This window comes from Oncorhynchus mykiss, chromosome 5, assembly GCF_057628025.1.
Source record: "Oncorhynchus mykiss isolate SJ-2025 chromosome 5, ASM5762802v1, whole genome shotgun sequence".
Classification (NCBI taxonomy): Eukaryota; Metazoa; Chordata; class Actinopteri; order Salmoniformes; family Salmonidae; genus Oncorhynchus; species Oncorhynchus mykiss.
The window spans coordinates 60,327,136-60,470,391 of record NC_143026.1 but is presented as its reverse complement, the minus strand read 5'-3'; the positions used below and the strand labels follow the sequence as shown (position 1 = coordinate 60,470,391).

Here is a 143,256-nt window from a genome sequence, read left to right as displayed (position 1 = left end):
TAATAAGTAAAATAATAATAATAATAATTGTCAGTAGGTTAACAACGAGTCCCATGCAGTTCGCAATAGAACATACCAGAAGGGTGAATAATTTACTAGGCTACCTAAATTATTGGGATCATGGGATCATGGTTGCAAACTCGTGTTTGGAATACATTGAGTTCGTTGACAAAACAGACCTGTCGTTCCTGTTTTGAGCCCCACCTGTTAAGCAACAACAAAAATATATGTATATACAGTACCAGTCAAAAGTTTGGACACACCTACTTATTCAAGGGTTTTTCTTTATTTTTACTATTTTCTACATTGTATAATAATAGTGAAGACATCAAAACTATGAAATAACACTTGGAATCATGTCATAACCAAAAAAGTGTTAAACAAATCAAAATATATTTTATATTCTTCAAAGTAGCCACCCTTTGCTTTGATGACAGCTTTGCACACTCTTGGCATTCTCTCAACCAGCTTCACCTGGAATGCTTTTCCAACACTCTTGAAGGAGTTCCCACATATGTTTCTGCATCACATGGTGCTCTTTACCTGATTTGTTAGGATTTTCAGTAACATTTAATTTAAAGGGGTCCTTATTACAGTGTAATTAACTAACAAGTAGTTAGATGTAATAACTCAGTTACAGTGTAATAACATGTAACTGGTGGTAATTGCAGTCTTAGAGGTGTAACAAATGGGCAAGTTTCCACTAAATTTACCTCCCTGACTGGGGTTTACCATATGGGTGTCATCCGAGATTAATTTAAAAAATACTTGTTACCCATTGACAACCTTAACCTCATTGCCATCCAAGTGAGAGAATAATCCCACAGAGTACATGTAATATCTGCACAAGTACAATGTAATTACTAGGTATTACACAGGATTTACCTATTTAAAATGAAGTGTAACTTGGTGTACTTACTTGTGTATCTACAAAGTACATTACCTATTCTGACAATCTAATCGTCAGCTTCCGAACGTGCCATCCAAGTGAGAAAATAAAGACAGTGATACTCCACAGAGTACATATCTGTAATATCTGCATAAATACAAGGTTGTCGCTAGTTGTTACACAGGATTTAGCTACAGTATTTAAAGTGGCGTGTAACTTTAGTTATTACCTATGAGCAATTTCTATATAAATACGTATTACTCATTACCAAGTGAAAATACCTAGAAACAAAATATGAGGTTACACTTTAATCAATTTTATTTCAACCTTACATTTGACAAAATAATAAAGATTTTTAATGTTGGGTTAATAATTTTATGAATTACATTAAACATAGATGGGCAACTCACTAACAAACATAACTTCTTTTGGTGACTCCAAAAAATAGTATGGTGAGTTGTCTAAAATAGCTAGCTAATTTTGAAAAATAGGATAGTCTTTTTCTTCCCTTTTTAACAATGGAAAATGACAACTCTGTCTCCATCAGTTTCTTTCTGGTATGCATTTTCACATCCTGGAGTCAGACCTTGTGGGAATCTGGAGGAGAAGAATGTATTACAATTTAGCATAAACACTCTACATTAACCCTAGTTATCATAATTTCTATAGTTTAGACATATAGCTAGTTAGGCCTACTGTAGCTAACTACCTAGCTAGTTATTGTCTTATCCAGCTAGAATTGATAGTGCTTGTTTACACAAGTACACTATATATACACAAAAGTATGGACACCCCTTCAAATTAGTGGATTGGGCTATTTCAGCCACACCCTTTGTGTATAAAATCGAGCACACCGCCATGCAATCTCCATAGACAAACATTGGCAGTAAAATGACCGTACTGAAGAGCTCAGTGACTTTCAACGTGGCACCGTCAAAAGAAGCCACCTTTCCAACAAATCAGTTCATCAAATGTCTGCCCTGCTAGAGAACGCTACCTGCCCAAATGCACAGTGACAACTGTAAAGTTTGGCGGAGGAGGAATACTGGTCTGGGGCTGTTTTTCATGGTTTGAACTTGGCCCCTTAGTTCCACTGAAGGAAAATCTTAACGTTACAGCATACGATGACATTTAGATGATTCTGTGCTTCCAACTTTGTTTCAACAGTTTGGGGAAGCCCTTTGCTTTTTCAGCATGACAATGCCACCGTGCGCAAAGCGAAGTCTATACAGAAATGGTTAGTAGAGATCGGTGTGGAAGAACTTGACTGGCTTGCACAAAGCCCCATCAAACACCTTTGGGATGAATTGGAATGCCAACTGCGAGCCAGGTCTGATTATCCAACATCAGTGCCCAACCTCACTAAAACTCTTGTGGCTGAATGGAAGCAAGTCCCTGCAGTAATGTTCAAACATCTAGTGGAAAGCTTTCCCAGAAGAATGGAGGCTGTTATGTCAGCAAAGGGAGGACCAACTCCATATTCATGCCCATGCTTTTGGAATGAGATGTTCGACGAGCAGGTGTCCACATCCTTTTGGTCATGTAGTGTAGCTAGCGATAACCTCCTTGGGGTATGGATAACCTGAAAACAAGGTTCAGCGAGTAGACATAGCATATTTCAAATCAAATTTTATTTGTCACATTTCACCTTACAGTGAAATGCTTATTTACAAGTCCTTAACCAACAATTTTTTAAGGAGTTAAGAAAATAACAAAAAATAAGTGTTAGGTAAATATTAGCTAAGTAAAAAATGTAAAATAAAAGTAAGAAATAATTAAACAGCAGCAGTAAAATAATAAGCAAGGCTATATACAGGGGGTACCGGTACAGAGTCAATGTGCAGGGGCAATATATTATGTACATGTCGGTAGAGTTAAAGTGACTATGCATAGATCATCAACAGAGAGTAGTAGCAGCGTAAAATAGGGGTCTGGGTAGCCCTTTGATTAGCTGTTCAGGAGTCTTATGGCTTTGGGGTAGAAGCTGTTAAGAAGCCTTTTGGAGCTCGACTTGGCACTCCGGTACCACTTGCCGTGCGGTAGCAGAGAGAACAGTCTATGACTAGGGTGGCCGGAGTCTTTGACAGTTTTTAGGGTATTCCTCTGACACCGCCTGGTACAGAGCTCCTGGATGGCAGGAAGCTTGGCCCCAGTGATGTACTGGGCCATACGCACTACCCTCTGTAGTGACTTGCGGTCGGAGGCCGAGCCATACCAGGCAGTGATGCTCTCGATGGGGCAGCTGTAGAACCTTTTGAGGATCTGAGAACCCATGCCAAATCTTTTCAGTCTCCTGAGGGGGAATTGGTTTTGTCGTGCCCTCTTCACGACTGTCTTAGTGTGTTTGGACCAATCCAAAATTAAATGTAGAATCGGCTTCCTATTTCGCAACAAAGCATCCTTCACTCACGCTGCCAAACATACCCTCGTAAAACCGACTATCCTACCAATCCTTGACTTCGGCGATGTCATCAGTGAAGCTGGAAACTCATATCTCCCTCACTAACTTTAAGCATCAGCTATCAGAGCAGCTTACAGATTATTGCACCTGTACATAGCCCATCCAACTACCTCATCCCAATATTGTTATTTATTTTATTTATATATTTTTTCTCCTTTGCACCCCAGTATCTCTACTTGCACATTCATCTTCTGCACATCTATCACTCCAGTGTTTATTTGCTAAATTGTAATTATTTTGCCACTACGGCCTATTTATTGCCTTACCTCCCTAATCTTAATTCATTTGCACACACTGTATATAGACTTTGTGTTATTGACTGTATGTTTGTTAATTACATGTGTAACTCTGTGTTGTTGTTTGTGTCGCACTGCTTTGCTTTATCTTGGCCAGGTCGCAGTTATAAATGAGAACTTGTTCTCAACTGGCTTACCTGGTTAAATAATGGTGAAATAAAATAAAACATTATAGTTTGTTGGTGATGTGGACACCAAGGAACTTGAAGCTCTCAACCTGTTCCACTACTGCCCCGTCGATGAGAATGGAGGCATGCTCGGTCCTCCTTTCCCTGTAGTCCACAATCATCTATTTTGTCTTGATCACGTTGAGCGAGAGGTTGCTGTCCTGGCACCACACGACCAGGACTCTGACCTCCTCCCTATAGGCTAGCTCATCATTTGCCAGCTTTAGGTAGCTAGCTAGCTAGTTACGGTTAGACAAATAGCTAGCTAGCGTGCTAACTATTCCCCAAAAACTCACATTGCATGGAAAGCATATTTTGTAGATATTAACTAGCTAGGTAGCTAGCCTAGTTGGTAGGGCCAACAAAAACACCAGCTAACGTTTGCTAGCTAGCTACAGCTACAGTTAACTAGCTAACCAACACTAGGCTAGTTAACTACCTATGCTAAATCGTCCAGCAGAATTCATGATTCCAAAAAAGAAAAACAATTGTATGTAAATCGTACTTTCTCTATCCTATGCTGACCTCTTTGACCTACAACACTTTGTTTCTTTCAAGGCAATCTTTTATGGATTTTGCACATCGTGGTTATTTCGAGCGTATTGTGTAGATGGGGAGATCTTGACATGATGCCTTAATTCCCTGGATGAATAAATAATTGCACCAAAGCATCCCATCCAAAAGTGAGAATGTTCCTCAACAGTGAAACCCTTGCAAGGTTAGATGATGGAAGAGTTTGTTTTATGACCATTTAAAGTGCATTTATCAACCATTATTCACCCAAGCTTAATAGGCTTACAATTTCACAAGCACGAATGACTCACAATTTTGACTATAATTGCTTATTAATGTGTATAAACATGTTTCATTGATGGTTAAAGTAATTGACCCATTGTCAAATGCATTGTTTAAAAAATACTTTAAATTGTTCAATCATTTATGTGAACTGTTTGTGCCATTGGGCCTGGGCATCAGACTCCAGATATTTATTGCAGATGTGTCAATGAGATGGTCGGTTTTCAATTGGCTAACACCTATTACGTGGTTTGTGCAGGCTGAAATATCATGTGTTGTGATGCTGACACTAACTTGTAACACGCATGGTAACACGCATTCGTTATTACACCCCTGGTTCAGCGGGGTTGGGTTTATTGCGGAAGACACATTTCAGTTGAATACATTCAGTTGGACAACTGACATTTAAATAAATGGTGTTTCTTTGAAAAGTTGGGCATTGTTGACATTAAAAATGCTTTTAAGGGGAAAGGATCCACAGACACTGATGATCTACAATGCTGGCTGCCATGGTTAACACAAACACAGGACATTGGATGCTAACTGAATTGACTCAGAAAGTAACAAATAGGCCTACAGTATCACAGCAAGGTCAAACAGGTGTGTGTGTGTGTGTGTGTGTTAGATTATCCAGTGTCCACAGCAACACTGTTGATTATTCTCTACCCCAGTGCATGTGGTGTTCTAAGGTTATTGTAATCCATTTTGAATATTCGATGACGGTTGTTGACGTCAATAGCTGTATTCAATGGAGAGAGATGCTATGCTACTAGCCTAATGGCGTGAATATGCATAGACATTTCGGGACAACTCCGATTCAAAAACTGTTTTCTCAAAGTTGCCTGGATGTCATGTGTCCTAATTATATCAGTACACTCGTAACAACGTAAGCATTACGAAACTTCTATTAAATCAAATAAACCTCAAATAGTAAATAAGTATTTTATTATTTTGTTGAACAAATTCGACACTCTCATTGACCTCCATACAAAAACGCCATGCTTGGTGCGCAAAAATAAAAACAAAAAAACGCCACCTTCTGGGGGGAGACAGATATTCGCGCCGCGTTGGGCATATTTTCTCTGTCTAAAGGGTCCGCATACTTCCCAGCCTAAACAGTTTGACAGAGTTTGTGCATACATTGTATATTACGACATTTTTTTTTTCGTTTAAGACTTCGGTGAGGGTTTTTCCGGCTGGTTGGGCACACATTTGTTTTTGTGAGGCAAGCCGAAATTCGGAACAGAAGTCTATGCCCCTTCGTTGGTGATTGGTCGGTCAACAGTAGGGATTCTTCAATTAAGTATTAGAACATCATATTTAGTATGGGCTTTTTCTGCCGCCCATCAATGGAACACTAGAAGCTTAATAGCTATCAGGCAGGAGTTTAAGAATTTTGTATATGACATGGATGTAGTGCCAGATGTAGTGTGCGTCTAAGAGTCATGGCTCAAACCTCAACTGGAGCTGATTCCAGGTTTCAGTTCGGTACGGTGTGATAGAATGGAGGGTTTGGGGTGGTGATTGTGCTATGTTCGTTAAAGATGGAATAGGGTACAGAGTATTGGAGATACAGGAATTGGAATGTGTGGGAATAGAAATATGTAGGAACAGGGGTAACATTGTTTTAGTTCATTTCTATAACCCCTGCAAATCTTGATAGAACGTGTAGGGGTAAGAAGGTAATATTGTGTGGTGGTTTTAATGCCCATAATGAAATCTGGGGAGGTACTGGGCCCTGACAATCAAATATGTGATGAGTGTTGTGTATTTTGACATTGAGAAAGCTTACTATACCACATGGAGGGAAGATTTGTTGATCAAGTTGAGTGCATTGCGGGATGTCTGTATATCTGGATCATCTCCTTCTTGTTAGATCAGAATTATCAAAGCAGTTTGAAGTGGACAATGCTACTCCTCAGGGAAGTAGGGTTAGTCCGTATTGTTCACCCTGATGATATACAGTATTTAAGGAGGTGGGACAGGGAGTGGGTGTGGCCTTGTATGACGATGATGAGGCTGTATGGAAGAGAGGTGGGAATGTGAAATATGCGATGAGGAAGATTCAAGAAGCTGTGGGAGTTGTGGAAGATTGGTCTCTAACATGGGGGTTTAGGATGTCTGGGGCCAAGTCCTGCTTCATGGTGTTTTCTAGGAGGAAGGTTAAAGATGTTAGGCTTCCAATACTGCCAGGATATAGGTAGTGAGTTAAAATATTTAGTGAGTTCATGACTTTAAATATTATTTGTATTTATTTAAGTCATTCAAGAACAAAAAAAGGTATGTGGTTTGATGAGAGGCTTATGTGGAAGAGACATGTTGAGTATATTGAAATTAAGTGTAGGGAGGTGCTGACCCTCATGAGGGTAGTGGCAGGATATGATTGGGGTCAGATAGACAAACGTTGTATGCTGTATGTACCAGGCATTGATCAGGTCATTTTTGGATTATGGGTGCTTTATATATGGATTGGCAGCCAAAACTGCACTACAGTGCCTGAGGTGGATACAGTCAAGTGCCCTGAGATTGTGTGTGGGTGCCTTCAGGATGACACCTGTTGAGGCATTGCAGGTGGATAGTGTGGAACTGCCACTGAGGACAAGGCGGGACAAACTTGCATTAGCGCACTGGGCAAGGATAAAAGGAAGTTCAGAAGGACCTCCTGTAGTCACGGCAACTGGGGGAGGCTGGGAGCGAGGAGGGGGTAAGCAGAAGGCGTACAGGTGGACAATCAAGCAGAAGGTGGTTGGATGCCACATTGTGGATGACAGGGAGACATGAAACAGGTCTGTGTGATGAGTATTTAATGGAGGAAACGGTGGAGCATGTGTTGATATGTTGTGAACTGTATGGCGTAGATAGGGAGAGATTGTGTGAAAGGGTTAGAGGCTGGACGGGGTTGTGGTTTGGGTGGTGTAGTGGGGGAGGAAAAGGGAGGGAAGTGGTGTCTAGGGCTCTATTTCACTTTCTTAGAGGAACAGGAGTAATGGAGAATGTATTGTAGTTAGGCCATGACTGGCCTCACACTCCAGTACAGTAGGTAGAAGTGTATACACCTTAAAAGTTGGATGCAATCCGCCAACCCAATCCGAAAGGAGAGATGTCTCGTTTTTATGCACATTTTTTAATTGAGAAATACTGCACCAAACACCTTAGTTAAATGTAAAATTGCATGACTAAAATCTCCTTGGCAAAAACATCAAAATTAATGGCAGATTTTAGTTTTTATAATTAACAGAAATATAAACGCAACATGTAAACTGTTGGTCCCATGTTTCATGAGATTAAATAAAAGTTCCCAGAAATTTTCCATACGCACAAAAAGCTTATTTCTGTCAAATGTTGTACACAAATGTGTTTACATCCCTGTTAGTGAGCATTTCTACTTTGCCAAGGTAATCCATCCACCAGACAGGTGTGGCATATCAAGAAACGTCATCTTAGATAATTTGGCAGTACGTTCAACCAACCTCACAACCGCAGACCAAGTGTAACCACGCCAGCCCAGGACCTCCACATCCGGCTTCTTCACCTGCGGGATCATCTGTGACCAGCCTCCCGGACAGCTGATGAAACTGAGGAGTATTTGTCTGTAATAAAGCCCTTTTGTGGGGAAATCCTCATTCTGATTGGCTGGGCCTGGCTCTCCAGTGGGTGGGTCTATGCCTTATCAGGCCCACCCATGGCTGCACCCCTTTGCAGTCGTGAAATCCATAGATTAGGGCCCAATTAATTAATTTAAATTGACTGATAAAAAAAATTGCTGAAACTGTTGCATGTTGCTTTTATATTCTTGTTCAGTGTATGTTCCGGCCCGCTGACCGCAGCTGAATCTAGTTGATCCCTGTCATAGGCAGTACTCAAATGAGTTGGACTTGCAGAGTTACTGTCATGTTGCCGAGCGGTGTCCCAATTCTCCTCCCTTCTCCTGACGTGTGCACGTGCATACTTCCGTGATGGAGGAGTTTGCAAGTGCACACCATAAGAGAAGGGTGGAGAATTGGGATGCAGCCCTCAATTGCTCTCTCAACCAGCTATACGCCTATTCCTGTCGCTGAGGGTTACGGCGACATTACAATGAGGGGATTCGATTAAGCTGGCTCGGGTGGGTGGCGATTACAGTGGGTGAAAAGTGATTGTTTTGATAACTGGGCTGCCTCCCGGGTGTGAGCCGGGCGCCCCGTTCAAAGCCCATGGCGAACTCGGCTCAAAAAGTGACGTCTGTCAGATCAAAGACAGTAGTGATGAAAATACAATGATATTGTTAGGTGTGTGAATTAGACCATATTGCGGCCCTGCTTCGCATTTGAAATGTAACGAGTACTTTTGGGTGTCAGGGAAAATGTATGGGAGTAAAACGTACATATTTTGTTTAGGAATGTAGTTGAGTAAAAGTGGTCAAAAAAAAGAAACGTCCTCTCACTGTCAACTGCGTTTATTTTCAGCAAACTTAACATGTGTAAATATTTGTCACAGATGTGCTCAATGGGATTGAGATCTGGGCTCTTTGCTGGCCATGGCAGAACATTAACATTCCTGTCTTGCAGGAAATCACGCACAGAACGAGCAGTATGGCTGGTGGTATTGTCATGCTGGAGGGTCATGTCAGGATGAGCCTGTAAGGAAGGGTACCACATGAGGGAGGAGGATGTCTTCCCTGTAACGCAAAGCGTTAAGATTGCCTGCAATGACAACAAGCTCAGTCTGATGATTCTGTGACACACCTCCCCAGACCATGACAGAACCTCCACCTCCAAATCGATCCCGCTCCAGAGTACAGGCCTCTGTGTAACGGTCATTCCTTCGACGATAAACGCAAATCCGACCATCACCCCATGTGAGACAAAACTGCGACTCGTGTAACTCGGGCGGTTGTTGTTCGCATCCTGTAGTTGTCCCACAGGTGTGATGTTCGGATATACCGATCCTGTGCAGGTGTTGTTACACGTGGTCTGCCACTGCAAGGACGATCAGCTGTCTGTCCTGTCTCCCTATAGCGCTGTCTTAGGCGTCTCACTGTACGGACATTGCAATTTATTGCCCTGGCCACATCTGCAGTTCTCATGCCTCCTTGTAGCATTCACACAGATGAGCAGGGACCCTGGGCATCTTTCTTTTGGTGTTTTTCCAGAGTCAGTAGAAAGTCCTCTTAGTGTCCTAAGTTTTCATAAATGTGACCTTAAATTGCCTATCGTCTGTATACTTATTGTCTTAACGACCTTCCCACAGGTTCATTAATTGTTTATGGGTCATTCAACAAGCATGGGAAACAGTGTTAAAACCCTTTACAATGAAGAGCTGTGAAGTTATTTGGATTTTTACCAATTATCTTTGAAAGACCGGGTCCTGAAAAAGTTTATTTTTTTGCTGACTTTAGTAAAGTACAGATACCCCAAAAAACTACTTTAGTATTTTCACTTAGTTACTTTTACATTTCAGCAGATGCTCTTATCTAAAAGTGTGAGTGACTTAAAGGAGCAGTTTGGGCACAGGAGGATTTTTCACATGGTTCGAATCCCTGAGCAAACTAACACCCTTTCGGTTACTGGCCAAACACTTAACTACCACTGCATATATGACAACCAGTTTTTGTAAATACTGTCCCACTAACTCAAAGACTAATGGCTAAACTGGTCCTTTATCTCGCACAGTCACTGTGTCAAAAAATATATACAGTGCCCGCCGCAATTATTGTGACAGAGAAGCATATACTCCAAAAGTTTGGATTTGAAATCAAACAATGATTGATTTTAAAGTGCAGTACTTTCATTCATATCAGGTGAACCATTTAGAAATTACAGCACTTTGTACAAAAAGGGGGGGACACTAACTACACGTAATTTTATTGTAAATACAGTGCCTTGCGAAAGTATTCGGCCCCCTTGAACTTTGCGACCTTTTGCCACATTTCAGGCTTCAAACAAAGATATAAAACTATTTTTTTGTGAAGAATCAACAACAAGTGGGACACAATCATGAAGTGGAACGACATTTATTGGATATTTCAAACTTTTTTAACAAATCAAAAACTGAAAAATTGGGAGTGCAAAATTATTCAGCCCCTTTACTTTCAGTGCAGCAAACTCTCTCCAGAAGTTGAGGATCTCTGAATGATCCAATGTTGACCTAAATGACTAATGATGATAAATACAATCCACCTGTGTGTAATCAAGTCTCCGTTTAAATGCACCTGCACTGTGATAGTCTCAGAGGTCCGTTAAAAGCGCAGAGAGCATCATGAAGAACAAGGAACACACCAGGCAGGTCCGAGATACTGTTGTGAAGAAGTTTAAAGCCGGATTTGGATACAAAAAGATTTCCCAAGCTTTAAACATCCCAAGGAGCACTGTGCAAGCGATAATATTGAAATGGAAGGAGTATCAGACCACTGCAAATCTACCAAGACCTGGCCATCCCTCTAAACTTTCAGCTCATACAAGGAGAAGACTGATCAGAGATGCAGCCAAGAGGCCCATGATCACTCTGGATGAACTGCAGAGATCTACAGCTGAGGTGGGAGACTCTGTCCATAGGACAACAATTAGTCGTATATTGCACAAATCTGGCCTTTATGGAAGAGTGGCAAGAAGAAAGCCATTTCTTAAAGATATCCATAAAAAGTGTTGTTTAAAGTTTGCCACAAGCCACCTGGGAGACACACCAAACATGTGGAAGAAGGTGCTCTGGTCAGATGAAACCAAAATTGGCAACAATGCAAAACGTTATGTTTGGCGTAAAAGCAACACAGCTCATCACCATGAACACACCATCCCCACTGTCAAACATGGTGGTGGCAGCATCATGGTTTGGGCCTGCTTTTCTTCAGCAGGGACAGGGAAGATGGTTAAAATTGATGGGAAGATGGATGGAGCCAAATACAGGACCATTCTGGAAGAAAACCTGATGGAGTCTGCAAAAGACCTGAGACTGGGACGGAGATTTGTCTTCCAATAAGACAATGATCCAAAACATAAAGCAAAATCTACAATGGAATGGTCCAGGTGTTAGAATGGCCAAGTCAAAGTCCAGACCTGAATCCAATCGAGAATCTGTGGAAAGAACTGAAAACTGCTGTTCACAAATGCTCTCCATCCAACCTCACTGAGCTCGAGCTGTTTTGCAAGGAGGAATGGGAAAAAATGTCAGTCTCTCGATGTGCAAAACTGATAGAGACATACCCCAAGCGACTTACAGCTGTAATCGCAGCAAAAGGTGGCGCTACAAAGTATTAACTTAAGGGGGCTGAATAATTTTGCACGCCCAATTTTTCAGTTTTTGATTTGTTAAAAAAGTTTGAAATATCCAATAAATGTCGTTCCACTTCATGATTGTGTCCCACTTGTTGTTGATTCTTCACAAAAAAAATACAGTTTTATATCTTTATGTTTGAAGCCTGAAATGTGGCAAAAGGTCACAAAGTTCAAGGGGGCCGAATACTTTCGCAAGGCACTGTAAGAATATTATGTTTTCTAAACACTTTTACATTAAAGTGGATGCAATGAAGAGTACCGGTATTTCTGTCTGAGCGTAGCTAGCAAGATCAGGCAACCTCTTCTGCCTCACGTTATCAAAACCCCGCCCACCGTGTTTGACATCGAAAACACGAGGAGCAATGAGGAAACTAAATATGAAAATTAAGCATTGCATTCTACATCTGCATTGCTTGCTGTTTGGGGTTTTGGGCTGGGTTTCTATAGAAGCACTTTGTGATGGGCCTCCAAGTGGTGCAGTGGTCTAAGGCACTGCATCGCAGTGCTAGCTGTGCGACTAGATATTCTGAGTTTGAGTCCAGGCTCTGTCACAGCTGGCCGTGACCAGGAGGCCCATGGGGCGGCGCACAATTGGCTCAGCGTCATCCGGGTTAGGGGAGGGTTTGGCCAGCAGGGATGTCCTTGTCTCATCGCGCGCTAGCGACTCTTGTGGCGGGCCGTCACAGTGACACGGTCGCCAGGTGCACATTGTTTCCTCCGACACATTGGTGCGGTTGGCTTCCAGGTTAAGTGGGCATTGTGTCAAGAAGCAGTGGGGCTTTGTTGATGAACTACTTTGGGGATATTAATCAGGTACCCAAAACTATGATTGACTGGCAAACAAAATACGCTAATTCTATGAATAATTGGTAATAAAACATTTCTTCAAACATTACATTATTGATTTATTAACACCGACACACTATTTTACAGGTTTTGAACAATAGGGAGAGCAACATTGTGCTCTAATGTCAGGCCTAAAGTAAGTCAGGAGAAAAATGATTTGTTGATGTTGTTCAGAGGTATGGCTGGTCTGTAGACAGTGTGAGCTCCCTGGGAACATTACCAGGTGTGACAGGACGCTTTGCTGGCACCTCTAGAGCTTGGCTGTAAGAAAATGAAAGCATAAGTTAATGACTATGTTAGTACATTATTTAGAAGATGGTAAAATAAATATATTGCTGCCCTCACAAAACAAATACACGCCAAACCAGTTTAAAACATTTTAAAGCGCTGCGCCACATACTTCTAAAATAACATTACGGGACTGCGATTACGGGACCAGTTCTTGCGGTAGAGGGTGGAAGTCGGGCAGAGGTAGCGGGTGTAGGCGGGTGCGGTATGAAAAGCTGCGGGTGCGAATGGCCGGATGAATAAAATCAGTCCCATGCAGACCTCTACTGGGCATACACTACACCAAAAATCTCAAATCTAAATCGATAATCCACTCAAAACCAGAAATTCTTATGATTTACATAGTTATATAATGCAAATATGTGAGAATAATATGTTGTTTGTGTGTGCATTTCGTTATAATATTGTAATATGATATTGTTGTGTTTGTGTGCATTTCGTTATAATAATAATAATAATAAAGGAAGCAACATGTGAAAATTATGGAAATATTTGAGCTCAAATCGACGACAAAAACCCACAATTCAAAGCTCTCTCTACAAACAGACAAGCTGGTTAGCAAGGTAGCTATCCAGAACACATGGCTGCCTGCAGACACTTGGAGCTTCAAACTTGCAAAATATATTTCACGGACAATAATAATGTTCATTGAGTTACGAAAAGTAACTGCTTTCTCATGTCTTCATTGAGCAGAGCAGCCCAAGCAGAGCCGGTGCTATGGCTACGCAGAGCACGCGACAGACAGGAGTAGCTAATGGATATACTAAATGTTATTTCTGATTTCGGGTTTCTGGTAGGACCAGGCCTTAAAATTGGCAGAAGCAATCAACATGGGTAGGGCTTGGGCAAAAAAAATCATGCCTGTGCAGGGCTCTACAAAAACTAAAACCAAAGTCAATATCAGCATGTGAAGTAGGTAGCTAGGTGTAAAATAACTCAAACTGCACTATCAATTTAGGAGTTACACCAAGTTGAAGTTGGCAGAGATCGCATTTCTAGCTCAATAGTTTGAGTCAGTGTGGTTGCTATGGCAATTGGCCTGCTAGCAAGGAGACGATAGGCGTTTGAAGGATCTGACTGTACTTTTAGAACATTTGGACAAAAATATTTACTTTGTCACGAAAATAGACAGATGTATGCCCATACCATCTATTGGCTGATTTGGAGTGCAAGTCATTGGTTTAAAAGCGTTATGAAATGTGATGGGGTATAACACACTATAGCTATGATGCGTTCCTACACGATTACCTGATTTCAGACGGACCACTTAAAAAAAGGTCACCATGACTTAACTTCTATTTTACCCACAGATGGAACATAGGCTTTCACCAACTTGATGATTTATATTCCTGGGGTGGATTATGCCTTTAACAACTTGGACTAGCTCACATTTCCAGATTTCCTTGTCCCAAATCTTTCATTCCGTCCATCCTCAACCCCAAGTTGATGATTCCCTAGTTGATCCTGCCCTGCGTTTCTCTTGTTGTCGTAGGAAAAAAAATGCTGACAATCAAACAGCGAGCTGCTTAATTAGTGTGTGCATTATTTATGTGCAAAAACATCAAAAAAGAGAGAGGGGCAGAATATGGACCCACAAATGGTTGGGCAGATGTGGACAATATGAACTTTCTATTCGACAAAGGGAATTGGAGGTAATATAAAACTTTTAATATTGAAAAGGCAACTGCGTTCTCTCCGCCAATGTGTCTACCATCACCTCGGTCCACATAGTGCTTGTTGTTGCTGCTTTCCTCTTCGCCAATATTGTTTTGGTCTCACATGCTGAGTGCTCAATGATTATTGGCAGTAGTCCTTGCCCAAACACGTCGTAGGACTGGTCATACTACAAGATGCACAACCAAAATTTCAGTCCCGGTGTACTGATCCTGGCCCAAGTTCATAGGATTTCACCCCAAAAATGTGTCTGTGACAGCAAAAACTTGGCGAATTCGTGGCAAAATCGTATTGTGTATGCCCGGCATTACTAAACATTTTAGCGTTAAAATGTTGAAGTTTTTTTTATTTTGTTGACACAACTAGAATGGCCAACTCTTGAAGTTTCAAGGAGTTGGTCTGATGGGTTTACTCTCATCTGCCTCCCCACTTGCTTGTCGGAACAATAAAGGAAAGACCCCTTGTCCCATGTCATACTGGGACCACCTATTGAGATGTGCCTTTTGTTAAGTAAATCAAATGAAAAGGAGACTGGAGTGTGTCTAAGAACATGAACTGGCAGAGGTTTCAAAGTGTTGTGCCATTGTTTTCAGGAAGGTGTACCTATGGAAATAGGAAGGACAGGAGGCAGACTAAGGGCAAGGGCAGTCAACTGAGGACAAACAGTAAAGCAGTCATATGCACTCTCAACCTCCACCCGACTAGCCAGAGGAGGATGGAATCCCAAAACTTAACGTACTGCCATAGCCTTTGTCCCACTCAGCCTTTAAGCCATAGACTCTGTCAGACTTTATGTCCCACTCACCCAGCAGCGAGGGCCTTTTGACTGGACATCACAACAGTGGCTGGTGCAGACTCTCTACGCCCATCTCTGCCATTATAGTAATTGAAGGCAAACTTGTGACTGGGACCAACTGGAAGTTTGGGGGGTGGTTGGGTCCTGCACAAAAGATTGAAACTAAGATTGTGTGGCATTTACAAAGTGTAGGCCTATTCCTTATATATGAGTACAAACAGTACAGTGCAAACACCATCCGTACTTATCATGCAAAACCTGCAGAAAACTTCCTGCCTAAATGGATTCTTAGTTAGCAAACATTCAAGACATGTATGAATGACTTGGCACTTACCTCTTCGCAATCTCACCATAGCGCAACTGGAGCTTTGCTTGCAGATCATGCTGTGTACATTTGAGCAGGTAAATTAAAAGTAACAACTTGCTTTTCAAAGAGTCTTAAATTGCCAACATGCAATGTTCGTTAGCCAACTAAAGTAGCTAACAAGCTAGATAACGTCCTTAGCTGTTTCCTTAGCAAGTTAGACAGGCTTTAATAAACTCTTCAAACGTGGAACGTTGGGGACCTAGAAATAAGTTAGCTAACGTTACATTAATAACAACTTGCACCAAATACACAATGTGAAGAGATATATGGCTTACCCCGGATAAAAGATTTCTGAGCCTTTGGATAATTCTTGTAGCAGTCGCCATTGTTGTTGTCAAGGGCAGAATACTTCTTATTTTCCTTTTCACGACAGGCAGTCCATGTTGTTAGATTACTGACACCTACCGTTCCGGAGTGAAACATCAAGTACCGGTTTGTGAAATCGGGACACACTCTTCTCATGCCACTTAGATACAGATATTACCGGAAGTGATTTTCGTAGCAGGCTAGGGAAGCATTTCCGCTAACAATAAGCCTTTTCTTAACCTTAACCTCAGTCTCCTAACCTGATAAGAAAAAGTAACTTCCGGTCGTAGCTGTGTGGCATGAAAAGAGTGTTTCTCATGCGAAATCAGAATGTGCTACCATAGAGCTGTACTGCTAACAAGTTACATACATATTGTATTTATCTCTGCGTGCTACCTGTTACCTATTAAACAATATGTCATCTTATTACATTAATTTGCATTAAAAGTTGGCTTGATAATGTCTGACAGGATGGTTATTGCTTGAAATACTATTCAAACAAGCTCACCTTTATAGCTTGATCATGTTTGACATTAGAATATATGCTACGCATCATAACATGAACCTTTAAAAAAAAAACGATTTAAGTCATCTGGACCTCTTCTGATATATTTGCTTAGTGCAGTGTCACATGTTATGTAAATATATTTTTATTTTTTACATGAAAATCAATACATGAATATACAAGGCATAGACAGTTAGTGCAGACTTGAATGACATTGGCATGAAGATTGAGAAGGTAGTTAAAGAGGGAGGGGAACTAAAACTCAACACAGTAAATGAGTGCAAATAAATGTGAGGTCTGCTTTACTGTATCATAGAAAACTAAATGCTGCAGACCTTGAATTAGAAATGTTGCAAATGCAGATTAGTATTGTATATAATAATGACATTTATGGAAAAATAACAATCTTATATTAACAATACAAATGAATAACGTATGCCATGATATAAATACATATATTTATGTAGACAGCTGCAATATTCCAGTGGAGCTTTTTCAACGCTTATGTCCAGTAATGTTTGTTTTTCTATCTTGGTGGTAAATCACTCCGCAGCAGGCCATGTCTTTTGAGGACTAGTGGGGCTTCGAGACTTGTTTGTCCCCTGAAAGAAATATACCAATGTTTTCAGAGTGATAGTAGTAAAACAGGACAAAAACTACAATATACAGTAAAAATACATAGCTGTAAAGAATATGCTCTAGGGGTCACTACTGCTACACATGCCAAGACAAGATCTTTCAACTAGGCCAACATACCACACCCCAACATTGGAGTGTAGCCGAGGCGCTAATATTACACACTTGAAATTGCGCATGATACGGATATGTTGTGAATGTGACCTATACTTGATTCAAGGCCAAACTGTCTGTTTGTCATATAAAAACCAGGCAGGTCTCTCGGCCTCAAGACCAGCGTCTGGGGAACTCACAGCTGCCTGGGCTTTGGTGTAGTTCATGTGGGCGTAGAGTAGCACAGCTGTGTCATTGTGAGAGGCCTCCAGGGCGATGGAAAGCGCATTACTGCCGTCCTAGAGAGGGAGGAAGACAAAAGGGACAGCAGGCTTTGCGATAAACCCTTTGAGGTGGGACACAGATAAGATTCCTGCCCATTCACAGCCTCATCACACAGTTGAGAAAGAATAAGAAGCTATAAGCCATTCATGCAATATAGAACTGTGTCTTTACTGTATACAGTCAAGGTGAGGCGTGGGCTCTCTTACACTGCAGGGGCCGGTGTGGGTACAGGCTTTTCTTCCAGGCAGCCAAGCAACACACCAACTAATTGTAGTTTATCAACATTTTGATTGGATTAAATCGGGTAGATTAATCAGTTGTGTTCCGGGTTGGCTGAAATAAAACCCTACACCCACAGTGGCCCTTAAGGTTGCCCACCCCTGGTCTAGGTCTTCAAAGCAGCAAAGGGTTAACCCACATCTCTGTCTGCCTCACAATCCTGAAGAATTAGCTGTATCCAATTGTCACAAGGTTGAAAAAAACATGTTCCTAAATACTTTCCCAGCCCCTCTCAGTCTAGCTGTATCTTACTGAAACTCAATCCATGTGCTGCATGCCTAACTCATTTTGCCCCAGATGTGCTCTCTTAGATATATCAGTCTGGACTGGAGGTTCAAACTAGTCTGAGAAAAATCCATTGTAAAGTCATACGGTAGAAAAACACTGGTGTACAGATTATAAAAATATTGTCTTATTGCTAATTTAAAAATTAGCATTAATTAAAAAAACAAACAAACAAGGATTTATAAAATAAATGTAATATGTTTTTGTATTCACTTCTTGGCTGCGTCGCAATAATCTAGTGGCTTCCTCCCCTGCTCTCTTCTCCTTCATCTGCAGCACTGATGTTAAGACAGGACATATAAAACAATATGGCAAAAACCTATCCGAGTACTTGCTTTGACCTGCCTAGTTCTTTCAATTCAGCGTGAAATGGAAAAGAGGTAGAAGATGAAGAAAGTGGACAGAAAGAGGAAGCCAGGCATGCGTGTAAAGACACACTGAGTGTACAGGGTAAACAGACAGCCAAGGAACTCACATTGTCCACGATGGAGATGTCACAGCCCGGCTGATCCAGGAGCAGCGAGACAATCTCGGCGCGGCCGTGCTCGCTGGCGCACATGAGCGCCGTGGAGCCCTCGTCATCCTTCACGTTCACTTCAGCCCCGCAGTCCAGTAGCGCCCGCACCATCTCCTGCCGTCCATGGCTAACGGCTAACATCAGCGCTGTCTGGCCAGCCTAAACACAACATAGCACAGTTAGCATGGTGTTAGCAAGCACACACAAGCAACACTGACTGAGGGGGATAGACTGGATTTTAAGTGATTTGAGAAGGACTTGCCTGGCTGGCCTTGGCGTTGACGTTGCCCTGACTGAAGAGCTTCCTGACCACCACCATGTCATCCTCCTCTTTCACAGATGAGAGGGCCGCCAGCATGATAGCAGTGTAGCCTGCCTTGTTCTGCTTATCCACACAACACATGCCTGCACAGAGCACACCCACCCCATGGTGAAACCCCGGGGCATGGAAACTTCCTGACGATAAATACATGGCATAACTAATGTGATTTTATGCCTGTAGTTAAACCATGAATACCAAACTTCTGATGATTCATTATGATCATCAGGATCTCTTCACTAAGGTCATAAGCCCCGACCCTAACAGAACTTCCCCGAGATAAGTGAACACTCCTCACTCCAACTAACCTGTGTCCAGTAGTAGCCCCACCACTGTGAAATTGGAGTGGGAGACGCTGTAGTGCAAGGCCGTGTTACCATTGCCATCGGTCATGTTGATGACGTGGGCCAGCAGGGCAGAGGAGACCTCAGTGAAGGCCATCAGGTAGTCTGAGACACGGGGCGGCTGGGCCATCTTTGCACTAGAGATGCGGAACCATTCCAGCTGCACAGTATGAATGCTGGAGAGCTACAGTACAAGACAAAGGGGTATGGAGGGAGGATGTGAGATAGGATCACTGATGGAATACAGCTCCATAAAAGGTTATCATACTAATATGATTATAAACACTTGGAACAGAAGTCTTGGTGATGTATTACATGTTTATAATCGTACTTAGTGTGGCATGAATTGGACTAAGGAGACCGTGCAACCACTTCTTCAAGTCATGGAACTTCAAAATACACTTGAGAGATAATGTGTGGATTGGAAAAAAAAAATTAACTGGGTATTTGTTTCCAAAAATCAGGTATGAGCTAATTTTGAAAAGGAAATTCAAGATTTCTAGGATATAATAAAACAGAGGAATTAAAGAGGCATGCTGAAACATACCACTTCTTTACTCTTCAGTGTTTTGACATCATCATTCAGGTGGTTCTTCAGAATGAGAGAAGCCTCATGCATTTTTGCACTCAGCTCAAATCTAGGACAAGGGATTACTGCAATTAGACATGGACGTTATCTATGGTAGTGACCGACTGGGATCGAACACTTGTGCAAGATAAGATGAGATGAGACTCCTATATAACGTATTCAACATTTTTTTTGTGCAAACATCCTGGCTATAATTCCATGCCAATAATATACACATGCATAGCTTCACAGATGATAATGTTGCGAAATAACTTTGGCTGCGGTAATTGAATTCAGGGCACCTAAAGGCTACAAACCAAAATAGAAGATTCAAATTTTACTACCAACAGACTTCTTTCAAGGGAAGCAAACTTTCAACAAATTCAGAAAATTCTGTTGACTATCCCTTTAAAATTGTTATCCGCCAACAATGACAGTTCTATGAGCTGTAGTTGTAATCAAGCATACTTCTCTTTCACTGCATCTGGACTGTCCTCAGTGGCTCCAGTCCCTGCTTCTAAGGCCATATCATCACTATCGGTATCATCCATATTAATGTTCCGCTCTTCATCAGAGGTCTCCTCCAGAGCTGCCTCTCCATCTTCGCCATCACTACTGTCCGAGCAATCATCCACTTCACTGCCACCCGAGGAACTCCCCTCTTCCTCCTCCTCACTAGATGTCGACTCATACCTGAACAGAAGTACATGTCTAGTTAGTTACCTTTAACATTGGTCATCCTTCTCTTCTAATATGCCCTGTGTATTATCAGTGTGATGGTAATATGTGCAGATTTTTGCTCATTCATTGATGACAAAGCACCACTTACCCCCCGTTGAGAATGCCAACAAACTGCAAGCTCTTCTTGCCGCTGCTACGTGATTCACCGGAACTACTCCCATCCTTCTTCTTCATGATGGACTTCAGCATACCTGTGGCCACAATACTCGGTGAGTGACCCAACTAATCTGCTACTTCATTGAATTCTACAGTGCCTTTGGAAAGTATTCAGGCCTATTGACTTTATCCACATTTTGTTAGGTTACAGCCTTGTTCTAAAAAATCTATTAAATTAGAATTTTTCCTCATCAATCTACACGTAATACCCCATAATGACAAAGCAAAAACAGATTTTTTGCTCATTTATTACAAATTTAAAACAGAAATTACACATTTACATAAGTATTCAGACCCTTTAGTCAGTACCCTTGGCAGCATTTACAGCCTCGAGTCTTCTTGGGTATAACGCTACAAGCTTGGCACATCTATTTGGGGAGTTTCTCCCATTCTTCTCTGCAGATCCTCTCAAGCTCTGTCAGGTTGGATGGGGAGCTTTGCTGCACAGCTATTTTCAGGTCTCTCCGGAAATGTTAGATCGGGTTCAAGTCCGGGCTCTGCCTGGGCCACTCAAGGATATTCAGAGACTTGTCCCGAAGTCACTGCTGCGTCGTCTTGGCTGTGTGCTCAGGATTGTTGTCCTGTTGGAAGGTGAACCGTCACCCCAGTCTGAGGTCCTGAGCGCTCTGGAGCAAGTTTTCATCAAGGATCTCTCTGTACTTCTGTTCATCTTTCCCTCGATCCTGACTAGTCTCCCAGTCCCTGTCACAGAAAAACATCCCCACAGCATGATGCTGCCACCCCCATGCTTCACCGTAGGGATGGTGCCAGGTTTCCTCCAGACATGACGCTTGGCATTCAGGCCAGAGTTCAACCTTGGTTTCATCAGACCAGAGAATCTACTTTCTCATGGTCTGAGAGTCTTTAGGTGCCTTTTGGTAAACTCCGTCTTGCCACTCTACCATAAAGGCCTGATTGGTGGAGTGCAGCAGAGATGGTTGTCCTTCTGGAAGGTTCTCCCATCTCCACAGAAGAACTATAGAGCTCTGTCAGAGTGACCATCTGGTTCTTGACCACCTCACTGACCAAGGCCCTTCTCCCCCAATTGATCACTTTGGCCAGGTGACCAGCTATAGGAAGAGTCTTGGTGGTTCCAAACTTCTTCATTTAAGAATGATGGAGGCCACTGTGTTCTTGGGGACCTTCAATGCTGCAGAAATGTGTTGGTCCCCTTCCCCAGATCTCTGCCTCGACACAACCTTGTCTGAGAGCTCTACGGAAAATTCCTTCGACCTCATGGCTTGGTTTTTGCTCTGACATGCACTGTCAACTATGAGACCTTATATAGACAGGTGTGTGCCTTTCCAAATCGCATTTGCCATAGATTGTGCAATCTGGTTTCCGAGCCGGTCACGGGTGCACCTCAGCCACGCTCAAGGTACTAAACGATATCATAACCGCCATCGATAAAAGACAGTACTGTGCAGCCGTCTTCATCGACCTTGCCAAGGCTTTCGACTCTGTCAATCACCATATTCTTATCGGCAGACTCAGTAGCCTCGGTTTTTCTGATGACTGCCTTGCCTGGTTCACCAACTACTTTGCAGACAGAGTTCAGTGTGTCAAATCAGAGGGCATGCTGTCCGGTCCTCTGGCAGTCTCTATGGGGGTGCCACAGGGTTCAATTCTCGGGCCGACTCTTTTCTCTGTATATATCAATGATGTTGCTCTTGCTGCGGGCGATTCCCTGATCCACCTCTACGCAGGCGACACCATTCTATATACTTCCGGCCTGTCCTTGGACACTGTGCTATCTAACCTCCAAACGAGCTTCAATGCCATACAATACTCCTTCCGTGGCCTCCAACTGCTCTTAAACGCTAGTAAAATCAAATGCATGCTTTTCAACCGTTCGCTGCCTGCACCCGCACGCCTGACTAGCATCACCACCCTGGATGGTTCCGACCTTGAATATGTGGACATCTATAAGTACCTAGGTGTCTGGCTAGACTGTAAACTCTCCTTCCAGAATCATATCAAACATCTCCAATCGAAAATCAAATCTAGAGTCGGCTTTCTATTCCGCAACAAAGCCTCCTTCACTCACGCCGCCAAACTTACCCTAGTAAAACTGACTATCCTACCGATCCTCGACTTCGGCGATGTCATCTACAAAATTGCTTCCAACACTCTACTCAGCAAACTGGATGCAGTTTATCACAGTGCCATCCGTTTTGTCACTAAAGCACCTTATACCACCCACCACTGCGACCTGTATGCTCTAGTCGGCTGGCCCTCGCTACATATTCGTCGCCAGACCCACTGGCTCCAGGTCATCTACAAGTCCATGCTAGGTAAAGCTCTGCCTTATCTCAGTTCACTGGTCACGATGGCAACACCCACCCGTAACACGCGCTCCAGCAGGTGTATCTCACTGATCATCCCTAAAGCCAACACCTCATTTGGCCGCCTTTCGTTCCAGTTCTCTGCTGCCTGTGACTGGAACGAATTGCAAAAATCGCTGAAGTTGGAGACTTTTATCTCCCTCACCAACTTCAAACATCTGCTATCTGAGCAGCTAACCGATCGCTGCAGCTGTACATAGTCCATCGGTAAATAGCCCACCCATTTTTACCTACCTCATTCCCATACTGTTTTTATTGATTTACTTTTCTACTCTTTTGCACACCAATATCTCTACCTGTACATGACCATCTGATAATGTATCACTCCAGTGTTAATCTGCAAAATTGTAATTATTCACCTACCTCCTCATGCCTTTTGCACACAATGTATATAGACTCTCCATTTTTCTACTGTGTTACTGACTTTGTTGACTAATTGTTTACTCCATGTGTAACTCTGTGTTGTATGCTTTATCTTGGCCAGGTCGCAGTTGCAAATGAGAACTTGTTCTCAACTAGCCTACCTGGTTAAATAAAGGTGAAATAAAAATTTTAAATTAAAAAAAATAGGTGGACTACAGTCAAGTTGTAGAAACATCTCAAGGATGATCAATGCGAAAGGATGCACCTGAGCTCAATTTCATGTCTCATAGCAAAAGGTCTTAAAACTTATGTAACATTTCAAAAAACCTTTTTTCACTTTGTCATTATGGGGTATTGTGTGTAGCTTGCTGAAGATTTTTATTAATTTAATACATTTTAGAATAAGGCTGTAACAAAATGTGGAAAAGGGGTCTAAACTTTCCAAAGGCCTTGTATATTACGTTTACACTTGCTTTATTAGTGTAGAGGAATCATTTATCTTCTATATGAAGAGCTATTGTATAAGAATAAATACACTTGGCACTCACTTTCCACCATTGTTGGAGTTGTGTGTGTCCTGGGCACCGTTTCCTCCTCTTTCCCTCCCTTCCCTTCGTCTAAACGGACCGTCTCCTCAGGGGTGACCTTGTACTCTGCAATGGTCATCTGTCTCTTCTTCAGCGCAGTGACTGGAGCTTTCTGCTCTATAGTCTCATCCTCGTACAGATTCTCCCATTGACTCCCAGTGCTGACCAGTGCTACTGGGGTAGATTCTTCTTCTGCAGGGCTCTCCACAGAGTCAGTCTGAGTGCTCTGGTCGTAATGTACGGCTCTCAAATCCTCACCTACACAAGCGTCAACCACCTCAGGACAACAGGAGACTGCGACATGCTGTGAAGCTGGCGTGGATGTTGTAGAGGCTTCGGTCCCCACTTGGGCATGGGCTGAGTCTGGTTTGGCAAGGACCGCCTTCTCGGACGTTGCTTTGGATTTCCTCTCATCCTCCTGGGCTTTGAGCACCGCCAGGTCCTCGTCAGCCTGGCCGACTCGCCCCTCCAGAGCCAAGATGGACTCCTGCTGGAACTTGATGGTGTCCTGTAGGGTGTCAATCTCCCTCTGGACCTCACTGCTCAGCCCCAGCTGGGATTCCATCACCCAAACCGAGGCCTCCTCTGTCTCCACCCCAGCCTGCACCCACTCCTCACGGAAGGCCGGTGCCTCCGTGGCCACACCTTTCTCGCAGACGTCCACCTGAGGCGTGCCCTCTGAGGCATCCTTGGTACCTTGGCTGTAGTAGAAGACCCCAGCGTCCAGCAACATGTCGTCCCCGACGGCCACAGACCTCTTCTCCACAACCTTCTCAGAACGTGCTCCACCTTTCCCAGTCTTGCCTTCAAACTTCTCAGTCAGCTTTCTGAGGTCCCCTATTTTGCTTGGACTCTTGGGACTTCTGGGACTCTTGGGGGAAAAAGGAGGACTTTCCTGACTCTGTGTGCCTGTGTCCACCGTTGTGGTGGTAGTACTGCTCACTACTGTTACAGCCTGTTGTTGGGCCGCCAAGGTTTTCTTCTCCTGCAGTGCCAGTAGGAGCAGGTCTTTCTCAGCCCGTAGCTTGGCCACCTCTCTTTCCAGCACTGGGACGCCCTTCACTCTCTCCTCCATCTCCTTCAGTTGCCTCAGGGCAGTGGCCATCTGCTCTCTCACAGTCTGCAACTGGCTGGGAGGCAGAGTAGCCATTCCGGTGCTAGAGGCCGGGGTGCTCCTACCGGAGGAGTGGGGACTGGGTCTGGTCAGACTACTCTGAGATGGGCTGGGGGCGGCAGAGAAGAGGTGCAAGGGCTGGTCATCTACTGTGGCTGCTGCACTAGCTGGGGTAACATGAGTAGTCACAGCCCTGGGGCTTTGCTTTGGTGGGTCAGAGAGCTGGAAACAGGTGCCATTTTGGTGCTGGTGGCTCTGCTCCTGCTGCAGTCGCAGGCTGGTCTCCAAGAGGGTCCTCTCTACCCTGGGGTTACGTAGCGGAGGTGGTGGTGGCACTTTGGCGCCAGCAGAGAGGGGGAGGCTAAGGACAGATAGCGGGGACAGGGGTTGCCCCTCACTGGGAGAGGAGCCGATGCGATTCCGTGGGGGTGGAGGAGGGGGCGCACGACCATCTTCACTGGCGGGTGAGGAGAGGGACTCTGTTGAGGTCCAGCCGCTGGCTCTTCCTCCCACATTCGGGCTCCGCTGGGAGACTTTGACCCCACGGGATGACCTGCGAGAGTTGACGGGTGCCCGGCGGACGTGGTGGCCGCTTTCTATCTCCTCCACATACTTGAGGAAGTCCAGGTCCAGCTGGAAGCCATACGGAGTTTGGACCGAATAAGAGCCCTGTTGATCCGCCTCTTCCTGACTGGAGAATAGAAACGGTGCGCCCAGATCTGCAGTCCACAGGAAAACATTACAACAACAGTTATCAAATCTGGTTAAGTTTTTCAAGTCCCAGACATTATCCATTGTTACCACATATTGACTTGATAAATACCAGCTGGAACTGAAATGCTTACCAGGCAACTTGGGGTTGACCTGCACAGACTGAGTCATGGTTGTGGACTGAGACCTTTCAGCAGAAGCCCCCAGAGAGTCTACGCACAACCTGATAAGAGAAGGGAAACACTGACTCAGATACCTGTGCACTGTATGTGTTTTACTGAGGCTAGTGTACGCATGTATGAATTTTTCATGTGTTACCCAGAGGTGACGAGAGCATGACATTTGGTTAAGTAAGGAGGCTTGTAGCCTAAAATTACATTATTCAGGACGTCGTAGCTTGACACTCTTCGCTTGATGGCGAAATTAGCTGTAGCAAATCTTTCTTATTCAAGACAAAACCTTCTTATAAACGACCCATAAAGCGCTTACTGTAAGGACACCTGAAGACCTTTATACGAGAGACTCTATTTAGCAATGTTTTTGAATACACCCCTTGTTGAAGGGCAATTTCCCACATTGGTCTGGGGTGGGTTTTTCAAAGCCTTCACGCTAAAGTAGTATGTTAATTCTCACACCAGCCCAGAATCACACCTCTAGTAGAAGAGCAAAGTGGTTCATTTTTACGAATGATGCTAATTCACACAAACAAGACAAACAAACATCGATGTTATAAATTGGTACTCTCTCGTGGCTGTGCAGCTGGGTTGTGGAGAGAAATAACGTTGCGCTTTAGCTACAAACTCTCTGGGAAACCCACTCCCCAATGTTCCATTAGAAAGAGGCACTGTAGGTAACAAGGGGTTAATCCTATGGTTAGTTTTTTTCTTGGTCAGAGGTGTTGAAGTCAAGAAGGGGATTAACCATGACATCACCTATACCTCCAAGCATTATGTCTGAATGCCCAGATAAAAGCGAAGTTAAGTGGCCCAAGAACAAAAGCAACAACAACGATGAACAGAAGCCAATACAGACAAGCCAGATATTACATTAGGATCGGAAACCCAAACTATTGCTCTCAATCACAGAATTTGCCAACGGTTAAATTAACACGTTGTTCAAACAGGTTTACTTAGTAATAAACTTCCATTATGTCAGCTGTCATCATGTTTCAAAACTGTTGGAGTGTTGCTAGTGTAGTATTTCTGATCGACAAATGAGTTGTATTGAAGTTAAGTTACCTCAGTCATACAGTCTGTGGAAGAATCATAAAGGTGTCTTGACACTGGGCCAGGGGGTTCACTTTGGGTTGGTCTTCCTGGCTGTCAATCCAGTTCTGGGTCACCACTCCTTAGCTCCACTGACAGGGAGAGTGATGGATAGACATCAGCGTCAGAGCAGAAACACACATGCATGCAGAGGCACACACATGCACAGAGTTCACAGTTGTGGGACACATTTCCATACACGGCTCGACTAAGAAAGAGAGATCGACAAAGGGTCAAAGCACCCTACACACACACACACACACACACACACACACACATCTGTTTCCATATAGCCTTAAGCACATTCCACCAAACAATTCCCTCTCACATCCTGCTAGCATGGACCAGGCTGGGACATGTTCAGATACTTGAGGAGGGCTACAAGGTAGTTGTAATTACATAGGATAAATAAAAAAAACATCTCCAAAAACAAGGATTTTCTGACATCTCTCGTTGCCATTCAAAGAGAAGCTGTTGATACTGTGACAGCAAAGCTCAGCGTAGCCTACGTTAATATTCCACAAAGCAAGGCGTCGAATTAAAATGATTGCAGCGGATAGTCCCTCCAGCCCTCCGCCTCACCAAATCAAGCTTATCACAAGAGAATGGCACCCACAGACACTGGTCAGTAGCGTGAGACATCAAGTGGACTCTGGTTCGCTTCAGCCAGCCGGACATGCCTGCTGTCACTGCTTCGTTCCCCCAGCCAGAGGAAAGACCCTGTCCCTCCTTACACAGGGTTCTAGGGCCATAGAGCAGATATTTTCCTGACTAGGCACAACTCTGGGCTCTAGTTATAGCCTATAACTTGACTAGGGACAGGATTTCAAGTACTGGTATGGAAATACTCCTAGGCCTTGCCATAGCTGGGCGCTATGGCCCAAAAAAATCAAATCACGGTATTTTTTTAAATGTATGACAGTATTTTATTTTTTTTAATAATAAAAGTTCTACATTTGCTTTATGAGTAGTGCGTGACCCTAGGGTGGCATCACATACATCCTAAGTGATTTCATGGGTCTCTCTCCATTCAGATTTTTTTTATACTGTTCAATTAAACTTCAACCAAAAATAATTTTCTACATTTTCATAAATTCCTAATTCTACAGTTATAAGATAGTGGTGGGCACTTTGAATGCAGTGTAACTAGCGATTAGCGGCTAATACGACTTAGCCATAACTTGCTAAGAAAATACAAACCAGCTGTTTGCAGAACGCTTGCCCTAGCTATAGCACAATGGAGTGAACACAACATTCAGTCTAATTAGTCAAGGCAGGTTAGCTGAAAACATATCCCTACGGAATCTACGGCTGCACAGCCACCAGTTAAGAACAATAAAATAATGAACAAGTGGTTATCTAGAGTCCATTAGTTATACTGAGTAAACTGAAAAACATTGATTTGTTTTGGAATATTTACTCAAAATAGCTGTTGTATAACTTCTTGTGGACAAGGTTTCCGTTCTAGGTTGCAGAAAGAATCTGTCTGTGTTTGGGCTTCTTGAAATACAGTATCCCACTGGACGTGCCAAATTCCAAGTGCCTCAGATTTGCTCCAGATGCCAGCTCCTCAGATCAGAGGAGTGTAACATAAACACGTAGTCCCCATCCCACCCATTCCCTCCCTCACTACTCCTCACTTAGTGCCTCCAGCTCCCACTCAGCATAAATAGGCCAGTTCAATATGTTTTTTCCAGGTCCTGATGACAGGCAACAAATTACAGGGCAACCCACACACTCAGGGGGAGAAACCACATTCTGCTGCGCCCCTCATCCTCACCAGTAGTGAGCCAGAGCCATGTCACACACACACACACCAGCAGGAGTGAGCACACACACACACACAAATTGCCTGTTCTTGTAGACTATGATCCCATAAACGACCTTAACTAATGCCTATGGCTGTAAGTCAAAACAAGGCAACAGTAAACATGTCCCATCCCCCCCACCCCTTGGGACAAATGAGATATTGCGTGTGACTAACACATTTCTGTTAATTACTATAGCTCCCGCATTGGGCCCATCAGTGTCATTTTGTAAATGCCGGATCTTTCTGGTAAGACACATCATCCACCCAAGTTTAATCAAAATCGTGCCCGTGCTGTCTGAGATATCACGTGTGATGAACGTACAGAGGGTGACACATCCACAGTCCCCTCCCCGATTTCATTGTGAGGAACAACTAATAGCAGGCCTAGGTCTTCAGTTTGTAAACCTGTCCCACTGTTAACAGACACACTGGATTACTCTACAAATTGAGGCCAAGTTACTATAAGCTAAGCAATGCAATTAACTGCACATATTTCAAATAGGTGTTGAGGATTTCTGTAAATATTTGTCTAACATTTTTTAAATAATGATTCTCTACTATTAACGTCATCAATGAGGCAGCCGTTTCCCCAGCATTCACCATAAATCTAACACTGAAGTCGACTTTTTCAGCACTGCTTTTCAACAGGAAATGTTCTGGTCGAGGGCTGCTGGCTACATCGCATGAGCCATGATTTGGAAAAGTAACCCCATCCCTGCCATTACCTCCCTTTCCCCTCAAAAGGAAGGGGAGGGTCTACAACAAGTCCAGCTGACAATAGAAAAAGCAAGGCATCTAACTCAACAGATACATGATAGTCACTCCAGTTCAGCCCACACATATTAACCCAGATTGGGACTATTCTTTCATCCTTCCAGCCCGCCCCACCACAACCACAGGCTCATCTTTATCATCACACTACTTAACATAGAAAAAAGTCCCATTCAGAAAAGAGACACTCATAGGGTAGGGCCACACTCCCCCACTCCCTGTCTCTGTATGGCTCAGATCAGCTGCTGGGATAAATCTGCTGTTTCCTGAAGAGAATCAGGTCTGAGAACAGCCCCCGGCCCCGGGGAGACCTATTGTCTCGCAGCAGGAACTCAGGGCCGCTCTGCTCCTGCCAGGAAGCCCATCGCTAAGGCCAAAAAGCTGCTTCCTGTGAGGCCAGAGGAAAAAGTCAGGTAAAAAAAACAAGTAAAAAGAGGAGCTGAACAAACACACAACTTCATCTACCTCGTTGCGACGCAATAACAAAAGACCAACACACAGGAACGCAAAACACACATCCACTACAGGTCCTGTCCTTTTCCTGGAGTACAAGCATCCTATCACATGACACATCATGAAAAACTTGGACAACATGCAATTAGAGCCAGGGATATATAACATGTGTAAACAGCATGAAGGCAAGAGCATGGGACGTTTAAGGAAATAACCCCCAAATACCTGGAAATATACAGATGTTTCCCTAGGCACTTTGGCCTGCACGCTTACCCATAACTCTGTCTCGTAAGTGGTGCATTGATGTCAATGAGGGGATTTCGAGATGCACATAAACACAATTCAATCCCAAGTTATGCTTCAGCTCTAACAGTAGATATTAATCTATCAATCTTGAATATGCATCTAGACTAGAACCCTATCTTTTAACTATCAACTTTGGTCTCAAACATCACATGCATCCCATAACACCCCTTGATTCTCATCCAAACACAGTCACATTCAAGCCCCACAATGAGGCATTATGCCATGTCAGTGGTGATGCTGTTTTCTGAGGTCTCCTTGTTCAACATCCCAGTCCCCTTCCCCCTCACTCCCTACTGGGTTCAAAATGTCACAAAGTGAATTCAATCAGGCATTGGGGAAGTCTGTGGCTTTGGTTGGTGTTTGGGAGGCCAAATACAAAACCTAGTCTGACATGAACTATTTTACTTTTTCAAACTGTTCTATTGTCAACAAGAAAACTGAGAAAATGGACTTGGAATGGTCCAATAAATGATGCAACTGTCTCACACAGAAACAGTGTGTGATCTATTTTTTCCCAATTATACAACTTTCCATTGGTCACTATAGCAGTATGTTTCAGGTCTGATGCCTATAGCAGCCAGTCACATTGAATACAAGTAAATGGCTTTAGTGAGAACAGTATTTCTCCTTGTTTTTTTTTTCCTTAGGTGGAGCGCAAAGGCCCCGGAAGCCTTTCACTGTGGTAAACGTAAATGAATGAAGCTAAGGACTTCAGCGACAACAGCATAATGACATGCATTAAGTGTCTCCAAAAGTGGCCTTGGCTAAATTGTGTCTTCCTGTGAGAAGCAGCTGATTATACTTTGAGGGAGAATAAACACCATCTCAAGGCACTGGATTCAATTAGTAAAGAGCCTCTCTCCCTCAGACCTTGTTAGAGAATTGGGTATTTTTAGCACATTTTTCATTCAGCATTTCTCTGTAGATGGTGTAGTAGGAACTCAATCTTATATCCAAGATGGATTCAATTGAATAGAGTTCCTGTGTAATGAAAGCCCATTAAGAAGTATGTTCCTACTCGTATCAATCAAATCATCTCAAATTTTTGAGATGCTGTGTCAATCTCCAAGTTGGCCAAATGCAACTGAAGAAAGTGTACAAATGTTAGCCTGCATGTTTCTTCACAAACTTTAAATGTAACTTACAATCACATTTTTTCTGTAGAGGTGCAAATGAAAAAACCCACTCCAATCAGAAAGAATGGCTGGATATTGAAAGTGGCAATTTCCATTTTCAAAGTAGGGGTGCATGCTACTTATGGTTGAAGAACCTCAACTGTTAGGTTACACACTTAACACATAACGCTAATTGCTGACTTGAGAAATGCTAGAACTTTTTAAGAGAAATTAACCATTTACAGTTGAAGTCGGAAGTTTACATAAACTAGTTTTAATGGCTCCAACCTAAGTGTTTCAACCACTCCACAATTTATTGTTAAAAAAAACTATAGTTTTGGCAAATCAGTTAGGACATCTACTTTGTGCATGACAAGTAATTTTTCCAACAATTGTTTAGAGACATTATTTCACTGTATCACAATTCCAGTGGGTCAGAAATGTACATACACTAAGTTGACTGTGCCTTTAAACAGCTTGGAAAATTCCAGAAAATTATGCCATGGCTTTAGAAGCGTCTGATAGGCTAATTGACATAATTTGAGTCAATTGGAGGTGTACCTGTGGATGTTTTTCAAGGCCTATCTTCGAACTCAGTGCCTCTTTGCCTGACATCACAGGAAAATCCAGAGAAATCAGCCAAGACCTCAGAAAAAAATTTGTAGATGTCCACAAGTCTGGTTCATCCTTGGGAGAAATTTACAAATGCCTGAAGGATACCACGTTCATCTGTACAAACAATAGTAAGCAAGTATAAACACCATGGGACCACACAGCCGTCATACCGTCCAGGAAGGAGACGCGTTCCTTCTCCTGGAGATGAACGTACTTTGGTGCGAAAAGTGCATATCAATCCCAGAACAACAGCAAAGGACCTTCTGAAGATGCTGGAGGAAACAGGTACAAAAGTATCTATATCCACAGTAAAACAAGTCCTATATCGACATAACCTGAAAGGCTGCTCAGCAAGGAAGAAGACGCTGCTACAAAACCGCCATAAAAAAAGGCAGACTACGGTTTGCAACTGCACATGGGGACAAAGATTGCACTTTTTGGAGAAATGTCCTCTGGTCTGATGAAACAAAAATAGAACTGTTTGGCCATAATGACCATCATTATATTTGGAGGAAAAAGGGCAAAAAAAAAGGGCAAGCTGAAGAACACCATCCCAACCGTGAAGCACGGGGGTGGCAGAATCATGTTGTGGGGGTGCTTTGCTGCAGGAGGGACTGGTGCCCTTCACAAAATAGATGGCATCATGAAGATGGACAATTATGTGGATATATTGAAGCAACATCTCAAGGAAGTTAAAGCTTGGTCTCAAATGGGTCTTCCAAATGGACAATGACCCCAAGCATACTTCCAAACTAACTTATTGTGGGGAGTTTGTGGAAGGCTACCCGAAGAATTTGACCCAAGTTAAACAATTTAAAGGCAATGTTACCAAATACACTCAATTAGTATCTAAACTTCAGACCCACTGGGAATATGATGAAATAAATAAAAGCTGAAATAAATAATTATCTCTATTATGCTGACATTTCACATTCTTAAAATAAACTGGTGATCCTAACTGACCTAAGACAGGGAATTTTTACTAAGATTAAATGTCAGGAATTGTGAAAAACTGAGTTTAAATGTATTTGGCTAAGATGTATGTAAACTTCCGACTTCAACTGTAGATCACCAGGCTTTAGAGCCACGTTTGGTGACAGTGGTTACAACCAAGAACTGTGTTAAGAGACGTTGGTTGTGAACTAGACTGTTTTCTGACAGGGGAGAGCATGGGGCAGAAAGTAATTGCCAAGGTCAACCAGGAAGTGACATTTCTGTTCAGAAAAGCCACATTTCTAGATAAAGGGCCCTTGAAAACACTTGCAGCAGCGTTAGTGCAGACTCACTGACCATGCATGCACTACCTCGTACAGTAGCTCCCCTAACTTCATCAAGAACAAGCTACAGACAGCTCAGAATAAAATGTCAAGGGTCATTCGGAATCTTAGCCCTGTTGGTCTTTCAACTCTGTGAAATACAGTGGCTTTCAGTTGATAAAAAGAGTCATTCAGCTGAAGCTGGGATTGGGCCATAAAAGCATGTATGGTACAGTCCCCTCAGTATCTAAAGAACTCTCTCATTCCTACGCCACAAAATGTTGTGCTATGTCGGTACTGGCCAGAACACATTTTCATATGCGGCAGTGGTAGAGTGGAACAAACTCCCAGCTGAGATAAAAACGATTTCTGCCAGTCTTAGGTTCAAGTGTAAAGCTACTCTGCGCTAGTGGAGTAATTTGTTAGATATGTATATTTAGCTTTTTTTGTATACATCTAAATATGTGGACATTGTATGTATGACACAGAGTGCCCATGTCACTTGTTTTGCACTGCAGCCACTTGCCTACCAATAGAGGACATTCATGGCCTTTGACTTTTTGTCTATATAATCTTGTGCAATTTTGAAACACATATTGGTTGCCTGGTTGTGGTTTCTTCATGTATTTTAAATTGTCAATTCAAATCAAGGGATTTGGGGAAAACCTTTCCATCTACCAGCAGACGGTTATCATTAGCATTATCGTTAACGAGACATACACCCCTGCACATTGACTCGGTACTGGTACCCCCTGTATATAGCCTTGTTGCTGTTATTTTAATGTTGCTCTTTAATTATTATAATATTTTTTCTTCTGTTTATTTAGTAAATACTTTCTTAACACCTATCTTAAAACTGCATGGTTGGTTAAGGGCTTGTAAGTAATATTTTCACTATAAGGTCTACACCGTCGGCGCATGTGACAAATAACATTTGATTTGTGGCATTCCTGTGCCGTTTTAGAAAGTTGCAGGAAAATATGAATCACTGATGTATTTTGTTCATGTCTTATGATTAACATGGGCAAATGTAATTCATTTTCTAATAAGTTGAATACATTTTTGAATAATGTCCTAGAGAGATTTACATGGTTATCAAAACGTCACGCCAGGGTAAGCCTACACGAAACACAGACCTTATTTTAAGTGTTTCTAAAATCCCATTTGGGAAGAATGTATGGTAAAAAAATGACTGGAACCATTTCCCTGTTTGACCACTAGGTTTTATGGGTATTATGACACCTCCACTGAGGGGTTCTATATCAAACTCCACTTTATGCGGCACATGATCTGCAGGTTGAACATGGTGAGATTGTCGACTCCTAAATTGATTTAGGCAATTTTACAGCAAACTAGCTACTTCATATCCTGATATTGACTTTGGTATTATTGTGTGCAGCTATGTTTGCTAGCTAGCCAGCCAACCCATAGAGAAAGCATTGCATTGTGGGTTTTGTAGCAGACTTGAGCTGCAACAGATTTCCAACACGATTTTTCACATGTAGTTACCAACCTTTTTATAATGACAAAATTCAACATTTATTCACAAAAAATATTGTTCCCACATACTCATATAACACTGTAAATTATAAGAATTAGTGGTTTGGGGGGGGATTTTTGTTTTAAGGTTGGTGAAAAAGTGACTATGATTTTGTGTGCTGTACTTAGTCAATTGAAAATGTGCTTCTAGTTTTGACTTTTTGATGATCTGTTTTGAGTTTTGTAATAGGGGTTGTGAAAATGTACCACATACACGTGAAAATTCCACCAAAGCGTTTTTTTTTTAAAGAAAGCCTGATAGGGCAACCTGCAGTCGTTGGTAGACCTAACAGAGTTAATAAAAAACTGGGAGACTCAAATTAGTATGATAGGTAACGTTTGGTATTTTTTACCTTTATTTAACCAGGTAGGCTAGTTGAGAACAAATTCTCATTTACAACTGCGACCTGGCCAAGATAAAGCAAAGCAGTGCAACACATAGGTTAAACAAAAGTACAGTCAACACAATAGGAAAATCTGTATACAGTGTGTGCAAATGAAGTAAGGAAGTAAGGCAATAAATAGGCCAATAGTGGCAAAGTAATTACAATTTAGCAATTTACACTGGAGTGATATGTGTAGATGAGGATGTGCAAGTAGAAATACGGGTGTGCAAAAGAGCAGAAAAACAAAAATGAGGTAGGATGGGGTAGGTAGTTGGTTGGATGGGCTAATTACAGATGGGCTGGGTACAGCGAACGGTAAGCTGCTGACAGTTGACGCTTAAAGTTAGTGAGGGAGATATAGGTCTCCAACTTCAGTGATTTTTGCATTTCGTTCCAGTCATTGGCAGAAGAGAACTAGAAGGAAAGGCGGCCAAAGCAGTTGTTGGCTTTGGGGATGACCAGTGAAATATACCTTCTGGAACGCATGCCCCGGGTGGGTGTTGCTATGGTGACTAGTGAGCTGAGATAAGGCAGAGTTATAACTACAAAGAAGTATAGATGACCTGGAGCCAGTGGGTTTGGCGACAAATATGTAGTGAGGACCAGCCAACGAGAGCATACAGGTCGCAGTGGTGGGTAGCATATGGGGTTTTGGTAACAAAAACAGATGGCACTGTGATAGACTGCATCCAGTTTGCTGAGTAGAGTGTTGGAGGCTAATTTGTAAATTACATTGCCGAAGTCAAGGATCGGTAGGATAGTCAGTTTTACAAGGACAATTTTGGCAGCATGAGTGAAGGAGGCTTTGTTGTGAAATAGGAAGCCGATTCTATATTTCATTTTGGATGCTTAATGCGAGTCTGGAAGGAGAGTTTACAGTCAAACCAGACACCTAGGTATTTATAGTTGTCCACAGTCTAAGTCAGAACCGTCCAGAGTAGGGATGCTAGTTGGGCAGGCGGGTAGCGATCGGTTGAAGAACATGCATTTCGTTTTACTAGCATTTAAGAGCCGTTAGAGGCCACGGAAGGAGTGTTGTATGGCGTTGAAGCTCGTTTGGAGATTTGTTAACACAATGTCCAAAGAGGGGCCAGATATATACAGAATGGTGTCGTCTGCGTAGAGGTGGATCAAATAATCACCCGCAGCAAGAGCGACATCATTAATATCTACAGAGAAAAGAGTCGGCCCGAGAATTGAACCCTGTGGCACCCCCATAGAGACTGCCAGAGGTCCGGACAACAGGCCCTCCGATTGGTATGTATTAATATGTGGACGTCCATCATCCATGTCATATGATATTTTACGAATTCGCATTTGTATGCTACGAATTGCAATTCGTATAATATTACAAATTTGCAATACATATGATACAGATTCCAATTTGTTATTGCTAAACTTAGCTGTCTCAGCCTCCAGTATTTATGCTGCAGTAGTTTATGTGTCGGGGGGCTAGGGTCAGTTTGTTATATCTGGAGTACTTCTCCTGTCCTATTTGGTGTCCTGTGTGAAGCTAAGTGTGCGTTCTCTAATTCTCTCCTTCTCTCTTTCTTTCTCTCTCTTGGAGGACCTGAGCCCTAGGACCATGCCCCAGGACTACCTGACATGATGACTCCTTGCTGTCCCCAGTCCACCTGGCCGTGCTGCTGCTCCAGTTTCAACTGTTCTGCCTTATTATTATTCGACCATGCTGGTCATTTATGAACATTTGAACATCTTGGCCATGTTCTGTTATAATCTCCACCCGGCACAGCCAGAAGAGGACTGGCCACCCCACATAGCCTGGTTCCTCTCTAGGTTTCTTCCTAGGTTTTGGCCTTTCTAGGGAGTTTTTCCTAGCCACCGTGCTTCTACACCTGCATTGCTTGCAGTTTGGGGTTTTAGGCTGGGTTTCTGTACAGCACTTTGAGATATCAGCTGATGTACAAAGGGCTATATAAATACATTTGATTTGAGCTACGTGGCTAACGCTAACATTAGCTAGGTGGCTAACGTTGGATAGGTTAAAAGGTTAAGGCAACTGTTCGCTAACATGCTAAGTAGTTGAAAAGTTGCTAATTAACTAAAATCCTGAAGTTGTTCATGAGATTTGAAAACACAAGCTTTGGGTTGCTAGACATTCTGTCTTATGTAACCATACCAAAAGTGTAACATATCATACTAATTTGAGTGTCCCAGATTTTCATTTACTATGTTGAGTCTAGTCTATGACACCAGCCTGCATAGTGATAGTTCTCAACATGTGAACTCAAGATGAACTCATATGGACGTTGCAAAACAATGATTCCGTGGCTGTCAAGTGAGATAGAATGGACTGGGGAATCCAACTGGCAATAAGCCAGTTTAAAGCATAGAATCACATGACAGACAACTTGGGGATGGTTAGCAATCAAGTGGATGAATTACAGTCTGGACCAGCCATGTCTAGAGCACAACTCAATCCACCATATGTGAATCAATTGTTATCACAACAAGCCAATTCCACAAAGCTGTAGTCATATAAACCCTGTTAATCCCTGGTGCTAACATGCGTAGATGTTGTCCCTATCCCGATGGTGCCCACTTTAGGGGGTGTAGATGATGTGTAGATGATCAAAAGACACATCTTCCTGACCGCCTACGGAGGTTGTCAGGCACGTATTGTGTCTGGATCAGCGGAGTCTCGTCCTCAGAGGAAGGGGAGGACCATCCTTCTCAGTGAATTAAAAAAATAAATAAATGGTCAAACATTTTAAAAGTTATCCTTTTTAGATAAAACTGTACTAAATATAATCACGTCACCATATAATTGATTCAACAGACTACTTTGCAAAGCAGGTCGACAGTAGCCTCAACAGCACTCTGTAGGGTAGCACCATGGTGTAGCCGGAGGAGAGCTAGCGTCAGTCCTCCTCTGGGGACATTGACTTCAATACAAAACCTAGGAGGCTCATGATTCTCTCAATCTTCCATAGACTTACACAGCAATTATGACAACTTCCGGGGGACTTCCTCCAACCTATCAAAGCTCTTGCAGCATGAACTGACATGTTGTCCACCCAATCAAAGGATCAGAGAATTAATCTAGTACTGAAAGCATAAACTACAGCTAGCTAGCATTGCAGCGCATAAAATGTGGTGAGTAGTTGACTCAAAGAGAGAGAAAGACAATAGTTGAACAGTTTTGAACAAATTAATCTCTTCCAAAATGAAGGAGAAGAAAGAGAGAAATATATGTAGAGAGAGATTGTCATGCAGCTAAGCTAGTTTAGCCTACTTAAAACACCCTGCTCAAACAGAGGGATGCTATGTTAGCTAGCTGGCTATGACTTTCCAACACAACACTGGAACTCTTCCAAGTCAAGGTAAACTTTTGGTTTTACAAATGTATTGCCACCGGGCGCGCCAGTGTAACTGCTTACTTACTGTACACGGTAACATTACTGTATGATTGTAGCGGGTTCACTAACGTGTTAGTTCTGTTAGCTATGCTGACTATGACGTTGTCAGCATATTATCTAAAGTAATATGGCTGTGTGTATTATTTTTTTTAACTGGTCACATACAGCTCTTGTGTTGTGCATTGAAGTCCACAAGCGAAGGGATGAGGTGAGAGGAGAGCGCACAAAAGGAATACAACTTGGCTGTGTATTTACGCGTGATGGGGGGGGATTAATTACGCCCGGTTCTGTTAAAAAACGTTTATTAAAATGTAAGCAAAAGGAACAAAACGAACAATAAACATACTTGAATTTGTCCAATAGAAACTCCTTTACAACTGTTGGACTAATGATTATATACTAATCAGCTAGATGCATGCAAGAGTGTGCAAGGAGGTATTGAATGTCACGGTCTGTCCATGTGTCACCTCAAATGTGTCTCTCGACCTGCAGCAACCTCATGATGGGTATAGGGAAAATTGAGTATCATGTAGTAGCTTAAACCTATCGCTGTTACATTGAGCTGGGTGAATCTAATATGAATGACAGTCATCCAATAAGCTGTAATAGAAATAAGGCCACGCTCATGAAAAAAAAAATTGTCACTGACCGCCACTGGTCTGGATATCTCACAAGTGTAGACGGAGTTGGGCGGTCAAACCATTTAAATCATCAGTATCCTGCCCTCTAAAGTCATTGACAGGTGGCACCATTGACCATAATAGTCTTCAAATAAATCAATTCAATTAATATATTATTTTGAAACAAAATCTGTCAAATAGTTTGCATACAGAGGGACCACAACATCTGGTCACAATGCCAACACAGTTAAAGACACATTTTAATGCCAAATTTAGTCATGAAACTCTTGATCCGATTGGATCATCTTAATCGGATGGTGGCAACCACATGTTAGCACCAAGTATAAATAGGGCTTTAGTCATCCCCATACCATAATATGATTATGTGTGTTATTGAGGCAGAACACTACTTCCTTGTCCTCCATAGAGTGAAGAAAAGCTGCTGACAGTACCACAGACTTCTTAATGGGGTGATATGAACAGGGTTAAGGAGTATTCCACTGACAATGGGGTATGTTCATATGATGTCATGTCCTATTGTTTGATGATGACTATGTTTCGCTAACACTCCAAATATTTTTTTCTTGGGAAAATAAGGATTTTGTTATCCTGATTGGATTAGAATCTCAAGTGTTCTTCTTGTCTAAATCCAATGTCACTAATCAACAGATCCACATTTTCACATACTTTTCACAACTTTTGACTCAATTTGGCATGAGGGTCTGCTATACAAATTGATGGAAAGTTGTGTTGGGGGTAAAACATACGACATTATAAAATCCACATAGCACCTTCGTAAATCCATGCTATGCATTCAGTAGCCTATAAATCGCAAAGGAATATCTAATTGAACAGTTCTTGCATGGGGTGTGTCAATTCTTCTCATCTAAGGACTAAACTAACTCTGAAAACGATGTATAATTAATTTGAGTTAAATTCAAAACAGCTGTTGTTGGACTAGCCCAGTTTTGTTCAAATGGGGCTATTGGCAGACATTATGATAGGCTACAGTCTTTATGCGCAAATATTATATAAATTATGTCTGTCCATGTGCGGTCTCTGAACAGTGAGCAAAATAAATGCACAACGTTATGACGTACACAAATACAACAGTATGTAGTTGATGTTTTAACTCTGACAGATATGGAACGCCGTTTGGGTCTTTGCGTGTCATATGGTTCGGCTACAGCTTTTTCAGAATACAGTTGGTTACAGAAACACTTGTCGCAGGGATATGATGAGCTTCGTATGGGTTGGGAACACCCAAAAGTATATTTTCTGCGGAATAGTTTCAAAACACTAAATCAAAGTTGTACACAATATGTTACTATGTAATAGACGAGCTCGAAATCAATCAAGGCATGGTTCAATACGGTTGATACAGCGGCAACTTTACCTGTAGGCTACCATTTGCTTTACGCAAATGTTGATCCCCTTGATATACTATTATTCGAGTAATAAGTAGTGCATGTAAGTAATATGTATCAAGGAAATTAGTTTATCTTACCTTTCAGACGTTCTATGGCTTTCTTTCAACGTTCAATCTAACTTCTGATGGCATTCCCGGGATAAGTTAATAAATTTAGGAAGACAGGAAAACATGCCACCCTTACGTTTTCTCACTCTTCAAAGGGGCTAAATCAATGATAGACAGGGGAATCATCCAATCGGTGCTAGGGGATGTGTGACCAATGTGTGACCAATAAAAGTAGTAGGAGACAGAACGGGTTGGAAGTGACTAGTGGCAGACTTCCTACTTATACCGTCTCATGTCCATAGTCATAATATAAAGCCCTTTTGATTATGTTTCTTAACACAAAATAGAAATACACTTGCATATCTGCATATATTATAAACACATCTAAAAAATACTTATTTAGAGTCAGAATTGAGAAGGGAAAAAAATTCACGTTGTTGGCCTAGTCTATTGTCAGATGTAAATGTAGAAACATATGTTATTATTTAGAAAAATAAGAACATAAACTATTATTGTTTTGACAACAGATCTTCTTTATACCTTTTTCATAAACATTTTTGAAAGTTTCACCACCACTTGAACTAATAAATGTAACGTTAGTCTATGAAGTGTAAAATATACTTTATTTATTTGAAAAAATAGGTGTTCATCATTTCCCTTCAAGCTATTTAATGCATGGTGGAATGTTTAGGTATTAAGTTAGGTTGTGATAACGGTATATAAAAAATTATGAATAATATACACTTATCTGGTCAAATACCAATTTACTGTATATCAGAACAAATTGGACAGCCTGCATAGGAAAGGATATTGCCTTGGTTTTCCATGAAAAGGATGTCCTGATGTCTTATATGTTCTGTTCAATAGCTATATGGTATTTAGAACAATCATGCCTCCATAATAAAGAATAAATCACTGAACAGTAAGGTTTTGTTGCTATGAATTACTTTTGCATGATGTTTTGATTCCATGTGATTCAATAGCGTTAACCTCAAAGCGTTCATAGGATATCTGCTCTATTACAAGTCATTTCATGGTGACTGAAATAGGACATTGAATACGAATCGGGAAACTCTACTGCCCTGCAAACAACTTTACTATGAATGTATCTTGGTGTGTAAGCACAGAACAAAAACAGCAATACAGACCGACATTAACATCAGTACAGAAATACAAAATAACACTGTAGAAACCACCATTCACACAATACATTCATACTAAACTATGTTTCCCAAGTTTGGACAGCACAGTGCAGCACAGTACACTACAGTAGAGCACAACAGAGTACAGTACATTACAGTACAGTAAATACAAGTAGAGTATAGTACAGTGCAGTACAATACAGTAGAAAACAGAGTACAGTAAAGAAAAGTAAAGTATAGTGTACTGTATTGTACCCTACTTTACTCTAATGTACTCTACTCTACTGAATTAAACTCTGCTGTACTATACCTTACTGCACTGTGATATACTCTACTGAATAAAACTACTATATCAAACCATACGTGCTGTATTTTACTGTATTGTACTGTACTGAACTCTTCTGTGTCCTACTGTGTTGTACTGTTCTAAACTGTGCTATACTGTACTGTGATATTCAAACTTGTGAAACATAGCCTAGAGATATATGATTTGTACAGATTTGGATCTGGTCTGTACCTACCAAATTTGTACTTGTTTAGGGGTGGAGGTCATCAGAATAATACCCATCATGCTTTGCAATTGTTTATTTTTACATTTCAATTTTGGTCATTCAGCAGACACTCTTATCCAGAGTGACATACAGTCAGTGCATTCAACTAAGGTAGATAAACAACTAAATGCAGTGACTTCAGAAAATATTCACATCCATATTTACATATTTTGCTGTGTTATAGCCTGAATTTAAAATTGATTACATCATATTTTGGGGTGGACACAGGCCCTATAACGTCAAAGTGGAAAATGTTTAAGTGTTTACAAATGATTGAAAATGAAAAACGGCATCTATTGGTAGATGGGGAAACATTTTAAAAGCAGACATTGAATATCCCTTTGAGCATGTTGAAGTTATTAATTACACTTTGGTGTATCAATATACCCAGTCACTACAAAGATACATGTGTCCTTCATAACTCAGTTGCCAGAGAGGAAGGAAACCTAATTGACAGAGTGAAAAGAATGAAGCCTGTACAGAATAAAAATAATCCAAAACATGCATCTTGTTGGCAACGTGGCACTAAAGTAATACTGCAAAAAATGTCTTATGTTTGGGGCAAATCCAATACAACACATTACTGAGTACCACTCCACATACTTTTAAGCATAGTGGTGGCTGCATTATGTTATGAGTATGCTTGTAATCATTAAGCACTGGCTAGTTTTTCAGGATAAAAAAATAAACGGAATGGAGCTAAGCACATGCAGAATCCTAGAGGAAAATCTGTTTCAGTCTGCATTCCACCAGACACTGGGAGATGAAATCACCTTTCAGCAGGACAATAAACTAAAACACAAGGCCAGATCTACACAGGAGTTGCTTATCAAGAAGTCAGTAAATGCACCTGAATGGCTGACTTAAATCTGCTTGAAAAGCTATGGCAAGACCTGAAAATGGTTGTCTAGCAATGATCAACAACCAATTTGACAGAGCTTGAAGAATATTGAAAATAATAATGTTGGAAAATCCGCATTTGGAAAGCTCTTAGAGACTGACCCAGAAAGACTGACAGCTGTAATCACTGCCAAAGATGAATCTAACATGTATTGACTCGCGGGGTTGAATACTTATCTTATCAAGATACATTAGTGTTTATTTAAAAAAAGAAAATTCTTCCACTTTCACATTACAGAGTATTGTGTGTAGATCATTGACACAAAATGGCAATTAAATCCATGTAATCCCGCTTTGTAACACAACAAAATGTGGAAGAAGTCAAGGGGTGTAAATACTTTCTGAAGGAACTGTCTGAATTACAGTCATAGCAAGAAAATAACAATTCTTACTTACTTAACAAACATTTTATTTGAGTTGAAGTGGTTTGTTGGTTTATACTGTATGTTGGACGACTTTGAACATCATCATTGCCAGTTTTAAAGCTTTTGAAAAAGCTAACATAAGTGGATGTTACAGATGGGAGCAATAATACATATTATGTTGCAATCTTCAGCCGGCTCCTCTTTCCTATTGAGAGGCATGAGAAGGCATTATTGTAATATGATGCTAACTTAATTGAGAGTGTACAGTGCATTCGAAAAGTTTTCGGACCCCTTGACATTTCGTTTTCTTTGTTACGTCACAGCTTCATTCTAAAATTTATGAAATTGTTTTTTCCCTCATCAATCTACACACAATATCCCATACTGACAAAGCAAATAAGTTCTTTAGAAATGTTTGCTAATGTATTACATATAAAAAATGAAAATATCTCGTTTACATAAGTATTCAGACCCTTTACTCAGTATTTTGTTGAAACACCTTTGGCAGTGATTACAGCCTCAAGTCTTCTTGGGTATGATGCTACAAGTTTGGTTCACCTACATTTGGGGAGTTTCTCCCAATCTTCTCTGCAGATCCTCTCAAGCTCTGTCAAGTTGGATGGAGAGCGTATCTGCACAGATATTTTCAGGTCTCTCCAGAGATGTATGATCAAGTGCAAGTCCCGGCTCTGGCTGGGCCACTCAAGGACATTCAGAGACTTGTCCCAAAGCCACTCCTGCATTGTCTTGGCTGTGTGCTTAGAGTCATTGTCCTGTTGGAAGGCGAACCTTTGCCCCAGTCTGAGGTCCTGAGCACTCTGGAGCAAGTTTTCATCAAGGATTTCTCTGTACTTTGCTCTGTTCATCTTTCCCTCAATCCTGACTAGTCTCCCAGTCCCTGCCGATGAAAAACATCCCCACAGCATGATGCTGCCACCATCATGCTTCACCGAAGGGATGATGCCAGGTTTTCTCCAGATGTGACGCTTGGCATTCAGGCCAAAGAGTTCAATCTTGGTTTCATCAGACCAGAGAATCTTGTGTCTCATGATCTGAGAGTCCTTTAGGTGCCTTTTGGCAAACTCCAAGGAGGCTGTCATGTGCCTTTTAGTGTGGCTTCCGTCTGGCCACCCTACCATAAAGGCCTGATTGGTGGAGTGCTGCAGAGATGGTTGTCCTTCTGGAAGGTTCTCCCATCTCCACAGAGGAACTCTGGAGCTCTGTCAGAGTGACCATCAGGTTTTTGATCAGCTCCCTGACCAAGGCCCTTCTCCCCCAATTGATCACTTTGGCCAGGTGCCCAGCTCTAGGAATAGTCTTGGTGGTTCCAAACTTCTTCATTTAAGAATGATGGAGGTCACTGTGTTCTTGACAACCTTCTATGCTGCAGAAATGTTTTGGTACCCTTCCCCAGATCTGTGCCTCGACACAATCCTTTCTGGGAGCTCTACTGACAATTTCTTCGACCGCATGGCTTGGTTTTTGCTCTGACATGCACTGTCAACTGTGAGACCTTATATAGACAGGTGGGTGCCTTTCCAAATCATGTCCAATGAATTGAATTTACCGCAGGTGGACTCCAATCAAGTTGTAGAAACATCTCAAGGATGATCAATGGAAACAGGATGCACCTGAGCACAATTTCAAGTCTCAAAGCATAGAATACTTATGTAAATAAGGTATTTCTGTTTGTTTTTTTATATATACATTTGCAAACATTTCTAAGAACCTGCTTTCACTTTGTCATTATGGGGTATTGTGTGTAGATTGATGAGGAAAAGGTTTTATTTAATCCATTTTAGAATAATGCTGTATCATATTTTCAACATCCGTAAAATATATATTTTTGACATCCGTATAACACGTCTTTTCAACGTTCTAAAAATATATCTTCTAACCTTTCATTCAGCACCCGAATGCACGTGATGTCAACGTCTGGAAAATACGTCTAAAAGACGTTTCTTCAACATAATTTTGCTTACTGGGGTGTGTGTATGTGAGTGTGTTATTTTTGTTTACAGCAGCAGCCAGCGGGACATGGGAAACAACAGCTTTTTTTATGAGCATCCTTCTTGAGCTTGTAGCTGTTCCATTCTGCTGAATAGCAGTTTCACAAACAAGAACGACAGATGTTATGTTTTCCAGACAGCTGTTAGTCTTTTAAAAACTAATTGAGAACGGGGAATTTTCAGATAAAATTGCAGTCTGCCAGTATTTGTTCAAAGAAATGTACGCTAAACTATAATCTATAAAGAATGAACCAAGTCTAAGTTTTGCACAGTGGGAGGAGGGTAAACTTCAATTCCTTCACTCATCATGTCAACACAATATCCCCTGTTGACCTAGCTGCAACCATATTGCCAAACAGTGGAGGGCCCTATTTCATTACAGTTGCTGTATTTCTCAGTTAGATTTGACAACGGCACTACTGACTGACCAGTAAAACCTCTTACAAGGGTAGAGTTAAGATAAATCTGGTCACTGAAGAAAATGTTACATTTTACAAGCACATGAAGGAGGGAACTCTCCTTGTCTAACCACACATATAGCTGACCATAACTGTCACACATAGCTGAGCAAAGTTTTGTAATGGCTTCCGTGGTCTGTCATGCACATTGATTGAAACCAGCTTTGCTTTGATGAATCAGCAGAATGCGTCTTTTAAGTAAGAGAGACATTCACTGATCGACAAATAATAGTTATTTTAGGATGCAAAGTGATTTGTCGATCTTAAACATGACCGCTATTATCTATCAGGGTTTGTACAGCGGAAATAATCTGAAGGGGCCAAAATATGCTTGCCCGCTTGGAGTTTGCCAAAAGGCTTGCAAGGCTGAGGCCAGGGCTAAAAGTGGGAGAAAGGGGATACTAGGGTGAGCACACAGAACTCTTTCTCTGTGATTTATTGGGGGTAAATAGAGCGAGTGACACTTAAGGGAGATAGGTTAAATGCCCATCCTCACTGTTGCTATTAAGTATGTTGAACATTATTGTTGAGTGATTATGTTGAGCCATATAGATTTTCCTCTAGCTGTGTATGCTGACCAGTGCACTGAATCTTTCAAAGTGTCCTAATGGTTGTTGTTGTTTTTTCAGTTGAAAGACAGCATTGTTTTCTGCATGTGAGAAGTGATCGAGTGACCTGTAAAGTTAATCAGCGATGGTTCATTAGCCGTACTATAAAAGACAGGAAGTGGGGCTGGGTCAAACAAATATTGATTCATAATGATATAACAAATTAAGCTGATCAAAATCCCCCGGGGATGTCCTGTTGTGTCAACATCCTGAGGAGGAAGAGGAGGGAGAGATGTTTTTATTGTTCCAATTCTAGGTTAGTGTGTCCCTTCCTTGTTATGGGTCCAGTGGGTAACTGTTACCCATTGGACTGTTACCGCACTTCCTTGGCCCAACACCGACAGTCTATACACCCAGTACCATCAAAAATAAATTGGCAACATGACACTGACACAATGTAACATCAACAACCACTGGCAGAGCATGAGGAGCCGTCAGAGAATGGCTACTACACCATCTACAGTTTCCCTCATCTCATTTTAAAATGTCCTTTCCATGTTTATTCACAGTTCGTTATTGTATGTCTGTCAGTTGAGTAATCAAATTCATGTAGGTTAGGTGTCAAAGGCCACTCTGACTAGTGTCCCAAGGTTTTTTATTTCCAGGGTTCCTTCTGTCAAGCAATTTCATTTAGTTGCGCTTGAAAGTTACATTATGAGCGATAGATATTAGAAGTCCATAACTGTATATTCTTACATATGCACAGTATATCTATGTTCTGAGTGAAATACAAAATGTTTCCAGTGCAAAAATACTTACACAATACTTATCTCCCAGATCTTAGTCCATCAACCTCTGTGATGGAGTGGAGGATGCCAGAAAACGAGGCCAGTATGAGTGTTTTGGCTTTTTCTCCAGGTCAGAGGGTGACCCCCGGTTGAAATGACCATGGCGGATAGGGCGATTCCTCAAAAAACTAGAACAAAAAATGACCATCATTTTTTGGATTGTCACAAAATATTATCCATAGAATGTTCCTTTGGAGGAAGGATTGTTGATACAAATGTCAACAATATACTCTGTATCTAAAAGCATATTTGAGAAATAATTCATCAAAGTTGGCACATTAATTACATGTTGGCCCTCAGGAGCATTGCAAGACATCATAACTCTTGATCTATATGTGGCAAGAACTTAATCTTGATGACATTTGAAACCTCATCATGTGCTCTAAAATGCATTTCATTATGCTAGATGTCAATGTAAATGTATTATTTGATTATATTGAAAAGTAGAAAAATAAATATCACAAATAGACCCCTTAAATTTGTACAAATACTTTTTCATTTCGGCTCAGTGAAATTACATTGCAACGAGCAGCAGATATTGAGATGCAAGACTTCGCTCTCACACCGTCACACACAGTATCTGTGCCTGTGTTTGGCAGGTAGCCTAGCGGTTAAGAGCGTTGGGCCAGTAACTGAAACGTTGCTGGTTTGAATCACTGAGCCGACTAAGTGAAAAATCTGTTGATGTGCCCTTGAGCAAGGTACTTAACCCTAATTGCTCTGGATAAGAGCATGTAATGTGCACGGGTTTGCTGCAAGCGATTCACAGTGTGGTAGCCAGGGCACCAAAACTGTTTTTGACAGTTTGTGCAGAGATTCTTCGATTGTGCAAACCCACAATTACATAAGCTGTCCAGGTGGCTGGTCTCAGACGATCCCGCAGGTGAAGAAGACGGATGTGGAGGTCCTGGGCTGGCATGGTTACACGTAGTCTGAGGTTGTGAGGCTGGTGGGACGTATTGCCAAATTCTCTAAAATGACATTGGAGGTGGCTTATGGTAGAGAAATGAGCAAGTGGATGGATTTTCTTGACAAAGGAGAAATGCTCACTGACAGGGATGTGAACAAATTTGTTCACAACATTTTTGAGAAATAATCTTTTTGTACATATGGAATATTTCTGGGATCTTTTATTTCATCCCACGAAACATGCATCCAACCCTTTACATGTTGGTTTATATTTATGTTCATTATAATTGGGGAAAAGATTAATGAAAAGTAAAATGACAGTTGCATGCACATCGCTTGGCCAACCAGACAATGAGTAGTGGGGAAGGACCATAAATCAATTAACTTTACCTAGAGAATAGATGTCTGGACTGTGCCGCTGTGAACTAAAGTTGAATGCACTGGAGGTAATTGGTGAATGGGTTAAAGTGACTGAAATAGAGCAGAAACTAGGAAAGTATTTGCATGTCATCCCACAGAAATCCAACAGTTGCAACATCATGGGAAAATGATCTATTTGATTAACTGAGCAAGACTTGAAAACATGTGTATAGCCAAGATGAAAGCAACGTTTGTTCCAGCAGAGATTACTCTCATGATGCGTGTCTTTTAGAAGTATGACAATTCCAGTTGAATCCATTATTGAGGTATGAGGCATTTCCTATCACATCTACATTTTATTTGGGGTGTTTATTGACTTGTGGAAGTCCATGTATCTCATGGCTCATGACATTTTTGTGACATTTGGTCAGGTCACAAAATGGACTCTACATGGAAAAGACTAGAGTAGATCATCCACGATACAGTTGATGTAAGGCCTATGGAAAGCAACGAAAAAACATGCAGAATACAGATGCTATACATTTGGAATCTGGGTAAAGGGTTAATATGATGGAGGCGAATAGACTTTTAGCCCCTGCATTGAAAATAACAGCTGTATGGTTCTAGCAGAAATCCCAATTCTCCCACAACACTCCATGAAGTAATCAAGTGTCATGTTCTGACCTTTATTTCCTTTGTTTTGTATTTAGTTAGTATGGTCAGGGCGTGAGTTGGGTGGGTAGTCTATGTTTGTTTTTCTATGTTTTGGGGCATTTCTATGTTTCTGCCTAGTATGGTTCTCAATCAGAGGCAGGTGTCATTAGTTGTCTCTGATTGAGAATCATACTTAGGTAGCCTGGGTTGCACTGTTTGTTTGTGGGTGATTGTCTATGTTAGTGGCTTGTTTCAGCACAGGTCTCATTTTGTAGCGTCGGATTTGGTTTATTGTTTTTGTTACTCGTTTGTATAGTGTTCAGTCTTTCTTTATTAAAGATCTACCATGGACACTTACCACGCCGCATATTGGTCCTCTGATCCTTTTCAACTCTCCTCTTCAGAAGAAGAGGAGGACGACCGTGACATCAAGTGTAAACATATGTTTCATGGAATGGTGTGTATATAGTAATGGTATATCTACAGTCTTCTATTCTTCAGCTGCATAACAACTTGTGCAACTTTTTGTTTTTAAGATAGTGAATGATCCCTTAAAACCAAAACAAACAATGTTAATGTACACTACCGTTCAAAAGTTCAGGGTCACTTAGAAATATCTTTTTTTTTAAACATTTTTTGTCCATTAGAATAACATAAAATTGAACACAAATACAGTGTAGACATTGTTAATGTTGCAAATGACTATTGTAGCTGGAAACGGCAGACCTTTAATGGAATATCTACATACTGTAGGCGTACAGAGGCCCATTATCAGCAACCATCACTCCTGTGTTCCAATGGCACGTGGTGTTAGCTAATCCAAGTTGATCATTTTAAAAGGATAATTGATCATTAGCAAACCCTTTTGCAATTATGTTAGCACAGCTGGAAACTGGTGGTACAAGCAGTGGCAGTGCGAGAAATAAGATGAAATTCAAGCTCAGACAATTGTGGTATTTTGGTGACAGCTTTTGACACGCACTAGACACTTATGGGTTTGTTTTGATAAGCCTAGTATGTAAAAAATGTGAGGATGTTTATTTGTTCCAATCTATAGTTTTATGGTGTTCTGTTCCATCAATGGCACTTTTGACTAAACATTTGACTTGAAATACTGTAATGACAAGGTTTTAAACATATTGAAATATAGATTTATGTAGTTGCTCATGGCAATGGCCTATTATGCTTAAAAATCCAATATGTCAGTGAATGGCAGCAGGCAATTTGACAGCATCTTTGGTTGTACGATCTTAATTTGATCACCCTGTTTTTGTACATTAATCAAAAATCCTAATCTACTCCATCCTACGGCCATTATGGCCAAGGGTAAATGCGAATACACTTCAAAACCTGTTATTATGGGTTTAGCCATCGGACCTAACTAGTTGTACAGCACTCCAGCTGTGCATGATGAAAGACTTCTGGCACGTGATATCATCTTTACCTTAAACACCTGCAATTGAAAAACAGTAACAATAGTTATTATTACTCTGCTAGAAATGTTGTAACTACCTTATATATCTAGTTTGGATTATTTGTCTTTGAAACAAACTATTTTTTTGCAAAAAACAAAGTGATCAAATTAAGATCATACAACTGTACAACCAAAGATGCTGTCAAATTGCCTGGTGGTCAAGTCATAGGTGGATCAAGGTTCATTAGACCTTCAGTATAAGAATATTCAACTTTTTTGTACAATATTGTACAAACTTTATTGAGGTTGTGAGGTCAAATTCAGAACTTCATTTGCCAATTTGTTAGCAGAATTATCACACATGTTGTTATTCATAATAACATTTGCCTTTTGTGTGGCGATCCTGCAGGAACATCCCTTTCACTAAGGATCAATGTCATATTTCACTGTTTTAGTGGTACTTTTTCAGTCAAACTGACTGATGCATTATAGCACTTACACCCTTTGAAAGGGTCCAACTGTTGTGCAATTTTTTTATATTTAGTCTGTGGTAAAAATGTGAGTTACTGAATGTCATATCGTCATCTATACCTTCAATAGTAATATATGCTTTGAATGTATAACACAAACTAAATATCTTAAATAAAATATCATTGCGAGTTGTATTTGAAATGGTTGATTGTTTGGGGGAAATTGGGCCTTAGAAAGTTCTTAGAAAATCGATTGTGACTTATTTTGTCTGGATGCTGCAGGTTCATATAGTTGTACTCTGTGGTTGCACTGAGAAGGGCATGATACAGTATCATAAACAAACATACAGCTCCCCCTAGTGAAATAACTGATAATACACAACTACACTCACCGGACAGTTTATTAGGTACACCCATCTAGTACCGAGTCGGACTCTCCTTAGCATCCAGAACAGCCTGAATTCTTCGGGGTGTGGATTCTACAAATTGGGTGCTGACACGATGGCATCACACAGTTGCTGCAGATTGGACAGCAGTACACCACAGCCACCAGCCTGTACCATCGACACAAGGTAGGATGGGTCGATCATGCTTTCACCAAATCCTAAGTCTGCCATCAGCTTGACGCAACAAGAACCGAGATTCATCGGACCAGGCAATGCTTTTCCACTCAATTCTCCAGTGTTGGTGATCGCATTCCCAATGGAGTCGTTTTTTCCTTGTTTTTAGCTGATAGGAGTGGAACCCAGTGTGTCGTCTGCTGCAATAGCTCATCCGTGACAAGGATCGACGAGTCGTGCGTTCCACTGTTGTACTGAGCCATTATTTGTCTGTTTGTGGCTCGCCTGTTATCTTGCACAATTTTTCTTCAACCTCTCATTCTCCTTCAACCTCTCATCGACGAGCTGTTTTCGCCCCAGGACTGCCGCTGACTGGATCATTTCTGTTTGTCGCACCATTCTCTGTAAACCCTAGACACGGTCGTGCGCGAAAGCCCAGGAGGGAGGCCGTTTCTGAGATGGCGTGCCTGGCACTGACCATCATACCACGCTCAAAGTCGTTTAGGTCACTGTTTTTTCCCATTCTAATGTTCAATCGAACGGTAACTGAATGCCCGTCTGCCTACTTTAAATAGCAAGCCACGGCCACGTGACTCACTGTCTGTAGGAGCTATCCATTTTTGTGAACGGGGTACCGACGGGGTGCCAGTGAAAGGTTTCAAAGCTAAAGAAGCATGAGTTGCTACATTGACACTATTCATAAATAAACAGTTGTAGGTAGTAGTGCGTGGTTTCACGCCGCAGTGGCCAGGCTATTTTGCTCACCACACAAAACCGTGTAATCCACCATGACGCAAGACAGCATAGTCTAAAGTATTAACAAACAAAAAAACAAACCAGAAAAACAAGAAGAACAAAAATGGGGATAAGTGCATACGTGTATGTGTTAGCAATGCTTGTGTGTCATCACCAGGTGCAGTCTTAAGCCACTGACGGGAGAAGAAACAAAGACACATTTGGTATTGAGAGTTCCTGAGGAGGAGTTTTGGTAGTGAGAGTTCCCGAGGAGGAGTTTTGGTAGTGAGAGTTCCCGAGGAGGAGTTTTGGTAGTGAGAGTTCCCGAGGAGGAGTTTTGGTAGTGAGAGTTCCCGAGGAGGAGTTTTGGTAGTGAGAGTTCCCGAGGAGGAGTTTTGGTAGTGAGAGTTCCCGAGGAGGAGTTTTGGTAGTGAGAGTTCCCGAGGAGGAGTTTTGGTAGTGAGAGTTCCCGAGGAGGAGTTTTGGTAGTGAGAGTTCCCGAGGAGGAGTTTTGGTAGTGAGAGTTCCCGAGGAGGAGTTTTGGTAGTGAGAGTTCCCGAGGAGGAGTTTTGGTAGTGAGAGTTCCCGAGGAGGAGTTTTGGTAGTGAGAGTTCCCGAGGAGGAGTTTTGGTAGTGAGAGTTCCCGAGGAGGAGTTTTGGTAGTGAGAGTTCCCGAGGAGGAGTTTTGGTAGTGAGAGTTCCCGAGGAGGAGTTTTGGTAGTGAGAGTTCCCGAGGAGGAGTTTTGGTAGTGAGAGTTCCCGAGGAGGAGTTTTGGTAGTGAGAGTTCCCGAGGAGGAGTTTTGGTAGTGAGAGTTCCCGAGGAGGAGTTTTGGTAGTGAGAGTTCCCGAGGAGGAGTTTTGGTAGTGAGAGTTCCCGAGGAGGAGTTTTGGTAGTGAGAGTTCCCGAGGAGGAGTTTTGGTAGTGAGAGTTCCCGAGGAGGAGTTTTGGTAGTGAGAGTTCCCGAGGAGGAGTTTTGGTAGTGAGAGTTCCTGAGGAGGAGTTTTGGTAGTGAGAGTTCATGGGGTGGAGTTTTGCTAACAGGGTGTGGCACAAAAATCCCAAATAAAACACCAAATCACTCCTAGATGCTGAAAGCCTGTTTCTCAAAATGCTCCGCTTGTTCTTTTTTTTCACTCTTCTCTTTCTTTACAGCCATTGTCCAGTTAAAAACTGATAGGCGACACATTTCTGCTCTCGGCCTGGGCGGGGTGGGGGGGGGGGGGTGCTAATGGGGCACAAAGTGTGTGTATGTGGAGGGGAATGGTGACATTGGGCAATGGGGGGAGGAGAGGTGGGCTCTTTCCGTTCAACTGCAGCCCTCATCAGAGGTACTGCTGGAGGAAGTGCAGCAGCATAATCTCATAGTGCTCTCCAGACTTTGGGCAGCGGATGCTGTGTCTCTCGTCGGGGTAGATCTGAAGAGATAGAGACAAAGGATCAGATATGGAGGAAAGAGAAAGCCCCGGCAAGGATGCATCGACCTTCCTCATTTCAAAGATGATGTTTATATGCTATGAAAAGATTCCTTTGAAAAATAAATGAGTCATACTCGTTTCTTCTTCATAGTGTGTCTGTTTTCGCCAACATTTCAGCTAAAGCCTGGGAAACGGTTCCACCGCACATACTCAATTCTCTTATCAATCGCTCTTCATTTTCTACCCTGAAGGCAAGCCTCACACGCAATAAACACTATAATGTGTGTAGTGTACATGGGCTTGTACATGTGAACAACTAAACCCAATACCCTCCCACCTGTAGCAGATAAGGCTTCCCAGCGGATCAGTTGAGAACCCAGGAAGTTGGTGTGGGAAAAGTGCACAGTCTCATCAAGGAATCCGTGTAAAATAAGTAACCGGTTAGGCCTGGGTAGGAAAACAAAATATTAAAGAAAAAGTATTTCCACTCGAATCGAAAATTAGCCTGATCCTTGATCTGTTAATGCAGTATAGCCAACTCCTATGGTTATTGTCATAAGAGTGGGCTCTACAGCACAAACAAATCTAGGACTAAGCTAATTGAAATGCATTCCATGCAAGTCTATCCCATCAGGACTATACCAACACAAGGGATGAACAGTGCTGCAGGACAGTGCTGCAGGACAGTGCTGCACAGCTGCACTTTGGAGAGTGCTTAATGCTGCTTTTACTTACTGCCTGTTAAGCACCCTGAGATCGATAGTCCATTGTAATGAAACGTAATGACTCACTCGCTGGGCAGATTGTCTATGGGCAGGGTCGACCGAGCCGGTCTCGCAGCCCTGCTGGTTGTTCTCAGGCAGGTCTATGTAGCGCTCTGTGTAAGCCATCCACACAGTCACAGGGGCGCCCTCTATGGCCACCTGGAGGACAGCTCAAGTCAAGCAGGCTTAAATCACTTGAGATTGTGAGTCTACAATGTTAACTGGTTAAGAGTGAGGAGTAATCATAGCTACAACCAGTCAAGACCTTGTAGTGTTAAATTCAGTTTTAGAGTCAATATTTTGGGCTTGTTGATTTTTACCAGGGCTGGGCCACATTACTACCCTTTCATGGTACGAGGTTATAGAACTGCACAGCCTGCCATCACAATATTCTTCTTTTTTACACAGAATGCATGTGATGTGAAATTGTGACCTACCTAGTCCAAAGAATAGTCCCCTAAAGTTCTTCAGTGGAGACTTTGAACTTTCACCTCACCTTGAAGATGTTGGGCCTGTAGACAAGGCCCATGAGGGAGAGGAAGCCGCCGTCGGACCAGCCGTGGATAGCCACGCGACTTAGGTCAACAAACTTGTACTTGTCGGCCAAGTACTGCAGCCCCTCCACCTGGCCCTGAGACCCACAGAAAGTGGGAAAGGAATGTTAAGACTCGCATGGACTGGGTCTTGTTCAGAGGGCACGAAATAGGAGAAAACTTTGTTGAAATGCAGTGAAATGGGAACGTACTATCTGGGCTTGTCAAATAAGAACGTCCTTTTTGATGTTGCCACATTGTGCCTTCCTGAACACAACCCTGCTAATACAGATTGATAAACTGGCAATACAGAAATCACATATTTTGTCAATACCTACAACAATGATGTCATTAGAGATATTAAACTGTGCTACCATTTTGTTTTTCAGAGCCTCGAACTTGAGCCCTCTTCCATCGATGACAACGACGGAGTAGCATAGTGGCGCTAGCGTGTTCAGCCTCAAGTACTTCACTCCTTTGTGCGAGTTATTTACTAACTGCACCTGGAGCACAAACAAAAACACCCGCTCAACATTAAAAACATACATAAGAAAACCTTTAACATGATCTTTATTTTTATACATTTTGGGGTTGCCGAGTGGCGCAGTGGTCTAAGGCACTGCATCTCAGTGCTAGAGGCGACACGACTATAGACCCTGGCTAGAATTACTTTGATTTGTCTTGCCGTCCATGTTACCCAATTGGTCATTTTGTAAATACATATTATTTCCTGGAACCATTACATGCACCCATCTCATTGTTATTTAATTATTAGAGATACACAAACGTTTGTTGCACCCACCATGCGTCATGTCCGCAATGGTCATGTGAGGTGAAATGTGTTTATTTTGGGATGTGAACACTCGGTGTGTTTGACCCGACGAAGATTCGTTTCGGATGGAAACGTTGTCAATAAAGCGGTGAACTGGGAGCTTTAACGTTGTGCGGACCTTCTTGTTCTATACTCGATTCCAGGCTGTATCACAACCGGCAGTGATTGGGAGTCCCATAGGGCGGCGCACAATTGTCCCAGCATCGTCCGAGTTAGGGTTTGGCCGGGGTAGGCCGTCATTGTAAATAACAATTTGTTCTTAACTGGCTTGCCTAGTTAAATAAAGGTTCAATAATCAAATAAAATATATAAAATCCCAACTATCACAAACAGACTACATTACAGGATAATAACATTTTAATTGAACAAACCTGGGGCCCTCAACACACAAATGGGATGGTGGGGTGGTCTCTGCCAGATACCAAGTTGTGTGGTTTACACAACATGCCGTATAGCGGGAACCTCGACTTCCCTGAGAAATTAAAAGTCTCTGATAGAATGTAATCTCCTTGGCACCCTGAGAAGAAAACAACATCAATATGATGTCAAATGCATATCACTGTTCATGGTGCTGCACATGGGGCAGTTACTAGAGCAGAAGGGGCAGATAGTATTTATGTTGTTGTTCTTAGGAAGTCAGTATAGTAAGGGCAGATACTATTGATCTTGTTTGCCCTTAGGGCACAATAGCCACAGCAGATACTGTTGATGTTATATATGTAGCTGCCCTTGGAGTGGCTCATTCAAAAACGATGAAGAAGCAACATTGAATTTGCAGCGGCATTCCGACGTCTCAATTTGTGAGGTAAGTGTGTGCTTATTCATGTTAACATCTTGTGCATTGATACATTCATGTTTTTGTGGTGAGGGTGAAAAGCCGGTAGAGAAGTGAACATAACCGCCTCCTTAAATCGGGCACTTAAAGTAATCTGCAGGGAACAACGAGTAGATTAAATGAGTTGACCTACCCATTATTAAAATAAAGATTTTGGAAGGTGCATCCTTATTCACATCTTTACCATTAAGCCAGAAATAGAATCCAGAAAGAAAATCTAACAACAGTGTAGTCTCCTGCCTGTTGTCTGAGTGTAGTCTCTGGCCCACTGGTCACAGCCCTGTTGTAACAGTGTGGTGACCTTGTACAAATGGCAGAAGCCAGTTTTGGACTCATTCACCCTGAGGAAGGTGATCTCCTCATAGCTTGTTTGAACAAAAAGATAAAAGATGTCATAGACCTGAAACAAAGAAAGAACCAACATAATATGAGCCCTTAAAGAAAGAGCCTTCATTGGTTTCAAAGTTCAAGACAACAAAAGCGTTTCATTTCAGCACGTATAACTGGAAGAGAGGTAGGTAACTTAACATTCATGTGACAACAAACTAACCAACAAAAAACTACAAGTAACAGCCATTTCCGATACAGGCAAGTAACTACAACTTTGTGCTAATCAGGGCACTGGAAGCAGTCAGGATGATTTATTTTACATGCTCAGATCTCAAGTCAGAATCTAGGCCTTGGAGCCAAAGCCGGAGTTACTTTAACTCACATTGATCCAGATGTCAGTGATCTCCTCACAGATGATGAAGGGGTGGACCCCCTCAAGCACAGCCTCCACACTCTCCTCCCTGTGGGTCTGGTCCTGAGTTACAGGGATGAATAGGCCCGGGGGCAGCAGGACCAGCTGGAGCCTCTGCTGACTCCTGTACAGCAGCACTGCCCATGCACTGGACAGAGGAGCAATGAGATATGTTACAAGTCCGTATCAAATAATTAGCTGGCTAACGTTTCTAAATATCCTCAAACAATTCTATATTTCCTAGTTCGTAGAGAAAGATTGTCTTGAAATTGAAAGAGCTACTTTTAATCTTTTAACTTTCAATTTTTTTTAAATCAAAGTAAGTCGACTTAGCTTATTGATCATGCTCTGTGACATAGGCTACCCTTATGGAGAGAAGAAATGGGTGCGGTTCAACAGATAACCGACCCACACATGATGGAATAAAACATGAAGAGGAGAGGAGCTTGATTGGCTGTTGGTTTCTGGTTGCGGTGTCATTTGCCTTGGCACAGACCTCAAGACAACTGTCGCCCACCAGGAGTGGGTAACTTGCCATTTCAGCCCTGCGGGTAGCACAATTGTGTGAGGACTAGTCCAGATTGCTGGTGAGTGTGGATTGGAATGGAACTCCAGGTGGTGCTGGCCTAAGTCACATGATCAGGCTAACATTGTAAATATGCATTCCTTAATAACTCACATGGTTAAATAAAGCTACAATAAATAAACAAAAATCTAGCAGATGACACCACAAGGCTTGGCGCCTTTTTAATCTTTACAAGCACTTTACTCAATGGTTTATGTATAGGAATAATTACACCTTTACATTACAGATACAATCTGTTCCATGGCATAGATAGGTTTGGTTAGTTGTGTCTGTTCCAGTCTTTAGAACTAACTATTTGCCGTCTTGTCCATTGTCCAGCCGGCGCGGGCAATGTACTCGACCCCGGGGAACAGGGTGGTGAACGGCAGGACCAGCTCCTTGTCCTGGGTGCTCACAATCTGGTGAATAACAAGGACTCATGAAAATACACAGGCAGATCGGCATTGAGGGACATACAGAATACATAGACCAAAAATATATAAACAGAAAGCGACATACAGAATACACAGGTAGACATACAGAATACACAGGTAGACATACAGAATATGAATAGACAAACATACGAACACAGTTCAAAACCATGACAACTTATAAAGATGCGTTTACTCTGCCAAGATGGTTGGTTTGGATTTCTGCCGTTTTGAGGGTAATTTGAGGGTAATTTGAGGATTCTTACTCCCTAAGAAGGAAAATTGAGAGCAGGACGACACAAGGTACAACTCTGCCTAGCCACAATATCCCCCCCACATGAAAATGTAGAGTGTAACTAATACAGTTCAAGAAAAAATTATGAATCAGTACCAAAAAACAAGGCCATTTGAGATAGGGGTGAGAGAGCAGACCTGTGCGGGGGTACCTGTAAACGTCCGCCTTGCGCTCCTCCAGGGCTGGGGAGGGAACATTAATTATCTCCACCTCTGACTCATCCGCCTGCTCGATGCTTCGCGGGAGGCAATTGTTGATGTGTGCAGATGGGTCCCTGGTTCAAGCACAGGTAGGGGTGAGGAGAGGGATGGAAGCAATACTGTTACACCAACCTTTATGGCAGTAGGTGAGTCTCCTCTCCTCCCCGGTCTCAATGCTGACCACCCACAGGTGACTATTGTTGATAAAGGCCAAGAAGGGGGGATTCCCCGGAGGAGATCTTGGGGTCCATGCGAGTGCCTGAGCATTGGGTCTTAATCTCTACAGGTTTCATGGAGGACACCTGCTAAACACCACACAGACTTTCAGGGATAAAGACTTACAATACTACAGGTAGGTTTATTAGCAGAGTGCCTACCAGTATTTTCTAGCACAAACACATGTTGGTGAGAACTTAGTACACTTCTTCACTTTGTACAGTTCTTTCCTTTAACAATGCACATAGTGCTCTGTATACTTCTTAATTTTCACAATGTACAAGTTCCAAACACCTAAAATGGAGACATTGGATTGCTTTGATAAAGTCCTGATAAATCAAGTACATAATCTCAAGGCATATCAAAGAGTGAACTTTTAAAGTGAAACAAAAGCAAAAACCCTACCATGACAGACGTTTTAAAAAACATTGAAGACCAAAAATAAAATCTATAGCCTAGACCAGGTATTCCCAAACTGGGGGTACGCACAATGCCGTCGGGGGTACGCCAAATAAAAACATAAATCACATTTAAACCAAAAAATATATATATATTTTTTATTTTTTTTTAAATGTCTTCACATTTTCAAACAGTCCATTTATATTTTCCAATGGGGCTATACATTTGGGTGAGTTTTTTTCTCTCGCCTGAGTAGCTGTCACGCCCTGACCTTAGAGATCCTTTTTATGTCTCTATTTTGGTTTGGTCAGGGCGTGAGTTGGGGTGGGCATTCTCTGTTTTGTGCTTCTATGATTTTCTATTTCTATGTTTTGGCCGGGTATGGTTCTCAATCAGGGAAAGCTATCTATCGTTGTCTCTGATTGGGAACCATACTTAGGCACCCTTTTTCCCCACCTGTGTTTGGTCGGTAGGGATGTCCTTGTCTCATCGCGCACCAGTGACTCCTGTGGCGGGCCGGGTGCAGTGCGCGCAAGGTTGCACGGTGTAGCCTCTGATACATTGGTGCTTCCGGGTTGGATGCCCGCTGTGTTAAGAAGCAGTGCAGCTGGTTGGGTTGTGTATCGGAGGACGCATGACTTTCAACCTTCGTCTCTCCCGAGCCCGTACGGGAGTTGTAGCGATGAGACAAGATAGTAGCTACTACAACAATTGGATACCACGAAATTGGGGAGAAAAAGGGGTAAAAAAAAGAGAACCTGAACCAGTCGACAGCACGGTTTCGACTGCTCCTAAAGTTTTGCTCCAGCAAAGCAATTTTACTGACTCCCAGCCCAGAAAGACAATTTCCATAGACGGCCAGCTAGAGAAGTCAGATTTGAACATTTCTAATAAGACACTTCTTTTGTGCACCAAACATCCATCAAATTATTTAAATAATTGTAGCTGCGGCCAATTTTTATCTCAATAATTCACAGCTGAAGACATTAACATTTTTACCTTCCTCTAATGTCTGACAAGTTTTTGGATGACATGGAGATGTCATCGCTGCTCGTGATGCTCCCTGTGAGTGCTAGCACAGTTAGAACAATAAGCCAGATGTTTCAGCGGATGTATAAATCTGAAGCATCTGGTTGGCATTTCCACTCACCACCAAATATGGTGATAAGAGAAATCCCAGTGGCCAGCAGTGGGAGAAGATGGAAGGAGATAGATTTAGGCTAACAGATCAAACAGCCAGCTTCAGTCAGCTGATTCTAGCCATCCCTTCTGGTGAGTTCTAGTCGGGCAGCTTAGTCTCCCATTCAGAGGATGCAAATCCGACCATCACCCCCGGTGAGACAAAACCGCGACTCGTCAGTGAAGAGCACTTTTGCCAGTCCTGTCTGGTCCAGCAACGGTGGATTTATGCCCATAGGCGACGTTGTTGCCGGTGATGTCTGGTGAGGACCTGTCTTACAACAGGCCTACAAGCCTAGAAGCCTAGAAGCCCTCAGTCCAGCCTCTCTCCAGCCTATTGCGGTATGTCTGAGCACTGATGGAGGGATTGTGCGTTCCTGGTGTAACTCGGGCAGTTGTTGTTGCCATCCTGTACCTGTCCCGCAGGTGTGATGTTCGGATGTACCGATCCTGTGCAGGTGTTATTACACGTGGTCTGCCACTGCGAGGATGATCAGCTGTCCATCCTGTCTCCCTGTAGCGCTGTCTTAGGTGTCTCACAGTACGGACATCGCAATTTATTGCCCTGGACACATCTGCAGTCCTCAAGCCTCCTTGCAACACGCCTAAGGCATGTTCACGCAGATGAGCAGGGACCCTGGGCATCTTTCTTTTGGTGTTTTTCAGAGTCAGTAGAAAGGCCTCCTTAGTGCCCTACGTTTTCATAACTGTGACCTTAATTGCCTACCGTCTGTAAACTGTTAGTGCCTTAACGACCGTTCCACAGGTGCATTATTTGTTTATGTGTCATTGAACAAGCATGGGAAACCGTGTTTAAACCCTTTACAATAAAGATCTGTGAAGTTATTTGGATTTTTACGAATTATCTTTGAAAGACAAGGTCCTGAAAAAGGGACGTTTCTTTTTTTTGCTTAGTTTAGATAGTCTTGACCATTTGGGACCCCTTGGCTATTTCGCTCAGGAAAGGTTATAGCCCAGACTTAATCAACATTTTGTTTTGTCTCATTTATTGATATGGATATAGACTCTGCATGGTGGGGTTGTGCAATGCAAATGGCTATAACAAGCCTACATACAGAGTGGAATTCACTAATACAAAAGTCAAATGCCTAATATAAGACCAAGAGTCCGTGCTGTCAAATACTGGAAAAAGTGTGATTCAATAGGTTATATGATCACCACTCGGGGCTCTCGAGTGGCGCAGTGGTCTAAGGCACTGCATCTCACCACAGACCCTGGTTCAATTCCAGGCTGTATCACAACCAGCCGTGATTAGGAGTCCCAGCATCATCCAGGTTAGGGTTTGGCTGGTGTAGGCCGTCATTGTAAATAAGAATTTGTTCTTAAAAGGATCAGACCCGTTTATTTCAATTTTTGCCTAAAATGACATACTCAAACTGCTCGTAGCTCAGGACCTGAAGCAAGGATATGCATATTCTTGATACCATTTGAAAGGAAACACTTTGAAGTTTATGGAAATGTGAAATTAATGTCGGAGAATATAACACATTAGATCTGGTAAAGGATAATACAAACAAAAAAACTGTTTTTTTTCCAACAACTTTGAAATGCAAGAGAAAGGACATTAAATGACATAGGAGTTTAGGCGCAATTTGGATTTTGCCCACCAGATGGCAGTAGTGTACATGCAACGTTTCAGACTGATCCAATGAAACATTGCTGTGATGCACAAAATGTTGTATCAAGTCTGCCACAGCAGGGGTTCAAACTGTAGAACCCAGTTCCTAAATTTTAATATAAAAATAGATTTTATCAAACAAAATGATGCTACATTTTATCTCTGGGACCCTCAGGATGACAAATCAGAGCAAGATTACCGAATGTAAGTACATTATTTACCTTCAGAGGTGAACGTATCAAACCAGTTGCGTGATAAAAGTTTATTGTTGTTGTGCACTCTCCTCAAACAATAGCATTGTATTTTTTTCACTGTAATAGCAACTGTAAATTGGACACTTCACTTAAGCTTTCTGCCCATATAAGACATGTCTATGTCCTGGAAAATTGGCTGTTACTTACAACGGCATTCTAATCACATTAGCGCACGTTAGCAACAACCGTCCCGGTATAAGGACACTGATCCCGAAGAGCAGTGGTTCCCAAACTTTTTATGGTCCCGTACCCCTTCAAACATTCAACCTCCAGCTGTAACACCTCTAGCACCAGGGTCAGCGCACTCTCAAATGTTGTTTTTTGCCATCATTGTAAGCCTGTCTGTACGATACATTTATTAAACATAAGAATGAGTGTGAGTTTTTATCACAACCCGGCTCATGGGAAGTGACAAAAAGCTCTTACAGCAGAGCCTTGTCTGGCAGCGAAACAATTAATTCAGCGTAAATTACTGCCTCTTAAAAAACATTGCTGATATGGCTGACTTGCTTCAACAAATGTGGTTTCTACTGACAATTGAGATGTACAAACTATGGCATAAGGGAAGCAATCCGTAATTTTGATTAAGACAATGAGCGAGCCACAATGGACGTAGTCAATATAACTGTTTGTTCAGCACTTTTGAAATGTAGTGACAGAATTCATAACATGGGAAATCCTTACAGTATTCTCCCTGTACACCAATTCCGGAATGTAGGGTATATAAAGGGGGCATACAAGCAGACAATGAAAGCTCTTACAATAATCGAGGATGACATTTCTCTAAAACAGGCTATGTGGACCACCAAGTCAGAACAGTAGGCTAAGTTATAAGGCGGAAAGGGACCAAATTAGTAGGGTGAGGCACATGGACTACTACCAGCTTACTACACAACATACCCTTAGTATTACTTTGTTAGCTACAGTATACATATCTCCCTGGCATAATACATAATTTATGCAACAGCATACAATAGATTTTTGGAATCACCTTGTGCTGACTTGAACAGGAAGGTGGTGCGGCAGTCCTTCTTGGGGGCAAATTTTGTCACCAAACTTTGTCATCTAAGTCTGGCATTCTCTGGATTTGTTGTGCTTTCAAGACAACTGGGACGTCAGAATAAAAAAAGGTAGAATCATGAAGTCAGTGATCTTCAGGTCGGAGCTCTAGAAAGAGGACCAAGTTCCCGACTTGGAATTCCGAGTTGGATGACCGTTCAAAATGTATTTTCCCAGTCGGAGCTCGTTGTTTTCAAAGTTCCAAGTTGTCTTGAACTCACTGAACTCTGAGATTTCCCAGTTCCGAGTATCCAGTTGTTTTGAATGAGGCAGAAGTCTTGCTGGATTGACAGCATGGCCAATGTATTCAACCTTTTCTGGCCCATGGTTTTGCATGTGAACGTTTATCCTTCTAAGCTTGGAAAAGAGACCCTTAAAACCAGACTTGAACCACACACCCTCTCTACCGAATAGCCGGCTACTGATTGCTTTGAAATGCTTGCAGTTAGCCACTGACTCCTTCCAAACCACTCATTGTTGAATTTGCAAATTCCAACTTGCGTAATGTTTATGTCCAATGGCAGATGAACACTGATACGTTTTATCTGTAATTTCACTTCTTATGACAAGGACTGACAAGGACTGAAAAGGATTTGCCAGTAGATTGTCGACTTGATTCATGATGATGACTGCTTGCCTAGCTTGCTAAGATTTTGAAAGCATGATGGTGAAATTATCAGTCCAATCAAAGCTATGGTAGATAACGTGATTTGACCTGTGGCCATTGACCTTGAGCCTTCTTGGATGGGCACTTCTAATGTAACTCTGTGGCAGCACCCAAGGGGCTTGAACTTTCTTAATCTCCCTGTAGATTTGGCAATGATGTAGTGTCCCCATGAGTGAGAGAACACTGAGACAATCACGGCGCAACTAGAGAACATTACCAGCCCATATGCTCTGTATTTTCCGCTGGCTGCCCCACCACAGAAAGCACTGAGCTAGGCTGAAACACCTGCATTTTGTAGCTGCTTTACTCAAGAAAGAGACCATGTTTGTACGCGGCTTTATTAACTCAATTTTGTTATTTTTAAATTGGCAAACTGATATTTGGCACATAATGATGCCAAAATAACATGCAAAACAGAATAAAATAAATGCAGCATCCTACAATACATTGGCAAATAACAGCAGTAGGCCTCTAACTTCCATTGTCAACTAAATAAAATACATAGGACTAAAGCCGACAAATAAAAATAGGATAATTTGTTTTTGTTTTTTGGGGGATAAACAGCCCCACCTGCCCTGACTGATGGGTCGACACTGAGAGAGATTAACGGATTGAAAGAACCTGAATGTTCATCAGGATATTTTCTACTGTTTTTATTTGTGGGCTTTAGGCCTAACTATTTTATTTAGTTGATGATGGAAGTTAGAGCCTATTGGCCAATGCAGCAGTATCTCGGTTTCTAGTGCTCATTTCTTTAGCTGCCAATGGATCACCTTGTATCAATGTTTCCATATGGGAAAGGCTGGTGCTCTTGCATAAATGTAATTTAAACTTTTAGATTGCTATCATTTTAATTCAGATTTTTATAATGAACCATGTGACAATCATTTTGAGGAAAGAAACCCTTCTTATAGAAATGAAACTGTTTCACGAAAATGCGTACATAAAAAATAAAGAGTGCACGACAAAGCCTGTTCCCCCTCAAGAAACTGAAAAGACTTGGCATGGGTCCTCAGATCCTCAAAAGGTTCTACAGCTGCACTATCAAGAGCGTAGTGCGTATGGCCCAGTACATCACTGGGGCCAAGCTTCCTGCCATCCAGGACCTCTATATCAGGCGATGTCAAAAGAAGGTCCAAAAAATTGTCAAAGACTCCAGCCACCCTAGTCATAGACTGTTCTCTCTGCTACCGCACGGCAAGCGGTACCGGAGCGCCAAGTCACGGTCCAAAAGGCTTCTTAACAGCTTCTACCCCCAAACCATAAGACTCCTGAACAGCTAAACAAAAGGCTACCCAGACCCCTCTTTTACACTGCTGCTACTCTCTGTTTATAATCTATGCATAGTCACTTTAACTCTACCTACATGTACATATTACCTCAACGAACCGGTGCCCCCGCACATTGACTCTGTACTGGTACCCCCTGTATATAGCCTCGCTTGTTATTTTACTGCTGCTGTTTAATTATTTGTTACTTTTATGTTTTATTTTAAATGTTTTACTTATCTATTTTTACTTAACACTTATTTGTCTTTCTTTCTTAACTTCTTAACGCATTGTTGGATAAGGGCTTGTAAGTAAGCATTTCACTGTAAGGTCTTCTTTACCTGTTGTATTCGGCACATGTGACAAATAAAATTTGATTTGATTTGAATGTTCCTGAGTGGCGGAGTTACAGTTTTGACTTAAATATGCTTGAGAATCTATGGCAAGACCTTAAAATGCGATGATCAACAACCAATTTGACAGAGCTTGAAGAATTTGTATAGGAATAATATTGCACAATTGGCCAAATATTGCACAATCCAGGTGTGGAAAACCTTTAGAGATTTACCCAGAAAGACTCACAGCTGTAATCGCTGCCTGAAGTGATTCTAATATGCATTTACTCAAAGGGTTGAATACTTATCTAATCAATATGTATTAGTGTTTTAATTTTCATATATTTATTTCTTACAAATGGCATTTTGACATTACCATATTATTATAAGTAGACTGTTTGGACCTGCAAGAAGTTGTGCCACAGATTGGCTCTTTTCAGAAGGAGGATCCAAACACACGGACTTGGATTAGATATTTCAAAGGTATTTCATCCCGGGGCAAAACCAACAAATGGCCATCAATCTAATGATCTAATACACTCGATCAAACAGGCTTCACTGCACACGCACACACACAGGTAACTTCAGACTATATACACCATTCTAACCGTCATGGTGCGTTATGAGCACAAACAAAAAAACTATTATTGACTGCAAAGAGATCTGAGATTGAGTCCATATCAGTCTGCCCTCCATATTCGTTACCACAGATGTCAGTTCAATGTCTAGTATGGATTTACATTTGGTTGAGTTGTCAACTAACATGAATTCAACGTGAAATCAACCAAACATGTCACCCTGTCATTGGATTTAGGTTAAAAGTAGGGTGAATTTTTTTAAAAATGCCCTTACTTGTGTTGAAACAACGATAATTCAACCAGTTTTTGCCAAGTGGGAACGTTCTTCGTAGGCTAGTAGTCGAACACTTTCCATAACCTACATACAGTAAGTAGTTTAGAGAGTCAGACAGCTAGGCCTATGGCGAAAGGGAAGTTCAGAATGGGGGGAACCAAAATTATGTGCGTAATGGCAACTATTAACGACCTTATCGATTATGTTTAACTAATATTAGTATTTCCTCTAACGGCAACTCTCCTTACGACTACGGGGCAGTCTAGAAGGCTATGTGAGCACACCCAATGAACGAATTATCTTGGTATCCTGGAGACCAGGGGCTATGCGTATGTGTCCATGTCGAGCTGCTCTCCAAATTCGCTACAACACCCGATATTTTGCAGCCCATTATAAACCTATAGCGGACCACTAGATAGAGTACCCTAACCTGTAGGCTAATAGTACATTAAAGTGGGCAAGTTAAAGTAAATTATAGGCTTATCCAACGGCTGCGGGTGGAATGAAACGGATTTTTACACAAACACGTCTATGGGAGGAGAGGTAACTCAATGACCACTCCTGCATGTGCAAAGCAGTTTATTTAGGCGCAGTTTCAATAGACTAAAGGATGGATTCTCCATTTCTTGAAATAATATTTAATAATATATCTAAATATAGGCCTGGATCAATAAGCATCGATAATAATAGCCTATATATAAATAAATAATTACTGATCTGGCAATACTTATTTGGTATGGTAGCCTAGCCTAAAATCTCCTGTCATCTATCCGGGATGTCTTCAAGGATGGGAGTAATGGATGCGTAAATGATCAAAAACAGGGGCATCGTCTCCGTTATAGGTTATACATGCGCCTCAGCTATACCGCTCACTTAGTCTACCTAATTTAGTCCATGGCAGGCGTTTGGGGGAAGCCCTTGAGCCCGACAGGGACGCGCATCCTCCACATAATATGTCACTTGTATTCACAAAACAAGCCTAGGCCCATGCTACTTCATTGGAAGTCAAATCAAATCAAATCAAATTTTATTTGTCACATACACATGGTTAGCAGATGTTAATGCGAGTGTAGCGAAATGCTTGTGCTTCTAGTTCCGACAATGCAGTAATAACCAACAAGTAATCTAACTAACAATTCCAAAACTACTGTCTTATACAAGTGTACATAAAACACCGTGCCATTACGCACAGATTTGTAAATTAACCTTAAAGTTCGACATAGTAACAGCTAGGTCAGCAGCCTCTAAGTATATACAAGGTGTTGAGGACAGGAGCGGTTCTGGGGGGGGGAACCCCTTGTGGACCCCCTTGTGGCCCTCCTAAATGTGGAGTATGAAATAATTCTTACATAACTAATTTTTGCTATCATTCTTTCTTTACATCCGTTATTAGACAGTGGCATCTCGGAACACTAATGATGATGAACATGGTCTTTTGCCTTGCTAATGCCTGCAATGCAGCGAAGAAAACGATACGACACAATAACGTCTAATGTAACTGGCCCCTCTGACAGTACAACACCCCCCCCCCCCCCCCCCCCCCCCCCTATTTACTAAAACCAATTGTAAAGTAGTTTCACCAGGTCATCCAACTCGTGCATTTAAAATTTCACAGCAGAGCCAGAGGCATGCAACCAAACCCTTGAATCTTGAAATTTAGCTGCGACTTTGTTCTCGAAATCTTGACGTTTAATTTCAACGTTATTCTCGATATAATGGTACTTAAGAGAAAATTCACGTAAAAGTTCTGTGCATTGAGGCAAAATAATATTTGATGGCTATTCTGTGGTTTTACCATGTGAGACCAAGTGGGTTTGAAAATGTAATCTGCACAATGCATAATTTGTTAGTTTGTTGAGATAAAAGCCATAAATCAGGGGTATTACACTTTTAATCTACTAGGTCCAGAGCCAGCTGTTTTTCAGTTGTACCGGATTAATTGCACCTACCTGGTGTCCCAGTTCTAAATCAGTACCCGATTAGAGGCGAACGGAGAAAAAAAAAAGAGCCGTGGAACTGGCTACGAGGTCCAGAGTTGAGTTTGATGGGCCTCTGTGTACGCAAATATATCTTTTTTCAAAACATTTTTTAGAGGGCCCAACCCGTTTGGGTTTGACATGTTCAGGTTTTTGTTGATATTGAGGGAACCTGGTCCATGATTGTCATTCTACTTAACCCTTGAAAATGACGATGGGTGTTATTTTCCCCATAGACTGTCGCCACCCCAGAAACAACACAGCCCCTACCCCTTGATGGTTCATGTAATGCCCCCCCAAAATTGTGTAAAGGGATCCTAAACAGAATATACACCAAGCATATCAAACATTAGGAACACATTCCTAATATTGACAGCAACAAGAGGCAGGATATCTTTAAAACATTTATTTGAAATAAATTCCTTTCTTTTTGCATAAGTGCAAAATGCACTCAAAAACAGCCACCTGAGGGAAGTCTACATCTTTAAATAAAAAAACAAGCAAAGTGTACATTTTTCGTACAAAATTCTCTTTAAAAAAATTGCAGTTTGTGTATAATATATATTCATATTTTCCAAACTTTAAAATAAAGACTCAGAAAATAAACACAATCCACCAAATTAAAAACATTTTCCCTAAAATTTAAAGCTGAGAACTTTAGACCCTGTTTTCAGTTCTGTATCTGGCATAAATATACATATGTCTCTCTCTCTCTCTATATATATATATAGATATATTCTCTGTGCTAGTGTTTGACCAGACAATCAAAACCTATTGCAAAGTAGTAAAGTCCTACTTTAAAACATGGGGGAGAAACAAAGTTCCTTTCATTTCAACATTTGAAAGAAAGGTTATGCAAAAATCAACTTTTACATCATGTGACATTGTAACAGAAGTAAATTGGAATCCCTGGTTTTATGAGAGTTCACTTTTCCCCCCAAATTGTGTCATTTTGTGTTCCAAAAAACAAACACAGAAATCCAGTTTTGCTTATGACCAGAACACATTTCCCTGACTTTAGAACTGAGCGCTGTGGCGGTCGGAGACGCTCAGCGTCGGTATGGATGAAAGCCCGTTACGTTGTGATTCTGTCCTCGAGCAAAAGCGGCTGCTGTCGGCTGGGGGCCCGCCACCGGTTGTGCTGTTGGTGCCCCGTATGAAGCGGTCTGCTGGCTGGGATCTGCGAAAGTATGGCCAAACCCACTCAGGTCCTGACCATAACCTGTGAGGGTGGGTGAAGAACAGGGAAGAAGGGTTCATTATCACAATCATAAATGGTGCTCATAAACAAACAGATTCCAACCAGCTAGGTGAAAGTCCCTTATTTTACCCAAAATAAATACAGCATTGATCATGGTTTCAGGGCTTCTAATGTTCATGTTAAATATTGTCTTCCATCCTTCATGAGCCTCCATGAACCAACATTCTGAGTTTGGTTAGCCAGTTGAGTGCTTCCAGTGTAAATCAATTGGTCTATTATTTTTAGGATTCAAAAGATGCAATCTGAACTGTTATGAGAGGAATCAACAAAAGGAAAACAGTATAAATGCTTAACAGGTTTTTTTTTTTTTTTTAAATAGACACTGGATGGCTCCATCTCCCTGCAATCCACTGTAGTCGGAGAAGCAGAGAACTGCATAGACGTTCAGTCCAGATCAGGCTGAACAGTTCCAACTCATGTCGGACAGTACAGAGTAACGAAAAAAGAAAAGAAATGAAACAGAAAATGGTAGAACACAAGCAAACTTTCCCACAAGGTGCTCAAAGGCTGGAAGAAACATGTGGAAGAGCAGACCTAACAGAAATCAAATAGATATCGGACATTCATTTCACCAGCCACAAGTGTTTGTTTCTTCATACAAACTCTCCTCTGATTATCATCTTTTATCTGTCAAAGGAGAGGACAGCATATGGGAAAAAACAACAAGTTAATTGACTGCTAACACTTTCAACAGAGAGCAAAATAAAAACGTTAATTATAGTATACCATGAACACACTTTGCCAATTAAATATATATATTTTTTACCAGAAAAGGCAGAGTGAGAGAGGACAAACAAATCTGAGGACACAGGTGTTGTTGGTATGATAAACTACAGCTACGATAGGAAATGAGACATTAACATTCAACTGGCATGGAACCCTGTTAATTGATTTATTATTCATACTGTGATATATGGTCACGTAATAAGATCTCAATCTCAAATCATTGAATACCGTAGCTGTATTTTTGTTTACTCTAGAAGTATATACTTTGTATGTACAAACATACAAAAGGGACGCAAAGGAACGTAGCAGCTATACGACTTTATACTGAACTGTACTTCTGGTGGTTGGAAAAGACAATGCTCACACCTACCTGCACTACTTCCTCCCTGCACATCCTGACCATTACTGTGAGAAGGACGCGTTGGTCCGTAGGAAGAGGGCTCCTGAGGGTAGATACTCAGGCCTATCAGGGAGACGAGGAGACTAGGTTGACGTAACCAAGATAGTCCACTTTAACATTGTCCCCTTCTTAGACCTGGCACTATGGCTTGGCTTAACACTTAATTATTACACTCCCACTGACTGCTTGCTCTTAAGACTCCTACCATCACTGCACACATCCATCTGGAATTACAAACACATAGGGTGAATGGGGGGGGGGCACTACTTGCTTAATGCCTTTTGCCGCCTACTAAACAATTCTAAAGTAGGCAGCTAATGCTAACGGTAAAGAGCAGGATGGGTAGGCAAAGCACAAGCATGAAACACTGAACAAGATGGGAAGCTCAACTGACAGTCACAGGGATATATTCAACTGATGCAGTGCATTCGGAAAGTATTCAGACCTCTTGACAAATGTATTAAAAATAAACTGAAATATCATATTTACATAAGTATTCAGACCCTTTACTCAGTACTTTGTTGAAGCACCTTTGGTAGCGATTGAATACTTATGTAAATAAGGTATTTGTTCTTTATTTTTAATACATTTGCTCAAATTTCCAAAACCTGTTTTGGGTTTGTCATTATGGGGTATTGTGTGTAGATTAAATGTTTTTCCTATTCAATCTATTTTAGAATAAGGCTGTAATGAAAAAATGTTGACAAAGTCAATGGGTTTGTATACTTTCCAAATGCACTGTACTATTTTGAAGAGCTATACACTTATAAGAGCTATTAACAAAACAAGATATCTAGGTCTGTCTCTCCCCAGAGATTTTTGTTCACTGACAAATGCCAGTGGGGACGAGGAGGGGGAGACAGAATGAACTAACTAAGCAACATACATTAACCTTTCAAAAAGCAAGGATTTACCAAGGCATTTTGCTTACTAAGGAGGAAGAGGCCTTATGAAAGAGCCCCTCAGTTGATGACAATGCTGGATTTGTACCCGACATGGTACAATAAATATAATTGGAGGAATTTAAAAAAAATCCTGATACAGTGCCTTCAGTCTTCTCATATAAGCTTTCATATTTGTTTGTGGGAAAAGATTGGTCTGAAACCTATTACTCTCAGGAGAAAAATAATCTACAGGATCCATCGACACCATGGAGCTCATGCCAGGAGAGAAAAGCCAGCCAAGTCAATAACAAAAATGGAACAGTTGGTCAAACTGCCTGTAACCTTTGCCAGTAAAATACAATATCTTCCTTGGTCTATCTGCAGTTTGGTGGACATTCCAACTCCTCTCAAAAACAAGATTTCTAGGCAGGATGAACTAATTCAAATCTATCATTGGTTACCCATCCACATCATTACACAGCCCTAAATGGAATATTCTAAAAAAGGTGACACTGAAGAGTCCTGGGTATGGTGGGACTTCTATAGTATCTTCGTGGCCAAGCCGTGGGGGGTGGGGGCGGGGATATATATGTATGCAAGCGTGCATATGATGTCGTTAAAGCTACATGGTACCAAAGGGGCGAGCTCCTGCTTGTTTTAGGGTTGTAGTAATGAGCTTAGGCTAGGGAGGAGGGGTTGTTTGACCCAATAAAGCATCCAACAAAATGGATCTATCCAGTATAAGCCATAATAACAGCAATGCTGAGGGTGGGGCTAGGGAATGCATGGAGGCTCTACTTACCATACTGGCTGTAAGGGAAGTCTGGCTGTCCCGTGGGTGCTTTGCTGATGTCCTGAGTAGGTGCTGTAGCTGGAACAAACCCTAGCGGCCCTGTTACCGGAGTCGTGGGCGGGGGCGGCACTCCTTGTGGGGCATACTGCTCACCTTGAGGCGTGCCAAAACTGTACCCTAAACCAATGCCAGATGGAAGAGTAGTTATGCTGTACATTCTGAACTATGAAAGATCACCTGTAAGATATATTTCCATTTTATTATAATCAAAATAATCATACAACCTTTGTCAGCCTAGGCAGTAGGGTTGGACAATATTAGAATGTAATCATATACTGGTGGTATTCAAAAATTATATATTGCGAAGACGATATTAACGTTCTTGTGAAGATAAAAATGGAGAACTAAGCGTGTTACTGTTGGTGTTACATTATTGTTAGCGCTGCAGACAAGCTATTAATTTCTTCGAGACAAAGCTGGTGTTTAAATTATTTTCCTCCATTTTACCTGACTTAACGATGCCCGCATTTGAAACTCGTGCTGACATTTAAGTTTTTTGTGGAGGAATTTGTACATATGTGCAAACACTCATCATAAAGCAATGATTTTTATTTTTTTTACAAAACACACATTTTTGGGGACATAATATTGTTAATTGCAATATGAAAACAAAACCATTTACATAAATAGAAAAAATGCTTTTCTTATGACAACAATACATTGCAGATACTGACCAAACTGAGGTGGTGTGCTGTATCCCTGTTGAGCGTAGGCCTGAGGTGCACCAAACCCCCCCGGCGGGGTCGTTGTGACGAGGAATGCGTTGAACGGTGAGGGGGGCTGGACGGGAGCTCCACGGCCCACAGATAAAGGGGGCCCGTACCCACCTGAGTCAGAGAAAACACAACAGTTACTGAATACGGGATGACAGGTGTCTGTCTATTGGTACATTTTTAGTCTTGGATATATCCTGGTTGAAACCCACCGTCAGTAGAGACTGCATATTAGATAACATTTTCACCGCTAGGGTGGTATGATACAAGACTTAAGCAAGGGTGAAGAGTGTTAAGAATAATTATAATTTCCCTCTAGAGACAGATAATGGACTTGGAGTGCCCTCAGGTATCCCAGCTGTCACTGTGATAACACTGGTGCTTAACTGACATTACCCAATTGGTCAATATGGAAAAAGGCAATTGTCTATGACACAACACTTTCTTGATAAGTTAACCATCACAAGACAATAGATAACTATTTTTAAAAAGCTAGTTAGTGCGAGATATCCAAAATAGTCAAGTGATTCAAGGACAAAACGTACCCATGGGCTGGCCTGTAGACACCCAAACTCCTTCAAAAGAGAAAATAGTTTAGTATTTTGCTGGCGCAAAAACAATTCCTCAATATGCAATTTGTAACTATAGTACGTTGATCATTCCTCAAAGTAAAGTTTCAATGTGGACCTAGAAATACAATGTTAATATTTAAAAAAGCAATCAGGAATTTTAACAGTTTGCAATACTATATTTCTCCTAGGTATAATAATAGAATGTCATGTTCCTGGTCTGACAGAACGAGCCACGTTCTCTGCTCTGGCTGGTCTCCCACTCACCCGGAGGCCCATAACTCTGCTGCCAGCCCTGGGCAGGCTGTGCCGACCAACCATTGGCTGCACTCAGGATGCCTCTGGGTCCCCATTGGTTAGGTTCAAGCTGGCCAGGAGCTTTGCTGTCCCGAGGTTCAGCCCTTTTCACTTCCACCTGGACAAAGGACAAGGAGGGCACAATTTGCAAGACCAGTAGTTTAGAACCAAAATACCTTCCTTACCTGATCTCACCCATTACTAATATTTTTCTTCAACATATCAGCTTGAGAGTGTTTCAGTTTTACATCTTATCTGGGCCATTGCACTTGTGCCTAATGCTGATCAATACTTTAAGGGGAGTTGCGTAACAATATGTTTCTCAGGTACTTCAGTCACAATAAGATATTGCTTAATTGTTGGTTAAATAATTTTGAATAAAGCATAAAATAGCAATTGATTTAAAATGGTGCAAAAATGTCATACATTTTACAAAAATCAGTCTGAGAAACATATTCATATTTCCTGTTTTTGTGCCCTTTAACTTTGATAAAAACATTTATCGGAAGGTAAAGACTTACCTTTTCCCAGCTAACGTTTAAAGAATCTCAATTATATTTAACTTGTAGAACTTCAGAGGGAGATGGATGTACAAAGAAATGTATCATATATATCAGAAGAGGTAAAACATGCAGACAATAGAAATGGACAGTCATAAGTCAATTTAAAAATGAATCTTCATACAGTGTCAGATAATGGAGAAAATTGCAATGGTGCTCAATTGACTAATACCCATCTGATTTGCTCATCTCACACAGAATAGAAGCACTTGGTATTGGACTGGACTAATGTTCAATGAGGTTGAAAAGCCAAATCATTTTGTATCACACCAGATGGTTTGTGAGGCTACCAGCCCTTATCTGCCCTATAAAATAGTAGCTTCACTTGTTGTAGCCAGCCAGAGATACCAGCAGTTTACCAGAGCGACAAATGGGTTTAAAAACTACATGGTGGGGAAGAGGGGGGGGAGACTAGACAGAAATAGACTAGGCTCTATGGAGGTTGAGTTATTGGGGTCACCTTGCAAAATGAATCTCAATTTTCCCCCTGCTTTAAGGCGGTGCCACTTTCTTTGCCTCGCCTCTTTCTTCTCTGTCGACCTAATTACAAGCACGTTTCCACGAGTTGCCCTCCGTCTATAGCACAACTACCTGGGTCTTCTCCCACGGGCATCGTGGCTGGGAGTGATGGATACCATGACTTCAATACACTACCCAACAGCGGAACTGGGATTTTGTCCCACAGTTTGATGTGCTCCACTTTCTAATTTTGTAACTTATATCCCCTGCCTCCCTCAAGTCTAAGCCAAAGGTAATGTCAACTCAAGATCAAGCCAAGCCCCAATTCTTTCTGGAAATCAGGACAGTCAAGGAGTCGGTAAGAGGATAGCATAAAGTAGGTAGGGTCCCATACATCAATTATGAACAGACATGGGTTGAGTTCAACTATGAAAAATGGGTCCATGTGTCATTGTCCACTTAAATATTATCTTTCAATCAAAGATAAATGTTGTGTCCTCATATGGGGGGGGGGGGGGGGGGGGGTGTAATCACACTATTGAATGCAAATTTTCAAAATTTATTTTGTCAAGATAATGAATGCTATAGGAAAGGACGTCTCAGAAGTAGTTATGCTAATTGTTTATGATAAAACTACAAATCATTCATGACCGAATATAAAAACTAAAATAAAAACTACTGGTATCACAGAACTGTGGCTTCAGGCACCCAATTATCTAAGAACTTGCCGCTGGAAGGAAGTAGTGGATGATAAGGGCTTAAAAGACAGTGTGAATAGATAGCCCTAGAAAAAGGCCCAGACATTTTGGTTCTCAGATGTGGTCGACACAGTATGGAGATTCTTAATCTGGGGTCACTTAATTTAGGTTCTTTAGGAAATATATCAAATAACTCAAAAAGTAAGTGACCTGCCAACAAAATAATCAAAAAAGAAAAAAAAGAACTGAACAAGACCAATCCTTTAGGTGATTTCTCTGTGGTAAAATAAAGCATTTTAGGCTAAACTCTTATCTCCCATTATATGCTCCAAAACTGGCCACTCCCTTGAATCTCCAAAGCCAGGACAAGTATCGTTTGAAATAAGATATCGAATACCTTTTACAACCTAAAGGAGAGGTCAAAATAAACAAAGCCTTGGGCGAATACAGAAGTTGTCACTAATATTTCAGGAGGGGTGACCAAGTATTCTTTACAACAAGTACAAGATCAACCAGGCCATTGAAATGTTACGTGATCCAGAAAACAATTGTGACCTGATCTTTTAGGAAAATCTTCAGCCACGTCATTAAAATATGGAGTTTATAAGAGCTTTAGGCCTTTAAATCTCATTGGTGGCCCCTGAAAATAAGAGCTGTAATTTAAAGTTAACAGCAGCAAACAATGCATCCTGTCGCCCAAGCCTCAGTTTGATCTTGAGGGTAAAATAAAACTACAACTACACACTTTTTTGCCCATGATGTCGTGAAAATGCATGTTGACAGCCTGGTCCACTGATTGTTCGGCCTCGAAAGTAATAAATCCAAAACCTAGCCAACGACCAAGAGTGAATCAAGGTAGCAGGGTGTTGTGACAACACAAGATGAAGAACAGTATTGTGCTCAGCAAGACAAGGATCCATCAAGACTGAGCTGGAGGCTCCTGGGGTTCAGATGATGTCACTGACTTGCAGCGATACACAAGCTGAAGTTTGAGGCCTGAGGCACTTGTATCATCCAAGATAAACTTTGCACCAATCCTTTCCATTAACAACTAAGGTTCCAGCTGTTTTTTTTTGTTGTTTTTTTACTTCTAACACAGCAAAGTCTCCTTGTTCTGTATTCATGTATTATATAGGGGTTTGAAAATGTAATATATCAAATTGTAATATATTTATATCCAGTGCAGTCAGTTGAACTACTGAGGAATATAAAAACTATATAGATTTCATGACACTTAAGTGGTTTCAGAGCATTCATGTATGCATTGGGTGCCAATTGGCCCAGCGGTATTGATGTTAGTTAATTTCATCCAAACCCCAACTTGATCTGCCCCTTGGTATATTGCTGTGCAGCACAATCTGGCAGCATCCATTGTTAATGCATAACAAAACAAAAAATGGAGAAACAGAAACTGTACAATGTCTAAAGCTTTTTCAAGTTTTCCCAAATGTGATTTTATGTTTTAGAGTCACCTAAATGGAAAATTACAATATTGCTTACAACAGCAACACAAAGATATAGGCCATTTTGTCTTACGAAATGTGTAAGTAACAACTAATGATGCTGTCAAGAGTTTGCATGGGGGATAAACAAAGTTCCCGTCAAACATGGTGAAAAACCCAATGGTGTAAGTATTCAACTCTTACTGTACAAAATAAAAACCCTGAAATGAAGGCTTTGATAAGGTGATTGACTGAAGCCTCTCATGGCTTTCCATTGAACTGCATAGACCCTGGGTTATTCTAACAAATCAAATCTAAACTTTAATTGGTGGCGTACACAGTTTTGTAGATGTTATTGCAGATGCATCGAAATGCTTGTTTCTAGCACCAGCAATATCAAGCAAAAACTCCATTCATGCCAATGACTACAGTCCCTGCATGATATTAAAAGTTACTCTAGCTGAACCTATGAATATACAGCACTGTAATTGAATCCTTTATTTAATTGTACATTTAGAAGCCCAACATTGGCAAATGTCCTGGTTCTGATAAAGTCTTGTGATTTTTTTGTGGTGATAAAAACTTTCCACAGTATTTGAGTTATGCAGCAGCAGCAATAGCCCACTACAGTGAACCAGTTTCATTTTGATAAACTCATACCAGTGGCAGAATTGGGTTGTGAGAAAATCTCCACTCTGGGACCTAACCTGATTCCAATTAAATGTCCTTTGAGACAACCGAGAATTTGAAACCGCTAATATTATTTCAAGCTGTCCCAAGCCGCCTGATCTACAACTATAAATATCATCCATCGATGACCTGTCCTTAATCTAGATTCAAAACTTAGTTTAAGCATTTACAAGCAAACATTCCTAGACAATCTACCCAAAACAAAGGTGTCAAAAACCTAAAGTCGTGCTAAGAGCAAAAAAAAAAAAAAAACTCAAGTTCATAACCATGATGAATCTAAACTTTGTATACACCCCAAATTGACAGCCTGCACATTCCATTTTTGGTTCAAACATCTGGCCTGTACCTCTGTGATACCACTCAGTACACAATAACCTAAAGGAGAAAAGACAAATCTTAAGAGACACCGTTAATCACATTCAAACCATTCACAAGGAGAAGGACAGAAAAATTAAAATAGGAAGGGCTTATACTTACAAAAATACTTAACTTTCTACATACGGGAAAACACATATATATATATATATATATTTTAAATCCGAAGTCTAAATTTAACAAAAGAAAACTTAGCTTAATACTGAATGTTTAAAAGTATTTTAGCAACAGAAAAGTCTGGATATTATGCTTGATTATGTTAATGTCATTGCTGTGCAACATCGTGTAAATTCGGATGACAAACTATTCTGCTTGTCTCCCCAAAGAGATCAAGGGGTACTGAAGTAGAAGAGAGATAATAAATGACAGGAGTCATTGACTGCTGCATCATTGCTATGTGGGACAAGTGCAGAAGAAACAGCACTGAGCAAACTACCCAACCTAATGTAACCTACATCTAGGCTAAACAGTTCTGAGCTAACTGACCAGAGTAATCCACCCATGCTTGTCTTGTCATTCTAGGGGTGTGTTTACAGCCCAATTCTCATTCAAATGTTTTACTAATTGGTCTTTTGACCAATCAGGTCTGAAAATCAGCTGATGTGAAAAGATCCGATGTGATTGGTCAAAAGACTAATTAGTGGAAAGAATATCAAAACCGGGCTGCCAGTGTAAACACAGCCTAACTATCAACTAATTTACCAGATGAAACTCCTTAATCTGTTCTTCTTAAAAACAATTTCAAATGTCAACCGACTGAAAAAAAAGTGAACTGCAACTGCATAATTTAGGGCCATAGGAATTCCTTTCCCCAGCTTCTTCAGGTTTTCCCTCTCAAAATCGCACTAATAGAAAAACTAAACTGGATATTGTAAGTCCCCAACAATGCTTAAACCACATCAGGAGACCACTTTTGAGTTCTGGGAAAAATTAGAGAAATGTCTTACCCTTTAATTCCAGTGGGCACCTAGCAAGAGTCCGTTTAGTGATGTTTTTGTAGTACACATGATGGTAGAGTTTGCAAAACAAATATCCACTGGATTGATGCAAATAATAATGACAGCATTCTGCCAGGTAAGCATAGGCTACCGTGTAGTTAACATTTAATTGAGAAGGTTTTTGGGAAAGCCTTTCCATCTATCAGAAGATTTTTCATTAGCATCATCGCTAACCGCGACGCAAAATGGTAGCTGCGCGCACCGCACACACAGATGGGGAATTCTCGTTGACTCTTCAGAAAGTTGCAGGAAATACGAATCACTGATGCATTCTGTTCATGTCTTATGATAAACTTTGGCTAATTAATACATTTTCAATACATTTAGTTGATTCGCTACCAAACAAAGTTATATTGTTGAATTCCAATGTGTCTGGATTGAGTCCACGTTTTCCGTATTGCAGATTTTATAGGTCCTTAATTAAAAAAATTATAATAATCTGGCACTATGCTGGTGAAGTTCTGCCATTTCAGCATTTAACTCAAAGCACTCAAAAAAGACAAATGCTAACACTTTTGTCAAATGGTCAAAGTTTTAAATTAGTCAATCCATTTCATTGCAGCCTGAATAATACCACAAAATAATATCAAGATACTGTACTCAAGTATAGTCATCATGATGAAGCCAATTTATTTCAAACTACATGTAATACTATAGTGTGTTAGCATGTCCCTTAATAAAACATCTAAATGCATCAAAAGCTGATCCGGTCACACAAAGTCAAGATGTTTGAAATGCCTGCAAACTTTCTAAACTTCCTCCCTATGTAAATAGGACTGCACGGGGAAAGCTTTCCGTATTTAAGGGTGGCATCCATTACAACGCCTGTGAATGAATGAATGACGAACAAGATGTTCCACCAGAAGACACAGGTGGGTCTAGCTATAATTGAGCATGGTGGATTGAATGCAGCTTACTCTCTTTGGGTCAGAATAGTTTGTCATGAGATTTAGAGATGGGAGGTACGGAAGAAAGAAAAAAAGGGATCAGCTTTTACCTCGGGGCCTCTGTTTTTCCGCGTCATAGATCATTACCACCTCTGTGACCTTGGATTCAACAAAGGAGAACATGGGCTGCATTAGGATACAGGGGGGAAAAATGCTAGTATTGCCATTGCATGCATCTCTCAGTTGGAAAACTAACACATTCTATCAATATCCTCTCCTCATATTCATTTTAACAGAAAATACTACTTTTCCTGTAGTCTTCCATTAAGCAGTTCCTATATTGGATCCTGTGCAACACATTTAAAACGGTTTTAGGTATTATTTTTTATATAAAAGCTATACAATACCGTATAGAGCATTTTAACAGGACTCACCACTCCAAATCTATTGAAATAGTCCCGGAGTTCAGGTTCACCGCAGTTATGGGGGATTCCGCCGACAAATATCTTCTTTGATTTATTGCTGTCAGCTTTGCTACCCTTCTGAAACAAAGAATGGGATCTCAAAGCCAGATCAAGAATATGTACAGGTGCATCAAATCCAGGACCGAAAGACTGAAAAACAGCTTCTATCTCCAGGCCATCAGACTGTTGAACAGCCATCACACCATCCCCTGTATTAAGAGAGTAGTACTCATGTAGTAAGTGAAAGACAAAGATAGACTCGCTCGCACCCACACTCACAGCCAAGGCTGCTGTCCCATGTATATGAAGACAAACACTGGACTGTTTCTTTCACACCAAGTATTCATAGTGTATTATTCACATAGCTCATTCTAAAATATCTACTACTGTATGTTCGATTTTTGTTAAACTGTTTATATACTCAAATCTTGACACGGCTCACTAATATCTTCTGCTTTACATATCATCCTCAGTATATATTTTAGGTGGCATATGGATTACTGAGTGTTATTTGGGTTGTTATTTGGATTAGTTCTAACATTTGTTTTTTAGTTTTTCATTATTATTTGTGTACTTGTTAAGAATTTTTTTCCTGCATTTTAGGCGCTAGTAACAAGCATTATACTGCACCCGCTACAACACCTGCTTAACTGTGTACGCAGCCAATAAACTTGCATTTGAATCACACTGAAGACAATTCACCATCTAGTCAGACAGCGGAGAAGAAATTAGGTTCTCTCATTCTGCCCTGGGGTATAATTCTTCACGTCACATCAATGCAAACACCAGTCCCAAAAGATCAGGGCACACTAGTGCCTTCACTTCAGAGTTACTGAGACAAGCCATTTCAGGATCTCTGTAAGTGATTTAGTAAAAAAAAAAAATTTAAGTCTAACAATTACATTTTAGGCTCATTAGTAGAAGTCATGTTCACAGCAATATGCTTCAGTGTGACAGATGAGATTTCTAGAGGCAGATAGGACCCCAGTTTATAAAAGGACCAAAAGGATACAATTTAATCCATTCTACCAAGGCTTGGTGCCCTATTTCTATAGAGGACACATGTAGCCCCAACTAATTAAAATACGCCCCTTACCCAGCCATCCTTCGTTCGCACTTTTTCAGGTTGCATTCCTCTGGGAGTACATGGCTTGGGATCAATCTGAAGACAAGGAATGAAATTGTACATCTCACCCTTCAGTGAAAAATCACCTTCAAATGGTCCCTCCAATTTATCTGGTGAAATAGCCCACTCAATATAGCCACATACAAATTAAATAAATTATGTGTTATACAATTCAAATTATGATAAGTCAAAGTTTATCTTCAAGAGAATGCCCTTCACTATGACAAAATTGACCTGTTCATATTAGTGCATAAAGCAACTTGTAGCAAACAAAGCATGTCATGTCCAGCCCACTGCAGTTACATGTTAGTTCAACTAATAGGCATCTGAAGAGGCAACACTTGTTTGGCAAACAGCCTGCTTTCATGTCCATGAATGTCCTTCAGAGCCAGCCTTACATTTACTGAAGATACCAATGCCAGTTATGAATTCCCTACTACTTGCTCTTGCACAGAGTATCATCTACATGTAATACTTCAGATAAAATGTTGACATTCCCATGCAGTGCTTAATTATTCTAATACTTTAAAAAAGGCATAATTGATAAGACACATATTTTACTTTCCTTATTCAAGCTGCAAAGTGCATACTCACATTTCTGCCATCAAGATTATGGGGTTTGGTCTCCAGTACAGTCCGGACACAGTTGGGGTCTTTGAATTTGACAAAACCAAAGCCCCGTGACTGATTTGTGGTTTTGTCCTTCATGATGACACAATCAACTACTTCCCCATACTGCGAGAAATAGTTTCTCAAAGTTTCTGATAGAAAAGAGGACATTGACATGAGTGGGACGATCCGTTACAGGATCCTTTAGGGATACATACATAGCCTAGTGTCCTGACATTATGGGTAATGCTTTTCAAAGTTAACTGAATGCAAAGTATTTAGTATTTCATTAAGATCCCCATTAGCTGTTGCCAAGGCAGCAGCTTCTCTCCCTGGGGTCCAAACAGACAAAACATTACATCAAACAAAACATTGTGCATTCAAAAGCATGACACACATGTATCTTTGGAGGCAGGGCATGGAGGTTTCAACAAATAATTGTCATAACAATCACATCGAATTCGTATAATTGCTTTTCTTGTCATTGAAAGCCCCAAGGAAGTACCAAGGAAGGATGCACAAAAATACATAGTACTGTGGCTATTGCTCATAACTTCAGAAACACTGTCAGAGTGAAGAGCGTGGTGTAAAGACACACTGCCCAATCAAGCATGATACAGAGAAGGGCTCTGGACCATAGCTACAGACAAACTCACTTAAGACTAGATATGAGCAACTATGAGAAAATCCTGCATGTGTACTTTAATTACAATACATACTAACATGCCACCCTTTGGTACTCCTTCAAGCACAACAGTATGTGCACTACAATACGCCTAATATTGACTGGTTGGTAAGTAGACAGCTGACTCACCCTGTGTTGTACTCCAGTCCAAGCCACCCACAAACAGTTTCCTATAAAACGCGAGAAAAAAAAGCATTCCTTTGAATTTAAGCAAAACCTGAGATGGTCCATCATTCCTGGGACACAGGAACACATTCTCAAATGGTTCTGATAGGTTAACATGTGAAAACTGACTGTGCCACATAATTGTAATGTAACCTCACAATAGATAGACTTATTTTACTGCGGGTATATTTCTTTAAGCTGCTGATGATACATATCAACAAACCTTGCTTTCTACTCAAATACTGGAATAAAGGTGACTTGTTTAGCACCGACAACACCTCTGGTCTTGTTTTGAAACCTTATGCCACGTATACAAGCTAACATAAACCAGGCAAGCGAAGATATTAACTTAAACTAGCTAAATTAGCTAACTAAAACATGAATTATCCATTAAACTTGAAAGAGCGTTAGCTAACGTTACAAATTTGACTTTAGTTAATCTTATAAACCAACGTTAGTTATATGCCGCAAGTAAAAAATAAAATAGGTAAAATACCATTGCTTCAATTATAATTTGATATGGATAATGTTGACGGATCAAACCAATATTATTACGATGCTCTCAATCTTATGCCCTGAAGTCAGTTCTCTATCAAGTTCAAGAGTAACAGCGCAATATTAGCTCCAGCAACTAGCCACAATTGAAAGTTAACTAGCTTCTGGTATATTTTTTAAGCATGTAGTGTTAACTAACGTTATATTCTGTCAACTTCAATCAAACTTGAAATTGGCTACACCACAAAACGAAGATATCACCAGGAGTCGACACTTGGCTAACGTTACCGTGCCGTATTGGTACTTCACCACTTTGCTAGCTAGTTAACGTTAGCTGCTAACGCTAGAGAGCCAACTTGTTTCGGTTTATATTTATTGTGTTGTTAGTTAACTAACTAGCTGAATAGTTGAGTATTTCAATTAATTATTCAATGACACCATGTAAACATAACTTTTGACTAGCTATCTAGTTACCTAAACCAATGTCATGGATGTTTCCAAATTATTCCTAACTAGCTAGGCTAAAGTCAACTAACGTTCGCAAACTAGCTAGTTAACGTTAGTTACCAGTAGTTATAAATATAAAAACGCCAACTAGCTAGCTAACGTTAGCTAGCTAGCTGAGTAAAAGTGGTGATGCAGGTAATATCTATCACAGTAATTCATTGATTGAAGTTAAAATGCAAAGGAGTATATACTTATATAACTAATTCTCATTAATTAGGTGGCGATCACATCTTACCCAACTTCATCTCCGGCTAAATTGCTGTTCATTTCTAAGGCTAGTGCAGGGAACGGGTATGCTGTCACTAGTTTATTGCTTCAGTACTGCTCTTCTCGAGGAAGGTCACTCCGCTTTTGGTTCAAACTGAATCTGCGCAATGACGACGTTTGCCACATGGGGTCACCAGCCAGGGGGTGAAAAAAATGTAATAATATACAGACAGTTGTGGGATATGTAGTTGAAATTCAAGATGTAGTCTCTTCATTTACAAATTAGATCAGAAAATAAAATAATACTGCCACACGGCATTGCTTGTGGATGTACTATATAGTGCTGAGTGATTAGTGCTTTGAGGTTGGTTTGGTTTCGGTTCGATTATTACAAAAGAAAATGTAGACATTAAATGTATACATTTAAAATAAAATAAAATTTACGGTAGTGACTGAACATTACTACTTATCACTTACCACCATTTATTATCATTACTTTACTTTAATAAAATATTCGTTTTATAAAGATTACTTTATTATTTAATTCCAAGTCATCATCTCATCTCTATAGAGCTGCTGCCTATGCTGTTTGACGAAATCAATATTTTAGTAGTTGTTCAAAGTAAATAAGGCATATTTTTATTACTGAATTACAACTATCAATCACTTAGATCATATATTTTCTGGTAGAGATACCTCGTGAAACATCTGCTTTCTATCCCTGTCGACCGTGCGTTCTCGCTTCTCTCAGGGTGCATTCATAAATTGCCTCCAATATGTGATGTCAGAGCGTTGACAGAGTCTGTTATAAATTCAGAGCGTTTTGCTCTTGGAGCATTCAGAGCGCACACTGAACGCTCTGGCTGATGAGTAGGGTCGATCCTAGCGTTCTGACCTCACAACGGCAGTCAAGCACCTAAACTAACTGGCTAAATAAAGTTGGCTAGCTACTTTCAAACACAATTGAGGGTACACCTCACTCTCGCCAATTTACTAGCCCTACTAGCTCAGAGTTGGTTAGGATGTTTTCATCTAGAGCGTCAATGACCGTAACTGGGCTGCTGGCAACAATTGAACTGCATCAGTTATTCTGCGCTCTGGCACACTAAAACGAGAGTGCCCTGAAATCATAGTAGATAGCCAGAGTGAATTTACAAACGCACCCTCAGTCTCCATGTCTGCATCAAATGTTCACATTATAGTTCAGCGCACCACACAGACCAGACATGTAGGCAGACACGTAATGGATTATGGCCATTGTAGTCACGAACCAAGTTTTCTACGCTAATATTGGCCTGTTGGAAACTACAACTCCGTAATACATCGCTTGATCTGATTTATAGCTACAGAAACTGTGCATTGACCTCAAAGAAAAAAAACGAACGAAATATAATTCAAATAAGTTAACAAACGTCCGTCAATTAAAAACAGCAGGCATTTCAGTCAATCGCTCAGCACTAAATGTACAGACAGGCTAGTTAAGGGTCATAGTTAAGAATCATATCATCTCCACCTTACCCGACACCCTAGATCCACGACAATTTGCATACCGCCCCAACACATCCACGGATGACGCAATCGAAATCGCACTGTACACTGCCCTATCCCATCTGGGCAAGAGGAATACCCACAGTTGAAGTTGGAAGTTTACATAGACCTTAGCCAAATACATTTAAACTCAGTTTTTCACAATTCCTGACATTTGATCCTTGTAAAAATTCCCTATCTTAGGTCAGTTAGGATCACCACTTTATTTTAAGAATGTGAAATGTCAGAATTATAGTAGAGAGAATGATTTATTTCATTTTCCCCCCATCACATTCCCAGTGGGTCAGAAGTTTACTTACACTCAAATAGTATTTGGTAGCATTGCCTTTAAATTGTTTAACCTGGGTCAAATGTTTTGGGTAGCCTTCCACAAGTATCCCACAATAAGTTGGGTGAATTTTGGCCCATTCCTCCTGACAGAGCTGGTGTAACTGAGTCAGGTTTGTAGGCCTTGCTCGCACACGGTTCTGGCCACACATTTTCTATAGGATTGAAGTCAGGGCTTTGTGATGGCCACTCCAATACCTTGACTTTGTTGTCCTTAAGACATTTTTCCACAACTTTGGAAGTATGCTTGGGGTCATTGTCCATTTGGAAGACCCATTTGCGACCAAGCTTTAACTTCCTGACTGATGTTGCTTCAATATATCCACATAATTGTCCTCCTCATGATGACATCTATTTTGTGAAGTGCACCAGTCCTTCCTGCAGCAAAGCACCCCCACAACATGATGCTGCCACCCCCGTGCATCCCCCTTTTTCCTCCAAACATAACAATGATTATTATGACCAAACAGTTCTATTTTTGTTTCATTAGACCAGATGACATTTCTCCAAAAAGTACGATCTTTGTCCCCATGTGCAGTTGCAAACTGTAGTCTGGCTTTTTTTTTATGGCGGTTTTGGAGCAGTGGCCTCGTCCTTGCTGAGAGGACTTTCAGGTTATGTCGATGTAGGACTGGTTTTACTGTGGATGTAGATACTTTTGTACCGGTTTCCTCCAGCATCTTCACAAGGTCCTTTGCTGTTGTTCTGGGATTGATTTGAACTTTTCACACCAAAGTACGTTCATCTCTAGGAAACAGAACGCGTCTCCTTCCTGATAGGTAAGCCGGCTGCGTGGTTCCATGGTGTTTATACTTGCGTACTATTATTTGTACAGATGAACGTGGTACCTTCAGGCGTTTGGAAATTGCTCCCAAGGATGAACCAGACTTGTGGAGGTCTACAAAAAAAGATTATGGGGTCTTGGCTGATTTCTTTTGATTTTCTCATGATGTCAAGCAAAGAGGCACTGAGTTTAAAGGTAGGCCTTGAAATACATCCACAGGTACACCACCAATTGGCTCAACTGATGTCAATTAGCCTATCAGAATCTAAAGCCATGACATATTTTTCGGGAATTTTCCAAGCTGTTTAAAGGCACAGTCAACTTAGTGTTTGTAAACTTCTGACCCACTGGAATTGCATTGCAGAGAATTATAAGTGAAATAATCTGTCTGTAAACAATTGTTGGAAAAATTACTTGTGTCATGTACAAAGTAGATGTCCTAACCAATTTGCCAAAACTATAGCTTGTTAACAAAAAAATTGTGGAGTGGTTGAAAAATGAGTTTTAAGGACTCCAACGTAAGTGTATGTAAACTTCCAACTTCAACTGTATGTAAGACCGCTGCTGTTCATCGACTACAGCTCAGCCTTCAATACCATAGTGCCCTCCAAGCTCATCACTAAGCTCGGGGTACTGTCGTGGTAATTTCCTGTATTTATAAGTGTAAGGAGAGTTTACAAACCACACACAAGTCAGAGTTATACTTTAAACTTAATCTTTTAATAATATGAGCTTCACCATAGCCCTTTGATTCTCAGATCAATTCAGTGTCTATAAATTAATTCTGAGTGTCAACATAATGGCAACTGAGATCTTTCATAGCAAAGATCCACCCCTCTCAATTCACAATGACGAACCACAGGTCTTAGGAAAACTGCACAAAGGAAGACTTTTACTTGAGAGAGGAGTATCCCATAGCCAGACAGCATTAGCTACAGTGCCTTGCGAAAGTATTCGGCCCCCTTGAACTTTGCAACCTTTTGCCACATTTCAGGCTTCAAACATAAAGATATAAAACTGTATTTTTTTGTGAAGAATCAACAACAAGTGGGACACAATCATGAAGTGGAACGACATTTATTGGATATTTCAAACTTTTTTAACAAATCAAAAACTGAAAAATTGGGCGTGCAAAATTATTCAGCCCCCTTAAGTTAATACTTTGTAGCGCCACCTTTTGCTGCGATTACAGCTGTAAGTCGCTTGGGGTATGTCTCTATCAGTTTTGCACATCGAGAGACTGACATTTTTTCCCATTCCTCCTTGCAAAACAGCTCGAGCTCAGTGAGGTTGGATGGAGAGCATTTGTGAACAGGAGTTTTCAGTTCTTTCCAAAGATTCTCGATTGGATTCAGGTCTGGACTTTGACTTGGCCATTCTAACACCTGGATATGTTTATTTTTGAACCATTCCATTGTAGATTTTGCTTTGTGTTTTGGATCATTGTCTTGTTGGAAGACAAATCTCCGTCCCAGTCTCAGGTCTTTTGCAGACTCTATCAGGTTTTCTTCCAGAATGGTCCTGTATTTGGCTCCATCCATCTTCCCATCAATTTTAACCATCTTCCCTGTCCCTGCTGAAGAAAAGCAGGCCCAAACCATGATGCTGCCACCACCATGTTTGACAGTGGGGATGGTGTGTTCAGCTGTGTTGCTTTTACGCCAAACATAACGTTTTGCATTGTTGCCAAAAAGTTCAATTTTGGTTTCATCTGACCAGAGCACCTTCTTCCACATGTTTGGTGTGTCTCCCAGGTGGCTTGTGGCAAACTTTAAACGACACTTTTTATGGATATCTTTAAGAAATGGCTTTCTTCTTGCCACTCTTCCATAAAGGCCAGATTTGTGCAATATACGACTAATTGTTGTCCTATGGACAGAGTCTCCCACCTCAGCTGTAGATCTCTGCAGTTCATCCAGAGTGATCATGGGCCTCTTGGCTGCATCTCTGATCAGTCTTCTCCTTGTATGAGCTGAAAGTTTAGAGGGACGGCCAGGTCTTGGTAGATTTGCAGTGGTCTGATACTCCTTCCATTTCAATATTATCGCTTGCACAGTGCTCCTTGGGATGTTTAAAGCTTGGGAAATATTTTTGTATCCAAATCCGGCTTTAAACTTCTTCACAACAGTATCTCGGACCTGCCTGGTGTGTTCCTTGTTCTTCATGATGCTCTCTGCGCTTTTAACGGACCTCTGAGACTATCACAGTGCAGGTGCATTTATACGGAGACTTGATTACACACAGGTGGATTGTATTTATCATCATTAGTCATTTAGGTCAACATTGGATCATTCAGAGATCCTCACTGAACTTCTGGAGAGTTTGCTGCACTGAAAGTAAAGGAGCTGAATAATTTTGCACGCCCAATTTTTCAGTTTTTGATTTGTTAAAAAAGTTTGAAATATCCAATAAATGTCGTTCCACTTCATGATTGTGTCCCACTTGTTGTTGATTCTTCACAAAAAAATACAGTTTTATATCTTTATGTTTGAAGCCTGAAATGTGGCAAAAGGTCGCAAAGTTCAAGGGGGCTGAATACTTTCGCAAGGCACTGTATAAATCATCGTTCAGTTTGCTCTCTAAGACAAGGTTCTACTTCTCGTTCTTGGTACTTCATATTACCAAAACAATTACCTCATCCAATTGCATATATCAATTGTCAATTCTATATACTCCCATCTCAAATTACAACCCACCCCTAGACAAGCTCCCTGAGAGGAGTGAGCCTCTAGGTCATATACTATGAAAGACACATTTTGACATCAGAGGGGACATTCAATGGTTCCAGACACTGCCATACTCCTCCCCCCAAAGGGAAAAGTAGGGAGTGACTGGTGTACAGACATTGTGGAGCCCTTCACATGGTTTAACAGATACCCTCACATATGAAGACAGTCCTGACCTCTCCCCTCTCTGGGCCCCAAGTGACTTTTCCCACATAAGCATATTTATGAAAGTTGATAAAATGTCTTATTTATCAATGTTACCTAACTAATTCTGATTCTGCTACGACAACCCCACCCTGTGCAACTGGGTCCTGGATTTCCTGACCATCCCCAGGTGGGGAAGGTGGGCAACAAAACCTCTGCTACGCTGATTCTTAACATGGGGGCCCCACAAGGGTGCGTGCTCATCCCCCTCCTGTACTCCCTGTTCACCCATGACCGTGTGGCCACACACAAGTCTCCAACGAAATCATCAAATTTGGAGACGACATAACAGTGGTAGGTCTGAATACCAACAATGATGAGACAGCCTACAGGGAAGAGGTGAGGGCCCTGATGGAGTGGTGCCAGGAAAATAACCTCTCCCTCAACAAAACAAAGGAGCTGGTCATGGACTTCAGGAGACAGCAGAGGGAGAACGCCCCCATCCACATCGATGGGGTCGCTGTGGAGAGGGTGAAAAGCTTCAAGATTCTCAGTATGCACATCACTGACAACCTAAAATGGTCCATCCGCACAGTCAGTGTGGTGAAAAAGGTGCAACATTTGACATTTACATTTTAGTCATTTAGTAGATGCTCTTATCCAGAGCTACTTACAGTTAGTGCTTTCATCTTAAGATAGCTAGGTGGGACAACCACATATCACAGTCATAGTAAATACATTTTTCCTCAATAAATTAGCTATCAGTAAAGTCAGAGCTGTTAAGGGTGGGGAGTAGTCAAGTGTGATTGTTAGTTCACAAAAGGCTATTTTTTATCATTTTCTATTGGGGGGGGGGGGGTTGGGGTTAGGAGGTTGCGCGAGGGGGGAGCTGTGGGATTATTTAATATACTCTTTGAGGAGGTAGGGTTTCAGATGTTTTCTGGAGAAGGGAAGGGACCCCTGCTGTCCTAGTTTAAGGGGGAAGCTGGTTCCACCATTGGGGTGCCAGGACAGAGAAGAGTTTGGCCTGCGCTGAGCGGAAGGGCCAAGAGACCAGAGGTGGCAGAACGGAGTGCTCTGGTTGGGGTGTAGGGTTTGAGTATAGCCTGAAGGTAGAGAAGGGCAGTTCATCTTTCTGCTCCGTAGGGAAGTACCATGGTTTTGTAGTGGATGCGAGCTTCAACTGGGAGTCAGTGGAGTGTGCGGAGGAGCGGGATGACATGGGAAGACTTGGGAAGGTTGAATACCAAGCAGGCAGCAGCGTTCTGCATAAGTTGCAGGGGTTTAATGGCACAAGCGGGAAGCCCAGCCAACAGCGAGTCGCAGTAGTCCAGACGGGAGATGACCTGGAATAGGACCTGCGCTGCTTCAAGGTGAGGTAGAGTCCTACTCTATGGATGTTGTAGAGCATGAACCTGCAGGAGCGAGTCACTGCTTTGATATTTGCAGAGAACGACTGAGTGTTGTCCAGGGTTATGCTGAGGTTCTTTGCACTCTAGGAGGGGGACACCATGGAGTTTCAACCTGTGATGGAGATGTCTTGGAGTAGGCAGGCCTTCCCCGGGAGGAAGGGCAGCTCCGTCTTGTTGAGGTTGAGCTTGACGTCAGTGGAGGCTGCTGAGGGGGGGATGGCTCATTATAATGGCTGGAATGGAGTGTAATGGATGGAATGGAGTGATTCACTCTATTCCGGACATTATTATTATTATAAAAACATATATAAACATTTAACCTTTATTTAACTAGGCAAGTCAGTTAAGAACAAATTCTTATTTTCTTATTTTCAAATTCTTATGAGCCATCCTCCCCTTAAGCAGCCTCAACTGCTTGAGGTGGTGAGCCGTCATCCAAGCTGAGCTATCTGCTAGGCACGCAGAGATGCGTGTCACCACCTGGGTGTCAGAAGTGGGGAAAGAGAAAAGTAGTTGACTGTCATCCTCATAGCAATGATAGGAGAGACCATGTGAGGATATGACGGAGCCGAGTGACTTGGTATATAGAGAGAAGTGGAGAGAGCCTAGATCTGTGCCCTGGGGGACACCAGTAGTGAAGAGTATGTGGTGCACACAGATCTTCTCCATGTCACCTGGTAGGAGCGGCCTGCCAGGTTGGATGCAATCCAAGAGTGTGCAGAGGCTGAGACGTCCAGCCCTGAGAGGGTGGAGAGGAGGATCTGATGGTTCACTGTGTCGAAAGCAGCAGATAGATCTAGGACGATAAGAACTTCAACCTTTTTTCAACCTTAGGAGGCTGAATAAATTTGGCTTGGCCCCTGATATCCTCACAAACGTCTACAGATGCACCATTAAGCACCTAGGGTTTCTTCTGGACAGGGCCTAAATATACTGTCCTAATAAGCACATGACCTAGAGCAGCGTTTCCCAAACCAGGGGTTGGGAGGGACCACATGTGGTGTTGCCTGATTTTAAAATTGGGTTGCAAGAGAAACAAACAAAAACCAAAATTGCGCTTGTTATGTTAGTAACATCTGGTAGCCGCTAGATGCAGTTGTAATAAACAGAGTGGTTTATGTTTTCTTCCTACAGATCTGGCTCTATCTTTTGAATGTTTAAGCTACAACATATTATGACCCCATCACTGAAAGAGAAGCCTCTCAGGAACATGTATGTTTCCCTCGACAATGCCCACGAGCTGCGCAGGACTCATTAGAAAAGGCGTTCAATCAGACTGGGGGGGGGGGGGGGGAAAGAACATCATCAATGATGATGCAAGGCTAACGTTACTTCTCCTTTGCTAGCTAGCTAACACACATTCACATCAAGCAGCTGAAATGACAGCAAACTATTTACATTTTCATTTTTTTAACCTTCATTTCTATTGCCAATTCTTTGGATATAGCCTTTATAATGACCCTGATGAATGAATTTTCCTGGATCAGAGAAGCTGTCAATCTTGCCACGTTCGCATGGCATGATGGAGATCGCAAAACAATACAAAAAAATGCTAAATGTTGCACGAGTCGGATAGGCACACAAGGCATATATTAACCTGAGCAACAAAAAAAAGTCAGGGATTTTTTACATTTTCCTGTTGAAAGTGATATCCCAAGTATAAATACAGTAAAGTACACACAATAAAGGGTAATAAAATATGTTCTGAGCAAAATAGTGATTTTTTAGACAACTACAAACTTCAAGGAGTTGGTCATTCAAGGAGTTGGTTTGATGGGAAGTCGTGATGTCATCGGCCTCCTCCCTTGCTCGAGGAGCAATAAAAAACAAAAAGGAAACCACTCCCACTTGTACTATGTCATGACTTACCTGGACCACCAATTGAGATGTGCCTTTTGTTGAGTTAATCAGGTGTTAAATGAGGTGAAAAATAGACTGGAGTGCCACTTGAACCCCAGCTGTATTAAACCAAATGCTAGGCAAGAAGCATGGGGAAATAATATCTAGGCGCTTTTTCCAGGGGAGATTAAGTTTATGAATGCCTGGCTCAGCTGCAGGACAGTGGAAGCACATTGAAACTTCAAATATAATTATGGCATCATGGCGTTTTGCCTTACATTGCCGTGAATAACTCATGGCTATCAACCAATCAGCATCCAGGATTCAAGCCTCCCGTTTTATAAAGTAGACTAATAGGACACACTGCAATGTTGTAAAACAGACTACAATATGCCATGATTATTAAAATGCAATCAGTGTATCATGTTTACTCTCAGCTTTCGACACTTAGGACTTCATTGACCCGGCAACCCCTTGAAATGCCACTTATTGACCAACAGTGGTAAGCCTAATGTCTATGCCTACGCCTCGTTGACGTCTTGCACAGTCAGCACTTCTGACCCATATAAATCCCCACCGCAACAAAATCTGTCCTTCCTCTGCCACGACGTGGAGACAGCAACTCCGTCCATCCCCCATCTAATAAAGAAAGCCAACCACCAAAATGACTACGGCACAACCCATATTTTCCAAGGGAGAAGACTGCAAAGCTGGCTGGCACGACGCTGGTGCTGGTTACAATGAGACCGACACTCATCTCGAGATTTTGGGCAAGCCCGTTATGGAACGTTGGGAGACTCCGTACATGCACTCGCTGGCAATTGTAGCCTCCTCAAAAGGTACAACACACAATGTGCAAGCTAGTGGGCCATATGAACGCATAGCGACGACAAGACGGTGTGGATTTTGGTACTCTGTGATGTAGTTCCATAATAACATTTTACCTGACTGTAATTCATTTTCCTTACAAATGTGTAAAACAAATAGACCGTAAGGGACAGCCTATTTGCCTATAACCTAATCAATGGCTACAATTCATTCAGCGCTGCAGGTTAATCAATACAGACGATTACAATCAATCAGCAGACTTTAGGAAACGTTCATGAAACCAATGCGTTTACAGTTTATATGCGACGTTCCTCTCAATGCACGTTATGTTTAAAAGCATGGCGGAGTTGGATATAATGGCTTGTGGTTGCAGCAGGTGTTACTCTACCAATTGAACCGTGCCAAATGCGCACTTGCTGGGGAGTGTCAATAATTTATTACCGCATACCATTCAAGAAGTTTCATGATTATCACTGATACAAATATATATACATTAGGCTACGTTAAAGTTGCGTAAACGTTTAGAGTTGTTTGCGCACTCACGTCACCATAGCGCCCATGTTGCTGCATGGAGGAATGTGGTCCAATGAGAACAGTTGTTTGGTTCCAAATACAATATGACCAGTTCTAGTAAATAGTGTATGTTTGTCTTTATATTGCTTTGGCAATGTCTGTTGGAAAATACACATCTTTGGTGGAAATTTGCCAGTTTATAACAGCGTAGTAGCCTAAAGGGTGATGGCAAAACAACATGGTATTTTTCTAATCTATTTTTACACATTACTGAAAGACTACTCTGTGGAACTCCTTCAAGTGGCCACAGGCCATCTATCACGTGCAGTTTCCCCCAAACATTCATTTGAGAACCCTTAAATAACAAACAAAAATTGTGCATTATTAGTTTTGCTTTTCGTGAAAGGTGCCACAGCACTGGGATAAAGGTAGAAAAGTTGAAAACACTTCAATAAAGGTAGATACTTAAACACAAATTGAGATGCTTGTTCTGCTTTGTCCCACAGGTGGACGGGTTCTGGAGATTGGGTTTGGCATGGCCATCGCGGCAACTAAAGTCGAGTCCTTCCCCATCGAGGAGCACTGGATCATTGAGTGCAATGATGGAGTGTTCGCAAGATTGCAGGAGTGGGCCAAGGCTCAGCCACATAAAGTGAGACAAATCTTCAACTTCACATTAGGTTCTATTCAGACTTTTTCCTCCTTTTTAACGTGAATGAAATTAACCTAAATTCTTCTCCACTCACAGATTGTGCCCCTCAAAGGACTGTGGGAGGAGGTAGTGGGCGGCCTGCCTGACAACCACTTTGATGGTAAGTTTCAAAATGCATTCTATTGGCATATCCAATATTGAATATTTGATATTCTTCAGTGAGTAAATTGTAATTGTAATTATGCCTCTTCTATCAAAGGCATTCTGTACGACACATACCCTCTGTCTGAAGACACATGGCACACTCACCAGTTTGACTTCATCAAGGTAAGTAACACTTCGATGACCAAGGCTGCACATTATGAACATATCAGCAAAAGCACAGGAACCAACAGAGGAGTGGGATTTCCCCCTGTAATAAAGACTACAAAACACACAAATGTTTGGTATCATATATGATATCATAGCTGTATCCAACACAAACATATGGCAGACGTTTACAGACATGAATCCAAATAGAATAAGATATTTTTTAATGGAATCTGATCCCTATCACTTGAAACAAACATTGCCTATCGTTCCACAATGACGTGCTAACGTTTCCATTAATAGTGCAATTGTTGAATTGTGTCTCAATAGGGCCATGCCCACAGGCTGCTGAAGCCAGGTGGCGTTCTCACCTACTGTAACCTGACCTCCTGGGGTGAACTTCTCAAGACCAAATATGACAACATCGACAACATGTTCCAGGTGAGCCGCCTTTCAGCCAGTCAATGATCAACACCTAATCTCTCTCTGAGGTGCATGGGTAGGCTACACATGTTCCTTCTCGGGCTCGACACATTTAATTTCTTTGCACGCTTTCTGCACTTCTGCCAGATGGTACTTACAGGTATATCACGGATAGTTACTGTGGTATTACATGTCATTTCACGTGTGGCCCTCAATATTGTTTGGTTTGATGTTCATTCAACCATTAACCCATTAGTTTAATGTACAGTGACTATGTCTCTGTTGCACTCTGCTTATTTGGTATGTCTGTAGCTACAGTACTAACTCATTTTCCTGCTGCATGTTTTCACTTTTTTTTTTTAACAGTACTTCAAAGTCGACACTTGATCACAAATGTTCTATAGTTTTATTTCAAAACTATGAAAATCCAATTCACAACTCGATTGATTCCACTCCTGTGTGGGGTGAAGTGATTACTTAGACAAACTAAACCAATTACTGTATATCTACTAATACCATTTTTATTGCACTTGGTCCTGGCACTGTTAGAAAATCAGTCCTCAAATTACCTTTCTTGGCTAAACAAAGGTTAATGATAAATTGTATCTGAACTGCAACTGCGTAACTCTTTAAACTCACAGACCCTATCATCCTGTATACTGGTTGAAAATTGCAGATTTGGTCACTGATAAGTGCCTCAATTGTAACTTAGTGGCTGTACAGTAACCTACTGTACCATATATGACGTCAGAGTTCAGGCTCTTCAATTTACAGCGCCCTATGGGATTCAACTGACAGCTGTTCTAAGTGTGTGTACCACACACAAAAAAAGATGCCCACATTTGTTGTTGTCTGAGTGAGGGGAATGCTGTAAATCGAAAGATCTGAAAGATGAGACGTTGAGGACTATAATAAATACCGCTTTGATGTCATACAAGCAAACCACACACCTACATTAAGTCCAAATGTGCACTTCACGTTTCCATGTTTGAAAACTCATGTCATTTTAAAGTAGAAACAGTTATGATCGATACGTTTGATGTAATGTTACAAAGATGTGTCATACCCTGGGTTGTCCTGAACAGAATGAACCTGTGTCGTATTGTGAAGAAAATGTGCCGAGAACATGCACTCATGACTCCATTCTGCGCGCACCAAATGTATTTTCTGTTTGTCTTAAGTGCCTTGTGAAAGCCTAACACTGTAAGATCATATTTTATAACTTCGCTAGTCATGTTGGCAATTGAATAAGCTTTCAAATGATGCTCACCTGACCCAGATTGCGATTTATAATGAAAAGTTCCTGGATAGTGTAAACAGTAATTGTGTGATTTTTGGGGACGCAGGGTTGTGTTCAAAACAACTACAAGTATTCTAGCTTCAGTTCCTCAATGGCAAAGCTAGGAGAGCTCAAACAAGCATCTTATCGTTGAAGGCTCTTTCCATGAGTCATAAAAGTGCATTGATTACTTAGGAACTGGGCAGTTTGGATAAGTGTCCACTTGGAGACACCAGTTAGACCTCTCACTCAAACGCTTGTAAGATTTTTTTTGTTATGTTGCAGCTACCCCAAAAATTTCATGAATATTCTTATGTTACTGATTGTATCCAGTGTTTTCAGATTTCGTTGACAAACGCTGCGAAAAGTACAGTAAATGTAAAATGCATATAAAATCAACAGTTTGTTTGGATTCAGTCGTGTCAGGTGAACTGTTGTCTGATCATTTCCCCATAATCTCAAGTGTTCTCTTTTAATTGCTACCATGGTCATGCATATGCTTTTTATGTTTCTTCTGATAGAAACATTTCAATTTGGCACTATTCACATAGGCCAATTTCCACAAGTGTAAAGGGTTAAATGGCCACATAATGTGTGATGCAGGTCCACAATACAGACCAGATCTTTGTGTTAATGATTTTCAGGAGACCCAGATGCCTCAACTGCTTGAGGCTGGCTTCAAGAAGGAGATGATTAGCACCACAACCATGGATATTGTCCCCCCAAGCGAATGCAAATACTATGCCTTCCGCAAGATGATTACTCCCACCATTCTGAAAGAGTGAAATGGCTTGGTGCCACTGCAATGTCATGCCTTCTCAAGTGCCTGTATTTTAAAAAGCCACATTAGTTTACTGTCAAATCCACAAGCACTCAGGGATGTTCATCTTTCAATAAACCAATTTAAATCACGTCAACTCTATTTTCTTCTGTCAAAATGAATTTGTTTGGGTATTGCCTCTAACAATTGTGCATCTCTTGCAATTTGTCACAGAATGCATTACATTTAACTGCATTGCAACGTCAACAAGCATTTTATATACCACACAGGCAGCCCAATTCTGATCTTTTGTCCAATTATTAGTGCTGAGAGATTAACCAACTAATAGACCGATCATTTGAATTCCATTTAGTTTTGGGGTTTTCCTGTGAGCTCGATGTGCAGTTTCTCTAGAGCTAAATCAGATCAAACATGAACTGTGCGATGTAGCTGGGAGTTGTATTTAGTTTGTTTTTTTCCCACAAAAGGGGTTACTTATGGACAAATACTCAATATACCCCACCCCGACGATCCCGCATGTGAAGAAGCCAGATGTGGAGGTCCTGGACTGGTGTGGTTACACATGGTCTGCGATTGTGAGGCCAGTTGGATTTACTGCCAAATTCTCTAAAACATTGAAGGCGGTTACTGGCAGAGAAATTAACACAACATTTTCTGCCAACAGCACTGTTGGATATTCCTGCAGTCAGCATGCCAATTGCACGCTCCCTCAAAACTTGGGACATCTGTGGCATTGTGTTGTGTCAAGACTGCACATGTTAAAGTGTCCCTTTTATTATCCCGAGCAGAAGGCGCACCTGTGTAATGATCATGCTGTTTAATCAGTTTCTTGATATTCCACACCTGTCAGGTGGATGGATTATTTTGGAAAAGGAAGAATGCTCATTAACTGGGGTGTAAACAAATTTGTGCACAACATTTAAGAGAAGCTTTTTGTACGTATGGAACATTTCTGGGATCTTTTATTTCAGCTCATGAAACATGGGACCAAGACTGAGTTGCTTCGGTTGCCCGAACGCCTGCTTGTCTGGTCTGTGTTGAGCAGACACGGAGAGAACACAATTGCTGCTCAAGGCACAGTATCTCACCCTGAAAATACATGATCTAAGTGATTGATAGTTGGTGATTAGCAGTCATAAAAGTATGCCTTGTTTACTTTGAACTACTAAAATTGTGATTTTGTCAGACAGCAGCTCTACAGAGATGAGATGACTTGGAACGAAATAATCAAATAAAACTAATGTAATATACACAAGTTAAATATTTTAAAGGATAGTTAAATGATAAGTCCTATGATGGTAGTGACTGCCCATTACTGCTTATCTTAATTGTTTTATTCTGTGTTACAAGTGTCGCAGCGGTTTAAGGCACTGCATCTCAGTGCAAGAGGCGTCACTACAGTCCCTGGTTCGAATCCAGGCTGTATCACATATGGCCGTGATTGGGAGTCCCATAAGGCGGCACACAATTGGCCCAGCGTCATCCGGGTTTGGCCGTCATTGTAAATAAGAATTTGTTCTTAACCGACTTGCCTAGTTAAATAAAAGGTTCCATTTTTTTTACAGCATTCAGAAAAATTTATGAAAATCAACAAACCTTGATTTCTTTTATAATCGAACAGGCCTCAAAAAGCAATTATTGGTATTTTGACCAATCAGATCAGTTCCTTTGCCAAATAATTGGGCAAAAGATCAGAATTGGGCTGCCTGTTTAAACAGCTTTCGATTTGCCATTTGAATGAATATAAATCAAAATTGCATTCTCTTTTGACAAGAAAACAATTATTTCCCGAGGGGCTGGCTTCAGAATAAGTCCCTTAAGTAAAGAGAGTTACTTTTTCCATCTAGAGAAGTTGTTAATCATTAATGGATAAGTTGTCGTGGCACATTGCCTCACTTATTAGCCCTGGTTATAGATAAGTGTTATTTGTAGCTTACACCCCAATCATGAAGTGTTTTTTAAATAGAGGTCCTCGGGATATTAGACAACCTTCAGATCTCACAAGAATTCAACTGAATTAATACATATTTATCCTTGAGCCTGGTAAATGAGATGAGTTACTGAAAATGAGATTTGTCAAATATCAACTTATATTTATGGAGCATGCATTTCTTGCAGAATAAGCACAAGAGGGCAAAAATTCAACATTTTATGTAGATTGGATGTAATTTATCATGCCAAATCACACAAGGGGAGCTTTTTTGTGCCAACATGTTAAATGGTTTAGACCTATCAACTTTCCCATAAAATATTAATAGCTCCACCCTGCTTCCTGATAGGCTAGGTGGAATTGTATCCCTATTGCTACCTACCAATCGTCTAAGATGTGCATACAGGGTTAATTTGGGATTGGGTGTTGCTGAGTAGAACCAAAGACGGGCCCTGTGACAATACTTTGAGGTTGTATCCAACCTCATTTCCTTGAAGTAAACACTGATCTGACATGACAATTGGTGAAAGCAATACCAAGGAAAGCTTGCTTACGCCAATTCAATGTCAGATCAGTGATTACTACAAGGAAGAAAGGAAACATTGAGTATTCAAATAGGAACTATTTGGTTGAACCAGAGACAAAGGAAGAAAATATCTAAACTCTGTAGAACTACTGTGTGTACCAAGTGCACCATCTACTGACTGAAGTACAAATAGTCTTCAGATAAAGTACACCAACACATTACAGAAAGGTAAGAATAGACAACACAAAAGAAAGCAAAATACCTGATGTGACTTTATCTAAATAGTGATGACCATAGAAATATTGTTTAAAATGTTCAGTTAAAATTATTATATTGCTGAGAGAAAATTAGAAATTGATGAATGTCATACCTGCCAGTATCAAAATCTGTGCAGGGCCAAGAACAACAACAGTTAAACTAGGGACAAGAAATGAATTTAATTGTTTATACAGAGAAGAGGAGCCAGAGAATACCCAGAGTGACTCCTGAGGATATTGCCTACCGGTTTACTGGGTGGCCAGACCACCCATGAATACAACATTTACAAACAGCCAGAGACAGAGAATTTCACTTGCGATACCAAATCCTCATTTTCTTCTCTCTCTTTATTTTCTTCTGCAACTGGAGCGTCCCGTAGAGAAGGGCCTCTGCTGTGGGAGGGCAGCCTACAAGAGGACAAGTAAACAATCAATTTGAGTCAAATGTTTTCTATAAAAAGCAAATAAAATATTCAAAAGACCTATTGTTGTGATTTGTTTATTTTCCACATTGCTGTACATATATCCGGGACAAAACGTATTATTTATTTCATAATTAAAAAAACAATGAGATACCTGGAACGTATATGTCCACTGGTACGATGCGGTCACACCCTCTGACCACTGCGTAAGAGTAGTGGTAGTAGCCACCCCCATTGGCGCAGCTGAAGGACAGAGTAATAAGATAAGTGGCTCAACTAACAGTTAAATGTGAAATGCAAGATTAATATGTCAACCAACACTGTAAAAGCACTGTGTAATGGTAAATCTTGGTGTGGGAAGCAGATAACTTTAGGGAGGTTGTGTTAAACAATCAGGTGTTATTAAATGGAAAAAGTTCAGGCGATCATGAGATCCATTTCAAACTAGATAACCACTAAAATGTTTGTTTAAATCTAATCATATTACGACAATACTTTACCTTCCCATGGAAATGACATATCTTGGCTCAGGCATCTGGTCATAAACCTAGGGGAAATAATGAACATCATGGTGAATTCATACACTCAATAAAAGCAAATACAGAACTCCTTTCTCCGAAGAAACATGTCCTTCAGTCAAATACCTTGCGCAAAGCGGGGGCCATCTTGTTGGTCAGGGTGCCTGCCACAATCATGACGTCGGCCTGTCTGGGGCTGGCTCTGAACACCACTCCGAACCGGTCCATGTCATAACGAGGAGCCGCCATGTGCATCATCTCCACCGCACAGCACGCCAGTCCAAACGTCATGGGCCATAAGGAGCTCTAACGTAGAAACACAAAGACAGATTGCTTTGTAGACTTATCAGTCCAATCTGAACAAAGATCACTGAGTCAGTCAATGCTTTCCCTTATTCATCTCGGGTGAAAATAAAAGTGAGATATGGCTGGCCCCCACCTCTTGGGCAAAACATTTTAGTGGCCCTCCCTCTCAATGGCAGAGAATTTAAAAAATGCAAGTTGTTTCAAAGCTAATTTCCTGCAATTCTACACATTTTGCCATGACTTATGCCATGTTACCGTAATATCTGAGTGAGAGTGACTAACAAAATCAATAAAATTAAATAAAATGTTATTGGTCACATACACATGGTTAGCAGATGTTATTGCAAGTGTAGCGAAATGCTTGTGCTTCTAGTTCCGACAGTGCAGCAATATCTGCGTCTGAGTCACTGGATTACTGGTGCTCTTCCATGCCGTCCCTAGGAGAGGTACGTCACCTGAGTGGATTGAATCTCTGACGTGATCTTCGTGTCCGAGTTGGTGGTTGAAGATATCCCTCTAGTGATGTGGGGGCTGTGCTTTGGCAAAGTGGGCGGGGTTATCCTACCTGGTTGGCCCTGTCCGGGTGTATAGTCGGACGGGGCCAGTGTGTCTCCAGACCCTCCAGTAATTTTGCTGAAATAGTTTGTGTCGGGGGGCTAGGGTCAGTCTTGTTATATCTGGAGTATTTCTCCTGTCTTATTCAGTGTCCTGTGTGAATTTAAATATGCTACCTCTGATTCTCTGGACTACCTGGCCTGATGATTCCTTGCTGTCCCCAGTCCACCTGCTGCTCCAGTTTCAACTGTTCTGCCTGCGGCTATGGAACCCTGACCTGTTCACCGGACCTGCTGTTTTCCAACTCCCTCTACCGCACCTGCTGTCTCGACATCTGAATGATCGGCTATGAAAAGCCAACTGACATTTACTCCTGGGGTGCTGACTGGTTGCACCCTCTACAACCACTGTGATTATTATTATTTAACCCTGCTGGTCATCTATGAACGTTTGAACATCTCGGCCATGTAATGTTATAATCTCCATCCCGCTCAGCCAGAAGAGGACTGGCCACCGCCTGGTTCCTCTCTAAGTTTGTTCCTAGGTTCCTAGTCCCGTCCCCCCCCCCCTCGCCACCGTGCTTCTACATCTGCATTGCTTGCTGTTTGGGTTTTTAGGCTAGGTTTCTGTATAGCACTGACATCGGCTGATGTAAAAAGGGCTTTATAAATAAATTTGATAGATTACATGTTAGAATAACCAAACCGTTCCACAACCACGCAATACACACAAATCTAAGTAAAGGAATATATACATATAAATATACGAATGAGCAATGACATAGCGACATTGGCAAGATGCAATAGATGGTATAAAATATAGTATATACATTTTAAGTCTGAAGTTTACATACACCTTAGCCAAATACAAATACATTTAAACCAAGTAAAAATGCCCTGTTTTAGGTAAATTAGGATCACCACGTTATTTTAAGAATGTGAGATGTCAGAATAATAGAAGAGAGAATGATTAATTTCAGCTTTTATTTCTTTCATCACATTCCCAGTGGGTCAGAAGTTTACATACACTCAATTAGTATTTGGTAGCATTGCCTTTAAATTGTTTAACTTGGGTTTAATGTGTTTTGGGTAGCCTTCCACAAGCTTCCCACAATAAGTTGGGTGAATTTTGGCCCATTCCTCCTGACAGAGCTGGTGTAATTGAGTCAGGTTTGTAGGCCTCTTTGCTTGCATAAGTTTTCAGTTCTGTCCACAAATGTTCTATAAGACTGAGGTCAGGACTTTGAGATGGCCACTCCAATACCTTGACTTTTTTGTCCTTAAGCCATTTTCCACAACTTTGGAAGTACGCTTGGGGTCACTGTCCATTTGGAAGACACATTTGCAACCAAGCTTTAACTTCCTGACTGATGTCTTGAGATGTTGCTTTAATATATCCACATAATTGTCCTCCTCATGATGCCATCCATTTTGTGAAGTGCACCAGTCCCTCCTGCAGCAAAGCACCCCCACAACATGATGCGGACACCCCGTGCTTCACGGTTGGTATGGTGATCTTCGGCTTGCAAACCTCCCCGTTTATCCTCCAAACATAACAATGGTCATTATGGCCAAACAGTTCTATTTTGGTTTCATCAGACCAGAGGACAGTTCTCCAAAATGTACGATCTTTGTCCCCATGCGCAGTTGCAAACTGTAGTCTGGCTTTTTTAATGGCGGTTTTGGAGCAGTGGCTTCTTCCTTGCTGAGCGGCCTTTCAGGTTGTCGATATAAGACTTGTTTTGCTTTGGACGTAGATACTTTTGTACCCGTTTCCTCGAGCATCTTCACAAGGTCCTTTGCTGTTGTTCTGGGATCGATTTGCACTTTTCACACCAAAGTACATTAATCTCTAGGAGACAGAATGAGTCTCCTTCCTGAGCGATATGACGGCTCTGTGGTCCCATGGTTTTTATACTTGCGTACTATTGTTTGTACCGATGAATGTGGTACCATCAGGTGTTTGGAAATGGCTTCCAAGGATGAACCAGACTTGTGGAGGTCTACAAAAAAAAAATCTGGGGTTTTGGCTGATTTCTGTTGTATTTCAAGGCTTACCTTCAAACTCAGTGCCTCTTTGCTTGACATCATGGGAAAGTCATCCACAGGTACTCCTCCAATTGACTCAAATGATGCCAATTAGACTATCAGAAGCTTCTAAAACGATGACATCATTTTATGGAATTTTCCAAGCTTTTTAAAAGGCACAGTCAGCCTAGTGTATGTAAACTTCTGACCCACTGGAATTGTGATACAGTGAATAAGTGAAATAATATGTCTGTAAACAATTGTTGGAAAGTTTCTTGGAGGACCATTGTGGTATCGGCTGGAGGGGGTATACACAGCTGTGACAATAACCGAGGAGAATTGTCTTGGGAGATTAAACGGTCGGCATTTGATTGTGAGGAATTCTAGGTCAGGTGAACAAAAGGACTTGAGTTCCTGTATGTTGTTACAATTACACCATGAGGCATTAATCATGTAACATACACCCCCACCCTTCTTCCCGGAGAGATGTTTACTCCTGTTGGCGCGACGTACAAAGAATCCAGGTGACTGTATTGACTCCCAACAACATATCCCGATTGAGTCATGTTTCCGTGAAACAGAGTATGTACAATCCCGGTCTCTCTGGAAAGCAACCCTTGCCTTAATTTAGTTTCTAGCTTGTTATCAAGAGACTGGACATTGGGGAGTAATATACTGGGAAGCGTTGAGTGGAGTGAGCGCCTTCAAAGTCTGACCAGAAGAGAGCTCTGTCTACCTCTTCTCTGGCGGTGTTGTTTTTGGTCAGCCCCTAGAATCAGCTCAAATGTCTTGGGTAGTTCGGACAAAGGATCCGCTTCGGGAAAGTCGTTTTCCTGTTAAGTTCACGCCCCTCTGATATCTAATAGTTCTTCCCGGTTGTAATAACACAATAATATGTAATAACACCTAAGATTTTCTGGGATAACAAATAATAAATAAATAAAAAATATTGCAAAGTTCCTAAGGACTAGAAGTGAGGCAGCCCTCTCGGTCAACACCATTTTGTAAAAAGTGGGTCAGGACCCGTGGGCATGTGCCCGGTCGGTATTCTTACCAATCTAAAAATTCTTAGCTGACATGGCTAATTGAGTAACTGTCAGTGATTAACAAAATAAAAACTTCTCACGCACAATCAAACGTAGAAATCGCACCTTGTGTATTCTACTTTTCTGACTCAACAGTAAGTTGAGACCCGACTGAGTGCCAAAAAAAGAAAAAAAAGCTTAAGGCTGGATTAGAGGAATGCCTGTGATCATACGGTGCTGCCCTCTATAGTTAGTTTAATCATTTTGACAGTTGTTTGACTGGCAGCAAGTCAGCCACAGAATAGAACATGTCACAAAGGAGTTTTAGATGGAGGGGTGCACTTCTTGATTTTCTTATTGAAAGATTGACACAAACATTCAAAATGGACCATATGCCACTGAAGAACAGAGTACTTGCGGTGTGACATTGACTTACCCTGCGTGCCCAATTCACCAGATCATCCAGCTTAGTGATAACATACTCTCCCTTGCTGCTTGTTACTGCAGCGGGCTTGGCAGCAGCCACCGCTGTGCTTTTCTCTCTGACTGAAACGACACTGGAAGAACAGGAGGTAATATGAAGTACTCAAACAAATATTTGGACAAATTGAGACGTTTACAGGACCTCCCTTACCATGTAGCATTGCCACTTTTAGCAATATGGTGTAGCGACGGGCACGGTTGTATCGCAAATAATGAAATAGATCTGTGTGGTAGAAAAAGATTAGGTAATACGACCTTACAATACAACAGACTGACCATCAAGACAAACTAAATGGTATTAACAATACACAAATTACACTACTTTAAGGATTTAATAAACAGAGCAAACATTTCATAAGGTTACAGGTGATTTCAAAACAGAAAGAACCTACTAACTATAGTAAATCCTAGGCCTGTCTTAGTTTAATCACCTTATCTGCGTAATTTGCCTAACGTTATGCTTACCTTGATGAAAAGGTACCAAACGCGGCGAGGCGAGGAACTGCACAGGAAAGACCAAAAAAAAAAAGCACAGATGTCAACAAATGTATCTATGGGTTGTATTTAGATAACGGTTATTTGCGGGACACAACGAAATATTGGCTATAGAAAAGGCAGTGCGCTTTCTTGGGTGATATAATAAGCTGACTGACGTTTGTGATATAAATATTAATAGCGACAGTAGCTACCATCCATGCTTTACAAATGTTTTATTTAACTAGGCAAGTCAGTTAAGAACAAATTCTTATTTACAATGGCGGCCTACACCGGCCAAACCCGGACGACGCTGGGCCAATTGTGCGACGCCTTATGGGACTCCCAATCACGGCCGATTGTGATACAGCCTGGATTTGAACCAGGGTGTCTGTAGTGACGCCTCTAGCACTGAGACGCAGTGCCTTAGACCGCTGCGCCTCTCGGGAGCCCCTAACTAACATAACTTAGCTAGCTAGCACTATGAGCCTTTGCTCTTATGTAAAACAGGGACATGTATTGGTCTTTACTAGATTTACCACTGAGACGTTAATAACCATGCACAATGTCTGAGAAACTTCACGCGTGCTAGCTTTATAGCTAGCTAACTACACGAACAAACAGCATTTGCTAACTAGCATATAGTTGTTTCTGATTAAGCCAGGGGTTCAGGAGTGCTAGCAGCTAACTAGCTTGCAAGGTCAGGGAATACAAACCGTTGTGATAACAAAAAAATGTCACGGACAACCAATATAATACATGAATCGGAAACGATACAAAAGTGTAATATTTGTGAGATAAATTAGTTAGATATTTTCCAGAATGATATGTTTCAGTAACTCGCTTTACGTTTTAGCCAAAACATCACTCACCCACCAACGCCGCCATCATAAGCAAATATAATAGCTAGGACTTCCGGTGACTATGCTTACACAATAGAACCATTTGGGGCGTTCTCTTCCATATTTTTTTATTGACAGGACTACAAAAATGTCTGTATATTAGTAAAACGTAGGCCTATTGATTGGTCTGAATTTTCGAAGTGAATTGCTCAAAGTAAAAAACAAAGGTGTAGAAAATAATGTCACATTAGCCAGTGGATCCATGGGGTAAGAAGTAGATCAGAACAGATCCAGGATCAGTTTACACAACCCAAATCATAGCCCATTACAAAGCAAAACTGACTTCATAATGCGATAATTGGGCGCCAATCTGTGGCGGGAATATTTATTGATCATGCGCATGGAGGCCTGTTCGAATGTCAAACAACAACCGTTAGTGATACAACTTGTCAAAATCACTTAGTCATGTTGGAGGCATGAGAGTTATCAAAATGAAAGGGTTGTTTCCTTAAGACCAAAAATAAATCAGCTGAACAGTTACAAAAAGAAGCCAGCATGAGGTACCTGTACATTAGTTGCTCTTTGTGTATGGTGTATGTGTGCACAATTTACGCAGAGGTCATCTACACCAACAGTTGGGCTCTATATTTAGGTGGCACTCCTGAACAAATCAACAAGATTGCAAAGAAACATGGTTTCCATATCTTGGGAAAGGTAAAACAATTATGTTAATGTTAGTTCACAGTTTACTTATGCAATATAATTATTTGTATTTTTTATAGGTAGATCTTTTGGCATAATATGACTTGCTAGTAGGATCTCATTTCTTCTGGCATATTATATTTGTAGATATTTCCAGATGGCAACTATTACCATATGGAGCAACGAGGGGTGGCAAAACAATCATTGCAGGCACACTATTTGCATAATCTTCGACTGAAAATGGACCCTAAGGTGAACAGCCAATAGATCTGTAAAACACTTTCTAAAATTGGCTGTGATAACCAGTCCCAGTATTGCTCTTATTGTGATGAGTGTAATGATCTACCTTTTTCTCAGGTGCTTTGGTTTGCACAGCAATCTGGAAGGAGTAGAAATAGAAGACACTCATTCACTGTACCCACTGATCCATTTTTCAATCAGCAATGGTACCTGGTACATGTCAACATTATTCTTTCATTTTTGTTTGAAGTTTATTTCCATAATAAGAAGCTCTTTAGATTTTTATTCTGCTGTTTGAGGGTTTTCTGCCTTGAGTGAAAACATATGGTAAACCTGTTTTGAAAAAAATTAATTGTAACTGTAGGCTTCTGCTTTTCCAGAGTGAGGCCTTTAATCAGAATGTGGTAGCCGCCTGGGCTCGAGGCTACACAGGCAAAGGGGTAGTGGTGTCCATCTTAGACGATGGCCTAGAGACAAGCCACCCAGACCTTGCTGAAAATTATGTGAGCTATTGAGATGATTATTGTTGTAGGGGCAAATTATTGCATTTTGTTAATCATGAAGACAAATGGAAAATTATCCATCAGTAGAAAAAACAACAACATTGCATTGTACCTGTAGGATCCACTGGCTAGCTATGACATGAATGATAATGACCCCAACCCAGAGACTCAATACTCTCTGACCAGGCCAAGGAGGTAATTTGGCTGTGATGTTATTAAGATTTTACTACTACAAGACATTACATCATATAACATGTATGATCTGCACTATATGATGACATTCTGCATTGATGAACCCCTTTTGTCCTCTACTCCATAGGCATGGAACACGGTGTGCTGGGGTGGTGGCAGCGGTGGCAAATAATGGGGTGTGTGGGGTTGGAGTGGCACATCAGGCCAAGATCGGAGGCAAGTATTAACTATACATTAAATAATTCTCTCTGTTAATAGTATATAAAACAATACGGTAATTATCCTGCTTTAATTTCCACCCTGGCTTTTGCTCTGTTCTGTCCAGGAGTTCGGATGTTGGATGGACAAGTGACTGACCTGATAGAAGCCATGTCCTTAAACTTGAATCAGAAGCACATTGACATCTACAGTGCAAGCTGGGGACCTGAAGATTTGGGCAGGAATTTGGAGGGGCCAAACACATTAGCTAAAGAAGCCTTTATCAGAGGCATAAGCAATGTATGATACAACTTGCACTGGTCATCCTATATTACCTGTTTCATCAGTAGTACCAATCCGTTGGCTGAAGATTCTGGAGGCAAAGTAACTATTGCAGTAAGATCATACAATGAGTATTAAAAAGCAACTTCAATACCTTACAGGGCCGAGGTGGCTTGGGTTCCATTTACGTCTGGGCTTCAGGCAATGGGGGCGCCAGCTTTGACAACTGCAACTGCGATGGCTACACCAACAGCATTTACACGGTGTCTGTTGGAAGTACCACCGAGAAGGGAACTCTGCCCTTCTACAGTGAACCCTGCTCGGCCATTCTAACAACTACCTACAGTGGTGGAAGCTTTCAACACCACAGAATTGTAAGTGTCTTTTTCCCAACTCATACCATGTTATTGTTTTCAACATTCATATATACACTGAACAAAAATATAAATGCAACATGCAACAATTTCAAAATGTTACTGAGTTACAGTTCATATAAGGAAATGAGTACATTAAAAAAAGTAGTTAAAAAAAACTAGGCAAGTCAGTTAAGAACAAATTATTATTTACAATGACTGCCTATCCCGGCCAAACCCGGACGACGCTGGGCCAATTGTGCGCCGCCCTATCAGACTCCCAATCACGTCCGGTTGTGATACAGCCTGGAATCGAACCAGGGTCTGTAGTGACACCTCCAGCACTGTGATACCTGTGCCTTAGACCACTGCGTCACCCGGGAACATGGATTTCACATGACTGGGAATACAGCTTTGCATCTGTTGGTCAGAGATACCTTGAAAAGGTAGGGGCGTGGATCAAAAAAATCTGTCAGTATCTGGTGTGACCACCATTTGCCTCACAAAGAGCTACTTTGCATACAAGTTGACCAGGCTGTTGATTGTGCACCTTTGGCAGTGATTACAGCATCAAGTCTTCTTGGGTATGACGCTACAAGCTTGGCACATCTGTATTTGGGGAGTTTCTCCCATTTTTCTCTGCAGATCCTCTCAAGCTCTGTCAGGTTGGATGGGGAGCGTTGCTGCACAGCTATTTTCAGGTCTCTCCTGAGATGTTCGATCGGGTTTAGGTCCGGGCTCTAGCTGGGCCACTCAAGGACATTCAGAGACTTATCCTGAAGCCACTCCTGTGTTGTCTTGACTGTGTGTTTAGGGTCGTTGTCCTGTAGGAAGGTGTGGCCGTCTGGCCACTCTACCATGAAGGCCTGATTGGTGGAGTGCTGCAGAGAAGGTTGTCCTTCTGGAAGGTTCTCCCATCTCCACAGAGGAACTCTAGAGCTCTGTCAGAATGACCATCAGGTTCTTGGTCACCTCCCTGACGAAGGCCCTTCTCCCCTGTTGCTCAGTTTGGCTGGGCGGCCAGCTCTAGGAAGAGTCTTGGTTGTTCCAAACTTCTTCCATTTAAGAATGATGGAGGCCACTGTGTTCTTGGGGACCTTCGATGCTGCAGAATTTTTTTTGTACCCTTCCTCAGATCTGTGCCTCGAAACAATCCTGTCTCGGAGCTCACCGGACAATTCTTTTCACCTCATGACCTGGTTTTTGCACTGACATGCACTGTCAACTGTGGGACCTTATATAGACAGGTGTGTGTGCCTTTCCAAATCATGTCCAATCAATTGAATTTACCACAGGTGGACTCCAATCAAGTTGTAAAAATATCTCAAGGATGATCAATGGAAACAGGATGCACCTGAGCTCAATTTAGAGTCTTTTTTTTAAATTAATACTTGCAGTTGAAGTCGGAAGTTTACATACACCTTAGCCACATACATTTAAACTCAGTTTTTGACATTTAATCCTAGTAAAAATTCCCTGTCTTAGGTCAGTTAGGATCACCACTTTATTTTAAGAATATGAAATGTCAGAATAATAGTAGAGAGAATGATTTATTTCAGCTTTTATTTCTTTCATCACATTCCCAGTGGGTCAGAAGTTTACATACACTCAATTAGTATTTGGTAGCATTGCCTTTAAATTGTTTAACTTGGGTCAAACGTTTCAGGTAGTCTTCCACAGGGAAGTTGGGTGAATTTCGTCCCATTTCTCCTGACACAGCTGGTGTAATTGAGTCAGGTTTTATAGGCCTCCTTGCTCGCACAAGCTTTTTCAGTTTTGCCCACAAATCTTCTATAGGATTGAGGTCAGGGCTTTGTGATGGCCACTCCAATACCTTGACTTTGTTGTCCTTAAGCCATTTTGCCACAATTTTGGAAGTATGCTTGGGGTCATTGTCCATTTGGAAGAACCATTTGTGTCCAAGCTTTAACTTCCTGACTGGTGTCTTGAGATGTTGCTTCAATATATCCACATAATTGTCCTCCTCATGATGCCATCTATTTTGTGAAGTGCACCAGTCCCTCCTGCAGCAAAGCACCCCCACAACATGATGCTGCCACCCCCGTGCTTCACGGTTGGGATGGTGTTCTTCGGCTTGCAAACCTCCCCCTTTTGCCTCCAAACATAACGATGGTCATTATGACCAAACAGTTCTATTTTTGTTTCATCAGACCAGCAGACGTTTCTCCAAAAAGTACGATCTTTGTCCCCATGTGCAGTTGCAAACTGTAGTCTGACTTTTTTATGGCGGTTTTGGAGCAGTGGCTTCTTCCTTGCTGAGCGGCCTTTCAGGTTATGTCGATATAGGACTCGTTTTACTGTGGCTATAGATACTTTTGTACCTGTTTCCTCCAGCATCTTCACAAAGTCCTTTGCTGTTGTTCTGGGATTGATTTGCACTTTTCGCACAAAAGTAAGTTAATCTCTAGGAGGCAGAACGCATCTCCTTCCTGAGCGGTATGACGGCTGCGTGGTCCCATGGTGTTTATACTTGCATACTATTGTTTGTACAGATGAACGTGGTACCTTCAGGCGTTTGGAAATTGCTCCCAAGGAAGAACCAGACTTGTGGAGGTCTACAAAAATAAAATTCTGAGGTCTTGGCTGATTTATTTTGATTTTCCCATGATGTCAAGCAAAGAGACACTGAGTTCGAAGGTAGGCTTTGAAATACATCTACAGGTACACCTCCAATTGACTCAAATTATGTCAATTAGCCTATCAGAAGCTTCTAAAGCCATGACATAATTTTCTGGAATTTTCCGAGCTGTTTAAAGGCACAGTCAACTTAGTGTATGTAAACTTCTGACCCACTGGAATTGTGATACAGTTAATTAATTATAAGTGAAATAATCTGTCTGTAAACAATTGTTGGAAAAATGACTTGTGTCATGCACAAAGCAGATGTCCTAACTGACTTGCCAAAACTATAGTTTGTTAACAAGACATTTGTGGAGTGGTTGAAAAACAAGTTTTAATTACTCCAACCTAAGTGTATGTAAACTTCCTACTTAAACTGAAATGTAAATTTGCAAAAATGTCTAAAAACCTGTTTTCACTTTGTCATTGTGGGGTATTGTGTGTAGATTGAGGAATTACTTTTATTTAACCAATTTTAGAATAAGGCTGTAACGTAACAAAATGTGGAAAAAGTCAAGGAATACTTCCCGAAGGCACTGTGCAAATATGCATTTAGAATGACAAAGCATTCTGATAAATCTTTGACTAGTTTAGCTTTAGAATAATCATGCTTAAAAAGTAGTCACATGAATGCAAGAGGTTGCTGAAGATGTGTGGAACTTGAAAGAGGTCAATATTTATCTCACATTCACCACCTACAGCAACAGTAAGCAGAGCCTCAACAAAATACCTGGATGTTGTTTCCCCTCTAGGTCACCACTGACCTGCATCAGTCCTGCACCTCTGACCATACTGGGACCTCTGCCTCTGCCCCTCTGGCTGCTGGGATTATTGCACTGGCTCTGGAGGCAAAGTAACCACTCCTTTGTCTCTGTGCACCTGTAACTCAATAAACTTATTTGTTGTAAGGCTTTGTGTCATCGAGAAAGATGATAAAACTTCTCCCACAGCCCAAGACTCACCTGGCGTGATGTGCAACACCTCGTGGTGCGAGCATCAAGACTGGCAGATCTTCGAACGCATGATTGGCGGACTAATGGTGTTGGTAGACCTGGTGAGACATAAAGCACTACCTTCTATTGTTAGATAGTTAACCATTCAGGGAAACTGAGATGTGATTTGCTAGACTGTAGGGCATGAAATTGAGTAAAAAAAGAGTGAACTGGCATCTGATTTGCTTTATTATAGTCAGCCATTACTATGGATATGGGCTCCTGGATGCAGGCAGACTGGTGGACTTGGCCAGTAAATGGAAAAAAGTCAAACCTCAAAAGAAGTGCACCATTGACCTCATTACCAGATCCTTGTAAGAAAAAGACCCTTCTACTTTCATCTCACTTATGGATAGTTAGTAGGAATACAGCTACATATCAGTGTGTTCTCCAGCTGTTTACAGTACACATAAATACGATCTTCAGATTTGATTGAGCATGAACTGTCATTCAACCAAATGATAATACCAACTTGGCCGGTTAGATTTGTTGTACTTTATGTCTGTCCGATAGTGAACTCCGCATGAAACTAACATTGAGGTGGAATGTGACAGCTTGTCATGGCACCAGGAATTGGATTCGGTCTCTGGAGCACATTCAGGCACGTCTCACACTGACCTATAGCAGACGTGGAGATCTCTCCATCACCCTCATTAGCCCGAAGAAGACAATCTCCAATTTACTCACAACCAGGTAAGACACAGCCAAGTCAATGGACAGCAAACTTGAAACCAATAAATAGAAGTATGAAACCATTTATAGATACTCTGTCATAAGGTAGAATAAATATTATACATACAGCATAATGGTGAAGTATCAGGGTTTACAATATGCAACAAGAGTAACCCATCTTGTCTTTAATGTACTAAAATATTGCAATCCAATGTTACATCACAGGCCCTACGATAAAACGTCTGCAGGGTTCTCAGACTGGGCCTTCATGAGTACACACTGCTGGGATGAGGATCCCTCTGGATATTGGGTTCTACAGATAGAAAACAACGGAGATTCAAACAACAGAGGTACACGGACTTCAGCAGACATTCTCAAACTGACAAAAAACAACGTTTTTGGACTTTAAGGTGTCAACTTCAATAACACAGCGAGTCTCTTAAAACACATCTCTGGTATCTCAATTCAATTAGTTAATGGCAGAAAGAAATATTATACATCTAATGTGAACTAGAAAAATGTATTGTCATCCTTAACTAGGATTACAAATCAAAAGCACTCGGTGCTGCAGCTGACTCTGTTTGGCTCTGGCTTTCATCATCTGTTATAGTCCATATTGTTCAAACACACTCCTTCACATCTCATCAAAATATACTACTTAATGTATTCATGTCATAACATGACAATTATTTGTTTTTGTTCCCTGGTTTCCCACTGTTACTATTTATTTATTTGTGCGCTATACATTATGCATAATGAGCATTTTCTACAATGTACTCACCAACCAACTAGTTAATTTTTTTCTTTGTTCAAAGGATTCCTGTTGAAATTTCAACTGGAGTTGCATGGGACAGCTGAACACATGATAGGCCGGCGCATGGAGAGAGCAGTGGTACAGCAGTGTGCAGTGAGGAACTCTGATGGCGGCTGTGAAGGCAGGCTTCTACATTATTCATTCCCTGAATTTAGTTTACAATGAAACAGTTGCACACACACTGTCATTTCACGTTCTGGAAGACATCTAGAAAATGTTACTAACCAAGCAAGTATCCTCTGTTTATAGAGTGCATATACCCACTGTACGTATTTGAGAACAGCTGCCTGATGTCCTGTCCACCTCACTACTATGTATCAAATGGAAACAGCACCCGCTCCTATCAGAGGTGCTTACCCTGCCATCGCAACTGCCTCACTTGTTTCGGCAAACAGGACACAAACTGTCTGGACTGCCCTCCATATTCCACCTTGGATTCTCGTCGCAGTACCTGTAGTTCCCCCGTCTACCCCTGGGACCACAAAGGTAAAGTAACAAATGGCATGGATCGGACGGCAGCGGTTCTGGGTATTCTGATCGGAGGGCCGCTGGTGATTTTGTTTGTCATGTGGGCGATTGCATGGATGGTGAGCAGGTCGTTTCTACCACGTGGTGCTGCCAGGAACCAGGTGGACATCAGCACCAGTCATAGCAATGATGAGTCCAGGGATGTGGAGATGGTGGTATTCAGTATTACAGAAAGCCAGGCAGAGAACAGCGAGAGTACATCTACATTCACCAACATTCCCAATACTTCAAGAGAAACATGACTCACTTCAGTCAGCATAGAATTCATTATTGGCTAATTTCATGTTGACTAACAGAAACAGAAGAAACATTTTACAAATAGCTTTTATTGTTACTTCAGTATCATTCACAAACTTTTGGATGGATAAAATAAATATATTTTTAAGACCCAAGTTGCATTCAGTGGTTTTTATGAGAGCACATCAATTGGTAGAATATCCATCCATTTGCAATTATACATTTTAATTTCAAAGTACGTCACAGAACATTTTAAATCTAGGCAGCGGAATAGCTTAAAATTACACATTAAGACTGCTTAAAAACTTCCTCCACAACTAGAGGGAGGAACGGCTCTTGCATCTCAGATAAAATGTATGAATCCACATAAAAAGGTCCTGTATATGAGGAGCGAAAATACAACTTAAGCCTTTACAGACTTAGAGGTTAGAGGCATTCTGTGTAGCTTCACTGTACACAGATTACAAGAATGGGCTATTTCTGGGATAAGCTTTCTCTTGAAGTTGAAAGGGGAAGTGCTCTCCTCACTGAGTTTCCAAGATGTCTGTGGGTATGACCCTATCTGAATTTGCCACTGGGGCTCTGTGACATCTCCAGAGGCCAGGATGAAGGGGTGGTCTGATTACAGAGTGTGTCCCCAGACCCAAAGAGCAGCTGTCGGAGGCTAATGTCATACAGACAGTACAGATCGAAAGTCACCATGGCAAGGAGTGGGAAAATGGTAATCCCTGATCCAAAGCCTCTCCAGGGGCTACAAATATGGAGGCACAGCCAGTAGACAAGCCTACAGGAATACAATGAGGAGGAGAAACTCAAAACATGATCAGCTTTGCAATGTCAAACAATGAGCAATGGCTTTAAAACAACTCACCTTCCTTCAACGAAAACTCCAGTCAAAATGGGCACCACCCTCAGCTGCTTTTGAGGCAGGAATGTAGCCCGAACCAACAGATTGAGAATGTAGAGAAACAACTGCTCCATAGACGCATAGACAAACAGCTGCTGAATGGCCGGTCATCCGGGGAGAGCCTTAGCTGCATTCAAAGACCCAGTGCAGAACTGGCACATCGCACCAATCAGCATAGCTAGAGGGAGAGTAATGCAGTGTAAAAAGGCCTTAGGGGTCTTAGTATTCGATTTTTGAAAACCTAACACAAAACACCTAATGGTCTGTTTGATTTTGTCTGGCATTATGTGTCTTCAGCATCCTTTCCCATCAGTCTTTCATAATATCTTCCGTTCCTGCTTGACCGCCAATAGGTGAAGGGATTAGTTTTCACCATGTTGTTTTCATCAGTCCTTTCAGTAGAAATAAAGGAAATTAGGAAAGTAATGGAAACTATTAGGACACAGCCCAGGTGACTGGAGAACTAGTTACCGTCATCTTTTCTATTTTAGTTTAAGCTATTTATAAGGAGAGGGAGGAAATTGCCAGTGATCCAGTATGGTTAAAAGTGTTGACAATTAAAGACTAAGCCTTTGACAGACAGATTATGAGGCATTTGGAGAGACTTCTAAAATGGCATATATTTTTTAAATGGATTGCTCCAACTAAATAAGTAGGTTTGTAAAGCTCAGTATACAGGCACAATTGTTTCAGTCTAACATGAAACAATGATTCAGACATACCCAACAAGATGGGTACTGCAGCTACAGAACAGCAGCAAAGTGTGAAAGTAAGGCAGCTGACCATGTCAGGGCAGTCTGGGGCATCTATGGGAATGTAGAAATAGAGTGCATAGAGACTCCCCACAGCAAACAGAAGGGAGGCCAGGACTGAGCACACAACAGGAACGTGGCCTTGGCAGCATCTACAGCAGCAGCAGAACGGTACCATGCCTGCCACCTCTGGGACAGCCTCACATAGTCAACTCTAGGCCCTCCAGTGGCAAGTCGAGCAACGGTTGGCCTTCATCAATGGTGGACACCAGATTGTTGGATTCTGGACTCAATCTCTTTGTGTCTGTGTCATTGGCAATGTCTCTCAGAGAGGCTGACTTTGGAGTGCTGATGCAGTTTTCCACCGGGTCTTCCAAATTGTGCACTGTAACAATCAGAGGAATAGTTCCATCCTGAACTTCCTCTTCCCCCTCATGTGGTCTTCGCTCTGCCGTGAAGCCCTTGCTGGGTTGCTGGTGGCAGGAATCAAGCTCTATACAAAACTGCCACCATATGTCAATGTTGTGAATAATTAATAATGAATGACACCCAATCTGTTTAATTAGTTGCACTCAAATTAAAAACTAGTTTGTTTATCACTTATGGACAAGTTGATTGGCTGGCAGGGCTTCCAGAGAGAGGTGAGAACCTGTAACAGAGTGAGGAGTAGAGCTCCTCCACTGAAGATTCAGGACTGTCCGACACTGGTGCCAAGGAGATCTGTGTGTCCAAGTTGAGGAACGGGGAGAATGACAGCCTGGCAAGATCAATGTCCTGCAATTGATTGATGATGTCACCGATTGATTCCTTGCCATGTTCTGGCTTGGTGGCTTGATGCCTTGTCAGAGTCGTACAGCCTAGAGAGCAAACAGCAGATAGGCAACTTCACATTTAGTATGTAATCCCTACAATAAAACCTGACAAGTAATATCAGTCATGTTGATATTGCTTGCTTTTCCTCATGGTTTTCTGCCCTTAACCTTGTTCTGAACACCTCCAAGGTAATGTGGTTTGGTAAGAAGAATTCCCCTCTCCCCACAGGTGTGATTACTGCCTCTGAGGGTTTAGAGCTTGAGCTAGTCACTCAAGTACTTGAGAGTATGGCTAGATGGCACACTGTCCTTCTCTCTCCTTCTCTCAGTTCTCTCAGTTAGCCAAACTAACTGATTAGATGACCATCCTACCCATGCTAAATTACGGAGACGTAATTTATAGACGTAATTTATAGATCGGCAGTTAAGGGTGCTCTCCAGCGGCTAGATGTTCTTTACCATTTGGCCATCAGATTTGCCACCAATGCTCCTTATAGGACACATCACTGCACTCTATACTCCTCTGTAAACTGGTCATCTCTGTATACCCGTCGCAAGACCCACTGGTTGATGCTTATTTAGAAAACCCTCTTAGGCTCCACTCCCCCCTATCTGAGATATCTACTGCAGCCCTCATTCTCCACATACAACACCCATTTTTTTTTTAAACATAACCTTTATTTAACTAGGCAAGTCAGTTAAGAGCAAATTCTTATTGACAATGACGGCCTACACTGGCCAAACCCGGACGACGCTGGGCCAATTGTGTGCCGCCCTATGGGACTCCCAATCACGATACAGCCTGGATTCAAACCTGGGTATCTGTAATGACGCCTCTAGCACTGAGATGCAGTGCCTTAGACCGCTGCGCCACTCGGGAGCCCGAGTGTTCTGTTCTGCCAGTCACATTCTGTTAAAGGTCCCAAAAGCACACACATCCCTGGGTCGCTCTTCTGTTCAGTTCGCTGCAGCTAGCGACTGGAACGAGCTGCAACAAACACTCAAACTGGATAGTTTTATCTCAATCTCTACTTTCAAATACTCAATCATGGACACTTGCTGACAGCTGTGGCTGCTTTGCGTGATGTATTATTGTCTCTACCTTCTTGCCCTTTGTGTTGTTGTCTGTGCCTAATAATGTTTGTATCATGTGTTGTGCTGCTACCATGTTGTCATGTAGTGTTGCTACCATACTGTGTTGTCATGTGTTGCTGCCTTGCTATGTTGTTGTTTTATAGGTCTCTCTTTATGTGGTGTTGTCTCTCTGGTCGTGGTGTTTTTTTCCTATATTTTTTTTACATTGTATTATTTTTAATCCCAACCCTCTGACTCCACGGGAGGCCTTTTGGTAGGCCATCATTGTGAATACGAATTTGTTCTTAGTTAAATAAAGGTTCAAAAAATAACAAATGTCAAGGTTAAAATGGTCTGCTCCATTCGCGCCAGTCTGCATTATGAACATCTGGGCCGTTTTTCCAAAATGATGTGTATTTGACCTATTGGCTAGGATTGAAAGCATACAAATCCACTGCTCAAAAAAATAAAGGGAACACTTAAACAACACAATGTAACTCCAAGTCAATCACACTTCTGTGAAATCAAACTGTCCACTTAGGAAGCAACACTGACTGACAATAAATTTCACATGCTGTTGTGCAAATGGAATAGACAACAGGTGGAAATTATAGGCAATTAGCAAGACACCCCTAATAAAGGAGTGGTTCTGCAGGTGGGGACCACAGACCACTTCTCAGTTCCTATGCTTCCTGGCTGATGTTTTGGTCACTTTTGAATGCTGGCGGTGCTTTCACTCTAGTGGCGGCATGAGACGGAGGATACAACCCACACAAGTGGCTCAGGTAGTGCAGCTCATCCAGGATGACACATCAATGCGAGCTGTGGCAAGAAGGTTTGCTGTGTCTGTCAGCGTAGTGTCCAGAGCATGGAGGCGCTACCAGGAGACAGGCCAGTACATCAGGAGACGTGGAGGAGACCGTAGGAGGGCAACAACCCAGCAGCAGGACCACTACCTCCACCTTTGTGCAAGGAGGAGCAGGAGGAGCACTGCCAGAGCCCTGCAAAATGACCTCCAGCAGGCCACAAATGTGCATGTGTCTGCTCAAACGGTCAGAAACAGACTCCATGAGGGTGGTATGAGCCCCCGACGTCCACAGGTGGGGGTTGTGCTTACAGCCCAACACCGTGCAAGGCGTTTGGCATTTGCCAGAGAACACCAAGATTGGCAAATTTGCCACTGGCGCCCTGTGCTCTTCACAGATGAAAGCAGGTTCACACTGAGCACGTGACAGACGTGAGTCTGGAGACGCCGTGGAGAACAATCTGTTGCCCTGCAACATCCTCCAGCATGACCGGTTTGGCGGTGGGTCATGGTGTGGGGTGGCATTTCTTTGGGGGGCCGCACAGCCCTCCATGTGCTCGCCAGAGGTAGCCTGACTGCCATTAGGTACCGAGATGAGATCCTCAGACCCCTTGTGAGACCATATGCTGGTGCGGTTGGCCCTGGGTTCCTCCTAATGCAAGACAATGCTAGACCTCATGTGGCTGGAGTGTGTCAGCAGTTCCTGCAAGAGGAAGGCATTGATGCTATGGACTGGCCCGCCCGTTCCCCAGACCTGAATCCAATTGACCTGAATCCAATTGAGCACATCTGGAACATCATGTCTCACTCCATCCACCACAGACTGTCCAGGAGTTGGCGGATGCTTTAGTCCAGGTCTGTGAGGAGATCCCTCAGGAGACCATCCGCCACCTCATCAGGAGCATGCCCAGGCGTTGTAAGGAGGTCATACAGGCACGTGGAGGCCACACACACTGCTGAGCCTCATTTTGACTTGTTTTAAGGACATTACAAAGTTGGATCAGCCTGTAGTGTGGTTTTCCACTTTAATTTTGAGTGTTACTCCAAATCCAGATCTCCATTGGTTGATAAATTTGATTTCCATTGATGTGTGTGTGATTGTCAGCACATTCAACTATGTAAAGAAAAAAGTATTTAATAAGAATATTTCATTGATTCAGATCTAGGATGTGTTATTTTAGTGGTCCCTTTATTTTGAGCAGTGTATAATAAATAGAACGACCTCATCACTGACTTGAAGACTCCTGTTCTATTCATTCTATTTACAGTATATGCATTTAATCCTAACAAACAGGCAAAATCCAGATTGAACATTTTTGAAAATAGGCCCAGCGGATTACATTTGGAATCTCTGAGACATGTAATAAACCAAACAAGTCACGAGTAGGGTACATTAGCCAAACAAAATACAGATTTACTACGTAAACTATAATAACCGTTGTGCAGATTTGAAAAGTGGGTAAACAGGCATCGAATTGAACCCATGCAGAATTTGTATGTAAGAGAAAATGTGCATTTGCATGTGAATTGATGACAATTGCAATCATTAGGAGACTAGTGATTTTCTTTATTGACAAAGATACTTAAGTGGTCTATTGATCAATAGTACATAAATCTAATACTCCCGTTTCAAATTACAAGAGGAGCAATATAAAAGACAGCCTCATTTGTTTGATTGACCACTACTTAATGTTTAGTTTATAAATAGTTCAGAGCAGTCCAAATATCCATACAACAGAATGTACAGCGAATGTGCCGCCCACACGTATTGTTATATTAAATTATGCTAAGAAAAAATGCTACATACTTTCGAGGGATGCAGAATTACTGTTGTTTAAATGTATTCCTTCCATCCAACTTCGTTTTTCCCCCTTCCCCCAACTTTTGTCTTATAGCACAATGAACTTCTCAATCAAATTTCAAGAAAAAAAATAGTAAGGTTCAGCCAACCGCCCACCATAGGCTTTCATAGGATCGCGATGCCACACATACACTTTTCTCCGTACCATGTCACACAGACCATATGGAGCAAATACATCAAAAGCGTAGCCTAAACACCAGGGGGTTTGGGGGCTCTGTTGTGTCCAGATCGAAAACAAATCTGACTTCAATCTTAATAGAAAGTCACCAGCAGGTGATCAATCAAATAAAAACATTATGTCATGCACACCGGTCCACCCAGAGATTTAAAAACAAATCAGTTACTTCAACTTTATTTTTTTATTTGCAAGCATGTAGGTTTCCAAGACATTCTGAAATGAACCTACCCAGACCTTTGTGTCGACAGAAAAGTGACCATGTGCCAACCCCTGAGCGACCGATTTGTGAAGTATGTTGAAACTTAAGGTAAGAGAATAGGGAAACCAACAATAGCCGTCTTTGGGTTGTAACCGCATGTGGGGGGAAACGGAGTAGAATTTCCCATTAGCTTTGGCAAGTCCGTCCGTTGAAAGGATAGATGGGGATATGTTCAAGTTTGACAAGTTAGTTCTTAAAATTAATATTTCCAGGTCAATACATTGTCAGAATTCCATATAAATATACATTTCACAGATTAGTACAAAAAAAAACAAATCAAATAGGCTAACCATGAACGTAATATGTTGGGAGTAGATGCGTGACATTTCTGCAGTGGGCCTACTAAAAAAGGCACTCAAAGGGAGACGATATGCGCGTAAAAATTCCCAGAATTATCCAAACATAAAACTAAATCATGACATTTCTCAAATAAAAGCTGAAAAATACCATTATGGTTCAAGTTGTTTGTTAGTTACAGAAACTGCTCTGGCTGTTGAGGTGATACATACTCTGATTATTTTAGTGACAATATGTAGATCACTTTTAAAAAGCTATTTTCTGTCAATAAATTAGTATGATTAAGTATAAACATTTGAAGTTGCTATTTCAAGTGGTTTTATTTTTTTCTAACTATTAGGAATGTTTTGCTCTGCAGAGTGATAGTGTGGAAACTTATCCCAACTGTACATGTTTGAAATTAACAGGGATCATACAGAAGGGCAAGGATAGTACACAAAGATCCAGTTCATGTTCACAATTAAACACATTCCAGGATAAGGATGATCAGAAGCCTTTTCTCAATCCTCAGAGAGCAATCTGTGAAAGTGGTCCGTCCTCCTCTTCAGTACTTCCCGGAAATCATCCTACAGAAAAATTGTGATTTCAAATTAGTAAACATCAACTATTTCTTTGGTAAGTCAATTGCTGGTGATGTTTCTTTTGGAATACAAGTGGTCTTGAATGACATTTCCAAACATAAAACAAGTTTGACTTGTGGTATTTTGTAGAAGACTGACTAAGTGTTTAGAGATTGACTCAAGGTTTGTTCCTCTGCTTTCTCTACACCCAAGGGAACATGTTTTTCACAAGGATCCCATTGTATATCCACTTCCCGAATTAGAGCTCTGTAGCATGTGAAGTTTGTTTGGTCTTCTAGGATTAAATCCAGTTTGACAAGTATACTGAACATAAATGCAACATGAAACGATTTCAACAATCCTACTGAGTTTATACATAGAAATCATTAAATTGAAATATATTAATTAGGCCCTAATCTATGGATTTTACATGACTGGGCAGGGGTGCAGCCATTGATGGGCATAGGCTCAGTCAATCAGAATGAGTTTTCCCCCAACAGAGAAATATTTGTAATTTTCATCAACTGTCCAGGTGGCTGGTCTCAGACAATCGCATAGCTGAAGAAGCCAAATGGAGATCCGGGGCTGGCCTGGTTACACGTGGTTTGCGGTTGGACTTAATGCCATATTCTCTCAAAATACGTTGGAGACGGCTTATGGTAGAGTAATGAACATTCAATTCTATGGCAACAGCTCTGGTGGACATTCATGCAGTCAGCATGCCAATTGCACACTCCTTCAAAACTTGAGACATCTGTGGCATTGTTGCACATTTTAGAGTGGCCTTTTATTGTCCCCAGCACAAGGTGCACCTGTGTAATGATCATGCTGTTTAATCAGCTTCTTGATATGCCACACCTGTCCGGTAGATGGATTATCCTATCAAAAGGAGAAATGCTCACTAACAGGGATGTAAACAATCTTGTGCACAACATTTGAGAGAAATAAGCTTTTTGTACATATGGAAAATGTATTTCATGAAACATGAGACCAACACTTTACATGTTGGGTTAATATTGTTGTTCAGTATAGGTAGCAAATTATGGAAATGTAAAGATTTCTTTAAAAAAGACAATACCCAAAATAAAAATACTTATGCCCTGTGAGGTGGGATACCAAATCATTGTCAACTTACTGCTCCTGACAGTCTCTCAAGACACGGGATGAGCTTCTGAAGTTCTTTGTCATCGTCATTTCCAGACCAGCTTTTGATGGGAAGCACATTCATCAGCTGCAGAAATAAAGTAGGAAGTTTATTAAAACCACTCTGCATCCAAAAAAACCAAATCATTTTATAATTAAGTGAATAACATCACAGCAAATGTACATGGTAGGGGTACGTGTGTGGAGCGTTGTCCAAAACCACTGTCTTAGCAAGGTCCCTCTCAAGTACACCCAAGTCCTTGACATAGTGCCCCAGAACACAGGTACAGTTCTGTTGATACAAACGGTGTCTATAAAAGGAAAAAAATACAAATAAAAAAAAAGGAGATTAATGCACATTTCAAGTACATCCAAATATCAACTGAAATATGGTCCTCAAATCAGATTATATTGTCAGCCTGTCTCTGGTAAACAAAACTCTGCAGCTACAATATCTCTAAAAAACAATACAGCAAAACAAGTATGGCTAAAATAAGACAGGAACACAAGTTACAATGTTAAATTCTCATACCGAAAAAGCATTCTCTTTGGGTCCAAGATGTCCAGGATTTTCTCTGCATATTCTTTCTTCGCAGATGTATAAACAAACATCTGAAAACAAACACATTTGATATATTTAATTAAATGTCCTTAACCCCCTTGAGTTGGTCCATGCCCCTGCAAAAATCAATTAGCATAATACAAAAATCCCTATACAAATTCATCAGTTTAAACCAGATGTTTTTTTTGTTACATTGAATGCATCTCAATTCAACACATCTGTGGTGAAAGGTGACAGAGCTACAGTGGTGTTTGCCAGACCATGAGACATCCATAAAATTGGTCACCTCACAAAATCGTCTGTAGCGTCCAAACGGTTTGGCCTACAAACTATTACAACCCCTCTATGGAAAGACTCTCACAAACACGATGGTGTTCAGAAAGTATTCAGACGCCTCGACTTTCTCCACATTCTAAAATGTATTATATTGTTCCCCCCCCCCTTATCTACACAATACCCAATAGTGACAAAGTAAAAACAGGTTTTTCATATATATAAACAGATATCACATTTACATAAATACTCAGACCCTTTACTCAGTACTTTGTTGAAGCACCGTTGGCAATGATTACAGTCTTGAGTCTTCTTGGGTATGACTACAAGCTTGGCACACCTGTATTTGGGGAGTTTCTCCCATTTTCTTCTGCAGACCCTCTCAAGCTATGTCAGGTTGGATGGGGAGCATTGCTGCACAGCTATTTTCAGGTCTCTCCAGAGGACATTCCGAGAATTTACCCAAAACCACTCCTGCATTGTACTGGCTGTGTGCTTAGGGTCGTTGTCCTGTTGGAAGGTGAACCTTTGCTCCAGTATGACTTCCTGAGCACTCTGGAGCAGGTTCTCATCAACGATCTCCCTGTACATTGCTCTGTTCAGCTTTTCCTTGATCCTGACAAGTCTTCCAGTCCCTGCTGCTGAAAAACATCCCCACAGCATGATGCTGCCAAAACCATTCTTCACTGAAAGGGCTGGTGCAAGGTTTCCTCCAGACATGACGCTTGGCATTCAGGCCAAAGAGTTCAATCTGGGTTTCATTAGACCAGAGAATCTTTTTTCTCATGGTCTGAATCCTTTAGGTGCCTTTCGGCAAAGTCCAAGCAGGCTGTCATGTGCCATTTACTGAGGAGTGGCTTCCATCTGGCCACTCTACCATAAAGGCCTGATTGGAGAACCTTCCAGAAGGACTACCAATCTCCACAGAGGAACTCTTGAGCTCTGTTAGAGTGACCATCGGGTTCTTGGTCACCTCCCTGACCAAGGCCCCCCCCCCCCCCCCCCCCCCCCCGATTGAGTTGGAACTACCAAAACCTATTTTCATTTAAGAATGGAGGCAACTGTGACCTTAAAATGCTGCAAAATTGCATCTTGTCTCAGAGCTCTACTGACAATTCCTTTGACCGCATGGCTTGGTTTTTGCTCTGACATGCACTGTCAACTGTGGGACTTTATAGACAGGTGTGTGCCTTTCCAAAGCATTTCCAATCAATTGAATTTACCACAGGTGGACTCCAATCACATTGTATTTACATCTTAAGGATGATCAATGGAAACAGGATGCACCGGAGGTCAATTTCAAATCTCACACCAAATGTTTTGAATACTTATTTACATAAGGTATGTTTTTTAAAACATTTGCAAAAAAATTCTAAAAACCTAACAAAATGTGGAAAAAGTCAATGGGTCTGAATACTTTCCGAATACGCTGTAGCTTAGTAGAACCCCCACAATGGCTGATATATATATACATAGCACACATAAGAACTTAGCAATCAAGCCTAGAAGCATACCTCAAAATGTTTGGTCATGGCTTCCAGAAATTCTTTCACATGTGGTCGTAGAATCACGTAGACCTATTGAGTTAAGAGAAGATATTACAATCTTCTCTGTTACTGTCATTATAAAACAGGCATTCATTCTATCTAAACATTTCTTTAAAATAAACTCAACACCAGTCATTACAAGTCTAGAAGGAACTGGTTGATTCACTCACCTTGTACGGATTGTCCTGGAAACATGTGCGGAAGGTATACTCTGCATCCTCAATCACATTCAGAGAGCTGTACATGAGTGTTTCATCCTAGAACACAGAAATAATTCCAAACAATTGGTACCACAGTGTTTGATTTAACACATAAAATAAATATTCATATAAAAATCAGGTAAATGCTTTGTTTAGTCACTGAACTCAAAAAGTTAAACCCAACACTCACCAGATCTAAAACTAGCGTAGCTTGGGGAGTACTCCTCGTCTTAGGTGGAATGTCTCTTATGCAGGGTTTGGATTGCTGGCACTTGGATGGAATGTTCTTCATGAAAGAGAAGCTAAAGACAACAATGCAACAGATTCAAATTACTTTCAGGACAAGGGAGAGAGTCCTCCAGAACCACGGACAATAGGAAAGCGATTCTGGGCAGTGGATTATTTCAGAGGTGCATCACAAAGCAGGAACTATTAAGTCGGTCAGGCTGGCCAGCTAACTTGTAAGTTATTTGATACCATTTTGGTGGTTTGTTGATAACTCTTTGATCCTGCATTTTAATATAACCCAATAGGTGATTCAACTCAATAAGTAGACATTGGATTTAATAAAATATGTTATGGCGTGCAGAAGGGATGCACCAATATTTTTTTCTGACACAGATAACCAATATTTTTTCCTGATACAGGTAACTGATATTTTCAATTTTAGCGGCCTTTTAAGCACTCGAGTACAGTTAAATAGTTAACACACACATGGACGCAGCGGTCTAAGGCACTGCATCTCAGTGCAAGAGGCGTCACTACAGTCCCTGGTTCGAATCCAGGCTATATCACATCCGGCCTTGATTGGGAGTCCCATAGGGCGGCGCACAATTGGCCTAGCGTCGTCCAGGTTTGGCCCGGGAAGGCAGTCATTGTAAATAAGAATTTGTTCTTAACACACACACACACCAAAAAGTTATTTTATTGCCATTTACTAAATGTCCCCAATTACCAGTAAAACAATCAAAACCTATTTCTTTCACTTACTCGCTGTTTCATTGTTCAGTCATTTCATTCTCAACCAGGATTTCATCATACATGTCAAGCAGTGAAGTTTCAGCTGTCTGTCTATGGCCTCTCTTCCTCGTTGCGCACTGTCACTGTGTCCATTTCCATCTTGTCCAGTTGTTTACGTGAAATGTTACATACACTTTGCTTCTTGTCTGTGTCAAAGTAGCGGTCCTTGTACTTAGCATCGAGCATGGTGACAACACAGTAAAAAGGCTCAGAGAGAATACCACCGAATCGCTTGTTCACAGCCTTCAGTACTTTTGTAAGTTTTAACCCCACGGTCTGTGTCGGCAGTTTTGTTGAGCAGGCGTTTCAATGCCATGACAGAGGGTATCACGTCTGCTGCAGACACAATTAATTATCTTATTTCTCAAGTCAGTGCGATTGGTGATAGGTGTTCATGTTTCCAAGTTTCAAACATGTTCTCAAATGCCATTGAAATGGCAGCAGCGGTAAGAGAACTAGCACATTCTTGAGCATGGAATATGGCTTGCCTCAGTACGTAATCCTCGTCGACCCACTGTGCTGTCAGACTCAGCATGCTCATAGGGCTGACATCGCTGGTCAAAATGTCAGTCGTGACGCCCATAGCAAGTAGCATAATGAATTCCATTATTTTGCCGTTAATGGATTTTTCCTGAGTTGTCTCGCTGAAATTTTCTTACTCTTTCAAATGACTGCTCAACCTGAACTTATTAAGTTGTTGGAAGTGTGCACTTAGTATTTTTCTGCTTTTGTTCTGTGTAGCGCTGTATTCTTCATGGCGTCATTATGTCATCTACCTACGTTATTCGCATCAGCTTTGACATCGTTTTTTTGTCATTTTTAAGCTAATATCAGCCGATTCCGATATGCTCACCGATATATTGTGCATCCCTAGAGTGCAGCCCTATAATTGTATTCCACAGCACCAAGAACACAATATAAAAATGGCATAACTCACGGGCTGAAAGTGTCATTGCAGTCCTCATCTCCAGCGAGAAGGCTAATGGAACCATAGCCAAACACACACTGCTCTGGGCTCATCACATCACCACTGCTGGGGGTTCTCACATCTGAATAGGAAAAAACTGCCTTGATTATAATGAATAGGACTCATTCACCCTGGTATATGACTAGACCAATTAAGATGTTACTGTGCTGACCTCATCCACTCTTGCCTCAAGAATCACAGAATGACATGCATGTTTGATAAACAATGCAAGTCCTTGCTAGCCTATACAGTAGTTTGTTAACCTGTTAGATCTCTAGGGGCGCTATTTCATTTTTGGATAAAAAACGTTCCCGTTTTTGTCACGAAAAGATGCTCGACTATGCATATTCTTGACGGTTTTGGAAAGAAAACACTCTGAAGTTTCAGAATCTGCAAAGATTTTGTCTGTAAGTGCCCCAGAACTCATTCTACAGGCGAAACCAAGATGATGCATCAACCAGGAATTAGCAGAATTTCTGAAGCTCTGTTTTCCATTGTCTCCTTATATGGCTGTGATTGCGCAAGGAATGAGCCTACACTTTCTGTCGTTCGCCCAAGGTCTTAGCAGCATTGTGACGTATTTGTAGGCATATCATTGGAAGATTGACCATAAGAGACTACATTTTCCAAGTGTCCGCCTGGTGTCCTGCGTGGAATTCGGTGCGCAATTGCCAGCTGCTCGTACTTTTCCATTTGATATAGGGGAGAAACCATGTGTCCAAGAACGATGTATCAATGAAGAGATATGTGAAAAACACCTTGATGATTGATTCTAAACAACGTTTGCCATGTTTTCAGTCGATATTATGGAGTTAATTTGGAAAAAAGTTCGCGTTTTGAGGACTGAATTTTCGGATTTTTTTTGGTAGCCAAATGTGATGTATAAAACGGAGCTATTTCTAATACACAAAGAATCTTTTTGGAAAAACTGAGCATCTGCTATCTAACTGAGAGTATCCTCATTGAAAACATCAGAAGTTCTTCAAAGGTAAATTATTTTATTTGAAGGCTTTTATGTTTTTGTTGAAATGTTGCGTGCTGGATGCTAACGCTAATGCTAACGCGAAATGCTAACGCTAGCTAGCTACTTTTACACAAATGATTGTTTTCCTATGGTTGAGAAGCATATTTTGAAAATCTGAGATGAGTGTTGTTTACAAAAGGCTAAGCTTGAGAGATGGCATATTTATTTCATTTCATTTGCGATTTTCATGAATAGTTAACGTTGTGTTATGCTAATGAGCTTGCTGATAGATTTACACAATCCTGGATACAGGGGTTTTTTCATAGCTAAACGTGACGCAGAAAACGGAGCGATTTGTCCTAAACAAATAATCTTTCAGGAAAAACTGAACATTTGCTATCTGAGAGTCTCCTCATTGAAAACATCTGAAGTTCTTTAAAGGTAAATGATTTTATTTGAATGCTTTTCTGTTTTTTTGTGTAAATGTTGCCAGCTGAATGCTAATGCTAAATGCTACGTTAGCCATCAATACTGTTACACAAATGCTTGTTTTGCAATGGTTGAGAAGCATATTTTGAAAATCTGAGATGACAGTGTTGTTAACAAAAGGCTAAGCTTGAGAGCTAGCATATTTATTTCATTTCATTTGCGATTTTCATGAATAGTTAACGTTGCGTTATGGTAATGAGCTTGAGTCTGTATTCACGATCCCGGATCCGGGATGGGGAGACCAGAAAGGTTAATTTGAAACTGACAAATGACAGTTTCTCTGTAAACAAAAAGGGCTACCCAATGGACCCCAGAAAGTGCCAAATCATGATGGCCTATTCTCCAAGACGAAGAAAGTATGTTCTGCTTTACACAAAACATTTCTATCCGAACGCTGTGAAAAACTGCACACCCATGTACTAGCCTCTGGTCTTTCAGGCGGACTATTCCACCTAATAAATCAAATCTAATTTTGTCACATGCACTGAATACAACAGGTGTACCTTACCGTAAAATGCTTACTAACAATGCAGTTCAAGAAATCGAGTTAAGAAAATATTTACTAAATAGTGTTTCTTATTATTATCCAAAAGTAACAAGAAAATTACATAACAACGAGGCTATATACAGGGGCTACCTGTACCGAGTCAATGTGCGAGGGTAGCGACTATGCATAGATAATAAACAGCTAGTAGCAGCAGTATAAAAACACTTTTGGTCCTCGACACTTTTGGTCCTCGACTTGGCGCTCCGGTACCACTTGTGTGGAAGTATGCAATTTTGAGCCTATACTTACTTTCCTTGGTAGGAGTGAGGAAACGGACAACGGGGGAGTAAATATTTCGCACAGTGGAATTGAGGGGAAAGGAGGGGTTTAGCTCCGACAACACCCGGTGATGGCGCACATTAACGGGGGTCTTGAAGTCCAGATCTAGAAATGTATACAGAATGAGTCAGTCAGTATTGAGTTGCCATTTTGAAATAAATGTCAATAGAGCAATTGCATTCACCAAAATTAACAGGTACCTTCTCTTTCTTCATAGTCTGGGGCTGCCACCCTTTTCCTCCCACGCCCTTGTACAAGAGGGCGCTTTGTAGAGGTGGGGATATCATCAGAGTAGAGTGACTGGTCGTATAGCTGTTGTACCTCTTCATCCTACACACAGAAAATATAATTGAGACAACAGTATGAAAAAGTAGCCAAAAGTTCTCAAAAGGATCAGAATGCCCCCCCTACAGCTAAATGACGTAGAGAGCAGAGACTAACCGATTGACGGCCAAGTTAGCTACCAAAGCCTGCTAATTTTAGCCCTACTAGCCTGCATTAGGTTAGCCCTACCAACCTGCATGAGTCAGCCTGTTGCTATCAACACCTAGCTTACATTAAACTAAACTAAATTTTAGAAAATACATAAACACCATCTAACCAGTTAGCCAGCAAGCCTAGCCTGGCAGGCCGCCCCAGCCTAGCCACCCGCCCAGCCAGCCTAGCTAGAGAACAACCACAGACGAGATTAGTTATAAATATATTTGGAAACACTAGGCAGGAACCCACAGAACACAAAAAATGCCAGCAGATAAAGTAGAGAAATCGACTTACTGATTGACTTAGCTACCAAAGTCAAAGAGCCAAGGAGAAGCAGCTAGCTAACCAATAGGATATAGGTTACAGGCTTCACATTAACACTAAGCACAGAACCTGGTTTCTGTCAGAATATCATTCCCCAACCCTGCCTTCCACTGGTTATATTAAGCCATCAAAGTCCTCCGGGGTGAAACGCGCACCACATACAGTAGAAGTGAGCATGGTCCTCCTACTCCAATACTCTAGCTTCAACCGGACAAACCGTTCCGACTTCAGTTTACTTCTCATTTTTGGGCCATAAACAAGTCGTACTCCCTTCCTTGTAGGTAGTACAGCACTAGTTACAAATGAAAACTACTCTAACACTCACTCGCTCGACTACCAAACACACAGGACATGGTTTCATTGTGGATGTACATAGTAGCTTACCAGCGCCAACACTTGGTTTGGAATGTAATTACATGTTAGCATGGCTAGTAGCTAACATTAGCAAGCTGGAACTAGCTTCTCTTTTTTTTAGCAAGCTGGACCTAGCCTTTTTATTATTTTTATTTTATTTTATTAACAACAAATCAATACATAAAGCACATGAGGGAACAGAAGCATACATAGATTACAAACAATGGACAATCGAGCTAGGGGGTACAATATCACAAGGACCATAACCTCTGGGGGCCGTATTTCATTTTTGGATGAAAAACGTTCCCGTTTTAAACAAGATATTTTGTCACGAAAAGATGCTCGACTATGCATATAATTGACAGCTTTGGAAAGAAAACACTCTGACGTTTCCAAAACTGCAAAGATATTGCCTGTGAGTGCCACAGAACTAATGCTACAGGCGAAACCAAGATGACATTTCATACAGGAAGTGAGCCAGATTTTTGAGGCGCTGTGTTCCAATGTCTCCTTATGGCTGTGAATGCGCAAGGAGAGAGCCTACACCTTGTTGTTTCCCCAAGGTGTTTGCAGCATTGTGACGTATTTGTAGGCATATCATTGGAAAATTGACCACAAGAGACTACATTTACCAGGTGTCCGCTGGGTGTCCTCCGTCGAAACTATTGCGTAATCTCCAGGTGTGCGCATTTTTCCATTTTGAACAGAGGAGAAACCAAACTGCCAGGAGTGACTTATCATCGAATAGATATGTGAAAAACACCTTGAGGATTGATTCTAAACAACGTTTGCCATGGTTCTGTCGATATTATGGAGTTAATTTGGAAAACAGTTTGCGTTATGACTGAATTTTCAGGTTTTTTCTCAGCCAAACGTGAACAAAACGGAGCGATTTCTCCTTCACAAATAATATTTTTGGAAAAGCTGAACATTTGCTATCTAACTGAGAGTCTCCTCATTGAAAACATCCGAAGTTCTTCAAAGGTAAATAATTTTATTTGAATGATTTTCTTGTTTTAATGCTATGCTAGCTACCAATACTCTTACACAAATGCTTGTGTAGCTATGGTTGAAAAGCATTTTTTGAAAATCTGAGATGACAGTGTTGTTAACAAAAGGCTAAGCTTGTGAGCTAATATATTTATTTCATTTGCGATTTTCATGAATAGTTAATGTTGCGTTATGGTAATGAGCTTGAGGCTATAATTACGCTCCCGGATACGGGATTGCTCATCGCAACAGGTTAAGGGACATACAATTCTAACAGCTTTTTTGTTAGTAGAGCATATAACCGTCTTAAAATACAGTTCAATTTCTTTTTGTAGGGTACAAAAATATAGTTCTGTTTGTAAATTTACATTTATGTATATGAAATTTGGCCCAAAGAATAATTAAATTAATTACAATAAAAATGTTTCAGCTTATGTATGTTGTATGTAAAGAATCGAAACTGTACATCTCTCCACAAATGATAAACCTACTGATGTCTTGCCACAGTTCTTACATGAATACAATGCCAAAAAAGATGCAGCACTGTTTCTGGGTGGTCATTACAAAAGGAGCAATTTGAGTTTGTTTTCCTTAAACTTCTTCAAATAGTGGTTGGCAGGATAATATTTATGAATAATGTTAAAGGAAACTTCCTTAATTTTGTTAACATGTGTGGGGCAACATCCAAACTTTTTTCCAACAGATATTATCAATAAATCCATTCCAATAAGGCATGACATAATGTATAGATACAACATCCTGCTGAAACAAGGTTCGTATCGCTCTGTTGTTGAATGGACCAAAAGAAACAAATCTTTCCTACTGATGAATCAACAGAGTCAATAGAAGGTAGGCTCTGAGGGTCACGTTCCTGAATAACATAGCAACACCTGAGGGAATGGCATCTAAAACAATTGCAAAATCTTTAGGTGTTACAGGGACCTTGTAAAGTGATAAGAATTCTTTGTAACTGAGTAAAAGACCCTCTGCATTTACCAGTTGGCTCACCAATAGGATATTATTTCAGAACCAATATTCTAAAAACAAAGAAGTATTTTTATACAATATATCCCGATTATTCCATATATAATATCTGTGTGGAGAAAATTTGTGTTTATAAATTAAGGACCATGACAAGAAAACCTGCCGATGAAAAGCAGAAAGTTGCACTGGAACTTTGTCAATATTAAAATTGCAAAACAACATGAAATTAAGGCCACCAAAAGTAGAGAAGACATGATGAGGAATACAATTCCAGATAGAAGTGGGTCTTCTTAGGAATTGTTTTATCCAATTGGTCTTAAAGGTATTATTTAAAGTAGTAAAGTCCAGAAAATTCAGTCCACCATTCTCATAAGTGTTCATTACAACAGTTTTCCTAATGTAATGGGTGCGGTTTCTCCACAGAAAGTTGAAAAGCATCTGGTCTATCTCCTTGCTTATTTTACTGTCAAGATATAAAAGATAAGAGCACCATATGTTAGTCTAGAGATACCGCCGGCCTTGGTTATTAGGACTCTACCTTTTAAAGGTAAGTCCCTCTGTAGCCATTGATTTAGCTTCTTGTGTTTTTTTTTTTAATAAGATGGTTAAAATTTAGTAAGCCTCTAGACTTCTGATCCTTTGTAATGGCTATGCCTGAATATGTAAGTTCTTATTTTACTGGAATACCATAATATGAAGGTGTCACACAATCTTTAACAGCTATGAGTTCACATTTATTAATGTTAAGATATTGACCAGACGCTTTGGAAAAGGATTGTATCACATTGATCGATATGGGAATTTGGTTAACGTCTTTCAGAAAAAGTGTAGTATCAGCCAGCTGGCTTGTAATAATTTCTTTACCAGCTATGGAAATACCTTGTACAGGACTATTATTGAAAGAATTTGCAAGAAGTTTGGTGATTAATAAAAACAGGTACGGAGAGAGAGAGGAATTGGGCAAGGTTGTCCTAACTTTTTATGGCTGCAGGGGCAGTATTGACTAGCTTGGATGAAAAGGTGCCCATTGTAAACAGCCAGCTCCTCAGTCGCTAATATATACATATTATTATTAGTATTGGATATAAAACACTAAAGTTTCCAAAACTGTCCAAATATTGTCTGTGGGTATAACAGAACTGATATTGCAGGCGAAACCCAGAGGAAAATCAAAGCAGGAAGTGGCTTCTGTTTTGAAAACTCCATGTTCTATAGCCTCCCTTTGCTGGATTTAAAGGGATATGAACCAGATTCCTTTTCCTATCGTATCCTCAAGGTGTCAGTCTTCAGACAGTTTCAGGCTTTTATTTTGAAAAATGAGCCAGAAAGATAACATCGCGTCAAGTGGTCACATGAGTTTTGCTCGCGCAACAGAGTTTGGATACGTATTGCTTTTCCCTCTCCTACTGTGAAAGACATTTGCAGTTGATATATTATCGATGATATATTTTAAAAACAACCTGAGGATTGATTATAAAAAACATTTCACATATTTCTGTGGACATTATGGAAACTATTTGGAATTTGTCTGCGTTGTCGTGACCGCTTTTCTTTGGATTTCTGAACATACCTCCGTTTGTTTGGCGTGTTATTTTGGATATAAAAAAATCATCTTTATGGAACAAAAGGAACATTTGTGTAACAGTCTCGCGAGTGAAAACATCTGAAGATCAAAGGTAAAAGATTAATTTGATCGCTTTTCTGATTCGTGACCAAGCTACTTAATGCTAAGCGTACATAAGGTTTTGTCGTGCGATCGATAAACTTACAAACGCTTGGATTGCTTTCGCTGTAAAGCATAATTTCTAAATCTGACACGATAGATGGATTAACAAAAGGCTAAGCTGTACCTATATTGCACTTGTGATTTCATGAATATAAATATTTATAGTAATATTTATTGAATGTAGCGCTATGCTATTCTGCGGTTGTTGATGACACTTAGTGGGATTGCAGCAATAACACGTTAACTCAAATCTAGGTGAGGTGCCATATTTCAATTTGATAGAGCTGTTACCATTTGCATAGAGAGGCTTAATAGCCTTACAGAGAAATTCCCCAAAGCCAAGTCTCAAGGGAGTGGAAGAGAAACCGATGCTCTACTGTGTCAAATGCTTTATAAAAATCTAAAGAAATAATATGAAGCTATCCTCAGTTATTAGGTCTGAGTAGTCAAGTATGTCTAATACTAGTCTGACATTGTTAGAAATATGTCTGTTCCTCATGAAGCCAGACTGTGTTTCATCAATGATTGCATCCAGGACTTCTTTAATTATTTTTGCAAGTAGTAAGGCTAATTAAGACGACAAATTGGACGCCAGTTATCAATGAGCAGCACTTCTTTTTTAGGATTAGGTATTAGTGTTATTAACCTCTAACTCATTATAAGGGAAGTTATCTTAATGATCACCTTTTCCTCCTCAGCTCTTCTGGTCTCAAATTTAAAGAGCTCCCAGTTCTTGCAATAAGATTTTTCTTCACAAGCCCTTTCCCAAAAGTGTGAGAGCAGATCTTTAACCATATCATTATTTAATAATGAGCTATTTAGCTTCCAGTAGGATGCGCTACCAAGGTTAGTATCAGGGGTAAATATTTTGATATCAATGTAAATAGCCCTATGGTCTGTGAGGGGAGTAGTACAAACATTTGTAGTAACACACTCACTATCAATACATTTGGATATAAGCCAAAAATCTATTCTGGATTGTCTGGAACCTGTTTTGTTACTCCAAGTGAATGATCTGTCGGCCAGAAACCTCTCTCTCTCCATATATCAGTAAGATCAAATTTTTCCATAAAAAGTATTAAACTCAAATTCTGATTGGTTGGCCTACCTGGCGGCCATTTATCAGTTGAATTATCTATTGTAATGTTAACCTCTACGCACGGAACCCGGTAGCGGGATGAAACTCGACAACATACGAAGTGTCTCATGTTTCGAAAGCCTAGAATCTTGCTAATCCAACTGCGTTGTCAGATTTAAAAAAGGATTTACTGCGAAAGAATACGATGCGATTATCTGATAGAGCCCCATAAAAAAACAACTATTTCAACCAGCACAGGCGTAACAAAATCACAAACTGCAATAAAATAAATTGTTTACCTTTGACAATCTTCCTCTGTTTGCAATCTCAATGCTCATTGTTACACAATGAATGGTCTTTTGTTTGATAAAATCCACTTTTATAGCCTAACACGAAACATTTTGTGAACCGCTTGTGTCGTGAATTCCGTCTCATTCCATTTGACGACACATTCGAGGTAAATACACACACAAAACGGGACTTGTCCAGTCATGTTTGGTTTCATTGCAATCAACTGGTTTGTTTGGTATTAGTGTTATTGGTTGTGTTACAACTGGTTTGTAACACAACCAAACCTGATGGGTCATTTTGCGGGACGTATTGACGGAAAGAAACCGATTTGAAGACAACAAGTAATGACATCATTGTGCACCAATGATTTGCCCGCTGTTGTTTCGCTGATTGACTGTATTTTAACCCAATGACCACTGATCGTCTCGAAATCTAGCTGGGTAGATAGCCAATGAGCTGAGGTAAACGGCAATATGTAATGTTTATGTGTTGGAAGACCAACCCATGTAGTAAACTCCGGCGTAAAGAGGTTCATTCGCAATTGACGATTCATACCGGAAGGAACAAAGCATGTTGCGTACAGCATTGTTTTGGTAAAGCGCATATTTGCCCTCATGTTTTTCACTGAAATTGACCCCATCATCCTATCTGAATGGTTGTTTTGTCTTGTTCATTTTAAAGATGATGAAACAATAAAAAGAAATGTTTTTTTTCCATTGTATTATCTAAACCAGATCTATTGTGTTATATTCTCCTACATTCAATTCACATTTACACAAACTTCAGTGTTTTCTTTCAAATGGTACTAAGAATATGCATATCCTTGGTTCTGTGCCTGAGCTACAGGCAGTTTATTTTTGATTTATTTTACCTTTATTTAACTAGGCAAGTCAGTTAAGAACAAACCCCAGGGTAGCCTAGTATGTCTTCAGATGGAAATTGAAAAAAGTACCTCTAAGAGGTTAAGTCCCCTCCTGTCAATAATAACGAATTGGGAAATTCAGATAACCAATGAAGTATATATATATTTCTCTATAGATTCAAGCAACTCGTCATTCCGAGTGTAGAATAGTGGTCATGTTTGGTGTTGTACCCGTAGAAGTTTACAGTAATGAGCGTAATGTCATTGTAACTGATCACAAGACAGATAAAGTGACCAAAGGGGTCACATTCCGAGTGTAGAATATTACCACCAAAGGTATTTTTCATTGTAGTGACACCAGCAGAGCGTTCAGATCCATGGGAAAGCCAAATATTGTTGCCCCACTGTTACTTCCATAAGTTGGCATCAGCCGAAATTGAGTGAGACTCTTGAAAGAAAAGCTCAAATCTGTTTGAAATTGCAAATAAAAATAAGGTATTGCGCTTCACATTGTTTCGTAACCCCCTAGCATTAGAGAAACTATAGACAAAGACAACACAACAAAGATTATATAAAAGTATAAACTGTAGTAGGATGAGTCAAAGACGTAGGAGCAGTGAACGTAAACGATAAGGAACCGAGATCTGCACCATTTAAGTCAATTTAAATTGAAAATAGCTTATTCCATAACGTTTGAGCTAGACGTTATCTGGCTTTTAAATTCAACTGAAAATTATGTTCAAGACCAAACCAAGGGTTCTTGTAGTAAGAGAGACTAAAAACCCTCTTTAGTGTAATCAGGAACTATTCTGAGAAATAAAAAACAAATAATTTAAATAAAAGGGTACCTACTATTTTAAGTGCATATGAAAGCTGATCATAAAATAATTGAATAAAATATGTTTCACATAAAACGTTCCTAAGACCTTTTTTGGAAATAAGTATTAATAACTAAATGGAGCAATAACTGTGTAAAGTCAGAGCAGACCTGTATGCCCTTTAAAACATTATCTTAGTTACGGTATACATTCAACAAAAAAAAATCTTTGTAAGTTTGTAAACAAAATGAGGTCTTCTGGTCATACAAGAACAAACTAATACATTGAAATACCTGAGTATTCCTGAAAAATAGTCACCTGATGCTTGTTAGGTAAACAACATAAGGAAAATGAGAATACCATGGCTGAAACCATCAACCTGTTCCTTCTAGTGAGATTTTAGGGAGGAATATGGATTTCTGAACCGTTGATGAAGCCTCGTCCTCCGAGGAAGTAAGCAGCCTTTCCCTAATTTCGTGCTATCTTGATCGTTGGCCACAACTTGTTCCTTCTTTCTAGGTCCTCCGGGCTGAGATGCTCGGCGAAACGCATATCATGGCTCTGAAGGAAGGCGTTCTTCCTAGCAGCTTTCCAGACAGCATCCCTGTAGAATCTGGCAGTGAAGAGGATGATGATACCGCTAGGTCTTGAATCGTTTTGCTGTTGCTTCTTGCCGAGGCGATGCACAACGTTGATGGTATCACCAACTTTGTTCTTCTCTGCAGGCAAAACTTCTTGGCAGATACAGATAGCCTCTCCTCGCAAATCTTCATTCTCCACTTCTGGCAAGCCGTAGAGTCGCAGGTTCCATTTTCTTGTGTATTGTTCCAGATCAGTGAGACGTCACCACATGCAAACTCCAGTCTTTTTCAAGCCTTCGATAACCATGGTGTTCGCGCCTACCATTTTCTCAATGGCGTCACAACTGGAGTTGATGAGTAAGGAGAGGGTAGCCACGATGTCAGAGTTCATGTTGGGTTTTTTGGAGGGTGGAGGTTTGCACGGAGTAACCGGTAAAGAGGGGAATTCGTCATCTTCAACAGCATTCGAAAGCATGATATTATCCATAGGCCAAGCGTAGTTATGGCAGTTGTCTATAAGCACGTTTCTCTCTTGTTGACTAGCAATAGAACAGCTAACTTCTGCCTTTTTTTGTCACGACTTTGCATGGACATGCCGAAATAAATGATCCAATTATCATTCCAGTCACAGGAAAGGTCTTGAACAAATAAAAATAATGACTTAAGGTTTTTATTTTTTTTCCACAATCTTTCTGAAGTTTGGTACGGAGCTCGGTTAAAAAAAGCGTCTGTTCAAGCCGCCATTGGGCACCATCTCAATTGTTTTACTTTTCGAATTGTACAAACATAGCTAGGGGTCGTCACAAGTTACCACAGCCAAAGACTAAACCCACCTATTTCTACAATCTCTCTCATAATAATCTGACTATAAACCTTAACCACACTGCCAACCTTATTAATAACCTTAACTGAAGACCAAAAATAGTGTTTTCATAAATCTTTACGATATAACCAATTTGACAACCTTTAGCTAGCTAACGTTAAACCAGTTAGCTATCAAGCTCCTATGCCAGTTAGCTACTGTGGTTTGTTCGCCAACGATAGTGCGTAACACGCATTCGAAGTTCTCATATTAAGCCAAGCAATTTTGGCAAAACAAGTTTCTCGACTTACCTTTTGAGTTACGTTCCGCGCCTCTCTCTTTGAGTTCCACCGACCATTAAACCGTGCTGATGAAGGGTCAGCAATACTTCGAGACCGAAGTTTCATCTTCATGAACTGAAATGTGTTGTGTAGCTACACAAACATTACTCGTTATACAGCTCGTGAAAATAATCATGTGCCTACTCAAAATGTCGATAGGAAAAACCAGTTCCTGTTTGTGATTGTCTGTCGTCTCCAATTCGTTCTTGTGCCGTATTTTTTTTTTTTTTTTTTATCTACCGGAAAGGTTCACACAAAGAGAGTACAGTAGGAAGATAGGCAGAAACTGCTTCTCCGATATAAATCCCCGATCACGTTTGTAGGCGATGTTGGTTATCTAAACTCATGCGCAGAATATGTTATCGGGTCTAACGGTCGTCTCTCGCCCAACTGTGCATGTAAAGGCCGGAAAATCAAAGGCACTCTGTCGATATAAAATATATTTTTGACAAAAATTAGATTGGAGTATTAACATGTTCAACTACTTAAGGCATTGGCTCGAATCTAGGTTGTGCCTTTACATTTCTAGAAAATTAAGGAAGAATTGTTCACTTCTCTCATTGACTTCTCAATCTCCAAACCCTGACCTGGTCTGCTTGTTGTTTTACAAGCGTTCCCGGAAGTCTTGCGATGTTGCGCCTCTGTGTTTAGAAACTCCGTTCTTTACAGCTGCTGTGGGATACTCTTTTCATGCTACTTCGATACGAAGTGATTTTCGCTAACCCGAACCCCCTTCTTGACATTAACCTCAGTCTCCTAACCTGCTACGAAAAAGTCACTTCAGTATCGAAAAGGTATGAAAAGAGTGTTTCCCCTATGGAAAGAGAGCCCATGACACAACTTCTGCTTTTGGATGTTAACAAGGCGACACTCAGAGATAATAGAGAACACATCGTGGATATAACCCTTTTTAGCATGGGCATGGTCATTGAGGACTTCCACCATGCTTCTGCCATTTTAAAGTAGTCAATTAGGTGGGGATTCCAATGGGTTGTAGCCTCAAAGGTGCTGCCCATGCCGTCACAGACACTATAATGGCACCGATATAAAGATTAATACTTTATCTTATGGCGACACTCCTAATGTAGCAAGCATAAAATAAATGCCTGAATCTTCTATTTCGCTTGAGGGTCTATGCTAGTCACTCAATGGGATATCCTTCCGCCTGGCGGCAGGATGAGTCGAGATATTAATATCAGAGTAATTTCATGCCAAGGGTGTGATGTGCATGCCCCCACCCCCTGTAAATACCTGGGAGTGTAGCATCACTTCCTCTTTTCATCCCTCAGCTACGCATGTGTTGAGTATACTCCATTTTGGGCGATGCTTGCTCTTTGCCGAATAGTGAGTCCCATAGGGCGGCACACAATTGGCCCAGTGTCGTCCGGGTTAGGGGAGGGTTTGGCCGGGGGGCTTTCC

At 41.2% G+C, this 143,256-nt stretch overlaps 8 protein-coding genes, 2 long non-coding RNA genes and 2 pseudogenes across 20 annotated transcripts; 5 read left to right on the top strand and 7 right to left on the bottom strand.

The window, feature by feature from the left end:
* Positions 1–12,738: 12,738 nt before the first annotated feature.
* Positions 12,739–16,321, bottom strand: ndufa7 (NADH:ubiquinone oxidoreductase subunit A7). Its single transcript, XM_021603562.3, has 4 exons — positions 16,105–16,321; positions 15,797–15,846; positions 15,472–15,606; positions 12,739–12,965 (listed from the first exon to the last, which is right to left on the bottom strand). Exons 1-4 carry the CDS (start codon positions 16,153–16,155, stop codon positions 12,875–12,877), a joined length of 327 nt encoding a protein of 108 aa, XP_021459237.1. The 5' UTR covers positions 16,156–16,321; the 3' UTR covers positions 12,739–12,874.
* Positions 16,322–16,769: 448 nt separating this feature from the next.
* Positions 16,770–41,212, bottom strand: LOC110524169 (KN motif and ankyrin repeat domain-containing protein 3). Its single transcript, XM_021603560.3, has 12 exons — positions 41,007–41,212; positions 27,222–27,340; positions 26,118–26,206; positions 24,120–25,991; positions 20,796–20,898; positions 20,435–20,659; positions 19,946–20,036; positions 19,363–19,582; positions 18,998–19,140; positions 18,694–18,894; positions 17,570–17,668; positions 16,770–17,242 (listed from the first exon to the last, which is right to left on the bottom strand). The coding sequence occupies exons 3-12, from the start codon at positions 26,152–26,154 to the stop codon at positions 17,183–17,185; spliced, it is 3,051 nt and encodes a 1,016-aa protein (XP_021459235.3). The 5' UTR covers positions 26,155–26,206; positions 27,222–27,340; positions 41,007–41,212; the 3' UTR covers positions 16,770–17,182.
* Positions 41,213–50,408: 9,196 nt separating this feature from the next.
* Positions 50,409–59,806, bottom strand: LOC110522979 (dipeptidyl peptidase 9-like; annotated as a pseudogene). Its single transcript, XR_016496449.1, has 12 exons — positions 59,451–59,806; positions 59,215–59,279; positions 58,897–59,006; positions 57,993–58,170; positions 57,521–57,680; positions 57,294–57,374; positions 56,817–56,984; positions 55,988–56,116; positions 55,577–55,711; positions 55,108–55,239; positions 54,654–54,763; positions 50,409–54,316 (listed from the first exon to the last, which is right to left on the bottom strand). The product of XR_016496449.1 is annotated as a dipeptidyl peptidase 9-like (transcript).
* A 9,942-nt stretch (positions 59,807–69,748) lies between these two features.
* On the bottom strand, positions 69,749–85,594 carry LOC110524168 (DAZ-associated protein 1). Of its 10 annotated transcripts, XM_090235389.1 has the most exons (14): positions 85,456–85,594; positions 84,183–84,223; positions 83,354–83,520; positions 82,730–82,795; positions 81,604–81,711; positions 81,280–81,328; positions 77,523–77,605; positions 75,031–75,178; positions 74,740–74,769; positions 74,156–74,308; positions 73,431–73,598; positions 71,715–71,807; positions 70,936–70,990; positions 69,756–70,591 (listed from the first exon to the last, which is right to left on the bottom strand). In XM_090235389.1, exons 1-14 carry the CDS (start codon positions 85,485–85,487, stop codon positions 70,375–70,377), a joined length of 1,410 nt encoding a protein of 469 aa, XP_090091515.1. In that variant the 5' UTR covers positions 85,488–85,594; the 3' UTR covers positions 69,756–70,374. The 10 variants fall into 10 exon arrangements, with proteins under 10 accessions (XP_021459230.2, XP_021459231.2, XP_021459232.2 ...); XM_021603555.3 differs by lacking the exon at positions 70,936–70,990 and having other exon boundaries at positions 69,749–70,579; XM_021603556.3 differs by lacking the exon at positions 70,936–70,990 and having other exon boundaries at positions 69,749–70,579; positions 81,604–81,708; positions 85,456–85,588.
* Positions 85,595–94,622: 9,028 nt separating this feature from the next.
* gamt (guanidinoacetate N-methyltransferase) lies at positions 94,623–99,123 on the top strand. Its single transcript, XM_021603553.3, has 6 exons — positions 94,623–95,046; positions 96,055–96,200; positions 96,297–96,360; positions 96,460–96,527; positions 96,840–96,950; positions 98,856–99,123. The coding sequence occupies exons 1-6, from the start codon at positions 94,872–94,874 to the stop codon at positions 98,994–98,996; spliced, it is 705 nt and encodes a 234-aa protein (XP_021459228.1). The 5' UTR covers positions 94,623–94,871; the 3' UTR covers positions 98,997–99,123.
* A 2,585-nt stretch (positions 99,124–101,708) lies between these two features.
* On the bottom strand, positions 101,709–108,731 carry LOC110524166 (uncharacterized). Its single transcript, XM_021603554.3, has 8 exons — positions 108,388–108,731; positions 107,507–107,543; positions 107,193–107,264; positions 106,995–107,115; positions 102,772–102,951; positions 102,628–102,674; positions 102,282–102,370; positions 101,709–102,113 (listed from the first exon to the last, which is right to left on the bottom strand). The coding sequence occupies exons 1-8, from the start codon at positions 108,404–108,406 to the stop codon at positions 102,016–102,018; spliced, it is 663 nt and encodes a 220-aa protein (XP_021459229.1). The 5' UTR covers positions 108,407–108,731; the 3' UTR covers positions 101,709–102,015.
* A 40-nt stretch (positions 108,732–108,771) lies between these two features.
* LOC149983530 (uncharacterized) lies at positions 108,772–109,513 on the top strand. The gene is made up of 3 exons (XR_016496188.1): positions 108,772–109,071; positions 109,207–109,311; positions 109,417–109,513. It is a non-coding gene; the product is annotated as an uncharacterized LOC149983530 (long non-coding RNA).
* A 165-nt stretch (positions 109,514–109,678) lies between these two features.
* Positions 109,679–110,214, top strand: LOC149983529 (uncharacterized). The gene is made up of 3 exons (XR_016496187.1): positions 109,679–109,802; positions 109,921–109,997; positions 110,122–110,214. It is a non-coding gene; the product is annotated as an uncharacterized LOC149983529 (long non-coding RNA).
* A 68-nt stretch (positions 110,215–110,282) lies between these two features.
* LOC149983528 (furin-1-like) lies at positions 110,283–114,448 on the top strand (the record flags this gene model as incomplete). The annotated part of the gene is made up of 3 exons (XM_090235381.1): positions 110,283–110,492; positions 110,636–110,848; positions 114,220–114,448. Coding segments are annotated over 3 exons (528 nt in total), but the record flags the coding sequence as incomplete, so codon positions are not given.
* On the top strand, positions 114,438–116,865 carry LOC149983527 (uncharacterized). Its single transcript, XM_090236692.1, has 2 exons — positions 114,438–114,521; positions 116,170–116,865. Exons 1-2 carry the CDS (start codon positions 114,438–114,440, stop codon positions 116,713–116,715), a joined length of 630 nt encoding a protein of 209 aa, XP_090092818.1. The 3' UTR covers positions 116,716–116,865.
* Positions 116,866–117,120: 255 nt separating this feature from the next.
* Positions 117,121–119,557, bottom strand: LOC149983526 (uncharacterized; annotated as a pseudogene).
* A 3,049-nt stretch (positions 119,558–122,606) lies between these two features.
* Positions 122,607–142,745, bottom strand: LOC110524164 (CTD small phosphatase-like protein 3). Its single transcript, XM_021603552.3, has 11 exons — positions 141,808–142,745; positions 132,407–132,536; positions 132,177–132,311; positions 129,898–130,009; positions 128,131–128,242; positions 127,911–127,997; positions 127,708–127,770; positions 125,891–125,970; positions 125,543–125,669; positions 125,351–125,446; positions 122,607–124,221 (listed from the first exon to the last, which is right to left on the bottom strand). The coding sequence occupies exons 1-11, from the start codon at positions 141,907–141,909 to the stop codon at positions 124,156–124,158; spliced, it is 1,110 nt and encodes a 369-aa protein (XP_021459227.2). The 5' UTR covers positions 141,910–142,745; the 3' UTR covers positions 122,607–124,155.
* Positions 142,746–143,256: the final 511 nt, after the last annotated feature.

Coding starts and splice junctions, on each gene's coding strand:
- LOC149983527 (XM_090236692.1), top strand. CDS start 114,438: ATGTGCAACACCTCGTGGTGCGAGCATCAAGACTGGCAGATCTTCGAA. Junction 114,522..116,169: donor TAATGGTGTTGGTAGACCTG/GTGAGACATAAA, acceptor AAATGTTACTAA/CCAAGCAAGTATCCTCTGTT.
- LOC110524164 (XM_021603552.3), bottom strand. CDS start 141,909: ATGAAGATGAAACTTCGGTCTCGAAGTATTGCTGACCCTTCATCAGCA. Junction 127,998..128,130: donor CTACGCTAGTTTTAGATCTG/GTGAGTGTTGGG, acceptor TCTGTGTTCTAG/GATGAAACACTCATGTACAG. Junction 125,447..125,542: donor CACACACGTACCCCTACCAT/GTACATTTGCTG, acceptor TTATTTCTGCAG/CTGATGAATGTGCTTCCCAT.
- LOC110524168 (XM_090235389.1), bottom strand. CDS start 85,487: ATGAACAGCAATTTAGCCGGAGATGAAGTTGG. Junction 83,521..84,182: donor GGACTGGAGTACAACACAGG/GTGAGTCAGCTG, acceptor CTTTTCTATCAG/AAACTTTGAGAAACTATTTC. Junction 81,329..81,603: donor ATTTCAATAGATTTGGAGTG/GTGAGTCCTGTT, acceptor GTTGAATCCAAG/GTCACAGAGGTGGTAATGAT.
- LOC110524166 (XM_021603554.3), bottom strand. Junction 102,952..106,994: donor TGGTGAATTGGGCACGCAGG/GTAAGTCAATGT, acceptor TTTCTACGTTAG/AGCTCCTTATGGCCCATGAC. Junction 102,371..102,627: donor TATGTCATTTCCATGGGAAG/GTAAAGTATTGT, acceptor TCTGTCCTTCAG/CTGCGCCAATGGGGGTGGCT.
- gamt (XM_021603553.3), top strand. CDS start 94,872: ATGACTACGGCACAACCCATATTTTCCAAGGGAGAAGACTGCAAAGCT. Junction 95,047..96,054: donor AATTGTAGCCTCCTCAAAAG/GTACAACACACA, acceptor TTTGTCCCACAG/GTGGACGGGTTCTGGAGATT. Junction 96,951..98,855: donor ACATCGACAACATGTTCCAG/GTGAGCCGCCTT, acceptor AATGATTTTCAG/GAGACCCAGATGCCTCAACT.
- LOC110524169 (XM_021603560.3), bottom strand. CDS start 26,154: ATGACTCAGTCTGTGCAGGTCAACCCCAAGTTGCCTG. Junction 18,895..18,997: donor TCAACGCCAAGGCCAGCCAG/GCAAGTCCTTCT, acceptor TGTTGTGTTTAG/GCTGGCCAGACAGCGCTGAT. Junction 17,243..17,569: donor ACACCAAAGCCCAGGCAGCT/GTGAGTTCCCCA, acceptor TATTTCTTTCAG/GGGACAAACAAGTCTCGAAG.
- ndufa7 (XM_021603562.3), bottom strand. CDS start 16,155: ATGGCGACTGCTACAAGAATTATCCAAAGGCTCAGAAATCTTTTATCC. Junction 15,847..16,104: donor TCAGAAATCTTTTATCCGGG/GTAAGCCATATA, acceptor AAATGTACACAG/CATGATCTGCAAGCAAAGCT. Junction 15,607..15,796: donor TATGGTGAGATTGCGAAGAG/GTAAGTGCCAAG, acceptor TCTTTTGTGCAG/GACCCAACCACCCCCCAAAC.